We start from the raw sequence: 144,179 nt of genomic DNA, 5'->3' as shown, positions 1-144,179 counted from the left end.
GCAGTTCTTTTTGCTTCCAGAATACAGGGAGGACAAGACAAATGTCCCTGTCACCAGAAGACAGCAGATTAGCAAGCAATGTATTTTTCCGCATGATTGAGGACTCTCCAGAGCCTGTGGGGAGACCTGCCAGTGTTGATCTCCTCACTTTCATCAGAGACCCAGCGAACTCTACACAGATGAGCATGATCCTGCATGGTATTGTGATGCAGGTCGAACTTTCTAATCATCATCAGAATTTCCGGAAAAGATTGTAAACTTTCCGACAAGGGAAAGATCACGAAAGTGTTACCAGAGACTTCACTCTTGGTTATGCTGTCAAGGACAAGACATGTCTTCTAGAGTGAAACAGATAAGAAGCATTGACTGGGAGCTTGTTTATTTTGAACACGCACATTAAAGACTTACTGAATGTATTACCTTATTTGACATTTTTGTATACAGAAAAGAAAACTGTTTCCAGAGACAAGAGACAATCTATTATTCAGGCAAAGAAGGACAACCGTTCCAGTATCTGCAACCTACGAGAAGAGACATCAGAATCCAAAGATAACGACTTTACCTAGAATCTATTAAATAGTTAGTTTTATTTCCTTAGATGATCGAGATGGGCAACCAAAATAGTAATCTTGTCATCCCTCAGGAGGAGAGGCGCTCGTACTGTCCCGGAACTAAGTGTTGTAGGTTAATCTATAGATGAATCATGTACCTTTGCATTGTATTCATCATTGTTTTACTGTCACTGACGATTGGAACTGCATTTTTTATTGGTGCACAACGTTTTCTGATTCCGGTGCACCCACATAATGAGGCATGCATAAAACCCACGCAAGTGGCATTACAAGTGGCCTGGCTGTTGAGTTGACGTGCTGTCTTTTGCTACCTCTTCGCCTGCCTGCTGCCTTTCCTTGCCACGGGCACGCGACTGTGTCGAGTCACCAAGGAGAAGCAAAGCATCCCGCAACGTGAAGTGAGCTCGCGCTTTATGGACCCAATTAATTTAAAGCAGATTGTGCATGCGCTTCTGTGTATTAACGCAGTGCGTATGCGTATAATTAGGGTCTTTTGACTCATCACGGAAGTCTCCATCTTCTAACTTCCCTTATCTGTGCTCTATTCCTTTAGCCTGCGCTCACTCATGTTGATACCACGCCTTCCAGCCCTCCCACTGCCACGCCCCCAAAAGCAACTGGAACCAGGCTTCAAAACCACTAGGTACGCGCATTGCGTGCGCATCGCAAGTGGCATCACAAGTGGCCTGAAGGTTGGGCTGGTTGGGTGGTGGGTGAGTGGTATCCCTTTCCTTTGCAATACATTGAATTGTGTACTGGAATTGCTGTGCCTCCACCCTTATCACTTTTGCATAGTGGTAGGCCTTGCACTTTTGTATTATTCATACCGCAATAGCGTCAGGCCTACGTAGTGGTCGCCTGACAGACTTGTCCTGCACTAATATATTGAAGGTGGATGCTCTGATTTGCAGTGGTAACACTGCTATTTGTTTTCTGCGGAAGAACCTTTATATCCTGACTCAAGAAATGAAACATTGAATGAGAGCATGATTAAGGATTTAACACCAGTTAAATTTTCCCCTGCGCATGAGACTGCTGAGCAGCCGCCGGCCGCAGTGGATTCACTTAAAATGTGCCCGATTAGCATTCCCGAATGTATTGCTGCTGAAATCTCCCTAAATCTTGAAGCAATTGCAATCAATGAGGAAAGCACTATAGGCACCTTATACGACAATAAAGTGTCATCCTCTGTTGTGAACAACTCAATGAATACTTCCACCTCGGATTGTGACCCCGCCAATGACAATTCAGTAGGAGGGTCCACCGCTATTTATGAGTTAAATAAACTCATTTGGGCCTCTATTGACGTACTGATGCCTTTAATTGATAGGAAATTGTTGTTTAGGCATCCCGCCAGTCTCCTATCTCCTATGCTCTACCACTCAACTCCGCTGCCAGCTAAAGAGTTAGCTCATAGAGCTTGTCCCAAAGAACTCTCTAATCAGAAGGAAAGGACTCAGTCCAATATCACACCACAATGTGATTACCCCAAGACTAATGAGTTTATGAATAATAATAGCCATGGCAATCTCCATGTGAGGGAGGGTAACGATGTGCATTATACTATACTTATACTTATACTCCACCAACCAGCCCTTATTAATTTCCGGTCATTATTAGGATATTGGGCTTACTCGATAAAGGCCATGATTTTACGCACATGGAGCTGCGACAGATGAAGGTTGCCCCGAATTAAATGTTGCACAAACTGAATCGCCTTGAAGGATTTATTATGGCAACATATGCCAACCCTTCATCGAAATTTCTTTGATCCTTTAGTGCGTACTAGCCGTCCAAGGCTAATATCAGACCCGACTATGAAGACAAACAGATCCAGTGTTGCACTCCTAGCCCAAATGAGAACAATCAGGCAGTGAATGACGATAACATAGGCCCTTTGCCTGTTGCTCCCTCTATGATGCCTGTCACTGAGGCCAATGATATTGATCATATCAAACAGGACATTAGGGAGATTAAGTTAGCCTTAAATATAAGATCACGCTCTCTCTCGCCGGAACAAATACCAGCACCTCCGGATAGTCCATCGGTCCTGGTAAAAATCATTGAAGAGTACTCACCTGAAGAGGGTAATGAATTTGCAGTTAATGAAAAGTCGTTGTTTATTTCCAGGCGTCTAAAAAAAATACACTGAAAGCTCAAAAACGCACTGAAAAGTGCAGGAAGGAAAAACAGCTGTTAAGAAAAGACGGTATTAACATCATTGCAGTGGAGGTTGATGTTGAACAGGTAGTGAAGAAGGAGCCCCGTGTCCCCAAGATGACAACGCAATTGCTGTGCTCTGCTTCTGCATCCTTTATCACCCAAAATATTAATTTCAATTTTTTTATAGCAAAGCCTCTCACATTAGTTGACCCAATGATGAGCAGGTTTAGAATACTCACACTCCTTATTTGGAAAGGAATTGGAAATTACAGGGTAAGGATTCGCCATCTTGCACTCAGAATGGCTTATCGCCTTCTCTCACCCACGAAGCTCTGAAAACACAAAACATATTGGCAAACTATTTTCCTTCAACAGGTATGAAATCGACCCACAAACCAGAGAATAGGGCAGCTAACCCAGACCTTTCCAAGGGGAAATCGCCTTTCATTAATTCCTCAGGGACAATTTCTATAAGACAGTCCCGTCTTGGGGGTAAGTGCCGGTCCGTCATATGCTGAGGTGTGTAGAAATGTTGCTTGCGATTCTAAACTGCATCATCCTCTTACTAAGAACGACTATGTCATTATCAGTGTGCCAGGTAAACACAGAGGGCTTCCTCATTCTGAATCGATTGAGGCTCTAAAAATGACATAGAAAGCACTCATAGTGTCGCTACATAAAGGTGACCATGGGGATAGGATCCCTGATACATCAAACATAGTGATCCCAGGTGAAGGTTCAGGGTATAGTCCATCAGGCAGCACCCCCCTAGCTCCGAAGATCATTGGTAAAACACAGGGACCTTTACCAGACCCATTAACCTATACAAGTATGATTCAGATCTTGAACACAGCTGTAGAGAGTGGTTCTCTTTCTTCTCAACTATTAGCAAGGGAATTCAATTTGATGCAAAGTTTTCACCACATGCTCCTCCTGTCTGCTCACCAAAATTGACCCACTCCATTTTACCAACCAGCAATGAACATATTAGGTCCACTTTAGAGACACCTGTGGTAGGCAGTCCTAACCCTTTAGTTACGGCTCATCAGCCATCTCATTCTGAGCTGTCAACTAATGAAGGGGAAGCTACATCCCAGGAGTTTAACATTATCAGATTGGAAGGGAACCCGGATATATTAAGGGGTGAAAGGATCAATAGAACATTCTTTTTGGATATAATTGCACGAATACCCTCATTGCGCATCCTTACCACTGATGACTTTGATCGAATTGCTCTTGCACGTGAGAATAATTACAGAATGTTATCTTACATTTACAATCCGATTGTATTAAAATGTATCTGGAGTTTTAGATCTGATCTAAATGATATGGGATTCTGGTTACACACATTTAACTGTGAAGTCGATGCAGATGAGTTTCTGAAGAAGCCCGTCCCAAGGACTGTTGACTCTCCCCCCTCATAGAGCATTGGATGATACGACCATTGAGCAAAATTGTATATCTCAGCTTATAGCCATGACAGCAGGGAATCACAACTTGACATGGGTTGAGCCTTTAATGCGCTCAATCACTTCCTTCAAAAATGTAACAACTACGACTTAGCAGACAAAGAAAGTGGGCTTAGCTATAATTTCATGGAATTCATGTGGTCATCAGTTGCTCCATGGGTGGTTGGCCAACTTCCTTGATGAAGCTTATCCTGACATTATCCTTTTGCAGGAAACAATGAGTACGATCGATTTATCTCTAGAAGGTTATAATACTTTCTGTAGGCATGCAGTCAAGGGTATAGCAGGGCGCCCGATGGGAGGGCTTGCAATTGCGATCAGCAACAAGATCAAATGCAAATCGACTAATGTATATAGTTCATCTAATGTGTTAGCAATTGAAATTGTTACTTTTGAAAAAGATGAAGACCCTTTATTTATGTTATCTTTATAATGGAATCCCCTGAAAATAGTATTAGAGGATATGTTTGATGATCTGGACCAATGTTTTTAATGTACCCACAATTTGAGGCCCTCGTCCAAGATTATTATTGCTGGGGATTTCAATTCCTTGTGTCTAACGAGCAATGTGCAAAAGTATCATAAATGCAATGCAGGGAAGCAGGTAGCGCGCAGTCAGGGTGCCAAATGGGTTGCTTATTTTGACACTTGGGAGATATCATTTGTGAACAACCTTGTAGCGGGCCAGCAGCATACATGGAGCCGTGGATATGGCACCTCAATGAACGATTTCTTCGCTATCTCTAACACATTGCTTCATTTAGCTACGCCGGTGATGATCCATCCGATTACCACTGGTGACCATGCTCCAATACAGACTCATTTGCATGGTCCCATGATTGTTTTAACATTAATCACTTGCTTCCTTTAAATGAAATGTTGTTTGATTAGGTGGAATCCCGGTTTATGCAAGTTAATATCAGAAAAACAAAAAAAACGAATATGCCATTGCGTCACGGAATTGGGTTACCCAGGATTCGCCCTTTGTAAAAGAAACAATTATGGGTGAGATATTTGCTGTGGCCATTCATGCTATCCAGGAGTTTCTCCGCTTGTGAAATATGATCCTGAGATTCAGCTTTTAAAGCGTAAGAAAAACAAAGAACTGTGGATTATTAAAAAGCTAATTAAAAATCCTGTTCAGGTTAAGCTTCTAAAAAAACCGAACTCTGCTATTGTATAAAAACAAATTGAGATTCCTGCGTAATGTGAACCTAAATGATCTCAACTACAAGATTGTCCGCAAATTATGTAAGCATGATGCAAAATATAAATGGTCTATTATACGCAACACCACCCCCTCCAAATCTCCATATAATGAGAATATCATTCCCTCCCATATATGGGTTTCCTATCTATCTGAGACATTTTCGTGCCCCCTCGACTCAAATCCAACACACTCTTGTTGAGGCCTCTGGTGAAATGGGATGTTTTTAACTGAAACGAGGAAGACATCATTTGGGCAATTAGTAAATTAAGTCAGTCTAAGGCATTCCGCCGTGTGTGTACAAAGCCAAACCGGCCGTATCGGCAACCATACTCAAGATCAAGTTTGATGTAATTCTAAAAATTGCCAACGCACCGGAACAATGGGGAACCACCATAATTGTTAAAATTTATAAGAAAGGTAAAGCATTTCACTAATTGACACAAGCGCTAAAATATTTGCGAGTCTAATCCTACATGACTTAGCAAAGTTTACTGCATTTAATAACATCCTCTCTAAAGCTCAGATATGTTTTAAGAAAGAGATGGAGACCGCGTTGAATGCAACCCTGATCTGCCATATTATAGCCAATACGAAAAAGAAAGGAGTGTTTCCTGTTTATATTACAAGCATTGATCTGTCTTCCACTTTCGGTTCTGTGGTGAGGGATTTACTCTGGCATAAATTACTTGTATTGGGCATTCCTCCAGGAATTGTATTTTGGCTGATGAGGCTGCACTCTAATACTGCATGTATGGTTAAGCCATCTAGAGAAGGATCTATCACCGAAGCTATTAAAACCTTATAGGACTTAAGCAAGGTTGCAACCTCGTAGCGATTCTTATCAATCTCTATCTCTGTGATCTAGATCAGTTATGGAATGGGCTAGGGATGTACCCTGTTAGAATGGGTTCACTTAGACTTCATTGGCTAGCGTTCGCTGATGATTTGATCATAATGGATACCACTCCAGCAGGGCTTCAAGCTAAACTATATCTATTCGGAAAATATGCTTACAATCTGAAATGAATCCCTAATGTTAATAAAACAAGTATAGTGGTACTCCACGCTGGTATAAAACTAAAATCATTCAGATGGAACATTTGGGAACTCATAGTTCAGCAACAAACTGAGATTTGTTATTTAGGTTATCAACTAAGTTGCAATTCTTCCATTACTATTTGGAAAGAAAGACTCAATCAGAAAGCTCGCTCGCTAGGGAGTCAAATGAAATTAATCTTCGCAAAATATTGTAGATTCTTGTTTATTCCGCTACAAGACTTTGTAACAATGAAAGTACAAGCTGCACTTATCTACATTCTTGATATTTGTGTATTTGATTTAAGTTCCTATCTCGATTCCCTTCAAGGTCACCTTCTTAAAGGAGCCTTACATATGGAATTGTCAATCCCTAACTGTGTGATTAGGCATGAGCTAATTCTAATCTCATTATTTTGTAGAGTGTTATGGCGTTCATTGCCGAACTATGCAAAGTTTCTTAACCCTCCAAATAATTGTTTATATAATGGTTAACAACGCTTAATGGAAGAAAAAACTGTTTATTCTAGTAACAGGTTTAAAACCTGGATGCAGGAGGTCTTGAACAGGCTTGGTGTAACACATAATGATCTTTGTATCAGACCTGCCTTTGTTAAAAAGAAATTGTTTGAAGATGATTGGATCCGCACTTTGGATCAATTGAAACTCTACCCTTCTAATACTGAATATGCTAAATTCACATGGAAGCGATTGCCATGTTGTCATTATGTCTCCATATTTCCTTGTTTTTCGATGAGAGGGCTATTTATGCGTTTTAAGATAGACCAATTTAGAACTAAGGAGCAATGTTGCCACTGGGCGGACATGTCACTATATATGCAATATATGAATCGCATGAAACCTTGAAGCACTTGGTGCTTGATTGTCCGCACTTTAAAACACCTTGCACGCTCCTTTTAATGACGTTTGTAAATTCAGAATTTGATGATTCACTACACTTTTATGGGATAGACTCATGAATGGCGCACATTATCCATTAATTTTAGCATAAGGTCATTTTGTAAGGGTTATTGAAAAAGAACTTGCTCTTTTCGAAACCTTAGTTGAAATCAGTCAATAATGAAAATTCAAAAAGGAAAATTGTGTTTTATTCCTGTTTAAATAATACATTGTCTTAAAATGATGTTTTTTCTGTGATATTTTATGTTTGTAATGATGTATATATGTATTTTTTTAATCTTGATGTTAATTTGATATTTTATGCATGATTTGGACGTTGTCTTTTTGTAATTTTTTTTTTTTACCAAATACAACAATAACTATTTTCTTTTAAACCCACATAGGCACCCAGACCTTACATAGTCATTTTAATCCCTAGAAGGTCTGACAGAGGAATGAGTGAACTTGAGATGGATGTGATTAGCAATGACACACACACTTTTGATAACAAGCAAGTTGAAAAGCCGGAGACAGGGTCGGCAAAGCAAGCATGAGAAAAGGTTCATGAAAGACACACACACGCAAACGATACACCAGGTCTAGTATCAATAACTGCAGAACCACAGTCCAAAGAATGGGAGAAATTTGGACAACCTACGATGAGAAGCTCCACACCAAGAGATTTCAAAAGGCAAATGGAAAAATCTGAACTTTTAAAGAGACAAGAGGAGTTGGAGAATAAACAAACAGAGACAGCATTGGCAAGCATCCCCAATCCAGCAATGAAAGGGGCAAGTGCAAGTCCTACAGAACTGCCACATGCAGAGATGATAGCAGAATCAATATTGCCATTCATAGCCAGAGCCAGGAAAATACAAGAGGACAAGGAAATAATTACCAGACTTTCTCCTACTCAAATGGTAAAGATGAAAATGCCTGGACCATGGATGGAGATACCTTAGAATACTCCAGCGAGATGAAGCTATATGGATGCTATTAAGGATGTGATGATAGCAAACTACATGAAAACCTTGAGAATCAGGAGAAGCACACAAGAAGACAACAAAGAATTAAACTACTACCTGTACAGCACAGAAAACTTGGGAAATAACATATGGTACCAAAATATGAAAGAAGTTGGAAGAAGGACCTCAGAGGAAGAATGCTTTGTTTGTGCTCTCTTACCATACAGCATGGGGAAGTTGAAGATCTTCATAGCTGTGGAAATTGATGTCCAGACATCCCACTGTCTATCACACACAGCAATGTGCAAGACCAGAGGACAGTTCATGGGAAGTGATGCTTCACTGAAATGGGCAACTGAAGCAACTGGTCCAAACAAAGGCAATTATGCCCAGGACATAAAGACAAGAAACCATGGAAAAAAAGAACATTGTGATTAGATATGAGAAGCCTTGAGTTAAAGGAGCAGAGATCAAATGAGAGACAAACCAAAGACTGAATGTTCAAGGAAAATCTCCAGAAGAAGCTCAGAGCTGGAAGAACTGAGGCTAAATGCAAACCTGGGGAACAGTGCTTTTACCAGACGGATGGTAAAAAGGAGTAGTGATCTGCAGAGCACGGATGGTCATCGGTCGTTACCAGAATACCATTGACATAGTACAAAATGGATGCAAGCCATTATGGCCGAGACTTGGTAAACTATTGAGATGGGTCAAGGAAAGACGAGGACCTTTGCAGATAGTGCCATTAAGGAGTTCACAATTCTGCTTCAGGAATAATGGCACAAGGTAAATGGGAGAGAATCAGAACTGTGGACAAGTTTTGGTGCTCCAGAAATGATACATGGAACAACAGTAATCATGGATCATTTTTGGACATGTGGATCCAAAGAATACATCAGACTGCCGAGAAATTGGGGAGGTATATGCACATTGGTGAATGTCCATGTTCTAGCATTGGTGATTCCAAAAAGTGATCTGAATATTGACAGTTTCCCGAAAGCAGATGCTCACCTGAGGAAGAAGAGATCTGTGGAACCTATGAACCGAATGAAGAGAGAGAATTACCTTTCTGCCAAATCAGAAGAAGCTTTTCATGCGATTCCATATGAACACAGGCTGTTCAGCCTCACCTCATCAGTGTTCATGACAATTCTGATGCCAAAAGTTCAGGTTGGAGCAAATACTAAATGGATACAGATAACCAGATGGGAGTTACTGCAGACCATTAACACAACCATAAAAGGATTCAATGCAATCAAGGAAGAGTTAAGGGTGATTCGACCAAAGATTCTCCAGAAGAGATATGTCCTTGACATGATCACAGCTATGGATGGAGGTGTTTGTGAAAAAATTGGAGAATCATGTCGCACATTCATACCCTTGAACGATGATGAGAATGGAACTTTAACAGAAGCCATAGGCATGCTGACAAAACTACAGAAACAAATCATAGAGAAAGTTGACGAAGTTGATGACGGCAGTTGGTTCGGATCACTATTTTCATGGGTTCCACAATGGATGGCAGATGCATTGAAATTCCTAAGAGCCCTGCTAGTGATGATGTTGCTTGGATTCTGTGTTATCAAGATAATAATATCTCAGTGCCAGAAAAATGCAAAAAAGGCCATAGGGATGAAGATCATGACTGATGTCGAGTCAGGCTGGAAGCCGAAGGACCTGACTGATGAAGAAATAAGAGACTTTGTGAAAGCCAGCATTTATGCACCAGAAGGAACACAGTTTCGATATCCAAGGAAATATGGATATTATGAGGCAAGATGGATCTATTGTAGTCCAAGTGGACAATGTCAACTAATGACTTGGAAAAAAGATGAGGATGTAAGAACAGCAGAAAGCTTGAAGGGAGTAATAAAGATATGGGGCCTCATTCCGAGTGCGGCGGTAAGGGGTTAACGGCGCAGGTAAGGATGCCGGTGCTGTTAACCCCTTACCACTGCATTCCGAGGTCCTTTAGCGGGTAAAACCAGCCGCCCTTAGTGGGAGCCGCTAAAGAACCAGGGAGCGTTATTAACGGGTCCGTTATTAGCTCTCTTCCCATTCCTATTGAGCCCTATGGGACTTTTAGTGATGTTTACAGTAGCCATTTTGAAGCAAGGGCTTAGTTGCCCCACCTGACATTGTTTATCTAATTCCCTCTCCCTGTTACCATATACAGATATAGTGCCTATATTAAAGTTTCCTTCCTAGAACCAATCAAGTTGCATGCCATGTTTTGAGAGTTACATGTCAGTGGTGACGTGTTTGGTATAAATACTTTGTTTTTTCTGAAATTAATTGAAGTTGAAGCAAGAAGGAAGATCAAGCGATTGCTGACATTCGTGAACTCCCCGTTTTTTGTACTTGTCATTAAATGGACTCCCTTTGCCAAACTATTGAGTTGTCATTATTGATTTGGTGCAAGAATACGAATCTGCATCCCCATCCATCTCAAGGGTGCTGCTGCTCATCTTAAAGTGCTGTTTGGAAACCCCTAGTCCTATGGACCGGCTGGGGTCCATCGAGCACACAGTCATCTTCTTTGTCATAGTCCTCTCCTTCATCACATTCCTTGGTTACTCTTCTTCTCCCATGTCACATTGCTTGTAATTCATCTCCTTCTTCCCAGCCTGTCCCCTTTGTCACAGTACTTCTCCTCAATTACAGTTTCTGTTTATAGTCCTTATCTTTCATTGTAGTCCTTCTAGTTCTTGTGTTCCTAGCCCTTCATCAGTCCTCTTCTTTCATCCAGTTCCTATTCACCAAAGTCCTTCTACTTCCAAATTACAATTTCCATCACAGATCTTTGGCACAGAATTTCTTTTGTACCCTTAGTTCTCATTAACCATTGTGTGATTCTCATTCTTTCAGGTTTAGTAGTCAGGTTGCTGCCATGTTAATATGTTTAGTGAACAATAATTTTGGGTGTATTGTTCAAGCGATTACATGCAAATTCTTAGTGTCAGAAGTGAAGGTGCACGAATCTCATGTAATTGAAACAAATGTGCGTGAATCCAAGATTTGTTTGAGTTGTTGGTTCTTCTATACGTTGTGCATGACAATGATTTAGACAACAGGGGGCTCATTTTGTATGAGCCTGTAGTGTGAGAGCAGGCAGCAGTTACATTAACACTCCAAAGTAAACGGCTCCCCCTTCCAGATTTTCATCATTTTCATGGTGGAGTGCAAAAGGAGGCAGTTTACATTTGTTATGATTGTAATTTTCTGTTTGTGTCACTCATTTTTCTGTCATTTCCTTTTTTCATGTACTCTCTACAGGTGAAGTGGGGTTTAGCTGATTGATGCCCGGAACAAAGATGTTTGTTCTTCGATGACTGGGGAATGTAAATTAATTTTGTCTTGGATTGTTGCTTCATTTCAAGGGCTGAGATTGATTAAGTGTTTGCTCCTTTCTGCTTAGTTGATGCAAGATGTTCTCATGGTGGTGGGAGTGATGCTTTGTGCATTTGTCTGTATGTGGATGGTTGGATGAAGTTCAGTGTAGTGGTGCGTAGTTCGATTAGGGGTAGTGCAATTTGTTTACCCATTTCGGTTTTATAAGAAGGGTGGTGTGTGGCACCCTGACTGAAATGGAATGTGAAGTGTTGCACTTCTCTACCTCCTTTTACAAGATTGGCGAGTTGAACCCAGGCACAAACACAAGGAGGAAGAAGATTAGTACAGGAGCGGACAGGATCATCAACAACACAAAAAGAAAATTAAGTAAGCAGAGCTGTGAGGGGCGAATCAACAGGTCATGACGTTTTGTCAAACATAAAAGCAAAAAACTTCTAGCAAAGTAGTAGGTTTACATGCACATGTTAGGAAGCAACGGTTTTCCCAGAAAAATATGTATGTTGCTGCATTTTGTGCACACTCTAACTGTGTGTTGGTCCTGATCACACCGGCACACATAGATTGTGAGGCCGTTTTCATTGCTCTTAGATTATGTGAAATGATCTATGCAGATTGGATAAGCACGTTTATAACGTTATTTGGAGGACACAATTGTGAAAATGTTGAATTTAGAAGAATTGCTTTGGATTGGCCTTTTTCTAAGAAGTCAATTGGTCATATATAATTTATTTTTAAAAATATCTTGATTTTGATGCATCTTGGATATGTATTTGTTTTGGAACCATTGTATTTTAGTTTTTTGCTTCCCAATCTGCTGTTAAATATGAAATAAGTTAGCATGTGTCAACTTATCTTAACTTACAGTCTAGTTACATGATGCTGCCAGGAGAACAGAAATGTTGAATTTGTCTTGTTGCCTGTTGTTGTGTGCGTGTTGCAGGTGCAGTGGTATATAAACTGTTGTGCAGTGGTATCTATAGTGTTTTTCACTTTGAATGGTTGTGGTGCTGTGAGGATTAAGTGCAGTGTTGTGAGGATCGAGTGTGTGATGAGTGTTTCTCTGTGGTTTACATTCTGAATGGGATTTGCTGACGTGGGTGAAGAGTGGAGATGATTGCGCGGTTCGAGTCTCTGCGTGTGAGGGTGGAAGTTGGCAAATTACACACCCCTTCTTGTGTTGCTGCTCTTGGATATGGGTAGTGTATGGGAGCGAGGGGTCGTCAGGCCCCCTCACATCGTACGCTCCTCAGTACAAGGCTTGGACCACGTGCCTCTGGTAGTGGGATTGTCCCTTGCCCTTATGTGAAGTTAACCACGGTTGACTGCTACATCGATGAGACTACTGAGCAGGACACGGGGCATCCATCTTTTGTGTCCCCTTTCGACTCCATCTTGGTAAACAGGCCTCACTGCGATAGTATAGCAATGCTCAGCTCCCCTTTCCACCGCAGCAGCCAAGGACAGAGACACACACACAAGGCGCGCAGGCAGCTGGCTGGCCCCCACCCTTGCACTCCCCCTGCAAAGGAAAGCTCTGCGCTTCCATTCTCACGCTGAAGCTGGAGAAAACTGCAACAGTCAATATGCTACAGTTTTCTTCCTCTGAGATCACTGTTTGTCTGAGAACCGGCATGTGAACCAGGATGAGCTAAGCACTTTCTGCTCGATTCGTCCTCATAAACGTGCAAGCTACCCACCCCCATTAGAACAATTTATTGCCATCCTGACCCTGCACCCCCTGTAAGGTATTTCTTTCAAGTGCCAGACCCTCGCCTGTGCTGCGAAACCCACCCAACACACCCACTACTAACCTTAAGCATTTTTATTACTATATATGTTTTTACTTGTACTAATGGGTTTGAAACCTAGAAGAGATGCAAAACATAGCCTGATTCTTTTACATGCACAATAAAGGTCAAGGCCTTCAATTAAAGCCACGAATGACCCAATTGTACTGACAATGATCATTGTGTGTGACTTATGTAGAAATGTGACAAGTAGCATAAACTGTTTTAAATAATTTGTTATTTAGTATGTAACATATTAGCTTAGGTAGTGACCACAGTGACCGGACCCTGACCTGCATGGAGCACAAGATGTTTGACGTCCGTCAGCTACTCAGCCAACCAGGAGGAAGAGATGCTACCCACACCTACAGCACCACACCGTCTGGCCAATTGGGTCCATTTAGTATTTTTTGTTAGTTACTTTAACTAATATAAATGTTGGCACTGATGTAAATAGGGGAGAGTTTTTGGGTATTTCCTAGCTGGAGAAATAAACCATCCTTTGAACTCTTGCAGCCGAGTCTCAGTGCCTCTTTCCCCGACAAGGGGCTTTTGTCTGCTATTTTATTGTTCTCTCACACGTAGTAAGCCGGGGAAAGGCACCTACATTTTTGGTGACCACCGCGATGTGATTTAGAGAGGTGCCTTGAGGCCTGCGCCGCCCGGCAGCGAGATCCAGGGTGCCCCACAGCAGAACCATCGCCTCCGCGGTTGACCAGACTGTGCACACCAAGAAGAAAGGGTCAAGGGTTCCCGGTTGACGAATACCCGATCGAAAAAGCTGCTCGCCAAGGCAGGCCACGGCTTGGTTGGGGGACGGACCTGAGCGAGGTCCGGCCGTGAGCGGCGACACTCGGAGTACCTGACTGAACACGTGGAGTCCCGGTTGCAAAGATCCCAAAGGAAGGTAAGGGGAAATACGGGAAGAAGGGAACTAGCAACAAAGGGAAGGTAGCCAAGAATAGGGTCTGCGTGAGTGACGGTGAGGCTTTTCTGATCTATCCTTTATATGGCCATTAATTGTTGTGAGAAGTGAGAAGAAGAAGACAAGTGGTATCCTAGCCCGTAGGGGGTAGAAGGCGGCGCCGCATAGCATTTGTCCTGACCAGGTGCAAAATAGAGATAAAGAGAAAAATAGTAGGGGTCTCGTGTAGGCTCGCAATAGTTTTTAGAATATTCTTTTTCCGTGGAAGTAAGAAATCTTAAGACATAATAAAGGTGAAAGAGGTGGGGAGTGAATGCGAAATAGTAGGTATTATAGGGAAGAAGAGAAAACAGGGACAGTAACGGGAATAGGGAAAGAACAAACGCGCGCAGGCAGTGCATATGTATGTTGCATGATTATATGTTTGTTGGTCTGCTTTTATTTATATGTCTTGTTGAACACGCTAAAGTATTTTAATACAAGTAATTTGTGATTGATATAAGGTAAAGCAGAAGAAATAAACTGTGAGGGGTGATCAGGTAACACCTCTCAGAAGGCTAATGTGACATATGGTAATTGTGAGCATTGATAAAGAACGTATTATTTCCACATATTGTAACTGACATACCTATTTAGAGGTGGGAAAAGATTCAAAGGTACGAGAATACACAAAAAAGGAAAAGAAACATTGCCATGGGGGGGTAACACCACTGGCACATATTTGCCAGCACCTTCCACTTTATAGCGAAAGGATACAGAAGTATCACGATCAATGGATCACTGAGATAAAAGGAGACAGGGTTACACCAATTTGGCCAGAAGGAGGATCATTTGACAAAAGAGTGTTGGACCTAGTATCAACACATTTGCTAGCACGATACAAAGGGAAACAGTTACAGAACCGGAGAGAAGTGTTAGATTTATGGCGAATGTTTGAGGAAGCAGAAAAACCCTGAAGAAGTAGGCGGGACACCAAAAGGGGAATGCTCAACAACTACAACCGAAAACGAAGTAACAAAAATCTATCCCTTAATGACTAGGCCAGCGGTAGGGTTTAGTGAACCCCTGTAAATACCTCCCACCGCCACTGCCCAGAACGGGGCAACAGCCCACGAACCTCCACCATATGACAAAGGAGGCCTGTATGGCCCCACGAGTGCGCCTCCTGTGGATATAGCACGTTTAACAGGTGATTTGAACCGTCAGTTAGCACACGCGCAAATGGAAATAACACGGTTAAGAGCTCTATGCGACAAAGGGCAAATGCTGCCAGGGGGAGGGGAGGTGCCCCTGCTGTCACTGGCAGATCTCACACCTCCGATTGGGGCAGCAAGTAATGCAACCCCAGTAGCCTCAGTATCAGGGCAGTCTATAGTATCACAAGGGACGTCATCGCAGCAGAGGCAAGAACAAGAGTGGCAGTCAGGACAGTTCCTGTTCCAATTGAATAACAAGCCAGTGAGAATTATACGCCCAGATACACCTGATCGTCAACAAAGTGGAGTCCAGGGTGAAAGACAAGGAAGTGAACCCAAGGAAAACTGGGAGGATAATAACGAGCTAGAGTCAGAAATAGAAGAAATATGTGACGATTTAGATTAATACGAAGAGGCAGCTGCGCGGAGGGTTCCCCACTGCCAAACCGCTGTTACCCAGACACACTATCACCACCATTATGGCAAGGTAGATTAAGACAACGAACAGGGAGGATAGGAAACATATTGGTAAGTAAAACAAAAAAAGGGAAGACAAGCGGAACGGGAAAGAAACAAAAACTACAAATGCCACTGATACATAAAGGAGCAGGTAGGCCAAACTACATTCCGTGGGCCCAAATGGACAAAACCAACTTGTTAAAACTCCTCCCCCCGTTGACGGGAGGGGCAGGTAAGTGGATACATGTATTTGAGAAGAACACGGCAGGTGTGCCGTTAGCTATAGATGATGTAAAAAGTCTATTAGTTTCAGCAATCGGGGACCAAGCAGACACAATCTGGGAAAGGGCAGGGTTCCCGGGAGTAACGATGAGCTGTGACCGACACGATGGATCACCATTTAACAATGTTCGAGGACAAGTTTGGGATGCATTGCGGCATGCATTTCCAGACGTTCCAGATTTACATGCAGTGATGCAGTGTACGATGGAGGAAAACGAGGATCCTGCGCAATTTATTTTGCGAGTGCAAGATTTATGGAGAAGCGAAACTGGCACGGCATGGAATCAATCAACAGCTTTATTCTATTTTATCATTAAAAAGGGGTTGCCGAAAGAAGTGCAGAAGGCCTTGGACAAAATAGCTGGGATCGAAGCCAAAGGGTGGCCTGAAATTCAGAGCATAATTGTACACCACTGGAGGAGGATCAAAGAGAAGGAAAAGGAGGTCACGCAAAAGAGGCTGGCTGACGAAGCAAAATTGGTACAGACGAAATTAGTGAAGGTTGCCGCCATTACTGCCAGTGCAACAGCAGATAGAGGAAACGGAGGAGAGGAAAACGTGGGAGGAAGGCCCGTTGGGATAGCAGCGCAGTGGGTTGGAGAGGACCAAGGACAGTGGAACGGAGAGGAGCAACCATGCCAAGGATCGCAGTGGCAGAACAGGTCGGCCCAAGGAAGAGGTGGGTACCGCGGGCAAAGGGGAGGATACGGAGGAATGGGAAACAGAGGGTATGGTGGGCAAGGACCAAGGGGAGGACAACAGGGGTCGTGTTGGAATTGTGGAAGATGGGGACATTATTCACAAGATTGTAGAATGTGACCATCAGGGTATTTTCAACAGCAGCAACAACAGCCCGTGAACAATGAACAGGGGTGGGGCGGCCCACACCCAGGTAGCCCTTGTGGAGCTCCAATGGGGAGGAGGGGACAACAGGATCAATACTCCTATGACCCCTAAATGCAACAGAGACAGCAAGCCCTACAACAGCAGCAACAGCAAAAGCACCCACAACAGCAAAAAATGCACTACAGCCCATGGCGAGACAAAACCCAGTAGGGAACAAAAACAATAACCCTTTAGGAGCGGCCGCAAACGGTGCCCCTGCAGCATTCCGTGGCATGACGGTCGTGGTTGACAACGTTTTTTCAATGCCAGGTCAGCAAAGATACCAAGACTAGGACAGCCCACAGGGAGCCCTTGCGTGTCCAGTCCTATCCACCACACTGAGTGCAAATGAGGAACCACTAGTGACGGCAGAGATAGGAAACAAGCAGTTTATCTTTATGGTAGACTCTGGAGCAGAAAAATCATACCTCACAGAAGGGCGGTTTCAGCTTTCAGGAAGAAATTTGGAGACGCAGGGGTTCTCTGGGGCTATTTTAAAAGTTCCTTATACAAAAGATCTTGATGTAACAGTGGGGGGAAAAACAGTGCGTGCACCCTTATTGTATTACGAAGAGGCGCCAATCAATTTGATGGGACGAGACTTGCTCAGTAAGTTAAACATGACCATAGCCTTTACTGAAAGAGGAATAGTGTGTTCGACACCAGGGGTATGCCCCGTACGGGCACTCTTGCTAATAAGCACGATTACAAAGGAAGTTGCAGTAAGAGGGATTCCCATTGACATGGACATGTTAGTCTATGGAATACAGGTATAAGCCCGAGTAGTGCCTGAAATAACACAAAAAGAGTGGAGAATACCATCCGACTTCATATTCCGCCCAATCACACCAACAGATGTAGTGCCAGGCACAATTATGTCTATAGACATTGAGGCAGTTCAAGTTTCCAACAAACGCATTGTGGTCATAGGCCTGGACACGCAAGGACGCGAGTGGAGAAGTGTGCTATGTATGGAGCCAAACATAATGCTAAAAGATATAACTGATGAAGAATTGTTTACTGATTACGAAGGGGATGGAGAAATAATAATGGAAATAAGCATACCATGTGACATTACGATTCAATACAGAGAAATACACAACCCACTTATGGCTAACATAAAGGCCCCACTGACAATATTTGAAGAAGACATGGCCAGGGTAGCACCTGAAATTTGGACTACAGGACCACACGATGTAGGATTGTTGCACGAGGTAACTCCCATAAAAATAAAACTGAAACCAGGTGTCCATCCACCCAGAGTGAAACAATATCCAAAGAAGCAGAGGAAGGTATTAGAGAAACAGTGAATGCACTTCTAAGCCAAGGTATTTTAGTGCCATCAACTTCCCCATGCAACACAGCGATTTTTCCGATTAAGAAAGCAAAAGGAGGGGCGTGGAGAATGGTCCAGGACCTCCGCCCACTCAATGACATCATCCAAAAAGAGTTCCCTTTAGTGCCTAACCCGTCATCAATATTGTGTAGTATACCAAAAGAGGCAACTTGCTTCACTGTCATTGATCTGAAAAATGCCTTTTTCTCTGTGCCACTCGCACCAGAGTCGCAGTCCCTTACAGCTTTTACATTAGGAAACAACAGCTATGAACATTGCAGACTCCCACAGGGGTATTACGAGAGCCCAAGCATTTTTAACAGAGTACTACGAGAAGACATTGGCAACATAGATGTAGGGAGCACCATTATACAGTACGTAGACGATTTACTCGTCTGCAGCAAAACAGAAGAAGAGTGTAGAGAAGACTCGATAACACTGCTTAACGTATTGGCTGCCAAGGGATACAAGGTGGACAAAGGAAAGTTACAATACTGCCTTGCTGACGTTGTGTATCTTGGCCAGCAAATATCTAAAGATGGAAAAAGAATACTACCAGACAGAGCAGCAGCCATTCGACACATTATCATACCAAAAACAGTGAAGGACATGCAGAAATTTCTTGGCATATGTAACTATTGCCGAGCGTGGATCCTCGATTACGCAGCATACACACGGCCAATGTTACAAGCACTAAAAGAAGCACAAAAGAACAGAGCCCCAATAAAATGGACACAGGAGACAATTGCTCAATTCTCTCGATTAAAAGACCTTATTTCAGACGCCCCAGTCCTTGCAAATCCAGATTATGAAAGGGAATTTTTCCTGTTTTCACACAGCAATGGAACATTGATGACAGCAGTATTGACACAAAAGACATTGCTAGGCCACAAACCATTAGCGTACTACAGTGGAATATTAGACCCAGTAATGCAGGGACATTTGCGAACAGGCCCTCGCTGCAGCGGCCTTCGCCATTGAGAAAAGTGCCACGGTCGTAACGGGATGTTCAGTGACGCTATATGCGGAACACTCGTTATTTGCTATCTTGGAAAGATCAAAATCTACCCTCACAACACAGGGAGCCTCTGCTTATGAAATAATAATATCAAGTCCAAATGTACATGTGGTCAGATGCAAGAGAGTGAACCCAGCTACTTTCATTACAGAGCCATGCACAACTGAGGATTTACAGGAACACGATTGTAGCACATATGAGGGAGAGGGCGATGACATTCCCAAAGCAAGCGAAAACGCCCTTACAGAAGGAGAAATGTATTTCATAGACAGGTCAGCATCCATAAACTCAGAGACAGGAGAGAAACATGTGGGGATGGCGGTAGTACGCATGGAAGAAGACACATACGAAGTGATTGTTCAAAAACGCCTCCCCTCACACTACTCTGCACAAGCAGCCGAACTGACTGCGCTAATCAGCGCGTTACACACAGCCAAAGATTGTGCCGTGACCATATATTCAGATTCAGCTGATGTCACCACCACAGTTCACTCAGGGCTATCACGTTGGCGAAGGAGAGGGTTCAGAAGAGCACACGGGTCCCCTGTACAACATGCCACGTTGCTAAATGAACTAATAGAAGCTTTAGCAGAACCATAGGTAGTAGCGGTGGTTAAATGCCAAGCCCATACCCATAACACAGACGCCGTCTCATTGGGGAACGCGGCAGCCGACGCGGCAGCGAAGGAAGCCTTGTACTTCAATAAGACACCAACATCAGAGTACATTGTAAAAACAACCACAGCAGAACAACCAGCAGTTGCATACAATAACACGCCCATAGCACAATTGATAGAACTCCAGAGAAGGGCCCCACCAGAAGAGCAGGAGTTGTGGGGCAAACGAGGGTGTAAGCAATCAGCCACACAGATCTCATTTGGAGACAGGAAACGACAGGCAAGGTAGTGATGCCCGTAGAATTTTTAGAAGTAGCATTCCAACAACTACATTTCCCAGCTCACGTTGCAAAACAACACATTGCCTCAGATATTCAAGAGGATTGGTTTGTTCCTAATCTACACGAATACTTGTCTAAATTTGTGATTGAATGTACTACATGCCAAACTTACAATTCAGGAATGACATTGCGAACTCTGCGTGGCACTTTGCCACACCCTACAGGTCCATTTAGAGAACTACATATCGATTACGCCGATATGGGAGAAAGATGTAACGGAGCAAGATACTTGATTGTGGTGGTATGCCCTTTTTCACGGTGGGTGGAAGCGGGCCCCTGTCCCCATCCTGATGTAAAATGTGCTGCCAAGTTCCTTGTGCGAGAAGTATTCTCACGGTGGGGAATCTGTGACGTGATCCGTTCAGACAACGGCACGCACTTTGTGAATGACCTCTTCAAAGAAGTAACCTCCCTTCTGGGGGTGAAACACAAACTATGTTCGATTTATCATCCAATGGCCAATGGAGTTGTGGAGAGGATCAACGGGCTTCTCAAAAGCAATTTATCGAAATGATGCAGCATGTTGAAAAAGAATTGGGTATATTGTTTGCCCCTAGCACTGTTCCAACTCAGAAATCAACCATGCAAGGATCATCATTTAAGCCCGCACAAAATCGTGACGGGAAGGAGAATGCACACACCGCTCTCCCCTGTTAGAAGGGCGTCTGATGCGCACAGGGCTGCCACAGTGCTGGGAGAAGAGTTTAAGGAATACCTAACACAGCTAACGCGCGCGGTAGGCAGCATAGCAAAACAAATTGGGCCTCATTACGAGTCCGGCGTTAACCGAGGCGGTAAAACCACCTGGTTAACGCCGGACTCGTATTACCATTCCTCCTCCGTGATTCCCGGAATTACCGGGGCATTACAACCCCGGTTTTCCGGGAATCACGGAGGCGGAATGGTGTAAATCCCCATTCCCATTGAGTCCTATGGGACTCGATGGAAATGGGGATCATGGAAACACCGGCTGCCGGTGTTTCCTCGTCCGCCTGCATGCGGGAGGTGTTAAACCCGCCAGGTCAACATCACCTCCCGCCTGCAGGGGTCGGACTCAGGCGGTCCAGAAACAACGGTGGCGGCCGGTTTACCGCCACCGTTATTTCCGGACCGCCTGGGTGGTAATGAGGCCCATTGTTTCAACATTTACTGAAAATGTGGCAACAGACACCTCCATGCCGACAGCAGACAGCCCGGAAGGGCCTTTAATGACAGGGGAGCAAATTATTGTTAGAAATTTTGTAAGAAGGTGGAATTCACCAAGATTTCATGGTCCATACACGGTGGTGTACAGCACCCCAACTGCAGTTAAAGTTACAGGGTTAAAGTACTGGGTGCACCTCTCAGACGTGAGAAGGGCACACCGTGTTACTCCTCCCCAAAATGAAACCGACTGTGTGGATGCCATCACTGGCACAGGTTGACATGATGAAAATTGCAACTTAGACAGGGAAAGTATAGGGGAAAAGCAAAGATTTTACATATTCTGTCTCTCTCTCTCTCTCTTTCTTTTCTTCTCATATAAATCGTGTTGTTTTTTCTATTTCTTCCTCATTTATTCCATGATGAAATGAAAAGGAATTGTTAAATGCCTAACAGAGTAAAGAAATGAAAAAGAATGAACAATTGCAATTATGTTTCTTTTCAAGAATTTGTCTCGCCCACATAGGTTCAACATAAGCCAATGCGATGAAATGACTGAGCAAGCTGAAATGTTAGATAGAAATAGGGATGCCACTAGGGCCAGTAGATTAAATAATTTGGAATGTGTTATAAAATATGCTGCCATACTATTCGCAATAATGATGTTTTATCTTATTTGGTATAATGTTGTTTTATATGTGGCAAATGAAATGAACAAAGGGGGGGAGCGAAACTGACATGACAAAACCAGGGTCTAAACTAATATGGATTGAAGCAACGGCTATTTTGAAGGACACTTATAACATTGAATTGAATAGTAAAAATATAACGTTGCCCCTTGTACAATTGCACGTAAACAAAACTGCTATTCCATTGTTGAATAATACTGGAGCCAAGGAAATAGAGCCTTGATGGAATGTAAATGATGATTACTATTGGTTAACTAATTCCAGAAATACAAGTATGCGTACACACACTGCACCAGAAACCACTACTGAATACACACATGTCACCATGAACAATATAGATGAAGCATGGTCTAGAATATTCCCGCTGCAATATCTACGAGTTGGTACCCAATTAAAAAACAGAAGGAGGAGAAAAAGGGGGTGGGAAAAAACAGATACGATATTTATCATAACCTGGGGTTAGATGAAATAGAAGACCCCCGACACCCTGACCAATCAAACAAATGGTATTCAGATATGAGCACTGCAGCAAAGCAAGCAAGTAATGAAAGTTGTTACGTGTGCTCACGTATTCCTCACGCAACTGGAACCCCAAAAATGTTAATCCCACAGGAATTACCCTTGTCTGAGGCCCAATGTTTGATTCATCTGATGCTGTGTGGAATAAAAAAGACATTTAAAGCACACACAGTCACTATGGAAAAATTGGAAAATGAACAAACTTGCACCAGCAGACGACAAGGAGTAATCTGCCTCCAGGAGCCATTTTTCGTTATAAAAGGCACAAGATATGCAGATGACAAGTGGCATGATGAAACGATTGAATGCAAAGCTGAGGGGCTTCGAGGGCTGCCAGATGAAACATACGAATGGGCAAAAGAAATGTGCATCCCCATCTGGACACAGCATATCACCAAGCTGACATGGGTCACACCCCTGGAGAGACCCATAAAGATTCAAAAGGAAATACCGCACAAACTTTGCTTCCATGGAGAAGGGAAGGTGAACATGGGAACCGTGCGACAGTGCAATAAGACTTTAATAATGCCAGTCATGAAAAAAGGCACTGCTGCATTAATGGACATATACTGGATCTGTGGCAAACAAGCTTATCTGCATCTCCCAGCATCCTGGAGGGGCACTTGTGCCCTAGCCACACTTCACTCAGCACTAATGGTGATACCAGAGAGCCACGTCCAGTTTACAGCAAGGCCTTCGGCTGACACATCGACAGCAGGCCAATCGACTGACACATCGGCAGCAGGGCAATCGGCTAAACCATCGACAGCGCCCGATGAGACAATCACAGAGCCCCCAGCATACGAACTATTGTCAGAAGAAACTTTGAAAGCCAAGTTGTCACGCAGCAAAAGATCCAATTATATTTCGTCCAAATCGTCAGAACTCCTTGCTAAAATCCCACAACAGTATAAGCTTTTCTCATCTGCAGAAACATTCTTTGCATTGTTCCTAGCACCAGGCGTTCAAGCAAGGGCAAATGCGAAATGGCTGCAGATAACACGCTGGGAGCTCATCCAGCTGGCCAACGACACTGAAGAAGGATTCAACATCATAAAAATAGAGTTCTGTGCACTGCGCCTGATGACGATGCAAAACAGATATGTCTTAGATTTTATCACAGCGATGGACGGTGGTGTTTGCAAAAAAATTGGGGGGGCGTGTTGCACGTTCGTACCAACTTCCGATGCTGATAACGGGGCACTGTCACATGTGATAACAGCAGTGCATAATTTAGGAGAAAGAATGAGAGCAGAAGGTGGGGTAGACAACAACACGTGGTTCGACGATCTGTTTAGCTGGATACCATCATGGGTGAACATCGCAGCAAAGATACTCATTCCCATCATAGTCTTTCTTCTCCTAATATTCTGTGTGTGCCAACTGGGACTAAGATGCTGTGAAAATAATATGCCTAATTCAGCAATGATGATGGTAACCGTGGGCCGACAGACAACGGTGGCTACCATGATAGATGCCCAAGTACAAACCAGAGAATACACCACACCAAAATATAGGATGACTGCCATCTTTAGACAGTATGGGGACGTGGTCGATAATCTACATTACACTACCATTAGAGAACCAAAAAACTTGCTGTGGTATAACAAGGTATGGATAGATTTAGATGGGGATGGTGGGATATACTTAATGGTCACCCCAGAAGAATATGCAAGAAGAGGTAACAGCTTAAGAAGTGTGTGTAAAGCATGGATGCCAATAAAGGGTACACCTTCTTGGGATGAGGCTGTGGCTGAAGCTGAGCGCTACCGAAGGGAGAACGGAAAGAACGAGATAAAGTAGTTTGTTACTTTAGATGTAACGAAAGGGGGGAATGTATGGGAGCGAGGGGTCCTCAGGGCCCCTCGCATCGTACGCTCCTCAGTACAAGGCTTGGACCACGTGCCTCCGGTAGTGGGATTGCCCCTTGCCCTTATGTGCAGTTAACCACGGTTGATTGCTACATAGATGGGACTACTGAGCAGGACACGGGGCATCCATCTTTTGTGCCCCCTTTCGACTCCATTTTGGTAAACAGGCCTCACTGCGATAGTATAGCAATGCTCAGCTCCCCTATCCACCGCAGCAGCCAAGGACAGAGACACACACACAAGGCGCGCAGGCAGCTGGCTGGCCCCCACCCTTGCACTCCCCCTGCGAAGGAAAGCTCTGTGCTTCCATTCTCACGCTGGAGAAAGTTGCAACAATCAATATGCTACAGTTTTCTTCCTCTGAGATCACTGTTCGTCTGAGAACCGGCATGTGAACCAGGATGAGATAAGCACTTTCTGCTCGATTCGCCCTCATAAACGTGCAAGCCACCCACCCCCATTAGAACAATTTATTGCCATCCTGACCCTGCACCCCCTGTAAGGTATTTCTTTCAAGTGCCAGACCCTCGCCTGTGCTGCGAAACCCACCCAACACACCCACTACTAACCTTAAGCATTTTTATGACTATATATGTTTTTACTTGTACTAATGGGTTTGAAACCTAGAAGAGATGCGAAACATAGCCTGATTCTTTTACATGCACAATAAAGGTCAAGGCCTTCAATTAAAGCCACGAATGACCCATTGTACTGATAATGATCATTGTATGTGACTTATGTAGAAATGTGACCAGTAGCATAAAATGTTTTAAATAATTTGTTATTTAGTATGTAACATATTAGCTTAGGTAATGACCACAGTGACCGGACCCTGACCTGCATGGAGCACAAGATGTTTGACGTCCGTCAGCTACTCAGCCAACCAGGAGGAAGAGATGCTACTCATACCTACAGCACCACACCGTCTGGCCATTCGGGTCCATTTAGTATTTTTTGTTAGAGTTACTTTAACTAATATAAATGTTGGCACTGATGTAAATAGGGGAGAGTTTTTGGGTTATTTCCTAGCTGGAGAAATAAACCATCCTTTGAACTCTTGCAGCCGGGTCTCAGTGCCTCTTTCCCCGACAAGGGGCTTTTGTCTGCTATTTTATTTTTCACTCACACGTAGTAAGTCGGGGAAAGGCACCTACAGTAGCACAACACTCCATGTGTGTTAGTGTGTGGACGTTGGCGGTTTGGTTGGTCCGCCCAGGTGCTGCATCCACGAGAAGAGATAAATCCTGGTAGGGTGGTTGGGCAATCTGTGGTTCCCTTCCCTGTCATGTTTTCCCCAAGTTTCGGTGTGTAGTTGGTTTCCTGAGTGTTTCCCTTTCTGAATGGTTTGTGCCAAGGTGTGGCAGGCCCTGTAACTGTGGGTGGCAGTTCAGGATGGAAGGTGTTTGGCTGTGATGGAGCAAGGCTGTGATGTGACTGAGTGTTCTGGTCAAGGATTCACGCTGGTAGAATGTTGGTGAGTATTATGACTGCTAGCTCTGGAGAATGTTGGGTGAGTGTTGCATCTGAATGATCCACGTGTGTCAGTTGAGGGCCTGAGCTGGTGATGTGAGGATGGCCGGTGGGTGTGCTGCATGTCAATTTACCTGTAATATAGCTGAGATTAACGGGAACTATATAACCGGTAAATATGTACAATAAAGATACCTGGAACTACAGCAGAGGCTCCACAGCTGGTCGGTGTGTAACCATTGAACCTCTCTACCTCTTTCTACTACAGTTCCTCATGGATTTTGTTGTAGAGATGTTAAAAGCTTTGTAAATAAAAGCCAAGGCCTATGCTGGGAACTCACACATAGGTTGAAAGAACAAATAATTGAACCTAACAGTGACAATTGGAAGCATTGCAAGAAGTCATGTATGGCCCAATACCCTACAAAACTTCATCATACAGTTTTCCAGCTTAGTAGAAACACATTGCTCTGCCGCCAAGTCACAGAGATCGAGACATGAGACATAGGAGAGGAGTTTTCTCATATTTAAAGAGTTTATATTCCAATTGAATGAATGAGAATATTATTTTGGCAGTGTTTTATTTTAACATTGTCATTGTTATTAAGGAATTCTCTGTAGTTAGCCAACATGTGATTGAATAATTATTGATGCTAAGTAGTCTGTCTTTTATTTTTATGATTTAGTAAACCCACTTGAGACAAAGTAGTGTATTTTTATGTTCGCTGATATGGCATTCAAACCTCTGAAAACAGTCCCCAAAGCAGTTTTGGTTTGAGCATATTGTTATTCACCCTTGTTTCTATATCATATATGGATCACAAAGGAAAACTGAAAACGTTGTGACAGAAATGGCGAACAGTCAAAGCAGAGGAACAGAGAGACACATAAAGCACAAAGAGTGAGGGAGTGTACAGAACGACAGACGCACAGTGTGCACTAGATCCGAATATAATAAACACTGCCATACAGCTAGTTCTAGATATCTGTTTAGCTCATTAGTGGGTCCATGCAACGTGTGACACATTGAAGGAGTCCCAGCTGGTTTTATCAAACAGTGTTGTGCATGCTGGTACTTGGAGGCCATACATATAGCAGAACATTTGAAATTGCATCCGTCCTAACTCAATGATCCCATCTTAAATTCGTGTTGCATACCTTAAATAGGAACCTTGACCATTTCAGGACACTATTATCAGCCTCCCCCTCCCATTCTCTTGGCACACACACTGCATTTATTGCTCCTCTCCCAAAGGAGATAGGGTGAACCATTGTCGATCCCCAGAGGTGTCAAACACCTGGACTGTATAGCAACTAAGGAGCAACAAGGCTCCTGCTCAAACCCAAGGACTGACAGAAAGAAAACAGCTTCATATAAGTTATAGTAGTGGTGCAGAAGATTTTCAAGCATCTTCTCTAGACAAAGGGGAGAATAGGGAAAAGGGGGGAGAAACCAGGGCTCATTGTGCTTTGATGGGAGGCAATCATGAGCAGGGCTCATTTTGGTTGCATCGCTGAGGGGCCAGTTCCACAAGATGCATCTGATTCATTCAGCAAATACGATCAGCCCTTTAAAGCTAATATGCTGGTCCACTTTTCCATCAAAAGATGACTGCAGCAGGGGTGGACGGGATGGGAGAAGATAGTCCTCCCAAGATGCATGCCAATCAAGCAATTCTGGACCTGGTAGATGTGGTCCAGGTGGATTTGGTACATCCAACCGGTAGACACAGATGATAGACACAGCATCAATGGCAACAGAAGGCATGGCTCAGCTGGCTGCAGTGGATAGCTTATAGGACTTCACAAGTATATACACCTCTATTATCTCACAAGTCCAGGCGGGTACCAAATGCGTCGATCGCATCTGAGGAGGTGGTAACACCTTGCCCATGGATATGGTAGAGCTTGCTGGAATCCAAGAGTTCTTGTTGAAACTTGTGATTGTTCCAGGTCATGTTTTTCGGATAACATCAGTCTTTCTGGGCTATATAACAGAAACTGTTCACTGGAGCAGTGCACGTTCTGTGGTAGTGCAAATATGTATTGCCTTCACTTTTTTTTGTTGCTTTGTGCAATTTGTAGATTGCTGTTAAATTGCAGTGCACTAGTGCACAGATTCTGCAATACGACCCAAAGTGTTGATAATCATAATTGATTTACTGAGTACACTGGAGCTCTGTCTGGCTCTCAGGGCAAACATTATCAGTTCATAGGACTGCCATTTGTTTTAAAGAAGGCCTCCTAGCATATTCACCAAAGTCAGGGCCCCACTGGCCAGTCTACTACTTGCTGAGTGTGTTCTGGTGCCACTTTCTTGTACAACTGACTTATCCTTGTCCACCCGCCTGTCAGTCATTGTCTGAGACATAAAAAGTATATGTCTTGATAACGGATTCCACAGGACACATGAGCATGCAGTATTTTGACCAGCATCAAGAATATGGGCTATGAGAAAAATGATGTCTCCACTTCTGCACCTTTAGACTGAACCTCCTCAGAACTGGTTAAGAGTGCAGAGCCTCTGGTGGAGCACCTGTGTTATACTGGGCTGAGAAGCGGAAGAGGCTCAATATATTGGTACAAATACCAAGGGACCTCCATGAGAACCTCCAGTGGTGCCCTACGCTGCTACGCTTTGGGCAGGCAGTGCAGCTGGATTCCCCAGTACAGACAACCCTGAGAACTCTCTGATTGACCCCCACGTTGCTGTTTGTTGACCCTCCTTCATTCCTTCACGTTGGTCTCCACGATTTGCAGACCCTCTGGCACACATTGAGGGCTTGCATTGTTTCGGGCAAGTGTCTACCTACTACCATTCTTAGCAACCTTTTGCATGTGTACATAGCATGTGTGTACATAACAATGCTTGCACACTAACACAGAGATATACACATACAGACACACATGTGTCTACACACATGCACAGTGATACAAAGTTTTCACACTCAGATACATGCACACTTATGCAAACCCTTCAAGCACACACATATACAGCTATTAACATACAATTACAAACACAAATACACACAAACACACACACTCTCAAATACACACAAACATATATGGATACACCTGCTGCTAAGATATAAACACATCTTTTCTAACGCCAACACTCAAACCATACGCACAGATGGCAATGCATATACACACAAAACATATGCATAGAGATCAATATGAGTGCCCATGCAAATACAAGACCACACACACAAAGATACATGTACACACACATGTGAATAAATGTATACAGCATACAGCTATTATGAACATCTAGACAGGCAGGCTTCTACGAATTCTCAACAGCTCAGCCTGGGTGTAAGGGAGTAGGTGGCTCACACTCTGGCCACCAGCTCTTCTCAAGTACCCTACATGTTATATTCAGAGCAGAGAATCCCTTTATGAAGAGAGAACAAGTGTGCGCAGATTTACATAACTCCTGCATCTGAGGATAACTCCCCCGCAGTCCAATTACAGTAGTTTCAATATTTACCGAGAACCTCTAAGCCTGCAGAACAAATGCAGTTTAAAAGAGGGCACAGAGAGAAAGAGTATTAATGCACAGTAATATAACACACACTTAGCAGCAGAGACATAGTGACAGCCTGCTCGCTGTGAACCCTCTGAGTACAATCGGAAAGGCCTGCAAGAGGGCCTATTGACAGACACACACTTAGCAGCAGAGACACAATGACAGCCTTCTCACTGTGAACCCTCTGAGTACAATAGGAAATGCCTGGAAGAGGGCCTATTGACAGACACACATTTAGCCATAGAGACACACTGACAGCCTTCTCACTGTGAACCCTCTGAGTACAATAGGAAATGCCTGGAAGAGGGCCTATTGACAGACACACACTTAGCAGCAGAGACACAGTGACAGCCTTCTCACTGTGAACCCTCTGAGTACAATAGGAAAGGCCTGGAAGAGGGCCTATTGACAGACACACATTTAGCCATAGAGACACAGTGACAGCCTGCTCGCTGTGAACCCTCTGAGTACAATAGGAAATGCCTGGAAGAGGGCCTATTGACAGACACACATTTAACCATAGAGACACACTGACAGCCTTCTCACTGTGAACCCTCTGAGTACAATAGGAAATGCCTGGAAGAGGGCCTATTGACAGACACACACTTAGCAGCAGAGACACAGTGACAGCCTGCTCACTGTGAACCCTCTGAGTACAATAGGAAATGCCTGGAAGAGGGCCTATTGACAGACACACATTTAGCCATAGAGACACACTGACAGCCTTCTCACTGTGAACCCTCTGAGTACAATAGGAAAGGCCTCGAAGAGGGCCTATTGACAGACACACACTTAGCAGCAGAGACACAATGACAGCCTTCTCACTGTGAACCCTCTGAGTACAATAGGAAATGCCTGGAAGAGGGCCTATTGACAGACACACATTTAGCCATAGAGACACACTGACAGCCTTCTCACTGTGAACCCTCTGAGTACAATAGGAAATGCCTGGAAGAGGGCCTATTGACAGACACACACTTAGCAGCAGAGACACAGTGACAGCCTTCTCACTGTGAACCCTCTGAGTACAATAGGAAAGGCCTGGAAGAGGGCCTATTGACAGACACACATTTAGCCATAGAGACACAGTGACAGCCTGCTCGCTGTGAACCCTCTGAGTACAATAGGAAATGCCTGGAAGAGGGCCTATTGACAGACACACATTTAGCCATAGAGACACACTGACAGCCTTCTCACTGTGAACCCTCTGAGTACAATAGGAAAGGCCTGGAAGAGGGCCTATTGACAGACACACATTTAGCCATAGAGACACAGTGACAGCCTGCTCGCTGTGAACCCTCTGAGTACAATAGGAAATGCCTGGAAGAGGGCCTATTGACAGACACACATTTAACCATAGAGACACACTGACAGCCTTCTCACTGTGAACCCTCTGAGTACAATAGGAAATGCCTGGAAGAGGGCCTATTGACAGACACACACTTAGCAGCAGAGACACAGTGACAGCCTGCTCACTGTGAACCATCTGAGTACAATAGGAAATGCCTGGAAGAGGGCCTATTGACAGACACACATTTAGCCATAGAGACACACTGACAGCCTTCTCACTGTGAACCCTCTGAGTACAATAGGAAATGCCTGGAAGAGGGCCTATTGACAGACACACACTTAGCAGCAGAGACACAGTGACAGCCTGCTCACTGTGAACCCTCTGAGTACAATAGGAAATGCCTGGAAGAGGGCCTATTGACAGACACACATTTAGCCATAGAGACACACTGACAGCCTTCTCACTGTGAACCCTCTGAGTACAATAGGAAAGGCCTCGAAGAGGGCCTATTGACAGACACACACTTAGCAGCAGAGACACAATGACAGCCTTCTCACTGTGAACCCTCTGAGTACAATAGGAAATGCCTGGAAGAGGGCCTATTGACAGACACACATTTAGCCATAGAGACACACTGACAGCCTTCTCACTGTGAACCCTCTGAGTACAATAGGAAATGCCTGGAAGAGGGCCTATTGACAGACACACACTTAGCAGCAGAGACACAGTGACAGCCTTCTCACTGTGAACCCTCTGAGTACAATAGGAAAGGCCTGGAAGAGGGCCTATTGACAGACACACATTTAGCCATAGAGACACAGTGACAGCCTGCTCGCTGTGAACCCTCTGAGTACAATAGGAAATGCCTGGAAGAGGGCCTATTGACAGACACACATTTAGCCATAGAGACACACTGACAGCCTTCTCACTGTGAACCCTCTGAGTACAATAGGAAATGCCTGGAAGAGGGCCTATCGACAGACACACACTTAGCAGCAGAGACACAGTGACAGCCTGCTCACTGTGAACCCTCTGAGTACAATAGGAAATGCCTGGAAGAGGGCCTATTGACAGACACACATTTAGCCATAGAGACACACTGACAGCCTTCTCACTGTGAACCCTCTGAGTACAATAGGAAATGCCTGGAAGAGGGCCTATTGACAGACACACACTTAGCAGCAGAGACACAGTGACAGCCTGCTCACTGTGAACCCTCTGAGTACAATAGGAAATGCCTGGAAGAGGGCCGTAGAGACACACTGACAGCCTTCTCACTGTGAACCCTCTGAGTACAATAGGAAATGCCTGGAAGAGGGCCTATTGACAGACACACACTTAGCAGCAGAGACACAGTGACAGCCTGCTCACTGTGAACCCTCTGAGTACAATAGGAAATGCCTGGAAGAGGGCCTATTGACAGACACACATTTAGCCATAGAGACACACTGACAGCCTTCTCACTGTGAACCCTCTGAGTACAATAGGAAATGCCTGGAAGAGGGCCTATTGACAGACACACACTTAGCAGCAGAGACACAATGACAACCTGCTCGCTGTTCTTTGTCACATTTGACAAACCTTCTCCTGCATGTATCCAGTAATAGGGTCCCCACGTTCTTGTGCTAAAGCAGTGCTTTGCAAACGTTTTCTCATTGAGCCAGCCCTGAGAAAACATATTGTTTCCGGGCTTCCCCCAAGCTATACCTGCTTATATTTTCTATGGAATGCTTATATTTTCTTTAATAAACAGTCCTTGTAATCCCTTTTTGAAGAGCCACACCCCCCCCCACTACCTTCAGGCTCCCCGTAGGGGGGGCCAGCCGCACAGTTTGAACACCACTGTGCCTCCCTCCATAGGCACAACATTAACATTATCTTCCCTGCTGTTCCTTTGTAAATGGAGTACACGCTTCACAGGGGAACATTCATGCAAACTTAAGCATCGTGCTCTCCTGACCATCAGCTGCTTTACTCCCCACATGAAAGGCAGGAGAGCTTTAGAAACTCTCCAGATAAGACTCTCCTGCATGTATCCAGTAATAGGGTCGCCTAAAAATGGCAGTTTGTACAAAGAATCGTGGCACAAAAAGGCTGTGGTGTGACCCGCTGAAAGTGTTTGCATTATAGGGTCCAGGGTTTGCAGGGGTGTCCCTGTTCCCTTTGTGTGGTATAATGGGGTTGTGAGGGTCTCCCCCGCAATGCATTAGCCACACCACAGCTTTTTTGCCGTGATTTTTTTACATGGACCCCTCCTGCCTGTGTTGGAGCGGAGCATCATGGAAGGTGCTCTGTGCAATCAACATATTAACGCAGGATTAAAGCAAGCGCACAGGCGATCCCCAGGTTCTTGTGCTAAAGCAGTGCTTTGCAAAGGTTTTCACATTGAGCCTATATTGTTTCAGAGCTTCCCCCACGCTGTAAGTGTTTATATTTTCTATCAAATGCTTATATTTTCTTTAATAAACCAAACGACCTTGTAATCCCTTGTTTAAAGAGCCAAAACCACCACTACTTTCAGGCACCCCCTAGTGGGGGCTAGCCCCACATTTTGAACACCACTGTGCCTCCCGCCATAGGCACAACATTAACATTTTCTTCCCAACTGTTCCTTTGGAAATGGAGTACACGCTTCACAGGGGAACATTCATGCAGACCTGAAAGCATCGTGCTCTCCTGACCATCAGCTGCTTTACCCCCTACATGAAAGGCAGGAGAGCTTTAGAAACTCTCCTGATCTGAAGGACGCTAAGCAGACATGATTCATATCTATTTGCTGCCACGTTTGCCCACCTGCAGCAGCTGGGCATCCCCAGAGCACTTTGAAATGGGCTTCCAGAGTGCGAGTGCTGCACAACTTACTTGAATACAAAAGGACAATTGAAATAGTCCACAATATGCCCATCCCCCTGGATGAGCATGGGATGAACTCACACCGTCGCATTTTAATGATGCACTTCACGTTATTTATTGCTTTTGTGAAGAGCACCTCCTTTACAATGACTGCTTTACAGCACTAAGATGTGTGGGGAGATGCCAGCAGAGGAGAACATAGACAAAGTTGAAGTGTTCTTATTAAGTCAGTGTGAGAGGGGGCTAAAGGCTTGCTGTAAGAGACTTTCCCGGTACTTGCAAACGTCTGCTTGGAAGTTCAAAGGAAGAGAGTTCCGGAGGGAAGAGCCATGAGAATGGAATGTTCTTCCTCTAAAACTCTTGTATCTTCCTGTTTGAAAAGTCAACAGAGTTTGGGTCGCTTAAATTCAGCACCTGGGGAGCTAGTTGTTGTTATGACACCATTAACCTCCCATTTTGCTTCATTAACAATTTTATAAATCTAAGTGTACACCAATGTCCAAATTTCTCCATAGGCATAAACACAGAAACATGGTGTCTGGAGGTTTTGCCTCATTTGACTGCAGTCTAGTTGACCTTTGATGAGGTTCCCACATAAATATCTCAAAAGAAAGTATATGTAGCTTTGAATAAGTGCAATGCTCTGCATTTTAGGGTTCAGAATTCCTGACGGACTGTTCAGTATCGTCAAGTAATGGCACCCTGTATGTTCAGGGTCTGCAACATTTGGGTCGCCAGATGTTTTGGACCCCAAGTCCAATGATACCTCACCATTGACTATGCTGACTAGGGCTGATCGGACTTGTAATCAAAAACATTTGGAAATGACTAGCAACATTTAATCTTGATGACTAAATGGATGCATGTTTTGACAGGAAAAAATAATTCTTGTTGCGCTATCACATAAACATAGTGAGGTTAGCCCCCACCAAGGACCTTTCTGTGGAGAACCGAAGTAACCAATACATTACCCACTATTCGTGTTGTAGACAAAAACAAGCCACATTTATTTTCAGAGTTACTTTAGAGGTAATTCCAGAAACTACCTTGTTCCAAGTGAAGCAGGCTCCTAAACCTTCCTCCCAGATCACCCTCTGCCATTGTCAGGCATTACATTCTTGAACAAATGTCCTCGCTGTCTTATTACGGCCAGATGTCTTCATGACAATGCCAGGTGCAAGTGCTTCTGGATTAAAACCCGACTCTGGTAGTCTTTCCGATGAGTAACCATCTCTTCTCTCCCATATCCCCGATAGAGCATAGTCCAAGCCACTCTGCAGTTGTTGAGGGGTTCATCTATCCTCAAGGGCGAGAGATCTCAAAACACACACCCCTGCCTCTGTGGCTGGAGGGTAATACCCACAGCTGCTACCCGCGGCTTTATTCCCCTCTGCCAAGATTGCACAGTAGCTTCTCACTGTGTGACATAAGAAAGGAAACAAGATGTTTGTGATGACCTACACTTCTTAGTCTATGGTCTATCTCTAAGGTATCATTAACGCCCTGCCTCCTACAGCTGGTGTGGGAGGGTGGGTGGGTGAACTGTCCCTGAGACGAAAGCCAAACAAGGGAGACTTTCTTCATGGGGCAAGGACATAGGGCACATGGCTGGAAGCCAACTACCCAGATTGATGTGGGCATGACTCCTTGTACTCCACACTTCCTGCCTCCACTCCACGAGGAGAGTAAGTGGCTCATGGCCAGAGGGGTAGGCTGAATCTCTATAGGCTACTTTGGGGTGGAGACACTTTTCATGTATTAATCCGTGTGGTTTTAATTTCTGTTTCTATAATTGGTTTATCAATACAGTGTTTATGGCAGAGTGCATTTTTCTAAAATGGTCTGTAAATTTAAAATCAGTTTATTGTAGTCTTTATATATATTTGTATGACATATGTTGATACTGCTTAAGTCTTTTCTCATTTTCTAGATTCACATGGTAAACAACTAAGACTGATCTAAGAACAGTTGACGAGAGACAGCTGGGGATCTGTTTCAAGTGATGCCAGAGAGCACAGGCATTTCCTTGAAATTGGTGTGAAAAACACATTTCTTCAAATTGCCTTGCACTGCCATGTCCAGGGAGAGCAACCACGTGTCCCATGATGACCAAGTGAAGTATGTTTCCGCGTGTCTTGAAGTGTAGCCTCAGGAGCGTAGGAGACCCATAACATCTGGGGGTGACAGGGGACACCTTGGGGACTTTTTTGTTTTTGATGTACTTGTTGTGTTTTAGTCAAAGAACTCGACTTTTCACAAAATTAAAATAGCAGTACTTATTAAATTACATATATCATCACTGTATAAGAAAAAGAAAAGCAGTTCAGAGCATAACATCCTCCCAGCGATGGACCTTTAGAGAAATCTTTTATAATACTCTCACCTGCGCTTAAAGTGCAGATGCTTTATGGAGTTTCACCAGCCCTTCCTATCCCATGCCACTTGACCCCTCAATGATGGAACATGAGTGTGCCTCTTTACAGAGTGTATGGGCTGCAATATACCTCGGCACCAGGGTATTCACTGGATTTACATGGATAGTGGAACAAGTGCTGTTTTGAATCTCGAGGCTATGCTATATTTTTTTCTGGGTGATGGCTTATGGTGGCCTCTATTAAAACTTGTCTACAACTCATTATTAAGCTGGTGGTGGGTACCAAAAATGCAGTTGCATCCCTATTTTAAAACAAGTGTGGCAAAGCCAACCGTTTGGGCTTTAATGTAGGCATGGAAAAGGCCCTTGCCAAAAACCGCCATAGTGGTTTTAGGTACCCACAGATGGTAGCAGCTGCAAATTTGTGCACATTCCTGGACATTTAATGGCAGTGCCTGGCAAATGCCCAATACATATAGACAAACCAACACTTGCTATTGCTGTGTTTTAGCAGGACTTCAGTGAAGGAAATGCATAGTGCTAATAGAGTGATTGATTTTTGATTGATTGATTGTTTATTTGTATAGCGCCTATGCACAATGTGTTAGAAAGTGCTTCGAGGGGGGGCATGGGAGAAATACAGTTACATTCTTACAGGTCCTTCAAACAATTAGGAATGTGAAGAATAACTATCATAATCAGCCTGACGACATTTTAGATAGTGCAAGTGCAATGAACAATTAAGGAGAAAAGGAGTGGATGAAGGCATCCCTGGATAAGACATTTGTATTACACCAGTAGTATGTTTCCAGCTCCAATTAAGTTATTAACTACACAGGGCTTTGTAGGAAACATCCCTATGTCAGTGGCTTTATCTGAACCAGAACTGGCACTTTACATATCATTCTAGTGTTTTTTTAAAGGAATAGGTTATGGCGTAAAATGAGTGTTAGGCCCGCGTTGGATCCATCCACCGAAAACCCATGAAAGTTGCTAAAATAGCCCAAATAACAATATGCTGTGTCGCAAGGCAAGATGCCACACACCCTGGCACCAGCTCCCACTACAGAACAGGTCAGAGCTGAATATATACCTCATTTAATCTTAGTCCTGACATCAGACCTAGGCTGCAGGTAGGATTGAGTGAAAAGGTAGTTGATGCAAGAATATCCTGCTGTGACTGTCTCTTCCTGGAGAGGAACCAGGCATGAGCGCAGATGACACTGGGGAAGTGGGAGAGCGCCAAGCGAGGGGGGCCCCTCTGTGTATTATCAGGCCCAATCAATGCGCAGACAGATATGGTGGTGTGTATATATCTGCAATTATTTCAACAAACGACTTCTAATCATCCTTGTGCAGGCCTCATGAGCATGGATCAAGAGTTACAAGAAGACTCATTTGTGACTGCACCCTTTATCTGGCGAGGCACCATTCTTCCCTGTACAAATCTCCCCTGTGTACCATTCTGTACCATTCTCTACTCCACATTCTGGTCTGCTGTACACCCTTTTCTCCCAAGTCCCGTCCCTGCACCCCACACCAAGTCACTCCTCTGACACACTGCCCTCTGCACTTTCTCACTTGTCTGTACTTCTCTCTTATTGGCAAAACCCGAAGAACCTCCTATGCCATTTCTGCCCTACACCACTCTCGCTGTGTTCTGGAATTTCCTTCACCCCTCTCTCCCCTGCACACACTGGCCGCCCCGTGCTGCAAACCATCCCTAACTTTCATCTGCACTCCGTTCTTGTTCCCATTTCTCCCCTCCATTGCTCCTCTCTTTTTCTGTCCTCTGCACCCTTTCTACCCTTTTTCACTTTGCAGTCACAAACTCTACTGCACCCTAGTCCTTCGCTTCCCATTCCCCCACGGCCAGCACCCCACAATTCCCATCTACACTTACTCACCACTTTCTCCTCAGTCTTCAGTGCACCCTCGATATCAAGGGCTTACATTTCACAGGTTTTCTCTTGCATGCTTTGCATGACCAACCACTCCATATAGCTTCTCAGAATAAGCTGGAACAGGCATGCCAGATCCATGAGCTTAAAAGGGCCCATTGATACCTGCAAGCATTAACTCTTAGGAGCATGGATATTTGGAAGAGGGGACAGACACAGAAGTCAGTAAATCCACGTAATGTTGAGGCTCTACCCCCAAAATCTGATCACACTGTGAACAATCAAGTACGCTGACAGAAACAGCCAGGCTGAACAACACAGGGTGAAGCTTAGCCAAGACCTACAGAAGATTAGTGCTTGACTTCTTTTAAGAGATGTGCTGGATAGGCACCAACAAATGGTTTATTTTGGGCAGGGAAAGAGTTCAGGTCTGTGCTGGTAATAGCTTGCTTTATGGATAACACTTTGGTCATAGAGCTTCATGTTAGATGCTTTCAGCTTCTAGGAAATGTAATAACAGGTATTATTACCCTCATTTGGACAGCACTGAATTTATGAAAGGTTAAGTGGTCCTGCTGCTGGGTTTGAACTAGCGAAATGCAGGTAGCCCTCATGTCAGAGGCCAAGCTTTAGGTGTGGTACCATCCAAACTTCAAGCAGGTCGGAAGAGGTGGAGGGGTGTGCCTTAAGTGAGGCCTACTGATATTAGAGTATACATCAAGTGTTTTCCCTTGCCTACCTTAAACATTACTATGGAAAAGAGCACACATCCCACGCAGCAGCCCTTCTTGAGATTGGCTCATTCTCATTTTAATTAATATGGTTTCATGAGGATTTCGTATACAATGTCAGGCTGATATCTCAGGCAGTGTCTGCACTTTGCAAGCCAGGCCTAGGGTACAGGGACATCTGGGAGAAAATCCAGTCATCCTGCATCTGGGAGAGAAGGGGGGGGGCACTGACTTGACTGACTTACCTTACGGTAGCTGCTGCCTGCTCAGCCTGTTCTCACTCTGTCTCCCTCGATAACACACACGCTGTCACGAGCACAGAGTCACTGCAGCACCCATCACCGCCTGGCTTCTCCTTCATTCTGAACAACAAGGGCTGAGCCTGAGCAGCAGTGCACTGCCAGGCAGGGCACGTGCAGTTTGATTGTTCCCCGTCCTGGGCACGTTCATTATGCACAGGCGCAGGGCAGTAGCAGAAGTTGCAGACAGTCTACTGTAAGCTTATAAAAGTAAAAGTTGACTCTATGCTATTATATACCCTGCACTTAAAATTGTGGGGGGGGATTTGTCCCTCTCATCCCCCCGTGTCCTGCACCCATGTGCAGCCTTGGCTACAGCTTCCAGGCTTTACATCCAGCACCAGTCTGTCTTCGAAATGCAGTTATGTCATAAGCGCTCAGTGCATTTTCCTTTCTGGAGACAATTGAATCTCACATGAGCATCAAAAAATAGTAATGTAACCTTTTTAAAGATAGGCTATGTATAACGCATCTCTTTTTCACACAATATCATATGCATTTGAGACAACCACTGAATTGTGTAGTTTGGTAGTGGAATTATTACAAATGCTGTGTAAGTTTTTCATTTCACTCACCCAATATATATATAATCCTCTAAGGATATCTGAGCATGAACAGGCATCCCTACCCTGAGGGCCACTCCCAACAGTGCCATGTCGCGACGGTGCTGTTCGTGATGGCGTGCGTGCTCCGACCAGGAAGCATGCACGTCATCACGAATGTCACGCGTGAGCAACACGACACCAACCAGGACGGAGCCCATATGGTCGTGGGACCCCTCGTGGGACCCCTCGTCTGCAGGTAGTGGAGAGGCAGATGACGTGGCACTCCCCCCTACCTGCGGATAGGCCTGGGACAGGGCATCCCTGCTGGTGCATGGTGGTGCAGTCACAGGGTCAAGGACAGCAACATACACAGGCCCCTCCACGGTGACCTGTGCTGCCTCCTGACCTTGGCCCTGGACTGCACCACTTGCACCAGTGGTACTACCCCCATCAGGCACCATGTGCGGCTCAGTAGCGGGCTCCTCCTCCTCTGTGGAGACCACCAACCTGGATGTCTCCACACCGTCTTCCGCCATTGCAAGCCCCTGTGGGGGCTCACCCGGCCCTTCCGCTACAGCCGTAGTGGCAGACGCGGCACCAGGCCCCTCGCTCCGGGATCATGGCAATTCCTGGTAGGGTGGCTGGGCCTTGCGTCGCCGCCCGGTGGAGGCATCCCCGCCGCTTGGCTCCACAGCGCCGTCTCCGCCCCCTTCTTCACTTGACGCTGCGTAGAGGGAGACATAGAACACAAGCATCAGGGCACAGTACAATATCACCCTAGACAGGAAGCAATAACACATGAGTGGCTCTGTCAAATGTCACTTCCATCCTGTCCCTCCACAATACATGGGTGAATGCACGCAACACACATGCAGAAACAGGCACGGCGCCTGCAATCAACATCAGCATCCATGTACAAGGGCCTCTTTTAACCAAAATGTTGCCTTCAAACTCACATGCATCATGGCTCACACTGATCCCATGCACACACATCACCGGAGGGTCATGCATCATGGCTTGTACACCACAGACACAGTGGATAGACACGATGGATACAGCGGTGACCGCACTGCATGAGTGAATCTACACATCATCACAGACATGTGTCATGCATCCATGCCGTTTCAAAGTCACACACACACTTCTCAGACACACACATGTGCACCATCCATGTACATGAGAGCAGCACCCATCCCCCACACCCCCTCCTTGTCCAAGAACAGAGACTGGCATGCATTCATGTGTGCATTCCTCATACAGCTCCCCATGTTGCATTGGAACACATGACCATCCATGTGGTTCACACATTACTGGTCTCATATGCATGACCATGATGTCCCTGCACACACACATCCATACATGGCCTATGTCACACATACAGGCAAGTATCAGACTACCAGCACACTGCAACATGCCCTGTCTCACACAGCAATGCTTGGCCACTTACAGCTCAACACCAGACGGGCCTGCCTCTGAAGGATCTGGGCGTGGAGCGCTGGGCCTATGCGTTCCAGGACCCTCATCTGGATGTTGCTCATGCTGACCCGGCCCCCCTCTTCGAGGTGCCAGGCCTTGTAGAGGGTCCTGGACCTGAAGTCCTCCCAGCGCTTCTGGGCGTGCTTGGTGTCGCAGGTTGCCACCCCCTCCTCGTTGATGGCAACCACTGTGTCCTCCCAGATCCTCTCCCGTCCTTCCTTGTTGGCGCGTGATGTTCCGAAGAGGGCATCATAATGCCCCAGGACATGCTCCACCAGGACACCAACTTCCTTCTCACTGAAGCTGGTGGCCCTCTGCCTCTCTGGCTGGGGGTCACCCGTGGTCTCAGATGGTGTTTGCCCCGACATGGCGACCCCCGAGGCATGAGTGGGTGGGCAACTGGGTCCTGGGGCTGGGCTGTGGTGCAATGGTATCCCAGTCGGGAGTCTTCTGTTCCAGCAGGGCTGGACACAGCCACTGGACCCCTGCAGACGGCTGACGTGCAGGCACCAAATAGCAGGGCACATGGGCAGCAGGCAGGCAGCAGCAGATGGCTGGTGGGAGCCTGCTCGGGGCTCTTGGGGGCAGGAAAATGGCTTTTTGGGCAGGAGCGTTGTCTTCGGTGTGTTTTCGTGTTGCCAGCTTGATATGGAGTGATTTCGCATGTGAAAAAAGTGCACGTCAGAGTGAAATCCGAGGAAAGGCCCTTAGCGCGTAAGCACGTAAGTGACGTTACGCATGCGTCCGTTCCCCACGACACGGGTGCATTGTGATTCAGCACATGAGAAAACTGCACGTCACCCGTGCTATTGGAGGAAAGGGCCTTAGCGCATAAGCGCGTAAGTGACGTTGCACGTGTGGGCTGGCTTGAAAGATATGAGTATCACGCTATTTTCTTGAACGTGCTTTTTGTGGAGAGCAAGCGGGTGTTTCTTTTAGTTCTTGTCGGTTCACACGCAATTACTTCACAACGTTTTTAGTTCGTACTCCCTGTTTCCTCAGACTGGGTTCTTTTCTTCTTTTGGCGGGGGATTTGCCACGTTCTTTTTCAAGGCAGACGGTGAGTCGCGCACATATTTTCCAACTTGGTTGCCCCCATGTGTTGCGTACCCCAGGCTGCGTGTAACACGCGTACGCTCATTTTTGTGTTTCTGGGTGCCACAGCGTAGTGCGGGTTCATTTTTCCACTCAGGCTGATTCAGTAAGGGCCTGCTCACATTAAGTTTTGATTGTTGAACATGACTGTTGTGTTCTGTCATGTTGAAGTGACCAACCATTGATGTATCCACCTGCCTGCCATCAATGTATTATTGCACACTGGATGTGTTGCAGTGTGTGGCACATGCATATTTTGGCACACTATTTTGCATTTTTCTTCTCATCATGTCCATCTCACATGGATGGGTGACAGTACTCATTTACTGACATATGGCTGTACTTGCCAAATTTACCATGGCTATGCTACGTGCCATCTGTGTGCTGGCATGTGCCATGTATGTGGATTGACCATAAGCTATATAAGTGGGTACTCCCTAATTTTTTGTTATCGGGGGGGTCAAGTCTGATGGAAGGGAGAGTCTACAAAGAGAAAAAGTACATGACAGACTGACTACCCCTCTCTAATGGTCCTGTGAAAACACAGGTTTAGATACAGAGAGGCTGCTTACTTATTATGCAGAGTAAGCACCTTGTGGGAAAATAATTATTTCAACTCAGGCACGACCGGGCACCAGTGGAACACGTGGTGTGGTGGTGGGTGAAAACCCAATCCTCCTGCAGACCATACTGTCCAGGGGTGTCTCTGGGTGCACCTCCCCAGACCTCTACGATTCAGGTGCTGAATCGGATGATGAGACGTATGTGCTGTCGCAGGTGAGTGTTTCTGGCAGGGATGCTGTTCTGTCCAACCCACCTGCACCAGGGGTAGACCCCTCTATGGGGATGTCAGTGTTGTTAACTCCGCCTTTGGCGGTTACGGATGCAGGGTCACACTCCACAACATCTGATCCTGTTCCTGGGCCAGCAGATCAGAGGGAGAATGCAGTCCTGCAGCCTCAGGCAGTGCGAGCAGAGCAAGGTGCAGACCGCCTTGCTACAAACAGGTGTGGTGCCCGCCGACACGGTGGCCGTGTGCCACCAGGCAATACTGTATGGGAAAACTCCATGTACGGTATAGCAGTACAACAGGGAGCATTGGTTGAATGCAATGCTCAGGCAATGGAGAGGGTGGCCACTTCCATTCTCCCCCCTGAAAGGCAGATGGAGTTCCAACAGCAGGCAACAGAGTCCATTAGCCAATCACACAGGGAGGACATGTTGGCGTCCAACAGGGACCAACGGGCGGCACTGGAGACTCTTTGCGAAGCCATATCTGTAGAGTCCCAGGGCCACAGGGAAGCCCTGAGGTTAGAACTCCATTTCCTCAGGGAGAATCTGGTAGAACTTGAGGCTTCCCAAAATTTTAGGGCAGAAGAGCAGCTGGAGCAGCACACACGTTCGCTCTCAGCTGAGCTGCAGGCAACTCGTGAGGAGATCCGGGCATCACGTGAGGCCATGCGTGCAGAAATGCAGGCAACCCATGAGGTGCTGCATGGGGCTCTCCGTACTATCATCCTCCAGAACGAGACCTTCCACACCCGGATGCTTGCTGCCATGGAGGACCATATCAGGGTTTTGCGTGGGCTGCCTCTCATAGCACCGCCACCTCCTGATGTAGCAGCAGAGGGTGAAGAGAGCGACAGCAGTTCTCCCACATTGGCGTAGCCGTGCTGGCCATGAGCCCATGGAGGTATTTTTTATTTCGCAACATCCACGCAGGTGGGTGTTGGTGTGCACTCCCCTGTCCTCGAACCTCCTGGGTGCCCCCACCCCCTGGCCCACACATGGCCATTTTTGATTTTTTTTTTACAGTGTGTTGCCTTGTGTGGCTCCCGTGGGCATCCACTGTGTATTCCAGCTGGGCACATGCAGGCTTGTCCATTGTTTGGGTTAGATGCTTGGGTTCCTGACACACACACCTCTCCTGCCTCCCCTTTCCATGGGCTTGCAAAGGGTGTGACCAAGTGACAGTGACTTACACAGTGACATTGGGCTCCCATGAGCTGTGTGGGCAGTCTGTGGTCAAAACTGTGTGGACATCCCTAGTGGGGATTGTTGTTGTATTGAACACTGCATGGTGTATTGATATGTGCTTGTGCATCCATGTCTTCCTCCTTATTCACAGGTACCTTCTTCATGTCTTCACAAGGCTGTCTCCTTTGCAGATGCAGTTCATGTTGTATGCAGTACGCTGACACATTTGCCTGACAGCAACCCTCTGCAGTTGGAAGGGGTCGATGTGCTGGCTTATTCAGGTTGTAAGACTTACACTATTTTGATTTTGTACTGTCATATTTTGTCCCTGTTTCATCCTGTGTTGCTGTATTGTGTCGCTGGTAAGTATTTGTTCATGTGTGCTGTTTGTTATTGATTAATGGGAGCATATTGTCTGTGGCCTGTTTCCATTTGGGACAGTGCACTTTGTGACACTTGTGTCATGTGTTGTGCATTCATTTGTTTGGTTTCACATTGCATGACATGCCATGGTGTGTTGGGTAGCTGAGATGGGGAGGGGTTGGGTGACATGGCACTATTTTCATGTTGTATTTTGCAAGGGGGTAGTCATTCATGTAGCATAAATGTGTGCCTTTTTGTGACACAACATTGGTTGTCTTTCAGTAGGTAGGGATGCACACAATGTAACACTTCCAGGTCACCAATCTCAGGCTGGTATGGTTGTGACAGTTGACTGTCCCTTATGTCATCATCATTGATTGACAGCTGGTATGTGCCAGGGCTGTGTGCACTCCACAGGGGTGTGATTTTAGGTGAAGTAATTAGCCGCTAGCTGCGTACGGGCTGCCTCACAACGTGCCCTTTCCCCTCCCATGCGCAGCGGCCATGCATATGAATGGGGATGTTGGGGCACCACCATGTCCACCCGCAGGCCCCGGTGTGTTGCAACGTTGTGCAGGACACATGCTGCCACTATGATCCTGCACACTACTGGGGGCGCGTATAGCAGCTGCCCACCAGAGCGGTCAAGGGAGCGAAAGCCTGACTTGAGCACTCCGAATGTGCGCCCCGGGTTGCAATATGGGCTGTGTTGTATCTTACCTCGGGTGGTGTGGTGGGGTTCCGAATTGGCGTCATCATGTGGGTGCTCAGAGGGTAGGCACTGTCCCCTGGGGAGGTGATGATGGGTATCATTAGTGGGGTTGTGACATTACTCAGTATCTGACATGCATGCATGTATGTGCAGAGGCATTTATACTCACCAAGCAGCCATGTATCGCCATGCCGCCCAGCTTCTAGGTCCCGGTTTAGGGGTGACATTCTGAAAATGAAACTGTTATGGGTGGACCCTGGATAGTTGGCATATACTGAGGTGATGATTCCCTTGGCATCACATTCTACCTGCACGTTGATGGAATGCCAGTGCTTGCGGTTTCTATAGATGTGCTCAGTTGCCCTGGGAGGACGTAGAGCCACATGGGTGCAATCAATGGCACCTAGCACTTTGGGGAAGTGTGCCACCCCGTAAAAGTCCTGGACGGCAGCCTGCCTTTCTGCAGGTGTTCTAGGCATGTATATGTGCCTGCGGACTGAAGAGCGTGCAGTCATGATGGCCAAAACCTGGTGTAGGCAGCGTGACTGCATGGCCTGTGACACCCCCCCACTATGGCACTTGTCCACTGAAATGAGCCAGTGGCCAAGAAGTCCAATACATTGAGCACCTTTTCCAAGGGGCTCAGTGCTTGGGAGCACAGGGTGGGTGATGTGAGGTCATCCTCCCACTCACTCACCAGGTCGAGTATTATGTGTGGTGGGAACCTGTACCTGGCCTGGCTATCCTCCTACTCCTGTGGTGTTCCACGACCACTGCTGCGAGGAATGGTATATTCATCGTAGCGTCTGAGCTTGTTTGTTGTTTGCGTGCACTTTTATGCTGCGCGCGGCCACATACGCCTGCTTCCTGCTGGCGTACGTGTTTCCGGATTAGCGCAACCTTTTTGGCGCACGCGCTTCCCCTGTTCGATTCCATGAATATGTGTTGTAGGCGTGTGTGTGGGCGTTCCGTGCATTTGCCTCCTGTACTTCCCCCGTAATGCCCACATTTTCACGTGTTGTTCCCCATTCCACGTGTTACGCCCCGTGTTACGCCTACTTTTGTTGTGTGTGCCGTGCTATGTGCGCTTTCGCTGTGCACGTAGCGCATGCCGTTTGATGACGTGCGCGCCTGTGTGCGCCACGCAGGATTTTAGCACACATCCCAGGATTTACACACGCACGGACTTCCATGAATCGATGTGCGCGGCTTACGCACGCTTGCACTGCGATTTACGCGCTGGCACTGCGATTTGCACGCTTTCGCACACTTGCGCGGCGCACAATAATTCCATGAATCGGCCTGTCGATGTCAATGACGTGGAAGAGGATAACAGTCACATGAGCTGGTGCATAATGATGTCAGACAAAGAAAGGGGGGCAAATGAGAGGGCACAGAGAGAATGCGCATGCAGGTTTTCAACAGAATCGAGCATTAAAAAAGGGGTATAATGGTCCGATATAGAGGTCCCAAAAGAGAAGACACCAATACGGACACCATATACTAAGCAACCACCGGCATGATCAAGTAGTACAGGGGAAATATCCCCACCATATGTAAGCAGGTTAATACCGATACGAGGAAGGAAACAAATGGGGGAGGCTAGCTCTGCTTCGAAGACAAGGAGCATAGGTAAATATGATTTTGATTGGGCTTTGGCAATTCCCACTATTGGAGAAAGGGGGAGGATGACCACAATATATACCATGGCCGCAGATGGATTAGGATAATTTAAGGTGTAAATTACTGAGTTTAACTTCCGGTGCTGGAAAATGGTTTTATGAATTAGAGAGGATGACATCAGGAATAACGTTAGCTATAGTTAACGATAAAGGGCTGCTATCTGCTGTTCTAGAAGAGAGAGATAACGACATTTGGAAGCAAGCAGGATATGCAGGTTTGACTACATCGAACACGACACATGATAGTGCGCTATTTAAAAATTGTAGAGCAGATGTATGGTGAGCGGTCAGAGTGCAATATCCCGATATATCAGACATGGGTGCGATTATGACTAGGAAAATGGGAGAGGATGAAGATCCTATTGTTTGTATTCAAGATATAGAAGATAGAATGAGGCAGGAGACTTCTGAACCATGGAATAAAATGGTAGCATTATTTTACCACATTTTATGTCAGGGGCTGCCCAAACCAGTGCAGCAGCAATTGAAAAAACAGGTGGGAATGGAAGGAAAGCCATGGCCAGAGACACAATTGACAATCGTGCATCGCTGACAATTATTGCAGGAGAAAAATAAGAAGAAAGCTGAGAACAGAAATCAGGAGGAAGCAAAGTTAGTTCAGAAGAAGTTGTCTAAAGTAACCATAGAGAGATCGGTATTGAGAAGTAATGGGGTGACACAGGAGACACAGCAAGGGCAGCCGAATAATAGATCAGCGTGGGTATAATTTTTGGCCTAGAGGAAGAGGGAATGGGCCTAGAGGAGGAGGATGAGGTGGATTTAAAAACTTTCAAGGGAGAGGAGGATTTAATAGTGGACAGCCACAACAATGTTGGAATTGTGGGAGGATGGAACATATAGCTAGGACATGCAGATTCAGAGGAGGCATGCAACAGAATTGGCAAGCTACAATAGGGCGGATGGGTTATGCTCAACAATATAATGCAGAACCACAGGAATATTATGCCCAAGATCACTTGTATGCTCAGACATATGTGCTGCAACCCCAACAAATACAGCAAGCACTGCTGCAAGTGCATTCACCACAAGGGCATCCACAGCAGGCACCCATGCAACCACAACAAGCACAACCGCAGAAAGCACAGACACAGCAGGCCATGGTACCATAATGGAGCATCCTCTCAGGAACACAACTAAGGCACCTGCACCCAAAATGGGGAGTGTGACTGTGATAGGAGGAAATCCTTTCATAGGTACCAGGATGAATTTATACCCACAATAGGACAGTCCACAGAGTGACTTGATGTGTTCAGTACTATCATTGACACCAGATCCCCAAGAGCAACCAAGGGTCAAGCTGACGACAGGAGGCAAGAAATTTATATTTCTAGTAGACAGTGGAGCCACTCGTTCCTGTGTCCGCGGAGGAAAATACCCAATGTCTGTTAATGCCATGAATGCTGAAATGTTTTCTGGGTCGACAAATTTAGTTCCTTTTACAGATGAATTACCAATTTCTATCGGAGAATATGACATGTCAATGCCAATATTATATTCTAGGCAGACGCCAGTCAACAAATTGGGATGTGACTTAATGAGGAATCTTAACATGACAATATATTTTACTGATGACGGAATAGTGTGATGACGGAATAGTGTTCTCTACTTCAGGCATCCACTATATAAATGTGGGAGTGTTTATATTATCTTTTACAGGCCAGAAGCCATTACAAGGAAAACTTTTAGATCCGGAAGTATTTTTATATGGAGAAACCATTTTATTATCCTGGTTACCAAGGTTGGAAGATAAAATATTGAGAATTCATGAAGCATTTTTGTGCACACCACAAACCCCCATGGTCGATGAGGAAGGGAAGGTTGTTCCCTTAGAACTAGAAGAAGGAGTGTTCAGAGAAGAAAGGGTGATGATGCATGGAACAGATGAGGAGGAAAGGGGATGGAAGACAGTGATAGCCCTCAGTGAAGTATATAGGTTGACAGATTTGACAAAGAACTGTTTAGAGATGACTATTCTGAAGATGAACTAGTGTTTTTATAAGTATCACTTATTGGATTGAGGAGTGGAAAATATAGAGATACCTCAGAGAATAGCATTAGTAAACAGAAAGCCTCAATATTTTCAGGAAGACTTTGAGAAAGTACCAGAGGTTTTATGGACTAAGAGCCCATATGATGTGGGGCTATTAAAAGGGATATATGCAGTTAACATTAAATTAAAACCAGGAGCTCTTTTATCATGAGAAAAGCAGTACCCCCATGTCCAAAGAGCCAGATGAAGGGATATATATATATATATATGTATATATATATATGACCATCTCTGCATTAATGAAGCACGGCATATTAGTGCCATTAGTCTCATCATGTAACAAGGCTGTGTACCATGTCAAAGAATCAAAGGGGGTGTTGTGAAGATTTATTCAGGGCCCCCTAAACAATATAGTCAAAATCAGAGTTTACTTTGGTCCCGAACCCTGCAATGATATTATGCAATATCCCCATCCATGGCCAAGTATTTTACAGTTGTCGATTTGAAAAATAATTTTTTCTCGAAACCCCTTCATGAAGACTCACAAGGCTTGACATCATGTACCCTACATGTTATATTCAGAGCAGAGAATCCCTTTATGAAGAGAGAACAAGTGTGCGCAGATTTACATAACTCCTGCATCTGAGGATAACTCCCCCGCAGTCCAATTACAGTAGTTTCAATATTTACCGAGAACCTCTAAGCCTGCAGAACAAATGCAGTTTAAAAGAGGGCACAGAGAGAAAGAGTATTAATGCACAGTAATATAACACACACTTAGCAGCAGAGACATAGTGACAGCCTGCTCACTGTGAACCCTCTGAGTACAATAGGAAAGGCCTGGAAGAGGGCCTATTGACAGACACACATTTAGCCGTAGAGACACAATGACAGCCTTCTCACTGTGAACCCTCTGAGTACAATAGGAAATGCCTGGAAGAGGGCCTATTGACAGACACACACTTAGCAGCAGAGACACAGTGACAGCCTGCTCACTGTGAACCCTCTGAGTACAATAGGAAAGGCCTGGAAGAGGGCCGTAGAGACACACTGACAGCCTTCTCACTGTGAACCCTCTGAGTACAATAGGAAATGCCTGGAAGAGGGCCTATTGACAGACACACACTTAGCAGCAGAGACACAGTGACAGCCTGCTCACTGTGAACCCTCTGAGTACAATAGGAAAGGCCTGGAAGAGGGCCTATTGACAGACACACATTTAGCCATAGAGACACACTGACAGCCTTCTCACTGTGAACCCTCTGAGTACAATAGGAAATGCCTGGAAGAGGGCCTATTGACAGACACACACTTAGCAGCAGAGACACAATGACAACCTGCTCGCTGTTCTTTGTCACATTTGACAAACCTTCTCCTGCATGTATCCAGTAATAGGGTCCCCACGTTCTTGTGCTAAAGCAGTGCTTTGCAAACGTTTTCTCATTGAGCCAGCCTGAGAAAACATATTGTTTCCGGGCTTCCCCCAAGCTATAACTGCTTATATTTTCTATTGAATGCTTATATTTTCTTTAATAAACAGTCCTTGTAATCCCTTTTTGAAGAGCCACACCCCCCCCACTACCTTCAGGCTCCCCGTAGGGGGGGCCAGCCGCACAGTTTGAACACCACTGTGCCTCCCTCCATAGGCACAACATTAACATTCTCTTCCCTGCTGTTCCTTTGTAAATGGAGTACACGCTTCACAGGGGAACATTCATGCAAACTTAAGCATCGTGCTCTCCTGACCATCAGCTGCTTTACTTCCCACATGAAAGGCAGGAGAGCTTTAAAAACTCTCCAGATAAGACTCTCCTGCATGTATCCAGTAATAGGGTCGCCTAAAAATGGCAGTTTGTACAAAGAATCGTGGCACAAAAAGGCTGTGGTGTGACCCGCTGAAAGTGTTTGCATTATAGGGTCCAGGGTTTGCGGGGGTGTCCCTGTTCCCTTTGTGTGGTATAATGGGGTTGTGAGGGTCTCCCCCGCAATGCATTAGCCACACCACAGCTTTTTTGCCGTGATTTTTTTACATGGACCCCTCCTGCCTGTGTTGGAGCGGAGCATCATGGAAGGTGCTCTGTGCAATCAACATATTAACGCAGGATTAAAGCAAGCGCACAGGCGCTCCCCAGGTTCTTGTGCTAAAGCAGTGCTTTGCAAAGGTTTTCACATTGAGCCTATATTGTTTCAGAGCTTCCCCCACGCTGTAAGTGTTTATATTTTCTATCAAATGCTTATATTTTCTTTAATAAACCAAACGACCTTGTAATCCCTTGTTTAAAGAGCCAAAACCACCACTACTTTCAGGCACCCCCTAGTGGGGGCTAGCCCCACATTTTGAACACCACTGTGCCTCCCGCCATAGGCACAACATTAACATTTTCTTCCCAACTGTTCCTTTGGAAATGGAGTACACGCTTCACAGGGGAACATTCATGCAGACCTGAAAGCATCGTGCTCTCCTGACCATCAGCTGCTTTACCCCCTACATGAAAGGCAGGAGAGCTTTAGAAACTCTCCTGATCTGAAGGACGCTAAGCAGACATGATTCATATCTATTTGCTGCCACGTTTGCCCACCTGCAGCAGCTGGGCATCCCCAGAGCACTTTGAAATGGGCTTCCAGAGTGCGAGTGCTGCACAACTTACTTGAATACAAAAGGACAATTGAAATAGTCCACAATATGCCCATCCCCCTCGATGAGCATGGGATGAACTCACACCGTCGCGTTTTAATGATGCACTTCACGTTATTTATTGCTTTTGTGAAGAGCATCTCCTTTACAATGACTGCTTTACAGCAGTAAGATGTGTGGGGAGATGCCAGCAGAGGAGAAAATAGACAAAGTTGAAGTGTTCTTATTAAGTCAGTGTGAGAGGGGGCTAAAGGCTTGCTGTAAGAGACTTTCCCGGTACTTGCAAACGTCTGCTTGGAAGTTCAAAGGAAGAGAGTTCCGGAGGGAAGAGCCATGAGAATGGAATGTTCTTCCTCTAAAACTCTTGTATCTTCCTGTTTGAAAAGTCAACAGAGTTTGGGTCGCTTAAATTCAGCACCTGGTGGGCTAGTTGTTGTTATGACACCATTAACCTCCCATTTTGCTTCATTAACAATTTTATAAATCTAAGTGTACACCAATCTCCAAATTTCTCCATTGGCATAAACACAGAAACATGGTGTCTGGAGGTTTTGCCTCATTTGACTGCAGTCTAGTTGACCTTTGATGAGGTTCCCACATATAAATATCTCAAAAGAAAGTATATGTAGCTTTGAATAAGTGCAATGCTCTGCATTTTAGGGTACAGAATTCCTGACGGACTGTTCAGTATCGTCAAGTAATGCCACCCTGTATGTTCAGGGTCTGCAACCTTTGGGTCGCCAGATATTTTGGACCCCAATTCCAATGATACCTCACCATTGACTATGCTGACTAGGGCTGATCGGAGTTGTAATCGAAAACATCTGGAAATGACTAGCAACATTTCATTTTGATGACTAAATGGATGCATGTTTTGACAGGAAAAAATAATTCTTGTTGCGTTATCACATAAACATAGTGAGGTTAGCCCCCACCAAGGACCTTTCTGTGGAGAACCGAAGTAACCAATACATTACCCACTTTTCGTGTTGTAGACAAAAACAAGCCACATTTATTTTCAGAGTTACTTTAGAGGTAATCCCAGAAGTTACCTGGTTCCAGTGAAGCAGGCTCCTAAACCTTCCTCCCTCTGCCATTGTCAGGCATTACATTCTTGAACAAATGTCCTCGCTGTCTTATTACGGCCAGATGTCTTCATGACAATGCCAGGTGCATGTGCTTCTGGATTAAAACCCGTTAGTCTTTTCGATGAGTAACCATCTCTTCTCTCCCATACCCCCGATAAAGCATAGTCCAAGCCACTCTGCAGTTGTTGAGGGGTTCATCTATCCTCAAGGGTGAGAGATCTCAACACACACACCCCTGCCTCTGTGGCTGGAGGGTAATACCCACAGCTGCTACCCGCGGCTTTATTCTCCTCTGCCAAGATTGCACAGTAGCTTCTCACTGTGTGACATAAGAAAGGAAACAAGATGTTTGTAATGACCTACACTTCTTAGTCTATGGTCTATCTCTAAGGTATCATTAACTCCCTGCCTCCTACAGCTGGTGTGGGAGGGTGGGTGGGTGAACTGACCCTGAGACGAAAGCCAAACAAGGGAGACTTTCTTCATGGGGCAAGGCCATAGGGCACATGGCTGGAAGCCAACTACCCAGATTAATGTGGGCATGACTCCTTGTACTCCACACTTCCTGCCTCCACTCCACGAGGAGAGTAAGTGGCTCATGGCCAGAGGGGCAGCTCAATGTGTAGGCTGAATCTCTGTAGGCTACTTTGGGGTGGAGGCACTTTTCATGTATTAATCCGTTTGGTTTTAATTTCTGTTTCTATAATTGGTTTATCAATACAGTGTTTATGGCAGAGTGCATTTTTCTAAAATGGTCTGTAAATTTAAAATCAGCTTATTGTAGTCTTTATATATATTTGTGTGACATATGTTGATACTGCTTAAGTCTTTTCTCATTTTCTAGATTCACATGGTAAACAACTAAGACTGATCTAAGAACAGTTGACGAGAGACAGCTGGGGATCTGTTTCAAGTGATGCCAGAGAGCACAGGCATTTCCTTGAAATTGGTGTGAAAAACACATTTCTTCAAATTGCCTTGCACTGCCATGTCCAGGGAGAGCAACCACGTGTCCCATGATGACCAAGTGAAGTATGTTTCCGCGTGTCTTGAAGTGTAGCCTCAGGAGCGTAGGAGACCCATAACATCTGGGGGTGACAGGGGACACCTTGGGGACTTTTTTGTTTTTGATGTACTTGTTGTGTTTTAGTCAAAGAACTCGACTTTTCACAAAATTAAAATAGCAGTACTTATTAAATTACATATATCATCACTGTATAAGAAAAAGAAAAGCAGTTCAGAGCATAACATCCTCCCAGCGATGGACCTTTAGAGAAATCTTTTATAATACTCTCACCTGCGCTTAAAGTGCAGATGCTTTATGGAGTTTCACCAGCCCTTCCTATCCCATGCCACTTGACCCCTCAATGATGGAACATGAGTGTGCCTCTTTACAGAGTGTATGGGCTGCAATCATACCTCGGCACCAGGGTATTCACTGGATTTACATGGATAGTGGAACAAGTGCTGTTTTGAATCTCGAGGCTATGCTATATTTTTTTCTGGGTGATGGCTTATGGTGGCCTCTATTAAAACTTGTCTACAACTCATTATTAAGCTGGTGGTGGGTACCAAAAATGCAGTTGCATCCCTATTTTAAAACAAGTGTGGAAAAGCCAACCGTTTGGGCTTTAATGTAGGCATGGAAAAGGCCCTTGCCAAAAACCGCCATAGTGGTTTTAGGTACCCACTGATGGTAGCAGCTGCAAAATGGTGCAAATTCCTGGACATTTAATGGCAGTGCCTGGCAAATGCCCAATACATATAGACAAACCAACACTTGCTATTGCTGTGTTTTAGCAGGACTTCAGTGAAGTAAATGCATAGTGCTAATAGAGTGATTGATTTTTGATTGATTGATTGTTTATTTGTATAGCGCCTATGCACAATGTGTTACAAAGTGCTTCGAGGGGGGCGTGGGAGAAATACAGTTACATTCTTACAGGTCCTTGAAACAATTAGGAATGTGAAGAATAACTATCATAATCAGCCTGACGACATTTTAGATAGTGCAAGTGCAATGAACAATTAAGGAGAAAAGGAGTGGATGAAGGCATCCCTGGATAAGACATTTGTATTACACCAGTAGTATGTTTCCAGCTCCAATTAAGTTATTAACTACACAGGGGCTCTGTAGTAAACATCCCTATGTCAGTGGCTTTATCTGAACCAGAACTGGCACTTTACAAATCATTCTAGTGTTTTTTTAAAGGAATAGGTTATGGCGTAAAATGAGTGTGAGGCCCGCGTGGCATCCATCCACCGAAAACCCATGAAAGTTGCTAAAATAGCCCAAATAACAATATGCTGTGTCGCAAGGCAAGATGCCATGCACCCTGGCACCAGCTCCCACTACAGAACAGGTCAGAGGTGAATATATACCTCATTTAATCTTAGTCCTGACATCAGACCTAGGCTGCAGGTAGGATTGAGTGAAAAGGTAGTTGGTGCAAGAATATCCTGCTGTGACTGTCTCTTCCTGGAGAGGAACCAGACAGGAGCGCAGATGACACTGGGGAAGTGGGAGAGCGCCAAGCGAGGGGGGCCCCTTTATGTATTATCAGGCCCAATCAATGCGCAGACAGATATGGTGTAGTGTATATATCTGCAATTATTTCAACAAACGACTTCTAATCATCCAAGAAGACTCATTCGTGACTGCACCCTTTATCTGGCGAGGCACCATTCTTCCTTGTACAAATCTCCCCTGTGTACCATTCTGTACCATTCTCTACTCCACATTCTCGTTTGCTGTACACCCTTTTCTCCCAAGTCCCGTCCCTTCACCCCACACCAAGTCACTCCTCTAACACACTGCCCTCTGCACTTTCTCACTTGTCTGTACTTCTCTCTCATTGGCAAAACCCGAAGCACACCTATGCCATTTCTGCCCTACACCACTCTTGCTGTGTTCTGGAATTTCCTGCACCCCTCTCTCCCCTGCACACACTGGCCGCCCCGTGCTGCAAACCATCCCTATTTTTCATCTGCACTCTGTTCTTGTTCCCATCTCTCCCCTCCCGTGCTCCTCTATTTTTCTGTCCTCTGGACCCTTTCTACCCTTTTTCACTTTGCAGTCACAAACTCTACTGCACCCTAGTCCTTCGCTTCCCATTCCCCCATGGCCAGCACCCCACAATTCCCATCTACACTTACTCACCACTTTCTCCTCAGTCTTCACTGCACCCTCGATATCCTGGCTTACATTTCACAGGTTTTCTCTTGCATGCTTTGCATGACCAACCCCTCCATATAGCTTCTCAGAATAAGCTGGAACAGGCATGCCAGATCCATGAGCTTAAAAGGGCCCATTGATACCTGCAAGCATTAACTCTTAAAAAATAGTTAGGAGCATGGATATTGGAAGGGGGGGACAGACACAGAAGTCACGAAATCCACGTAATGTTAAGGCTCTACCCCCAAAATCTGATCACACTGCGGCCACTCAAGTACGCTGACAGAAACAGCCAGGCTGAATAACACAGGGTGAAGCTTAGCCAAGACCTACCGAAAATTAGTGCTTGACTTCTTTTAACCTCTTAAGTGCCATTGAGGTTCCCCCCCAGTGCCAATGGTTTTTTTTTTAAATCGCGGTATTCACCGCCCAAACCCGCCAGCATTTCCCCCCTCATTAACCCCTTAAGTGCCACCGACGAGCCGGCTCGTCGGTGGCAACCTGGACCGGTTTTTACCGACAAGCCGGCTCGTCGCTGGCATTTAAAGGGTTAAGACATGTGCAGGATAGGTACCAACAAATGGTTTATTTTGGGCAGGGAAAGAGTTCAGGTCTGTGCTGGTAATAGTTTGCTTTATGGAATATAATAACACTTTGGTCATAGTGCTTCATGTTAGATGCTTTCAGCTTCTAGGAAATGTAATAACAGGTATTATTACCCTCATTTGGACAGCACTGAATTTATGAAAGGTTAAGTGGTCCTGCTGCTGGGTTTGAACTAGCGAAATGCAGGTAGCCCTCATGTCAGAGGCCAAGCTTTAGGTGTGGTACCATCCAAACTTCAAGCAGGTCGGAAGAGGTGGAGGGGTGTGCCTTAAGTGAGGCCTACTGATATTAGAGTATACATCAAGTGTTGTCCCTTGCCTACCTTAGACATTACTATGGAAAAGAGCACACATCCCACGCAGCTGCCCTTCTTGAGATTGGCTCATTCTCATTTTACTTAATATGGTTTCATGCAGATTTCGTATACAATGTCATGCTGATATCTCAGGCAGTGTCTGCACTTTGCAAGCCAGGCCTAGGGTACAGGGACATCTTGGAGAAAATCCAGTCTTCGCCAGATTGTGTGATCCTTGGCGAATCGTGTGACACCCCCACTGTGCATTATTTTCTATATATGTTTAATTGGGATCACCTAGAAGTGACTTAGTTGGCAGTGTACACTATAACGAAATGCCTCAATCGTGAACGTTCTAACAGAGATCCTTTTTTGCTCCATGTATGCTAAGCATGTTGAGTGAGTGTGAAGAAGGACAAGTGTCACAGCAATAGATGTCACCTCAGCTGGGAGACCGGATCTCATTTTAGGAAGCAGTTATAGATACATAGAATTTGAAATGTTTTTTTGCAGAGAAACGTATCAGGTGCAGTCAGTGTGATCCAACTCTAAGGAAATAAACTAGAAACAATCTCAAAGTAACCTGACGGTTTAGAGGCACTAGTATAGTGTAAGCAGCAAAAATAATCATCACACCCTTCTTAAAAAAGGCAATACATAATATATTAAACTGTGTTGCTGCATTTGTATAGAAACTGCATGCACATGTCAATATATACCGGCTCCTATTGTGCACCCTTGATCCTCTGCTGTATAGGTGAATGGCCTCCGTATTTCTTTGTGCGGCCTTGCAAGCCCGTGTTGGCCAATGCTTGGAGCTTAAATGTGAGCCCTGACTGCCCATCAGTAAGGAAGGAACAAAGAGCTGTTACGAATCTGTGATGTTTCTCCTTGGCAGGGGCTGGGGTACACTTTCATGAATTGAAAACCACGAGGGCGGCACCTGCAGGGACTCAGGTTTTTCAATTCATGAAAGTATGCCACTGCCAACATCAGATATACAGTTTCTAAACATGCGCAGCATGTTGCAAACTGATCAGGGAATCCTGGTCTCGTAACGTTTCATTGAAACATTAAGAGACCAGGATTCCTGATCAGTTTTGCAATGCTCTGCGTGTGTTTAGAAACTATATATGACATTGGCACAGTGCACATTCCCTCCAATAAATCCTCCCCATGCCACCCTGCACCTGGGAGAGAAGGGGGGGGGCACTGACTTGACTGACTTACCTTACGGTAGGTGCTGCCTGCTCAGCCTGTTCTCACTCTGTCTCCCTCGATAACATACACGCTGTCACAAGCACAGAGTCACTGCAGCACGCATCACTGCCTGGCTTCTCTTTCGTTCTGAACAACAAGGGCTGAGCCTGAGCAGCAGTGCACTGCCAGGCCGGGCACGTGCAGTTTGTTTGTTCCCCGTCCTGGGCACGTTGATTATGCGCAGGCGCAGGGCAGTAGCAGAAGTTGCAGACAGTCTACTGTAAACTTATAAAAGTAAAAGTAGACTCTGTGCTATTATATCCCCCGCACTTAAAATTGTGGGGGGGATTTGTCCCCCTCATCCCCCCGTGTCCTACGCCCATGTGCAGCCTTGGCTACAGCTTCCAGGCTTTACATCCAGCACCAGTCTGTCTTCGAAACGCAGTTATGTCATAAGCGCTCATTGCATTTTTCTTTCTGGAGACAATTGAATCTCACATGAGCATCAAAAAATAGTAATGTAACCTTTTTAAAGACAGGCTATGTATAACGCATCTCTTTTTCACACAATATCAGATGCATATGAGACAACCATTGAATTGTGTAGTTTGGTAGTGGAATTATTACAAATGCCATGTAAGTTTTTCATTTCACTCACCCAATAAATATATATAATCCTCTATGGATATCTGAGCGTGAACAGGCATCCCTACCCTGAGGGCCCCTCCCAACAGTGCCACCTTGCGATGCTGCTGTTTGTGATGGCGTGCGTGCTCCGACCAGGAAGCACGCACGTCATCACGAAAGTCACGCGTGCGCAACACGACACCAACCAGGACGGAGCTCATATGGTCGTGGGACCCCTCGTCTGCAGGTAGTGGAGAGGCAGATGACGTGGCACTGCCCCCTACCTGCGGACGGGCCTTAGACAGGGCATCCCTGCTGGTGCATGGTGGTGCTGTCACAGGGTCAAGGACAGCGACATGCACAGGCCCCTCCACGGTGACCTGTGCTGCCTCCTGACCTTGGCCCTGGACTGCACCACTTGCACCAGTGGTACTACCCCCACCAGGCCCCATGTGCGGCTCAGTAGCGGGCTCCTCCTCCTCTGTGGAGACCACCAACCTGGATGTCTCCACACCGTCTTCCGCTATTGCAAGCCCCTGTGGGGGCTCACCCGGCCCTTCCGCTACAGCCGTAGTGGCAGACGCGGCACCAGGCCCCTCGCTCCTGGATGATGGCAATTCCTGGGAGGGTGGCTGGGCCTTGCGTCGCCGCCCGGTGGAGGCATCCCCGCCGCTTGTCTCTACAGCGCCGTCTCCGCCCCCTTCTTCACTTGACGCTGCATAGAGGGAGACATAGAACACAAGCATCAGGGCACAGTACAATATCACCCTAGACAGGAAGCAATAACACATGAGTGGCTCTGTCAAATGTCACTTCCATCCTGTCCCTCCGCAATACATGGGTGAATGCACGCAACACACATGCAGAAACAGGCACAGCGCCTGCAATCAACATCAGCATCCATGTACAAGGGCCTCTTTTAACCAAAATGTTGCCTTCAAACTCACATGCATCATGGCTCACACTGATCCCATGCACACACATCACCGGAGAGTTATGCATCGTGGCTTGTACACCACAGACACAGTGGACAGACACGGTGGATACAATGGTGACCGCAATGCATGAGTGAATCTACACATCATCACGGACATGTGTCATGCATCCATGCCGTTTCAAAGTCACACACACACTTCTCAGACACACACACATGTGCACCATACATGTACATGAGAGCAGCACCCATCCCTCACCCCCCCTCCTTGTTCAAGAACAGAGACTGGCATGCATTCATGTGTGCATTCCGCATACAGCTCCCCATGTTGCATTGGAACACATGCACCATCTATGTGGTTCACACATTACTGGTCTCACATGCATAACCATGATGTCCCTGCACACACACATCCATACATGGCCTATGTCACACATACAGGCAAGTATCAGACTACCAGCACACTGCAACATGCCCTGTCTCACACAGCAATGCTTCGCCACTTACCGCTCAACACCAGACGGGTCTGCCTCCGAAGGATCTGGGCGTGGAGCGCTGGGCCTATGCGTTCCAGGACCCTCTGGATGTTGCTCATGCTGACCCGGCCCCCCTCTTCGAGGCGCCGGGCCTTGTAGGGGGTCCTGGACCTGAAGTCCTCCCAGCACTTCCGGAAGTGCTTGATGTCGTGGGTTGCCACCCCCTCCACGTTGATGGCAACCACTGCGTCCTCCCATATCCTCTCCCGTCCTTCCTTGTTGGCATGTGATGTTCCGAAGAGGGCATCATAATGCCCCAGGACATGCTCCACCAGGACACCAACTTCTCACTGAAGCTGGTGGCCCTCTGCCTCTCTGGCTGGGGGTCGCCAGTTGTCTCAGATGGTGTTTGCCCCGACATGGTGACCCCCGAGGCAGGAGTGGGTGGGCAACTGGGTCCTGGGGCTGGGCTGTGGTGCGATGGTATCCCAGTCGGGAGTCTTCTGTTCCAGCAGGGGTGGACACAGCCACTGTACCCCTGCAGATGGCTGACGTACAGGCACAAATAGCAGGGCACATGGCAGCAGGCAGTCAGCAGCAGATGGCTGGTGGGAGCGTGCTCGGGGCTCTTGGGGCAGGAAAATGGCCTTTTGGGCAAGAGCGTGGTCTACGGTGTGTTTTCGTGTTGCCAGCTTGATACGGAGTGATTTCGCACGTGAAAAAAGTGCACGTCAGAGTGAAATCAGAGGAAAGGCCCTTAGCGCATAAGCGCGTAAGTGACGTTACGCACGCGGGCGTTCCCCACGACACGGGTGCATTGTGATTCAGCACGTGAGAAAACTGCACGTCACCCGTGCTATTGGAGGAAAGGTCCTTAGCGCGTAAGTGCATAAGTAACATTGCACGTGTGGGCTGGCTTAAAAGATACGAGTATCACGCTATTTTCTTGAACGTGCTTTTTGTGGAGAGCAAGCGGGTGTTTCTTTTACTTCTTGTCGGTTCACACGCGATTACTTCACAATGTTTCCAGTTCGTACTCCCTGTTTCCTCAGACTGGGTTCTTTTCTTCTTTTGGCGGGGGTGTTGCCACGTTCTTTTTCAAGGCAGACGGTGAGTCGCGCACATATTTTCCAACTGTGGTTGGCCCCATGTGTTGCGTACCCCAGGCTGCTTGTAACACACGTACGCTTATTTTTGTGTTTCTGGGTGCCACAGCGTAGTGTGGGTTCATTTTTCCACTCATTCTGATTCAGTAAGGGCCTGCTCACATTAAGTTTTGGTCCGTGTTTGATTGTTGAACATGACTGTTGTGTTCTGTCATGTTGAAGTGACCAACCATTGATGTATCCATCCGCCTGCCATCAATGTATTATTGCACACTGGATGTGTTGCAGTGTGTGGCACATGCATATTTTGGCACACTATTTTGCATTTTTCTTCCCATCATGTCCATCTCACATGGATGGGTGACAGTACTCATTCACTGACATATGGCTGTACTTGTCAAATTTACCATGGCTATGCTATGTGCCATCTGTGTGCTGGCATGTGCCATGTATGTGGATTGACCATAAGCTATATAAGTGGGTACTCCCTAATTTTTTGTTATCGGGGGGTCAAATCTGATGGAAGGGAGAGTCTACAAAGAGAAAAAGTACATGACAGACTGACTACCCCTCTCTAATGGTCCTGTGAAGACACAGGTTTAGATACAGAGAGACTGCTTACTTATTATGCAGACTAAGCACCTTGTGGGAAAATAATTATTTCAACTCAGGCACCAGTGGAGGACGTGGTGTGGTGGTGGGTGAAACCCCAATCTTCCTGCAGACCATGCTGTCCAGGGGTGTCTCTGGGTGCACCTCCCCAGACCTCTATGATTCAGGTGCTGAATCGGATGATGAGACTTATGTGCTGTCGAAGGTGAGTGTTTCTGGCAGGGATGCTATTCTGTCCAACCCACCTGCACCAGGGGTAGACCCCTCTATGGGGATGTCGGTGTTGGTAACTCCGCCTTTGGCGGTTACGGATGCAGGGTCACACTCCACAACATCTGATCCTGTTCCTGGGCCAGCAGATCAGAGGGGGAATGCAGTCCTGCAGCCTCAGGCGGTGCCAGCAAAGCAAGGTGCAGATCGCCTTGCTACAAACAGGTGTGGTGCCCGCCGACACGGTGGCCGTTTGCCACCAGGCAATACTGTATGGGAAAACTCCATGTACGGTATAGCAGCACAATAGGGAGCATCGGTTGAAATGATGGCTCAGGCAATGGAGAGGGTGGCCACTTCCATTCTCCCCCCTGAAAGTCATATGGAGCTCCAACAGCAGGCAACAGAGTCCATTTGCCAATCACACAGGGAGGACATGTTGGCGTCCAACAGGGACCAACGGGCGGCACTGGAGACTCTTTGCAAAGCTATATCTGTAGAGTCCCAGGGCCACAGGGAAGCCCTGAGGTTAGAACTCCATTTCCTCAGAGAGTATCTGGTAGAACTTGAGGCTTCCCGAAATTTTAGGGCAGAACAGCAGCTGGAGCAGCTCACAAGTTCGCTCTCAGTTGAGCTGCAGGCAACTCGTGAGGAGATCCGGGCATCACATGAGGCCATGCGTGCAGAAACGCAGGCAAAACATGAGGTGCTGCATGGGGCTCTCCGTACTATCATCCTCCAGAACGAGGCCTTCCACACCTGCATGCTTGCTGCCATGGAGGACCATACCAGGACTTTGCGTGGGCTGCCTCCCATAGCACCGCCACCTCCTGATGTAGCAGCAGAGGGTTAAGAGAGCGACAGCAGTTCTCCCACATTGGCGTAGCCGTGCAGACCATGAGCCCATGGAGGTTTTTTTTTTGTTGCAACATCCACGCAGGTGGGTGTTGGTGTGCACCCCCCTGTCTTCGAACCTCCTGGGTGCCCCCCCCCGGTCCACACATGGCCATTTGGCCATTTTTGATTTTTTTTACAGTGTGTTTCCTTGTGTGGCTCCCGTGGGCATCCACTGTGTATTCCAGCTGGGCACATGCAGGCTTGTCCATTGTTTGGGTTAGATGCCTGGGTTCCTGACACACACACACCCCTCCTGCCTCCCCTTTCCATGGCCTTGCAAAGGGTGTGACCAAGTGACAGTAACTTACACAGTGACATTGGGCTCCCATGAGCTGTGTGGGCAGTCTGTGGTCAAAACTGTGTGGACATCCCTAGTGGGGATTGTTGTTGTATTGAACACTGCATGGTGTATTGATATGTGCTTGTGCATCCATGTCTTCCTCCTTATTCACAGGTACCTTCTTCATGTCTTCACAAGGCCGTCTCCTTTGCAGATGCAGTTCATGTTGTATGCAGTACGCTGACACATTTGCCTGACAGCAACCCTCTGCAGTTGGAAGGGGTCGATGTGCTGGCTTATTCAGGTTGTAAGACTTGCACTACTTTGATTTTGTACTGTGGTTATTTTGTCCCTGTTTCATCCTGTGTTACTGTATTGTGTCACTGGTAAGTATTTGTTCATGTGGGCTGTTTGTTATTGATTACTGGGAGCATATTGCCTGTGGCCTGTTTCCATTTGGGACAGTGCACTTTGTGACCCTTGTGTCATGTGTTGTGCATTAATTTGTTTGGTTTCACATTGCATGACATGCCATGGTGTGTTGGGTAGCTGAGATGGGGAGGGGTTGGGTGACATGGCACTATTTTCATGTTGTATTTTGCAAGGGGGTAGTCATTCATGTAGCATAAATGTGTGCCTTTTTGTGACACAGCATTGGTTGTCTTTCAGTAGGTAGGGATGCACACAATGTAACACTTCCAGGTGACCAATCCCAGGCTGGTATGGTTGTGACAGTTGACTGTCCCTTATGTCATCATCATTGATTGACATCAATGATGTCCCATGGAGTTCCAGGGCTGTGTGCACTCCACAGGGGTGTGATTTTAGGTGAAGTAATTAGCCACCAGCTGCGTACGGGCTGCCTCACAACGTGCCATTTCCCCTCCCATGCGCAGCGGCCGTGCATGTGGTTGGGGACGTGGGGGCACCACCATGTCCACCCGCAGGCCCCGGTGTGTTGCAACGTTGTGCAGGACACATGCTGCCACTATGATCCTGCACACTACTGGGGGCGTGTATAGTAGCTGCCCACCAGAGCGGTCAAGGGAGCGAAAGCCTGATTTAAGCACTCCGAATGTGCGCTCCACTATTCCCCGGGTTGCAATATGGGCTGTGTTGTATCTTACCTCGGGTGGTGTGGTGGGTTCCGAATTGGCGTCATCATGTGGGTGCTCAGAGGGTAGGCACTGTCCCCTGGGGAGGTGATGATGGGTATCATTAGTGGGGTTGTGGCATTACTCAGTATCTGACATGCATGCATACATGTGCAGAGGCATTTATACTGACCAAGCAGCCATGTATCGCCATGCCGCCCAGGTCCCGGTTTAGGGGTGACATTCTGAAAATGAAACTGTTATGGGTGGACCCTGGATAGTTGGCATATACTGAGGCGATGATTCCCTTGGCATCACATACTACCTGCACGTTGATGCAATGCCAGTGCTTGCAGTTTCTATAGATGTGCTCAGTTGCCCTGGGAGGACGTAGAGCCACATGGGTGCAATCAATGGCACCTAGCACTTTGGGGAAGTGTGCCACCCTGTAAAAGTCTTGGACGGCAGCCTGCCTTTCTGCAGGTGTTCTGGGCATGTATATGTGCCTGCGGACTGAAGAGCGTGCAGTCATGATGGCCAACACCTGGTGTAGGCAGCGTGACTTTGTGGCCTGTGACACCCCCACCCCACTATGGCACTTGTCCATTGAAATGAAGCAGTGGCCAAGAAGTACAATACATTGAGCACCTTTTCCAAGGGGCTCAGTGCTTGGGAGCACAGGGTGGGTGATGTGAGGTCATCCTCCCACTCACTCACCAGGTCGAGTATTATGTGTGGTGGGAACCTGTACCGGGCATGGCTATCCTCCTACTCCTGTGGTGTCCCACGACCACTGCTGCGAGGAACAGTATATTCATCGTAGCATCTGAGCTTGTTTGTTGTTTGTGCGCACTTTTATGCTGCGTGGGGTCACATACGCCTGCTTCCTGCTGGCGTACGTGTTTCCGGATTAGCGCGACCTTTTTGGCGCACGCGTTGCCCCTGTTCGATTCCATGAATACGTGTTGTAGGCGTGTGTGTGGGCGTTCCGTGCATTTGCCTCCTGTACTTCCCCCGTAACGCCCACATTTTAATGCATTGTTCCCCATTCCGCGTGTTACACCCCGTGTTCTGCCTACTTTTGTTGTGTGCGCCACGCTATGTGCGCTTTCGCTGTGCACGTAGCACACACCGTTTGATGACGTGCACGCCCGTGTGCGCCACGCAGGATTTTAGCGCACATCCCAGGATTTACACACGCACGGACTTCAATGAATCGATGTGCCCGGCTTACGCACGCTTGCGCTGCGATTTTCGCGCTGGCACTGCGATTCGCACGATTTCGCACACTTGCGCGACGCACAATAATTCCATGAATCGGCCTGTCGATGTCAATGACGTGGAAGAGGATAACAGTCACATGAGCTGGTGCATAATGATGTCAGACAAAGAAAGGGAGGCGAATGAGAGGGCACAGAGAGAGTGCGCATGCAGGTTTTCAACAGAATCGAGCATAAAAAAGGGTTATAATGGTCCGATATAGAGGTCCCAAAAGAGAGGACACCAATACCGACACCATATAGTAAGCAACCACCGGCATGATCAAGTAGTACAGGGGAAATATCCCCACCATATGTAAGCAGGTTAATACCGATACGAGGAAGGAAACAAATGGGGGAGGCTAGCTCTGTTTCGAAGACAAGGAGCATAGGTAAATATGATGTTGATTGGGCTTTGGCAATTCCCACCATTGGAGAAAGGGGGAGGATGAACACAATATATACCATGGCCGCAGATGTATTAGGATAATTTAAGGATGCAAATTACTGAGTTTAACCTCCGGTGCTGGAAAATGGATTCATGAATTAGAGAGGATGACATCAGGAATAACGTTAGCTATAGTTAATGATAAAGGGCTGCTATCTGCTGTTCTAGAAGAGAGAGCTGACGACATTTGGAAGCAAGCAGCATATGCAGGTTTGACTACATGGAACACGACACATGATAGTGCGCTATTTAAAAATTGTAGAGCAGATGTATGGTGAGCGGTCAGAGAGCAATATCCCGATACATCAGACATGGGTGCGATTATGACTAGGAAAATGGGAGAGGATGAAGATCCTATTGTTTGTATTCAAGATATAGAAGACAGAATGAGGCAGGAGACTTGTGAACCATGGGATAAAATGGTAGCATTATTTTACCACATTTTATGTCAGGGGCTGCCCAAGCCAGTGCAGCGGCAATTGAAAAAACAGGTGGGAATGGATGCAAAGCCTTGGCCAGAGACACAATTGACAATCGTGCATCGCTGACAATTATTGCAGGAGAAAAATAAGAAGAAAGCTGAGAACAGAAATCAGGAGGAAGCAAAGTTAGTTCAGAAGAAGTTGTCTAAAATAACCATAGAGAGATCGGTATTGAGAAGTAATGGGGTGACACAGGAGACACAGCAAAGGCAGTTGAATAATGCAGGATATTCCGCAGATCAGCGTGGGTATAATTATTGGCCTAGAGGAAGAGGGAATGGGCCTAGAGTAGAAGGATGAGGTGGATTTAAAAACTTTCAAGGGAGAGGAGGATTTAATAGTGGACAGCCACAACAATGTTGGAATTGTGGGAGGATGGGACATATAGCTAGGACATGCAGATTCAGAGGAGGCATGCAACAGAATTGGCAAGCTACAATAGGGGGGATGGGTTATGCTCAACAATATAATGCAGAACCACAGGAATATTATGCCCCAGATCACTTGTATGCTCAGACATATGTGCTGCAACCCCAACAAATACAGCAAGCACTGCTGCAAGTGCATTCACCGCAAGGGCATCCACAGCAGGCACCCATGCAACCACAACAAGCACAACCGCAGAAAGCACAGACACAGCAGGCCATGGTATCATAATGGAGCATCATCTCAGGAACACAACTAAGGCACCTGCACCCAAAATGGGGATTCTGTGACTGTGATAGGAGGAAATCCTTTCATAGGTACCAGGAAGAATTTATACCCACAATAGGACAGTCCACAGAGTGACTTGATGTGTTCAGTACTATCATTGAGACCAGATCCCCAAGAGCAACCAAGGGTCAAGCTGACGACAGGAGGCAAGACATTTTTATTTCTAGTAGACAGTGGAGCCACTCGTTCCTGTGTCAGCGCAGGAAAATACCCAATGGCTGTTAATGCCATGAATGCTCAAATGTTTTCTGGGTCGACAAATTTAGTTCCTTTTACAGATGAATTACCAATTTCTATCGGAGAATATGACATGTCAATGCCAATATTATATTCTAGGCAGACGCCAGTCAACAAATTGGGATGTGACTTAATGAGGAATCTTAACATGACAATATATTTTACTGATGAAGGAATAGTGTTCTCTACTTCAGACATCCACTATATAAATGTCGGAGTGTTTATATTATCTTTTACAGGCCCGAAGCCATTACAAGGAAAACCTTTAGATCCTGAAGTATTTTTATATGGAGAAACCATTTTATTATCCTGGTTACCAAGGTTGGAAGATAAAATATTGAGAATTCATGAAGCATTTTTGTGCACACCACAAACCCCCATGGTCGATGAGGAAGGGCAGATTGTTCTAGAACTAGAAGCAGGAGTGTTCAGAGAAGAATGGGTGATGATGCATGGAACAGATGAGGAGGGAAGGGGATGGAGGACAGTGATAGCCCTCAGTGAAGTATATAGGTTGACAGATTTGACAAAGAACTGTTTAGAGATGACTATTCTGAAGATGAACTGGTGTTTTTATAAGTATCACTTATTGGATTGAGGTGGAAAATATAGAGATACCTCAGAGAATTGCATTAGTAAACAGAAAGCCTCAATATTTTCAGGAAGACTTTGAGAAAGTGCCAGAGGTTTTATGGACTAAGAGCCCATATGATGTGGGGCTTTTAAAAGGTATATATGCAGTTAAAATTAAATTAAAACCAGGAGCTCTTTTATCATGAGAAAAGCAGTACCCCATGTCCAAAGAGCCAGATGAAGGGATATATATATATATATATGACCATCTCTGCATTAATGAAGCACGGCATATTAGTACCATCAGTCTTATCATGTAACAAGGCTGTGTACCATGTCAAAGAATCAAAGGGGGTGTTGTGTAGATTTATCCGGGGCCCCCTAAACAATATAGTCAAAATCAGAGTTTACTTTGGTCCCGAACCCTGCAATGACATTATGCAATATCCCCATCCATGGCCAAGTATTTTACAGTTGTCGATTTGAAAAACATTTTTTTCTCGAATCCCCTTCATGAAGACTCACAAGGCTTGGCATCATTTTTGTATAGAAATACATGCCTGAAACATACTAGATACTGTGAGCCCCCTTAGATCTTTAACATAGTCCTCAAGATGTACTTGGGTAACATTCAACCCCAAAGTGCAATAATCCAGTATGTAGATGACATTTTGGTGTTTAGTGAGACAGAGGAAAGGTGCAGAGAAGACTCAGTAAAACTCAAGACCATACTCTCAGAGAAAGGATACAAGGTAGACAAGGAGAAACTACAATATTGTCAGGAAGAAGTCTTATACATTGGGCAGCTGATCTCTCATGAGTGGAGAAAAGTGACACTTGAAAGAGCAGAAGCGATCATGAAAACTGTAGCACCAAAAACAGTGAGGGAAATGCAGCAGTTTCTAGGCTTATGCAACTATTGCAGTTACTGAGTTTTGAATTACAGTACATATATTCTGCCACTTTATAAAAGGGCTTAAAGAAGCACAAGTAGACAAGAACACAATAGCATGGACAGATGAGATGACTGAAGGGTTTGATGAATTAAAAATAGCAATCAATACAACCCTTGTGTTTGGAATCCCAGATTACAATGAACAGTTGTATTTGTTCTCCCATTCAAATGGAGAAGTCAGGGCAGCAGTTCGTACACAGAAGACAACATTAGGGCATGGGCATAAACCAATGGCATATTACAGTGGGATTCTAGAACCAATAATGCAGGGACACTATGCCTGTGAGCAATCTTTAGCTGCTGCTGCTGCATTTGCAAGTGAAAAAGCTTCAAGTATAAGGAGGGGGTGTTCATTGATGTTGTTTCTAGTGCATTAATTACTTGCAATTTTAGAGAAGCCCAAAAGTACATTGACCTTACAAAGAACATCGGGTTACAAGGTGATTCTTTCCAACCCTGTGATAAAATTATTAGATGTAAGACAGTGAATCCAGCCAAGTTTATAGCAGACCCAGTAGGAGAGGATGATTACTTACATGATTGAACAACTTATGTAGAGAATTACAATGAAATCCCCCAAGTTAGGTGAGGAGTTGTTTTTATTCATGGTTCTTAGAAAACTGACCAGACGACTGTGGAAAGGCATTCGGGATCAGCGGTACTGAAACTGAATAGAGAAGGTGAAGTTGAGGTTGTAACAAACATGAGGTTGACTTTGAGGTATTCAGCACAGGCTGCAGAATTAGTGGTGCTCATTGAAGTGCTGCAAAGCTTTAAGGATGAGGAAGTGACATACTCTGACTCCGCCTATGTGACGTCAACTGTGCCTGCAAGCCTGGCACATTGGAACAGGAGGGGCTTCCTCTGAGCAGATGGCACTCCAGTGCACCATGTGGCCCTATTGGATAGAGTTATTGAAGCATTGAGTCAGCCATTATCCCTAGCAGTGATAAAATGCTCAGCACATTCTAAACAAGCAGATTTAATTTCCCACGGAAATGAAGCGCAGACATAGAGGCCAAAAAAGCAGCCTATTATCCATTCACATGTAGTTTAGTAAAATAAGATGTTAAACAAATGGCAGGACGATGCATGTTGTTAAAGGAGGGCTTTAACATGCTGTCTATTGTTAAGTTAATTGAAATACAAGGTCAAGCTCCACAAGAAGAACAGGATTAAGAAGGACGTTAGGATGTTCGTTATCGCTCACTGAGGCAATTTGGAGGCAGGGTAGCAGTGGAAAGCCAATTATGCCTCTAGCATTATTGAGTGTAGCGCTGGAGCAGCTTCACTACCCAGCACACATGACTCGAGAGAGTCTAGATGCAACATTTGCAGAAGAATGGTTCTCACCCAATCTCCTGGAACATGTGGCACATTTAATTGAAAATTGCATAGTGTGTCAGAAATGTACTGCACGGCACACTTTGTGAATAGTGAGAGCAGTCATCTGTAGACTCGAGGACCATACCAGCATCTGCATATAGATTACATACATGTGTTACAGATATGTAATGGCTACAGATAAATGTTGGTTGTAGTATGTCCTTTTTCTAGATGAATCAAGGCAGGCCCACGCACACACCCTGATGACTTGTGTACTGTCAAGTTCTTGGTACACATGGTGTTCCCCAGGTGTGGAGTGTGTGAAGTCTTGCACTCTGACAATGGATTGCATTTTGTAAATGAATTCCTTGAACTGATCACTCTTCTATTAGGCATAAAACACATTTTCATATGCTTATCATCCACACACCAATGGTATCTGTGAGCGACTATACAGACTTCTTACAGTGAGAATAGCCAAAATTAAGATCACTCTAAAGAAGGGGTGGATGCATTGCCTGACAATTGCATTGTATGCCCTGAGAAACCAGCCTGGTTCAGAATACCATTGGACTCCTCATGCAGTGGTGACTGGACTTTGTATGAGAACCCCATTGACTCCTCCAACTAGGGTAAGAACTGATGCCAACAGTGTAGCGTGGGCATTAGGTCACGAGAGGCATGATTATTGTACAACAATGATTGCACGTGTTTCTTTTATGTCTCAACAGATCAAAAACAGAAGGTTGGGGTCAAAAAGAACCAATTAAGACAATCAATCTCATGAAAAATAAGATCTTCTAAAACCTCCAAAACTGTATCCAGGAGACCAGGTGCTAGTGCAAAAAAATTCATACACACCTGGAGCACACCCTGTTTTGAGGGTCCACATGAGGTTTAGGAAGCTAGCCCCACCGCAGTAAAATTGAATGGTGAAGAGCATGGCTGTATCTGCACGACGTCAAACCGTACAAAGGTGAAATATCGGCCCCTCCCGAAGACATCCCAAGAGAAGCAAGAGAAGTAGTTCTGCGTGTGTTGATCCATCCAAACAAAATAAAAGAAGTATTTCCGCGCATGCAGACCCAGCAAGTTGATAGGAACGAGAACAAGGAGAATGAAGTGCATATAAGCACAATAGATTAGGATTTAACGTCTTTTCAAATCAATTGAAGATTGTTGGTTTTCACATTTCACAAGGAGAAAATAGACTTGCAGTGACTTTGGAACACTCCTTTTGGTTTCAAGGGACAATGTGAGAAGAGTCCGGACTTTGAAGAAGAAGAAAGAGTGTTGGCCATCATTTTTTATACCTATAATCACACTGCTTTACACATTCTTATCTGTTCTTTTTTCCTACATACTGCAGACTTACCAGCCTTAATACAAAGAACAATATGTCTCACCTTCTTGGAAGAACCTAAAAACAACTGTATTGTCTGGAGAGTGATAAATGCAGTTATACTGCAGTTTCTGATATAGAATTGATTAAAAAGGATTAATTAAATGTACATATTAAAGTGAACAAAAAATGGAGAGAGTTCAACATTTTAGAGTTTCATTGCCAACTAGAAAGTCAATAGGTTTTCATGGAATAATGATGATGATTTCAATTGTTCTTATGATTTGCATGGTCTCCTTATTATTATGGCAAAATGTAGTACTGATACAGAAGATATTAATAGAACATCCATAATTGTCCCTACTAGATGCACATACAGCTTATGTTACAAAATAACTAGGAGTTTATTTTGATTTAAAAGAGATATTGAGGGAGATCAGGAAGATATACATACATATCTTGATAATTTGGTTCCTTTAAAAAGTGATCTATGGTACCAGCACATGAAAGAGGTGGGAGAGAGAATGTCATATGAAAGCTGCTATGTCTAATACTTAATACTGTATGCTATGAACACAGCCAGGACATTTATTGCAAAAGAAATACCTGAACAAAATGCAAGATGTCTGAGTCATTTAGCAGAATGTACAACAAGATGAGAATTTGAAGGAAAATGGACAAGATGGAGGCCAAGAAATACAGTCCCATATGGAGATAAATACATAACAACGCAGAAAATGGAAAAGGACCCATGCTGGAAGAATAGGATGCTCCTGTATTCTCTTAGTGGTATGACTAGAAACCAAATAAGGATTGTTGAACAAAAGAGACTAGGAAGTGCAGATATATGGGAAACACCAGGATTGACAGGATGCTCAGAAAGACCTCAGCTATTAGTATATGGATGAGTATCAACCAGCACAGGATGGGAAGATGTAATGCTGGCCTGTAGCGCACACTTATTGATGACAGGACCCGTACCGATAGTACACGTGGTAAATGATGAATGTCTAAAATCATGGGCCAAGTATGCAAAACTACTGACGTGTGTCAAGAATGAAGCGGGACCTGTGTCCATATTACCAATGGACATTGTGCTTCAGAAATACAGGATCGATAAAAAGTGGGAGAAAACAAGAAATGCAAACAGATAATCGAGGTCGCAAGAAAGAGTGAAGGAACTGCTGTGCCGCCTAAAAATTGGGGAGGAATATGCCCAATCGTGGTCATATATGTTCCAGCATTAGTGATTCCCCGAAGTGACCTCCATATTGATGAACTTCCAAAAATGGATGCACACCTAAGGAAGACGAGATTGCTTAACCTCTATCGCAAGAAGAGAGAGAATTATTTTTCAGCAAAATCAGAATATGCATACTATGACATTCCAGATGAACATAAATTGTTTAGCAAAGCAGCAGTGATATTTACATTTAGATTCCTACCAGTACTCCAGGTGGCAGCGCATGGCAAGTGGTTGAAATGACTAGATGGGAGCTGATGCAAATGATAAACACGACAATAAAATGATTTAATACAATTCAAGAAGAAATGAGGATGATCAGGCTAATGACCCTCCAGAACAGATATGCTCTGGACATGATTACAGCAATAGAAGGAGGTGTGTGCGCCAAGATAGGGACATCTTGCTGTACATTTTATACCATCCCATGATGGAACCCTGAAAGAAGCAACAGTCCTGTTGCATGCAAAGATGGTGGAGGAAGTAGACAGAATTGAAGATGACAGTTGGTTTACATCTCTGTTTTCATGGATTCTAACCTGGCTAGCAACTGCTTATAAAATGCTTAGAGCAATACTAGTGTTCGTGTTGCTGGAATTCTGTCTCATAAGGATCATCATGGGACAGTGCAAGAAGACAGCCAAGAAAGCTATTGGGATGAAGATAATGATTGACATTGATGCTGGGACGGTTGAGCAAATGCAAAATGAAGCCAGTAGCCATGAGAATATAAAGAAAAGTACTCTTGGACCTCAAGGAACCAAGTTCCATTATCCTAAGGATCGGAAAATACATGTAGGACAATGGATATTCTGTTCACCATCCAGAGAGTGCTGTCGAATGACCTGCAGTGAGGATGAACACATAAAGAATGCAGGGCACCTTAGGGGGGTGACAAAGATTTGGATCCCAAGAAAGAAGCAGGATGAAGACACGATGCTGATAATTGATGAATAGGAGATAATGATCATGGAAGAAGAGAATTTGGTTGACAATTCACCAGAGGAGGTATTGTCGGGGAGAAAGTAGACACCATCCTGCCAGTCCCCCCTCGTCAGCGTCATATTGGAATAGTCAGAGAGAAGCTAAAGATGGGACCCCTGCATTATTACTATACTGCATAGAATGTATGAGAGACATTATGCACTCAGACAGCCATCCAGAATGTACCCTCGCACTGAAAGTGTGGTAGGATATCGTATGGAAGGAAATTACATGGAAGGTTGTCGCCTGCCAAGATGTCAGACTATATCAATGAATATCGTGGATGGACGTTAAAGTGAAATCCGACAAAGACAAAGTGATGTCATAATGAAGCTATATGAACCTATGCTGAAACAATAATTTTTGTTATTGTACGTGAAACAATACGATTTGTTTCACGTACGTACTGCTAAGGATCCGAAAGTCCAAGGTTGGGATAGTATGCCAACCAATCAGTGGGTTGAGGGACAACCTAACACACAATGTTGAAAGTGCCAATCCCCTGATGTTTTGTCCACTATAAACAGTACTGTATGCATTCGGAGGTAGTTCAAGGTGTGCCCTACAGACAAGGGGTAGCCAATGAAGCACTACCACTTAAATGCTCTATAAGTAGATATGTTCCTTTCACCAATCCCTACCCTTCATAGGTTTTGTATTTTACTGCATAGAATGACATCATAGATGATGCATATTGAGGTATAAGACCTCCATGTAATCAAACTTTCTCGTGAGTGTACATGCTTCAGTCTGACGTTTGTCAGGTCTCCCTGCTTTATTACACTTAAAATAAAGTAGTACTTTACCATATTCCTTTAGTCTGTCCGGTTATTGGGTTTGTGATCATTATCCATCTTGCACAAAAGACACTTCCAGGTGCTGCAGCACACGTGATATTGTGTTGAGGTGGCACAGTGTGAAAGTAAGAGCTATACAACTATCAAAGTGCATAGGCCTAGAACAGTGTTGAGGCTGCAGGATGTGTGCTGGTGAGAGTGGTTCACACATAGAAGATGTCTACAGTTGGACTCTAAGTCAAGGGTGAACTAGGACTGGAGGCTGTGGTATCATTGCTCCATTAGTTGAATGTGATGTCACACGGTGGTGGCATTGTGGCCAGAAGAAGGCAGCATTTGGAGACACTGATGATAATGCAAAGAGTTTTGTTATGTTGACATGAGTGCTCAGTGGAGTTACTGAGTGCTCAGTGGAGTTAGTGAGTGCTCAGTGGAGCTAGTGCAGCTGATGTTAGGTGTTGAAAGAGTATGTAGAATCCAACCTTGTTAGAGTTGTGTGCCCGCTCTGTTATTTTTTTCAATATGTTTTGAGTTTTCATAGGCAGCAATGTAGGGATAGTGTGCAGTGGGAGTTTAGTTGGAATGTGTCATGTTGAGATATAAGAATGAATCAAGATTGGTGGGTTAGAAATTGTGAATCCTGTAGGTGCCTCAGTGATCCCCACAGGCTTGCCTTAAAGGACCACCTTTCCTCTTCCTGGTTTCATGCCGTCTTTCATATGTCATATTAACTCTACAATTCGTCCATTGGGAAAGGACTTGGCATTTGTGAAGGGGATCATGGACATGTTGACGGTGCTATGTCTTAGTCAGCAGCAGAGTGTACATGCCTCGAGAAACTAAGCAATATATCAAAAAGCTGACAGGCGCAGTATGCTAATGAGAGCCTGAGAGTTTGTAAAGTGTTCCGAGACACGGAGAATGCTGATTAAGCTGTGATTTAGATTAACAGCAGAGCACAGGTAAATGACAAGTTGAAATATTGTCTGTATTTGACAGAATAACATGGAGGGATAGTGATTAAGATGGGTAAAAACCATCCCTCCATTTGTATTTCCTCCTCAACTTGATGACTTTGGAAAACCACATGGGGGAAATATCGTCGGAAATTAAATGAGAAATAAGTAGGAAACAAGGAGGTCATTATACTTGCAAGAAATACCCGTTGTATGGGAACACGGACTGAAGGACAATGTTAACTGCTCTGTACATTTGTGGGTTCTAAGAATTGATATAGAGAACTATGTATATTGCTATTTGTGGAATATGCCGTTTCAGAAAACACAGCGCCACCTAGTAGCCATCATAGTTTCAATTGTAAAACTTGGGGTTTCACCCTAAGTGACCCAGGGTAACCCAGACGTGGACCATTTGATCAGTTTTTTATTCTCATACGAGCATGTATACTCAGTGTTTCTATGTTATGCACCTCAATCTACAGCCTACTTCTTCAAACTGAAATTAATTTTCTTTCCTAATCAACAACTTCCAGCAATTCTTGCCACGTCTTCTTTGGCTATGCAGCAGTACCAGTCTATTTTAAAAATGTACAGTAAGATACAAAAAAGAACTTCCCAAAGCCCCATTAACAGCAAAATATCAAACAAAACCCTCAGAAAACAATGAGAAACAACTTACAAATGCACACAATGTTCTGCCACAAATAACCATAGCTTAACGTGGACTGTTGCTTGACTACTCTCTTTAAAACACACAAGTAAACCACAAAAACTCTGCTTTAAGTTATAACCTTTACTAACTCAAAAACATAAACGTACTTAATATATCTTATAAAAACCACAGTTCAGATAAAGCATTGAATATATAAAAATGTACTATCACTCACCTTCTTGTATTACAAAGAATGCATAGATCTTCACAACAGCCACAAACTCTGCATCTGCACAGTGTGGGCTCTGCAATCAGAATGTTAAAAGTCTACAAAATGGCAGCTATCACACTTTTCAAAAATCAATAGCACAACAGAACAGTAGAAAACAAACTACTAAAATGGGCAACACATTTTCACAGCAACCTATCACAATCAAGTACTCAATTCCAACAGTAACTCCAACCAATTGCAAACACCAAAACATACACAACATGTATGCACCACTGCTACTATTCGTAAAAATTCAAACTAAGAATCCTTTTCCTAGAAACTGAGAAGGAGAATAGATAACATGGATGGTTATAAAACCGTGTGGCTGATTGAAGGTAGTTGTTTTTTTTTTTTTTTTTGGTTAGTAATTTTGTGAGAAACTAACTGTTAACATGGACCTGGGTTTGACAGATCTTAGAATTACATTTTTTGTATTGCGAGGAATGTGGTGGTCCCAGGGTTTTCCTAAATTGTTCAGTCTGAAAAGTACAGGGCAGCCAGATGTCATACTGATTCATTGTGGAGCCAATGCTTTGGGTAATGTACAAGCTATGTCCCTTGCTTTAACGATGAAACAGGACTTGCAAAAACAAATGGAACTTTTTCCTCAGACCATCTTTATCTTTTCCAAACTCTCTGAGAGGCAAAAATGGAAGTGGACCACCAGATTTAATTATAAAATTATAAAATCACAGAGAAATGTTAATAAAGTGTTTTCAGCCTTCATCAGAGACCAAAAGCAATTATGGATATCAAACAACAACATACAGTTCTACATGTCTAATTTGTATAGTCGTGACAGAGTACACCTAACTGATGAAGGAAATGCAGTGTTCCTTGATAGCATCAAAGCAGTACTCAAAATGTGCTAAATTACTACACTCAGTATACCCCAAAGCAGTTATTTCAAGGACTACCTATAATATACATTTGCAGCCATATAACATATAAAAGCTTTTTTTTTAAATAATGTTTTCATAGCAATGCTTCCCCTGGCTATAAACAAGCCCATATAGCCACGGGTAAGCGTACATTTGTTTTAATACACTCAAAAATACATATTGTAAATCTTTCAAAGTTTAAATGACACAAGGGTAGAGGTGATGACATGGAATCAGAAAGACATGTAACATTGTGTGCTGTTACATCCATAAAATAATATGATGCCTGCAAGGACATTTGTGTACTAATAAAAATGGCAACAAGAAGGCATTCATACCCACTAAAATGCACAATGTCCCATTTGCTTGTTAAGTAGCCGCGGGTTTGAAAGCCTGCTTGTAGCGCGGCTACACATACATTTTTTACAAACTCAAAAAAAAATATGACCAAGGTTTCAAAGTTCAGATGACACAAGGGTTCACTTGATGGCATGGAATCAGAAGGGCATGTAAAATTGTGTGCTGTAACATCCATGAAATAATGATTACTGCACAGAAATGTTTTTTCTTCTCTTTCTTTACTTCTCAATTCTCAGCCATAATATCTTCTTTTGGTCTCTCCCATCACTTATATGCTGATGATAAACAACTTTTTCTATTCTTCTCGTCCTTCACTCCTGAAATCCACCATACTCTTACAGCCTGTTTTTCTGCTATCAAATCTTGGATGACCTCCCACTTCCTCACTCTAAATGCAGGGAAGACTGAGGTGTTATTTTTGATTGCTAACACTCTTTTCTCTCACCCACCACCTACTTTCATATTGTTCCCTCCTGCTAGTCTTACTATTTCTCCCCCAGCTCGTAAGCTTGGCCTCTACTTTGATTCTAATCTTTCTTTTGCTCACCATGTCTCTCTTACCTCTCGTTCCTGTCATTTCCTTCTTTATAATATCCGTGAAGTGTGTCCTTTGCTCACTTTTCAAGCTACCAATCTTCTTATTTCTTCCTTAATCTTTTCACGACTCTCCTACTGCTCCAACACCCTTTTTGGTGTCCAGTATTCTCATCTTGCTCCCTTGAAATCAATCTATAATTCCTCTGTTCGTCTACTCTGTCTTCTCTCTCATCAAGATTCAATCTCTTCCTCACTTGCCTCACTGGGCTGGTTACCTTTTCACTCTCATCTCAAATTTCACTGTCTTTGCTTAGTGTTCAAATCCTTCTACCAGCTTGCACCTGACTATCTTGCTTCACTTTTATCTCTGTCTCGCTCTATCCATTCTTCCTGTCTCTTTAGATTGAATGTTCCCCGTCCTGCATGTACTGCTAAATGATCTGTCCTTTGGGAAGATACCCACTCAAGAGTCTGCAGCCACACTTTGGCTCACTGTACCTTTCATGGAAGGGAAATAGTCATTTGCATATCAGTCTTTGTTCCGCCCACATGGGCAAGTCAGCACTGAAATGCTATGGCAAATCACTTCTGAACAAGAGTACCAACAGCAAACCCAGAAACGTTTTTCAGCCTTGTTGGGCCTCATCAGTTAGGTGGAGTCGTGCCTCTCTGAGCACCGTGAGCAAGGGGTCCACGTCTGGATGATGTGCCTCTGTGTGCCTCACCGATATGTATATTTCCCTTCTGTGAAAGGTACGGTGAGCTAAGGTGTGGCTGCGGACTCTCGAGTGGGTACCTTCCCAAATAATAAGTCATTTGGCCATGTTCGTTCTCGCAGAGGGGAGCCTATGGCTATTTTTTAACTCCACATAATGTATTCACACAACCTCCATTTCTGAAATATCCAGAAAAAACAGTATTTATACCCTCTTTAACTCCACAATCTCCCAAATCACACCGCTCTCTCATGAAATATCACGTTAATATATAGAAAAAACAATGAAGGTTATGAGGTAATGGAACCTCCAGTTTAATTGCTAGATATAAATATCAATCTAAAAGTGACATTGTCCTATAGGTTGAACAGCTGGACAGCAGCTGAAGTACTTGATGTCCTATTGGCAGCTGCCCAACATAGAAACAATAAAGACCCAATTAGAAAATAAATGCAGATATCTCACCTTCTTTCATCAGGTAATGTTCTTCTATTGTTCAATCTAACAAGTGAGGTGAAAGTGTCTTTTTTTTAATCTCACCCCATAATTGACAACTGCATAGACTAGCTAGAAGAACATTATAAAACATAGGAGTAAACCGTGAAGGAAGATGCTGAAGAGAAGCAGCTACAAGAAAGTACAGAACAGTCTGGATTTTGTGAATTTATTCTTTATGTATATGTAAAATGTGACTAAGAAAAATATTTGTAAGTAACACATATCAAACAGCATATAGGTATATCTAAGCTTACTGTTTTTAAATGTCTGTGCTAACAGCAAAAGTCATTTAAAGTCAATTATGTCTTCAATTGCTTAAACATATTTTAAATATGTTCAAACAGATGAAGAAGTGATTCAAGTATATAGGCGGATTAAGCAACAGCCACCTCAGTAATTCCCAACAAATACAATAATGGAAACTATAAAATAAACTAAAAAAATGTTAGTGACTCTTCTAAATTATATGGAATCAGTGAAAAGGAAATAAAATGCCTGAAACGAAAAATAGATAGTAAAAATGAAAACAATTGGGCTGATGAAGATCTGTCATGTGTAAATACAAATGGGGTAATTCATGGAATAAATGTGCGCCGAAATTTGTGGCGCAAGCTGGCTTAAGCGTGAAAAAGCCAGCGCACGCGTGTGAATCGCACGCGTGCGATTCATGGAAGGCCCTGCGCGTGTTATCCCTGGAATGTGCGCCAAATCTACGTGTGGCGCACACGTCACTGCAACATCACAAACGCTGTGCGCGACAAGCACAGCGAAAGCGCACAATGTTAGTGCACACACCAAAAAGGGGGCGGAACACATGGCGGAACACGCGGAATGGAGAACAACGTGTGAAAATAAGGGCGTAACTGGGGAAGTACTGCTGTGAAATACACAGAATGCACACACGCACGCAAACTACACATATTCATGGAATCGAATAGGGGAAACCCGCACACGGCTAAAGACACGCACAGGCCTAAACACATCCGCCACCCAAAGGCAGGCGGAAGCGTCCCCGCGCAGTATAAAAGGGCGCACAAACAACAAAGCATGCATATACAGCTATGATGAATGTCCCATTCTGTGGCCCCTTAGGTCAAATGACGTACCACGCAAGGCTCAGGCATCCCAAAAAAGCAAGAAAAAGAGATACGCGACCCGTGTAGCCCACGTGCGTATAATAAAACACACGCAGTAAGGTGTGGCATCCAGGAACACAAAAAATGTGTATGTGATCAACACGCAGGCTAGTATACCCAAAAAATAGGGATATGCGACTTAAAAGGACCCCCCAGTATGAAAAATAGCATGTGCGACTCACCGTCTGCCTTGCGTGTAGAAGAAGAAGCGTAGCCAACACCCACACCAAAAGAAGAATGTAACTGTAGCTGCTGTGAAGTAATTGCGTGTGAACCCCAACGTCTGGAAAACACATGCACCACTTTCCACGAAAAGCACGTACAGAGCGATGGAAACCCACATGGGACCTTCAACCCATGCTGAGGGAAAAGCCTGTGCGCACGTTACGTCACCTACGTGCTTACGCGCTAAGGGCCTTTTCCTCAGAATTCATGCAAACGTGCTGTTTTTCACGTGCCAAATCACTCCGTATCAAGCTGGACACGCGACAACACACGGAAGACCACGCTCCTGCCCAGAAGGCTGAATTACTGCCCCTCAGAGCCACCAAACAGCCTCCCATGAGCCATCTGCTGCTGCCTGCCTGTCTGCTGCCACCGTGCCCTGCCTTTTGGTGCCTGCACATCTGCCATCTGCAGGGGTCCAGTTGCTGCAACCACCCTTTCTGGAACAGAAGACTCCCAACTGGTGTTCCATCACTCCACAGCCCAGCCCCAGGACCCTGTTGCCCACCCACACCTGCCTTGGGGGTTTGCCATGTCCGACACAACACCTTCCGGCACCAGTGGCAACCCCCCAGCAGAGAGGCAGAGGGCTACCAGCTTCAGTGAAAAGGAAGTTGGTATCCTGGTGGAGCAAGTTCTGGGGCATTATGATGCCCTCTTCACACCATCCCACGCCGACATGGTTGGTGCCATCAATGCGGAGGGGGTGGCACCCCGCGACATCAAACACATCCAGAAGCACTGGGAGGAATACAAGTCAAGGACCCTCAAGAAGGCCCGGCGCCTCTTGGAAGCAGCATATTCAGTGGGGCGCCAGGTCCAGCTTACCACCCAGCAGATGAGGCTCCTGGAGCGCATACACCCAGTGCTTCACCACCAGATCCTCAGGATGCAGGCCCATCTGGAGTCGAGCGGTAAGTGGCCATGCATTCACGTTTAAAAAAGGGCATGTTGCAGTGTGCTGCTAGTTAGCTACTTGGCTGCATGTGTGACATGGGTCATGTTTGGATGTGTGTTTGCAGGGACATGATGGTGCTGCATGTGAGTCCAGTAAGGCATGACTCACATGGATGGTGTATGTGTTAAAATGCATCATGCGGAGCAGCATGCAGAACGCATACATGTATGCATGCTTGTGTCTGTACTTTGACATGTTTGGGGTGTGAGAGATGTCTGTGTGTCTGAGTAGTGTGTGTGCCATGGATGCATGACACATGTCCGTGACGATGTGTTGATACACTGATACAGCCTAGTCATCCTTGTATCCACTGTGTCTGGGGGTATATCGGGCCAGATGCATGACCCTCCGGTGATGTGTGTGCATGTGACCAGCATGTCCCATGGTGCATGTGAGTATCAGCCCACCAATGGATGAATCTACAGTGCCTTGGACATGGATGCCAATGTATGTTGCATGTGCCATGCCTGTTCCTACATGTGTGTTGCCTGCACTGACCCATGTGTTGTAGAGGGACATGATGGAAGTGACGTTTGACAGTGCCACTCATGTGCTATTGCTTTGTGCCTAGGGGACTATAGTTCAGTACCCTGATTCTTGTGTTCAATGTCTCCCTTTACACAACGGCGAGTGAAGAAGAGGTTGGAGATGGCGCTGTGGAGGAAAGTGGCAGGGATGCCTCCACTGGCCGGCGATCCAAAGCCCAGTCACCCTCCCAGAAAATTCCATCATCAGGGAGCGAGTAGACTGGTACCGCATCTGCCACTATGGCTGCAGCGGAAGGGGCAGATGCCATCCAGGTTGCTGGTGTGTGTAGAGGAGGAGGAGGCCGCTACAGAGCCGGACATGGAGCCTGGTGGGGGTGGTACCACTGGTGCAAGGGCAGGAGGCAGCACAGGTCACCGCAGAGGTGCCTGTGCATGTCTCTGTCCCTGACACTGTGGGCCTCATCACGACCTCAGCGGTAACGCCAGCGGTATTAGCGTGGGGGCTATTAGCGCGACCGCCATAGCCCCCGGCGCTAATAGCGCAGGATCACGAGTTGGGTGGACTTGGAAGTCCCCATTCCCCATTGAGCCCATTCGGGAATGCCCCATTCCCCATTGGGCTCAATGGGGAAATTTCGCGCTCATACCGCTGGCCGATTACCCGCCGGCTGTATGAAAGCAAATTCTCAGCGGATTTCACACCAGCTCAGAGCTGGGTTGAACTCCGCCAAGGTTCTGATTCGGCGGACCATTAAATCCGGCAGTAATAGCGCTACCGCCGGATTTAAGGGTTACCGCCGAGGTCATGATGAGACCCTGTGACTGAATCACCATGCACCAACAAGGATGCCCCGTCCCAGGCTTGTCCGCAGGTAGGGGGGAGGTCCACGTCATCTGGCACTCCTCTATCTGCAGATGAGGGGACCGTGATCGGATTGAGTCCTTCCTGATTGGTGTCACGTTGCGCACACGTGACATTTGTGATGACGTCCGTGCTTCCTGGGGGGGACCACGCACGTCATCATGAAGAGCTGTGTGCCAACGTGGCCCAGTAGGGAGGGACCATGGTCGGGGGTTTCCTCCATGTGTCGGTCAGTCTTGCGGCCCTCTCGTCCTCTGTGCACACTAAACACCAGTTTTTCTCTGTTCCGTCTTCAGGACCATGCCACCAGAACCCCCAGTGGATCTACCCCAACCAACGCAGCCAGCCTGGTGGAGATCCCATCCCTGCCACATTCGGGAGTCGGAGGTCCAGCAGGGGGAGCTACCCCACCAACTGGACCCCAGCAGATGGAGGATGTGCCAGCATCATCGGGCAGGGCACATGCACGACGGCACCGGTCGATTCCATCAGCCCAGAGGCCGTAGTGGTGGCAGAGGCATTTCCGTCAGAGGCACCAGCAGGCTCAGTGTGGGAGGCATCATGGCTCGGGGCCATCAACACCCCGGGGGAAGCCATCGGCCGAGGGGCAGGAGGACCCCGGACTGGGAGTGTCTTCCGTGTGGCAGCGGTTGGGCCGGCAAATAGATGCAGAGAGGCGGCGGGCGGAGAGTGCACAGCTCACTATGGTCAAGGCGGAGAACTCCATGCGCAGGGCATTGAGGCAGGCTGAGTGCCTCAAGGCAACTTGCAGGGAGTTGGAGGAGGCCATGGAGGCATCCCTGCGAGATGTCAAGGCCAGGGAAGAGGCCTGCCTCCGGAACAACGACGAGGAGTTCGATGATGCCCTGGCCCGGAACATCAACAAGTGAGCCGTTGGACTTGCCCACCGCTTTGTACATAGTTCTTTAGGGTTAGGTTTCCTTTGTTTTTTCTTATTATTTGGAGTTAATGGACTTTGCTCCACCTTATGTATATAGTTTTTCATTCATAGGACTTTTTATGTAGGTTTCCTTTTGTTTTGGGATCATGGACCCTTTGGACTTGGATTGTATATAGTTGAAGACTTGTACATACTTTCTTTTTTAACATTTCCCATGGATTAATGGTTTTCTTTTTTTTTGGTCATTCAAATCATATTGACATTGGCGATGGACCACTTTTCTGTTTTCATGCCAGGGATTTTTGTTCATTATTGGAGTCTCTATTTTTACTTTTACACGCATTTTCGCAAGCGCGAGCAGGTTACTTGTGTTCCGGCGGTGCGTGTGGACTTTTACCTGCATTTTTGCTAGCGCGAGCGGGGTACGCGTATTCTGAGGGGTGCGTGTGGACTTTTACATACGTTTTCACTAGCGCGAGCAGGGTACGCATATTCCGAGGGGTGCATGTGGACTCTTACATACGTTTTCGCTAGCGCAAGCCGTGTACGAATATTTCGAGGGGTGCGCGTGGTCTTTAACAAGGTTTTTTTGCCAGCGCGAGCAGTGTACGTGTGTTTCGGGCTTGCACATGGACTTTTACACACGTTTTCACTAGCGTGAGGATGGTACGTGTATTCCGGGGGTGCGCGTGGACTTTTACACTCTGTTTCGCTAGCGTGAGTAGGGTACACGTATTCTTAGGGGTGCACGGGGAGTTTTCCTCATGTTTTCATGGTTGGGGGGCTATATGCTGGTCCACTGGCCTTTGTGCCATGTAGGGGAGTGGTGCAATGGTTTTGGCGCATGGGGCTGGGTTGGGGGTGTAACTGGTACTGCTGCAGGGTCGCTGCGCCACTCTGCACCACGGCTGTTTATGGATGTTAGTATGCTTGAATTTGCTGTGCGCTAAAATGGGTTTTGGCGCAAGCGGCTGGTACAGACTGTCGCACACGCAGTCTGTGCGCCAGCTGCGTGCGCCCCTTGTGCGCTAAATTCTATGAATTACCCCCAAAAATAGAAAGAAATCTCACAACCCCTTCCCCCAAATAAACATTTGTACAAAAAACATTTTTTGCATACTTATTTAACTTTTAAAAATGTTTACAGTTATATTTATGGCTGATGAAGAGAAAGAAATTAAAGTGTTAAAGTAACTTTGCACAAAGACTACCCTCAATATATCTCAAAATAGAACCTTTTAGCACTACCTACCACACATATGCATACTTGTGTAACTTCTTTAAAAGAAAATATTTTTCATAACCGTGGGTACGAAAGGCTCTACGGAATAGGCTCCCAGGGCCCATAGACATTAATTGTAGCTACGGCTACTGTCATTACTGTCATTGTAGCGAGGCTACCATTAAGGATGTGATTTGCAGCAATGACTGGAGGTTGTATCCATGACTATGAAACGCCAATCACTGCGCGGCACATCTAGTTGCAGCTATATCCCACTGGCATTGCTGTCATGGTACCCACGGCTACCATGAAGGATAGCTGCTGCCATAATAATAACCTTGACAAATGTACTTTTTAACACCCTTGCAAAGGTAGGCTTTGTACTTGGCCTTGACAGGTGCCTTGGTTCTGAGAATTTGTGAGGAGTCTAAGCAGGTGCCTGTCTTGCTTGGAGCTAATGAATAGACAGTGTCATCCAACTATAGGTCACATGTGAGAAGACCATGTTCTGAATTACCTTGCTTTTACTGTGATTTTAGCTAATTTAAGCGTGAGTGTTATTATGTCCTCAACCACTGGCAACTTACTTGATCTGTTGCTTATACAGTTTTGAGATTATAATTAATTGGCACTTGGTATGCAAAGGTTGTTTGTTCCTTACTTAATTGTGGAGAAATATGCCTTACACCTTGGCAATTATTATCTTGCGTGCCTTCCTTAACCATCCATGTACACCCTAACGTCTTTGTAACCTTGGAAAGGGGCCGTGCAGCTACTGTCTGCCCTCTGTGGATCTGTATTTCAGTGAATTAAGCTAGTTGATCTTCCCTTCAGTCTCTGATCCTTCCATTCATTTTGATGCGGGCTACGCCATCCATTTCATAAAAGATGGACGCTCCTTACTATTCCATTTCTATGTTAGCAAGCTTTATTATAAGTATATTGTTTGTGTTCTACTTCAGCATATACATTGCTTATCTTATGTTCTTTATGTCTGTACGGTACAAGCATTATTCTACGTGTCTAAATGCATAATTGACCTAGTGTCTGCGTTTCTTCATGGTGAGTTTATATTTGCTTCTTGTCTATTGCATGTGTCTGTGTCAGTTTACAGTGAGTTTGCTTACTCTCGCCACCTTTAGTTACATCAGGTTCATTTCTTCTTGTATTTGTCTGGGATAAGGCTGATACGGTTTCCTTAATACATAAAAAAATGTCATATGTATGATATGGGGGATGGGGGAGGGGCAGTTGTCATGAATGTCGTATTCATCTGTCTCTCTTGATTCTTTCCCTCCTCCACATAGGGTACTATGGGCATTTCATATTTTAGTCACCTTCCTCAGGTTGCCTGCACGTCTTCAGTGTTCATCCACATTCCACGGCATATAGCGGCACTCCCCGTCTAGTTTTCAAAATACCCAACATCCAATATAATTGCGTGGTTCTGGGGGATAAAAGAATTTTGACCATGGATGTGTAATAGGTCTTCCCTTCCCCTGGGCATGAAGCAGGTTTTCTGTTTGGGTTTGCTCATTGGCGGAAGTACTGAAGTCTATCACTATTTCCATTCCTACTTCTCCATTGGCAACCTTTTACACCCATTTATTGCTATTCTTAAAACACAGAAAGCCAGCAGTTTGAATACTACTAAAGTAATTAATATCTTAAATGTATTAGCCAGCAAGGAGGGTATCCGGGTGTAGAGGTGGAGCCAAGTACCTCCACCTCAACCACGTCACCCATATTGCCTACATGTTGTCAGCCAAAGTATGAGATACGTGCAGTACCAGTAAGAATACTGATACCAAAGAGAATCCTGAAGCAAAGTTCCCATTTAGACAAAAATACCTGCGTATGAGAAAATATGATGGCCATTTGAATGAAATCCCGAAGAAGCAGAGCAAATGAATGACCAAGATGAATGGTGACATAATATAGAGTCGCACTGATGTACATAGAAGAGATGCAGAGACAAGAGAATGCAGATCCTTTATAAGGCATCAAGAAAGTATCAAGGATAAGTGACATATTGGGACCAAGGTGAAGAAGCTTATGCCACAGAAATGATGAAGATATCAAGCTGTTTTACACGTGTACAGATGCAGAGAAACACAAGCAGACAAAGTATTCTTAAGGATAGCTTTATAGTAGATAGATTGTGGCATGCATCAATATATGCATATATGCATAAAGAGTAAAGGATGGATGGTTCCACTACGTGTTATAGCAGAGCTGGGCTAAAAAAGGAAGGCCTCATTTTCAGTGTGTCGCGGTAGGAAAATAAATTAATTAAAATTGAATATTAGAAAGGCGAGGTTGGATGAGCCATAAAGCCGAGCCAAGAAGTCAAGGGGCCTCATTACAAGTCAGCCGGTCCGGAAAGAACGGTGGTGGTAAATCGCCACCACCGTTCAGTCCGGACCAGCTGATTTAGAGTCCCGCAGGTGGAAGGTGTCACTCCCGCCAGGTCTGACCTGGCAGGTTTAATACCACCTGCCTGCAGGCGGACATGGAAACACCAGCTCTGTCATAGACTGAACCAGTGTTTCCATTGTCCCCATCCCCATGGAGTCCTATGCGACTCCATGGGAATGGGGACTTACACAATTCTGCCTCTGGAATTCCTGGGTCACCAGGGTCGTAATGCCCCGGTAATTCCTGGAATCACGGAGGCGGAATGGTAATACGAGTCCGGTGGTAACCTGCTGGTTTTTTCCAGCTCGGTTACCACCGGACTCATAATGAGGCCCAAGGTCTTATCAGGCTGGGGTGAGCTGACATTGGATACAAAATTGTGTGAAAGAACAAGCTCCTGTTCAGAAGGCATGAACAAAACATGGAAGAAGTCAGAGGTCTATTAGAATATAGTATTTTAATACACTAAAGGCTTGAAATCATGGTCTACAGTCAGGTGGACAGATGAAGTTGGACAAACGGGACTATCACACCTACGCATGAGGGCAGAGCGTGTCTTCACTCCCCTGAATAATCCAGAGCTAAGAACACTCCCAAGGACAAGTTCAAAGTCTTAATTGCCAGCAGACCACTGAGGTGATGACAGATGGATATGCTAATTAGTGGGAAGCTCTGTTTTAGCCGAGCTCACCAGCACCTGGAGGTCCAATCTGTGTGCTGTTAGATGTAGGTGGAAAAGTATGCAGGTTAGAGTGCCAACCAATTGTAGGGGACCACGTAATTAAGGGTCCTATAGTTTGTGTAGCCAATGGGACATTGTGTATTTAGTGATGTTCATAGTGGCCATTTTGAAGGGAGGGCTTAGTTGCCCCACCTGATGTTAAGAAACCATTACATTCACTCACTGTCCCATACTAATATAGAATGTATACTTAGATAGTCTTCTAGACCCAATCACTTTCTTTAATAGATTTTTTTAGTTCGCTGTTTAGGATGACATTAGTAATACATAGGTTAATGTCATCAATGACGATTCTATGCTATATAAGATTGCTTTTTTTTGTAATGCATTGAGATAATTTGCACTGAGACATTGATGTCCTTTGTACTCCCTGTTTTAGATAATTGGTATTAAAACAATTATCCTTTTTGCCAACTACCTGAGTTGTTTTGATTATTGATGTATGAGTAAGGTCTGCATCCCCATCCATCTCCAGTGTATTGCTTCTCCTCTTAAAGGGCTGGAGACCACCCAGTTCACGTGTTAGCAGAGGATGGTTTAAAAAAATCCATCGAGATAAGTAAGCTTTGGGGTCCTGGCAATATCGCACAACCTCTGCCATTCGACTGTAAGGACGTGAAGCTCCCTGTAGATAGCAGTGTTAGTTAAAAATGTTATGCTTTCAAGCTAGAGTATGACGTGTCCCCCGGTTTCCACGGAATCCCCTCCCAGCATCTACAGGAAGCTTAACGAATGAAAAGTTGAAGAGGCGATAATGAGGCAGGAGATCCAGAGAGTCGGAAGTCAAACATACGAATGGAGAGTAGAAATGAGTGAGGTGGCAAAATTGTGTGTGGGCAGTGAATGGAGAAAGTAATAAGGGGAAAACTAGTAACGGAGGGAGGCTGGGGTAAAGCAATTTGAGAATAAAGAGTGTTAAATATTGAGGAAATTGACTTGAGGAGAGGTCAAGCAATTAAGAAGTATTGTGAGGAGAGTCCATGATAAAGAGTATTACTAGATACCTGCAATTTAAAGAACGTAACAGAAGGAACAGCACCTAAAGTCCCGTAGTGGATGACGTAGGAGATGAACCCAGTTAAAGACGGGTTTAAGGAGGTCTGTTCAAACCCAGTATGAGTATTTATAGAGGCAGGAGAAGTCATGAGGAAAAAGGCTAAGATCTATGTGGCTGGCCATGTATGTTTGTCCGTCTGTTTTGATGTATGTGATTGTGATGATAAAATAATAGATGAGATTGATAAACATAAAGAGAAGAAATACAAGAGTTAAAGAATTAAGCGTGTATTTTAATGAACTTGAATTGATGACATTTTTAGCAGATTAAAGTAAAGAACGTGATATAAAGGGTTTGGAGCCTGCGTGCACGCTCATATTGTTTTGTGTTTTTTGAAAAGTATTATTAAAATTTGCAAAGAGTAAGACTGTGAGTATTGGCGGTCAAAGATTAACGTGTCAGAATGGAGGATATTACGCCACTTATACACCTTTGCAAACAGCTGCCGAAAACACGCACGTAAGCTTAGACAGTACAGTGCAGAATGGGATAAAGGAACCGCAGACAAAATGTTCATGCCATTGCCACAAGGGGGATCGCCATCGAAGGTAGATCTGCAGCATATGACAACATATTTGCATGCTGCACATATGGGGAAAAGCTAGACAAGCAACTAGTGAGCTTAGAGCTCTGGAAGATGTACCAGGAGTAGAGAGAAACCCGCCTCATGTAGATTGGAAACTTAATGTTTGCAAAAAGGGGGGTGAGGAGCAGATGGTGACAGGAAAAAAGATGCTGGGCTGTACCCATTGAGGGAGCTTAAGCAGTGACATGGTATAGTAACCCGGTATATGAGTCGCCTGCGCAAAGCAGTGATGAGGACCCAGAGAAAAATGCTGAGAGAGATGTAATCTCTAAGGTCCCAAGGGACAAGGAGAGACATGATAAAGAGAGAAGTGATCAACCAAATACATCTTTAGATATAGGACAAGAAACAAAGAGATGGAAAGGAGAAAAAGATAAGGCTGATGAGTTAGCGCTTATACAGAACCAATGAATGGGCGGTCAGATGGTGCTCAAACTCGATGGAAAAGGCATTGAGGACGTAAGGCAAAGGGAAAATCAAGACAAACAGGATAAGAAAGACAAAGAAAGGGAAGAAAGATTGAAAGATGAGGGGTCAAAGAGAAAGGATAGACAGAGACAGGAACAGTTGTATCAAGAAGAGCAATTGAAGAAACAGGAAAGAGCAAAGGAGCAAAGAAAATATGACAATAGAATGAGAGCAATTGAAGAACGGGAAATACTAGAAAGGAAAAGAATGGAAGGAAAGGAACAGAAATAAAGGGATAAAAGAATGCAAAGACGTAGAGATGAAGACATTCGAAGGGAAAATGAGAGAAGAGAAATGAAAAGGAAAGAGGAAGATAGGGTACGAGAGGAAGCAAGAAAGTGAAGAGAGTTTGATGATGAATTAGGACCAAAGAGAAGGTAGAGAACAAACGATCTTAATCGCATAGAAAAGGAGGTAATGGTTCCTAATCCAGTAGTATCATGGGAAGATTTAGAGGAGTTCTCCTCAGAACATGAGCCAATAGCAGGTCCATCAAGAGCAAATCTAGAGGATGAGTTCAACTTTAGAAGCGTTGGGGATGCTATCGATAAAGTCTATCATGATATGAAAATTAAGAAAGCATTGCAGGGGAAGGGTAAAAATTATCGACTTGAGAGAACACAGTTGTATGACAAACAGGGAGCCTCATGTAGTTTTGATCACAAAGAGCTATCTCTAGACTGACACTGGATAGAGACGAAGAGGAGAGAGGCCACACGTGTTGGGCACAGGAGATGTTAGACGAGACGAAGACAGAGAAGCCATCCGTGGGGAGGAGGGAGGTAACGCATATGGATATGGGGGATGTTTTACAATGAATAAGGAAGTCTGATGGTCGGATTTAGGTATCAGCTACGATGGAACAAGGCATCCTAGTGACGTCAGAGTCATCGTGTAATACTGCAATCTATCCGATCAAAGAAGGGAAAGGGGGATTGTGGCGTTCAATTTAAGATTTACGCCCGATTAACCAGATTGTAGAGGCAGAGTTCCTTCTAGTTCCTAATCCTGCAACAATCCTATGTAATATACCTGTTGAGGCACAATATTTCACTGTGATTGACTTTTGAAAACAGTAAAGCCATAGACAATAAAACACATACAGAGATGTTTGGGGTTATGTAACTATGTAACAGCATGGGCCTTTGATTATAACTCATACATAAGGCCCTTATTGCAAGCTCTAAAGAAAGCACAGGCAACTCAAGAGAAAATTGTTTGAACTGAGGAAATGGCAGAAGGTTTTGATGAATTGAAAAAGGCAATTTGCACAGCTCCAGTTTTAGGGATTCCCAATTATGCTGAGGAATTAGTTTTGTTTTCACACACCAATGGCACTGTTGTGACAGCAGTCCTCTTGCAGAGAACCACATTTGCGTACAAGCCCCTTGCATATTACAGTGGGATTCTAGACCCAGTAATGAGGGGTCACTTTCCTTGAAAACATTTTTTGGCAGCCGCTGCGTTCACCATTGAGAAGGTCTGCCCGTATAGTAATGGCATGACCATAATGTTATTTGTTGAACATGCATTTTTTCCCATTTTGAAGAAACTTAAAGGCACATTGACATTTCAAACGGCTTCTGCCTATGAAGTAGTCATATCAAATCCAGTGATTAAAATAGTCTGATGCAGAACTGTGAATCCTGGCATGTTTGTAGCTGAACCACTGGCAGAGGACGAACATGCACATGATTGCTTGAACTAAGAAGAATTCTATGATGGAATCCCGATTGTAAAAGAGAATGCATTGGCAGCTGGGGAGATTATTTTTATTGATGGTTCTTTGAAAATCAATCAAATGATGGACAATGATATACGGGTGCTGCTGTGGTAAATCACACGGCTAATGGGGAGTTTCAGGTATTGATCAGTGCAGGACTACCATCTCATTTTTCGGCACATGCTGCAGAATTAGTGCCACTGATTGTCATGCTCGAGAATCACGGAGACCAGGAAGTAACAGTATACAGTGACTCTGCCTATGTGATGTTGACGGTGCATGCAGGGCTAGCATGTTAGAAAAGGACGGTTACCTCCGAGTAGGCGGTACTCCCGTGCAACATGCAGACCTATTGGACATGCTTATTAAAGCACTACATCTCCCAGTAGCCATCACAGTCGTTAAATGAACAGCTCACACTAAAAGGGCAGATTTTATTTCACATGGAAATCAAAAAGCAGATGAGGAAGCCAAACATGTTGAATGCTCGAATAAAATTATGTCATTTGACACACTGAAAGTAAATGAAAGCATGGTGGTAATGATGAGTGTGTCTGATTGCTATAACAACCTTTCTAGAACTCAATTGATAGAGATCCAGGGGGAAGCACCGCAAGATAAGAAGGACTTGTGGACGCAGAGAGGGTGTTCTTTAAAACCCTCTGAAGCAATGTGGCGACAAGACAGTACTACTAAACCAGTGATGTCTGTAGCCTTATTAAGGGCGGCATTGAACCAGTGACACTACCCTGTGCATACAACTAGAGAGAACGTTGCTGCAACAATTGCCGAGGATTGGTTCGTTTCAAATTTGGTAGAACATGTTGCATTTTATGTAGTAAATTGTATCACCTTGTGGCCCCTTTCAGCATTTGCATATCGACTATGTCGACATGCTGCAAGTATGTAATGGAAATAGATATATGATTGTAGTGATATGTCCTTTCTCAATGTGGATTGAGGCTGGACCATGTACACACCCAGACTCGACCTGTGCAGCAAAATGTCTAGTATGAGAAGTGTTTCCCAGATGGGGAATAGGTGAAATATTGAGATCAGGTAATGGCCCTCATTTTGTTAACACAGTCTTTGAGAAAATAAGCTTGTTGCTTGGCATAAAGCGCAAGTTTTCATCGGCTTATCACCCACAAGCGAACGGTGTCTGTGAGGGACCCAATGGCTTGCTTAAGGAAATTATAGCCAAATTGGAGCTTACTTTGAGAATAGGATGGTGGCATTGTATGCATTGGGAAATCAACCAGGGTGAGACCACCATCTTACCCCGGCAAATGAGGACAACTCTCAGCTCAAGTGAAAAGGGTGTGGGGCAGCGCAGAACATAGAAGGGGATGCTTCAACAAGTGGAAGAGTTATGTCTTCCCAAACTTTCCATGGAGTTGCAGTCCTAATCCGCAATTTCACTAGAAAGTGACACAAACTTCTCTTCAACAGCCCTTTCAATGTGGAAGACGTCATGCCGTCTGCAGTCAAAGTGCAAGGCAGACGCGCTTGACTTTCCTTGGTGATGTAAAGGTCTATGCTGGAGAACCTCCTTCACACCCACACCCATCCTAAGCAAGCATCAGGGAACAACCACAGCATGTGAAGACTAGATCTATGGTGAGGAAGAAGGATGCAGAAGCTGCTGAATAAAGATAAAGAGTTCATAGGACCCATCCTAAGCAAGCATCAGGGAACAACCACAGCATGTGAAGACTAGATCTATGGTGAGGAAGAAGGATGCAGAAGCTGCTGAATAAAGATAAAGAGTTCATAGGACTGTGGCTTATTTTGGTACACTCTTTTCAGTCATTTAAAAAGGAGTTAATGAAAGTTATTGTATTCTTGAGCCACAGGAATTTGTTGACATTGGACTGAGACATGCTTAAGCTTTGATTGAAAAGAAAAAGACATGCCAAATCTGGAGTTCCTTTTTGACAACTGGAAGAGGGAGCAGTACCCAGATTTGTTTCTCACTGAGTTCCTGTTCAGAGGCACGTATTGTGGTGCCCAATGACAACGTTTCACGGGTCATTCTTACAGTTTTCGTGTTCATATTGCATGCATACCCTGCGGATGTGGGGAGAACTACTAATGTTCATGTTTTCTTGTAAGATCCTAAGAATGGTCTAATTGTGAGGAGATTGCTTATTGCAATTGTTGAGCAGATTCTCCAGCTTCCTGAATTAAGTGGGGAGAACGCAAATGCCCCTGTCACCGGATAATGCACACAGACTGGTACGCCTAGTATTCTACTAGATGATTGAAGAGTGCCTGCATCTTGTTGGAAGGCAAACCGACGTCCGAGCAGTCCTGAGAGACCTGAGAGACAATGCAGTGCTTAATGAAATTCTGAGAGATATTATCAGACAAGTGAACGGGTACTCTGCAAGAACATTAAGAACTGAATGAGACTTTCTTCTGAGGGACAGATTCGAGTTCTACTGATTAAAGAACTTTTGTATCATGCTGAAAGAAAATCATCATGTCATCTGGTGAAAGGCCAATTCGTGGCAATCATTGGGAATTTGTGTTCATTATTCAGTGAGCAGTCTGATGATCGAGGAGATTTACAGAGCCGATTCAGCAGCTTCCAGAAGTAGTGCATAATGTTGCCCCATTAAAAAGTGTTTTTTCTTCCTTAAAAAAGAGAAATGGGCAGCATTAGTAGCAATCTCATCATGCCAGATCCTGAGAGACATTCACGATGTATAAATGGTTATTGCTGTAATTTGACCTACCTTTGTATGATTTATGTTTGCATTTTGTTCATAGTGATATTGCTTTCACTTACAGTGTACATGTTCTATTACATAGATGGAAATGGAGCAAGGACTCCTACAAATCTTCCTGAATAGAAGAAGGGTATAGATGCAGCAACTACTAGACAATCTAGGCCCTATGTAATCTTCCCGGTCCCAGTGGATGATGAGAAATGACCTGAGTCTGTGACAAATGTCACTAGTCATCGGTCTTTGAGAAAAAGTGCTGTGGAGATTGTTCTTGATCACCAGTAACAAGCTCGAAAGGAGAGATAGAGGAAGAGATTATCTAGAAGTGAACCTGCACAGGTAGTAATTTAATCACACCCATCCACTGGCGAATGTTCCTATGATTGGTCCAGTAAGAAGGAGTTATGCTGACATGTTGTATGAGATGATCATAGCAGATCATAAGAGAAGAACAAGATCCAAGAGAAATGCTAGGGAGGATGATCATGAGCTAAATGATTACCTGGACAGTACAGCACTTCTGGGAAATAACATATGGTATCAGCATATGAAAGAAGTGGGAAGGAGTCATCTAAGGAGGAATGCTTTGTATGCGCACTAGTGTAGTCAAAATGGACAGTGCATGCTCATGACATGGAACAAGGATGAGCATGTGAAATCAGCAGGATGACTGAAGGGAGTCATAAAGATATGGATCCCTAAGAAACATTTCTTCAAACAAGGATGTCTGAATGAGAAGGACGATGGGAGAGTGGTCAATGAATTGCCCAGAGGGGGGAGTGCAGAGAATGAGCCAAGTACCCCCACCTCAACCACTTCACCCATATTGCCTATATGTTGGGAGCCAGAGTGTGAGACATGTGTGGTACCAGTAAGAATAACGATACCAAAGAGAATCCTGGAAGCAAGGTTCCCATAGAGAAAACCATACCTGCAAATTAGAAAATATGATGGTCATTTGAATGAAATACCCGAAGAAGCAGAGCAAATGAATGACCAAGATGAATGGTGACGTCATATAGAGTCGAGCTGATGTACATAGAAGAGATGCAGAGACAAGAGAATGCAGATATTCTAAAAGGCATCAAGAAAGTATCAAGGATAAGTGACATCTTGGGACCAAGGTGAAGAAGCCTATGCCACAGAAATGATGAACATATGAAGCTGTTTTACACGTGTACAGATGCAGAGAAACACAAGCAGACAAAGTAATCTTGAGGCTATCTTTATATTGAATAGATTGCAGCATGTGCCAATATATACACATATGCGTAAAGAGTAAAGGATGGATGTTTCCACTACGTGTTATAGCAGAGCTGAACTAAAAAAGGAAGACCTCATTTTCAGTGTGTCACAATAAGAAAACAAATGAATTTAAAGTGAATTTTAGAATGGCGAGGTTGGATGAGCCATAAAGCTAAGCCAAGAAGTCAAGGTCTTATCAGGCTGGGGTGAGCTGACATGGGATACAAAATTGTGTGAAAGAACTAGCTCCTGTTCAGAAGGCATACACAAAACAAGGAAGACATCAGAGGTCTACTAGAAAATAGTATTTTAATACACTAAAGGCTTGAAATCATGGTCTACAGTCACGTGGACAGATGAAGTTGGACGAACAGGACTATCACACCTATACATGAGGGCAGAGTGTGCCTTCACTCCCCTGAATTCTCCAGAGCTAAGAACACTTCCAAGGACAAGTTCAAAGTCTTAATTGCCAGCAGACCACAGAGGTGATGATAGATGCATATGTTCATTGGTGGGAAGCTCTGTTTTAGCTGAGCTCACCAGCACCTGGAGGTCCAATCTGCATGCCGCTAGACGTAGGTGGAAAATTACTGACGGAGGTTAGAGTGCCAACCAATTGTAGGGGACCACATAGTTAGGGGTCCTATAGTTTGTGTAGCCAATGGGACGCTGTGTATGTAGTGACGTTCATAGAGGCCATTTTGAAAGGAGGGCTTAGTTGCCCCACCTGATGTTAAGAAACCAATTACTTTCACTCACTGTCCCATGCTAGTATAGAACGTATACTTAGATATCCTTTTAGACACAATCACTTTCTTCAATAGGTTTTTGTATTTTGCCACGTAGAATGACGTTAGTAATACGTAGGTTAACGTCATCAATGACCATTTTTTGCTATTTAAGTTTGCTTTTGTTTGTAATGCATTGACAGAATTTGCACTGAGACATCTGGTGCTGTCCTTTGTACTCCCTGTTTTAGATAATGATATTAAAACAGTTATCCTTTTTGCCAAATACCTGAATTGTTTTGATTATTGATGTATGAGTATGGTCTGCATCCCCATCCATCTCCAGGGTATTGCCACTAATCTTAAAGGGCTGGAGATCACCCAATTCACGGGAAAACAGATAACTGAACCAATCATAAAGTGGCTATGGCCTCTGTGAATTTCCCATTTTCTCCTTCGTAGGCAGGTGGGTTGATACAGCAGGATAGCCCTATTTTGCACACATGCTGCCCTCCATGGCTGTGAACAAATCAAGGACATATCTGTTCTAGAGGGTCACAAGCCTGATGGCCTTTAACTCCCCCATGGCATTGAAGCCTGTCACAGTTGCATTAATTGTTTGCAGCAACTCCCACCTTGTAAACGGTAGCCATTTTGCTTTTACTCTGCCTGTACTCCAGGTAGAAAAATGGCAGAACAAATCATTGATGCTCTACTGAACAATCACATTCATAAGTTAATTCGGCAAGGGCATCTCTTGATTTTGGGGAGAAATCATTTTCCCTTTTACTGTGCATAAGTGGGGGATCTCCTTTTCCTTAAATGGGCATACATTCTGGGAAAGTTGTCAGCGTGTATGTCTCTCTGGGGTACTACCAGAGTGGGTATGTTCAATAGTACTATGGAGCATATTCCTCGCCAATTCTGGGGCAACTTCATGCATGATCCCTGTGTGACCCCTGACACTTGTACGCTCTATGCCTGTGATCAGTCAATATAATAATAGTTCTATTCCTTGTTGTTTTTAACTAGATGTGCCTAAATTAGGTGAATAACTATGTGAAGGTTACATCATTTATTTTGGGTGCATTCATGCGCAGTCTTATTCAGCCATTGCATACAGATGCAGTGATCAACAGCCAACAATTACCTTCTTGATGCATGTGTATCTTGTTTTGCCTAATTATGGCTTCCTCTAGGTTACTTACACAAAATATTTGGCTATATACCAAGATAATTCATAGCTTTTGGTTGTGATATCCTATGTTTGGTTACAGTTTAGTTATAACATACAGTAATTCATTCCATTTAATACTTAGAAATGTAGGTTACAGTACAATACATAAGCCTTACTCTGTAAGGATGAGAGAGGGAAAGTAAATGGTCCAGCATGAGACAAAAGCATGGTTTCATTAGCAGGTGTAGTTTGGATTGAGTAATTCTTATAACACACTACCATTTTGTTGTTTCAAGGTGTAGTGGGCTGCCTTGTGCTTCACATGCATGGTTACCCCCATGGATAGTGAGCAAGGGAGGGGAATACCAGCTGCTGGCACGTGTATCAGCATTTTGCGGGGGCTACCAGATTGCCAGTGTGCTTGGTGATGTTGTTATTCAAGGTGATGGTTATCACTAGATGCCTATGGGTGGTGGTTGTGAAGGGGTGGTGAAGGGGTGGTTTAATGGTCAGACCAACTGTAATTGTTGTGATTGCTGAGAGTGCTGGATCTGATGACTATTGAACAGGTGTGGAGTGAGGGTAGATAAGGTTCAGTATTTACCTTGATGCGACATGGTTCATCATGTAAATGAACATTCAAGGACTATAGTTTTGCGTTGTGCCGCTCGAACTCCGTGCTGGATAGAAAGGAGAATAATTCCTGTGAGAAATATGAGAGGCCAGTATAATTGATCATATTAGCGCCATGTAGGTTGGTGTGTGGATTAGTGCCCAAGGGTGTCCATAATTATCTATGTATTCTTGCAAGCAAAATTCATAGTTGTGCTTGGTGAGTCCTCTGAGTGGCTATTAGTAATGTCCACCTATTCTCTTCAGCAAATGGGTATTTGTATGCCCCATGGAGTTAGGTAGGTCTTTTTTTCATATGATCTAGTGCCAGGGGTCAGAATCACCACATTAGAGCATGTGTTTCACTAACCAATGACTGGTCAATGGACTTGGATTGGAATTATCGAGCAAGCATTCAGTGATAAGTAGAAGGGTCTGCCGCCTCCATCTTGGAAAAGTCTATTTATACTTGCTGGGTGTCATCCGTGAGTCCATTGTGGCATTAGGACCTGGATGTAGGCTTCTGATGTGAATGCCTAATTTGTATTTAAAAAAGAAAAAAAAGAAAAAGGGGTTGGGGTTGAGGAGGGGTGGTGTGGTTTGTAAGGCTTGGTTGGTTGGCTAATTGGATGCCTGTAGTCAATTGTCGTGATCAGTGAACCATCACAGGTCAGCCTTCTGACTGATGCGTGGTGGTCCAAACATTATTTTTTTACTATGTGATCAGACCACCCTGGTGTTTGTATGTTGGTGAAATATTATACATATCATATCGGCAACACTGCAGTAGATGAGTGTTCTATATTTAAATCAGATTAAGTTTGTTTTAAAGAACAACATGCATGTCATTTAGACCGGTAATGGTGTTTTGCAATTTACAATTTATTTCAGCTTCTTCTTGTCTTAAAATGAGTTCACCATTACATAGTCTGACATCCTGTCTGATGTGTTTAAGCCCCACAAACCTTATCCCTTCCTTGTTGTCCATTTGGTGCTTATATGCCCAATGTTCTTGGAATGGTTGTCTTCTCTCACTTGTGTTGGTTAAGTTCATGTTGAGATTTTCTCGGATTCTAAATCGCTTTTCTCTAATTGTGGATTTGACATACAATTTGCCACACACGCACATTATGATATATCACACATTTTGATTTACAATTGATTAGATCTTTTATGATCAATTTCTGTTTATCTTTAGTCTCAAAAGTTTCCACATTATTTAATGCATATTTGCATAATGCACAGGACATACATTTGTAGAATCCTCTTAGCCTTAGTTCTGTCCTCACATTCATTTAGACTTGTGGGTTGGGTTCTTTCGTGAAGCTTGGGCTGAGCCTAGTTTTGAGTGTAGGTTGTTGGGTAAATACAAAGTCAGATGGCTTTGATACGTAGTTGGTCAAATCGTCATTTAAATGCAACATACGCCAATGGTTTAAAAAAACGTTGTATCACTTTGTTGTTTCTCCCAAACCTGGTGATCATTCTTGTTTTATTGTCTGTTTCCATCTTATTTACTTTATGTGTCAATGAGACCTGTTTATTCTGTCCACATTTGTTCAGCCATCTTTAATGCATTGTGTAGAATAGCCCCTCTCTGTGAATCTTTCCTCTACCATAAGAGGTAGTCTGTATCTGTGCTACAATTTCTCCTGGGTCTTATTAGTTCACACTTTGGTATGTTTGTAAGAACTGCATTTTTGTTACAGCTTGTCGAGTGTAACACTGTGTGCACCTCAGTCGGTTTCCTGAACGTACATGTGACCATCCTGTCCTCTTGAAATTCAATGTGTAGGTCAAGGAAGGTAATGTGATGGTTGCTTTTCTCTGGTGATAATTCAATGTCATACGTGTTCTGGTTCGGGTAGTGATAGAATTCTACTATTTCATTGTCTGAACCTTTCCAAATCAAAAAAGTCATCTATGTGCCTGACCCATGTGTGGATCTTGTCCATGTAGTCTGGACGGATGTATATGTGTTCTGCCTCAAAACAACCCATAAAGATGCTGGCCGGGGAGGCTTAGTAGCTCGCTCCCATGGCTACTCCCTTTGTCGGTTTATACAGGGTGCCATTGAATAGAACATAATGTTATTAGGTAGGGTGAAGGCAAGGAAGTCTTTCAGCATGTCCATTTGTAAGGCGAACAAAGCTGATTTGTAATGTAGTAGTCAATTGTACTGAGCACTAGCCTATGTTATATAGAAGTACAGAGCGCTTTCACGTCCATGGTACATAATAGGAATTCTGTGTTCCGAATCATTTTGCTGATTATGTCTAGGACATGCATAGTGTCCCTTATGTAGGATGCTAATTAGGTACACTTCAGGTCTCAATATTGGGATCTATGACTATAGACATATTCTCTGTAAGCCAGCCTTTCCACAGACTATAGGGCAGACTTCTGCTAAGTCATCAAACCGTTTATGTACTTTAGGTAAAAAGTATATGGTAGGAAACTTGGGGTGGTCAGTGCTAAGAAATCCCCTTTCCACATCTGTTAGTAGTGTTGTTCCATTCCATTTGGCAATTATGTCTCTCATGGCCTTACCGATGTTGTGGATACGGGTACATTTTGTCATAGCATTCTGGTGTTGTCAGTTGTTTGTCTGCCATAGTGATATAGTCAGTTTTGTTTAAGATCACTATATTGCCACCCTGCTCTGTCTATTTTATTATGATGTCATCATATTTCTCTATTGTGTGTAAGGCATTTCATTCACGGTGATTGAGGTTGTGTCTGGTATATCTTTTATTGCTAGGGTTACATTTTCCCAGAACCAGCACTCAAAGCAATCACAAAAATTACAGTTAGTATGACCATTATACCAGCCCTCCACAACCACCGCCCATAGACATCTAATGATAACCATCCCCTTGAATCACACCATCAACCAGCACACTGGCACGTTGGTGGACCCAGCAAAATGCTGACACACAAGACAGCAGCTGGCATACCCTTCCCTTACTCACTACCCATATTCCACTTCTTTCGCTTGGTTCTACACTCACTGTGTTCCGCAACTTTTGATAAGCTAGGTCTGTCTTTCTCCCCTCGCAGGACTCTCAAACCCTTGTCCGCTTGCCCTCATCTGTCCTCCCCCCCTCTCCCTCCTTATCCCATGGTGCTCTCTATCTCACCTATCTTCTCTAACTGCTTCTCCATTGACTATCCTGCTCTCCTCACTAGATCTGGTAAGAAAAAGCTTAAACAGGACATCCTGGTCTCCAACCCAGGCCTCCCTATCGCTGAGACCTAAACTAATGCCTCATCCAAGGAAACTCTTACTGACATCCTCTTTTTCGTGCCTTCCCCTGACCTGTGGACCCTTCATATGGTCTCTGTGCTCTATCCCTTCTCCTCTTCTCCCATTAATGGTGGAACCCGTTGGGATGTCCTTTTGGCCCCCTTCCGCTCCTCTAAAGGCCATCATTAATGTCTGCACTAATGGGGCCGTCTTGGTCCAAGGCCCTCAGGCCAACCTCCAACTCTTTGATAGGCGCTTCCCGCGCCTCATCAACTTCCTTTCCTCTCCTGCTGTCCCCTCTTCTCTGTCCTTGGCTACCTTGCCTCCACCCTCTCATCCCGCCCTCTCTCGGATGCCTTCTTCACCTCCACAGGACGTACCTCTGATCTGTACCCCTCCCCGGAAGTCCTTCAAGGATGGCAACCTTCTCCACATTGCCACACTCAACTCTCGCTCTGCCGTCAAACATTCCTCTGATATCTGTCGCCTTCTTGAGGAACTGGACCTTGACATCCTCGGTCTCACTGAGACATGGTTCACGGCCAGCTCTGTCACCAGCTTTGACACACTCCTACCTGATGGTTACAAGATCCTTTCCGTGCCCAGGCCCAACCGTGCTGGGGGGGCGTGGCCCTTATCTTCCCTGAGTGGATTCCTGCCACTCTCACTCCTACGCAGACCTACTCCTCCTTTGAATGCCTTGTCTGCCGACTCTCTCTCTCTCCCAGCCACTCCCTTACCGTGGCTACTATCTATCGGCCACCTGGTCAAATTTCCTCCTTTCTCTCTGAGTGGGCGGACCTCTCCTCCTCACTCCTGTCCTCTACCTCTCAACTACTCTTGCTTGGAGACTTCAACATCCACCTTGATACCTCCTGTCCTCCCTCTGTACTCTTTCGTGACCTCTGCGACTCTCTCTCACTCTCTATTCTCCCGTCTGGGCCAACTCATTCCGCAGGGCACACTCTTGATGCTATGATCTCTTTTGACCTTCCCCTCTCTGTCCCTCTCTTCACTCCTCTCTCCTGGAGTGATCACTTTCTAATATCCTCCCACCTCACCTTCCCTACCCCTCAGACAAAGCCACCCTCATCACTGCCACCCACCTTCGTGATCATCCGACCCATGAAGCGCATGTCAGTTGAGGCTTTCGCTACCACCTTCTCACCCCCCTTCCCCTTCGGCTGACTCCCACCCAGACACAGCCCTCTCCACTCTTCACTCTGCTATTTCTGATACTCTTGATATCCTTGCCCCTGTCATGAGAATCCACCTTAAGCCCAAGGCCAAATGTAACTCCTGGTATGACTTGGATCTCGTGACCCTTCAATGCAAGTGCAGGGTGGCAGAGAGGAAATGGCGTGCTTCATGTTCATCCTCTGACAAACTGGCCTGCCGCCTGCTCCAAAGGCAATACCGTCCCTCCGTTCTCACCAAGAAGAAAGCCCTTATCCAAGCCCGCATCTCTGCGGCATCTAACAATTCGGCCAAACTCTTTAAAATCTGCAAGGAGCTGGCCAACCCTGCTGCAGTCTCTACCTCTCCTGTCCCCTCCCAGGCCCTCTGTACGGCATTGGCCTCTCACTTCATTTCAAAAACCCAGGACATCCTGTCCTCACTCTCCTCTTATCGCCTCCCTTCCCCTTTTTTCTGCTGATGAGGTTTCGAGACAAGTCCAATCTATTAAATTCTCCTCAAAACAGGTCCACCCCTGTTCCTCCAAAACTATCAAGGACCACATAGGCTCCTTGGCTCCTGCCCTGACTGACCTCTGCAATCACTCCTTCACCTCTGGAGTCTTCCCACCCCCCTCAAGCACTCCCTTGTGCACCCCCTTCTTAAGAAACCCTCTTCCGACCCCTCCTGCCCAGCTAACTATTGCCCAATCTCTATCACTCCCTTCCTGGGCAAGCTCCTTGAGAAACTGGCCATCTCCCAGCTTAATCTCCATGCTGAATCTGTTGGTAGTCTTCATGACCATCAGTCTGGCTTCAGAGCTGCCAGAAGCACGGAAACTGCTCTCCTGAACATCCGTGAGGACCTGCTCTGAAACCTTGACTGTAACACCCCTTGTGTTCTCATTTTGCTCAATCTCTCTTCTGCCTTTGACACTGTCAACCACACCATCCTGCTCAACTGTCTCCGTGATAACCTGGGTATCACTGGTCAGGCTCTGGCGTGGCTGACCTCCTTCCTCTCCAATCGACCCTCCCAGATCCAACTGGGTTCTTTCATCTCTGACATCTTTTTCTCTACCTGTGCTGTCCCCCAGGGATCTAACCTCTCCCCCTGGCTTTTCAACCAGTATCTGGCACTTCTTGCCCACCGCATCTCCGCTCTCTGTCCCAACTTTCAGTGCTACGCGGATGATACCCAGCTCATTTTCAGGCTACCCTCTGCCTCCTCTTCCCCTTCCCTCATCTCTGACTGTCTTTCTGCTATCCATGAATGGTGTGCTGCCAACGACCTCTGCCTTAATGCCAGTAAGACTGAGATTCTACTCATCGGTAGACCCACTCCCTCCTTCCCTGCAGCTCTCCGGACAGCCTCCCTTGGGCCTCCTTCTGCTCCTACCTGCAAGGCAAAAAACCTCGGGGTCATCTTCGACTCCACACTCTCTTTTCTCCTCACATATCTGACGTCTCTAAGAAGTCACACTGCCAGCTACACCTCCTCAGAGGTATACTGCCTTTCCTCTCCTTCCCCCAGAAGCTCACTGTCTCTAGAGCCCTGGTTCTCTCGAAGCTGGACTACTGTAACAGCCTCTATCTAAATCTGCCTGCCTCTACTCTCCTTCCTTTGCAACTCATCCAGAACAGGACTGCGAGACTTGTCCTTGGCCTCAAGCCCATGGACTGTATCTCTCCAGGACTGAAATCACTACACTGGCTCCCAGTGGCTGTGAGGATTAAGTTCAAAACCCTCTGCATTGTCCACAGGGCCTTCTGGGGCCTTGGGCCAAAATACCTTCAACTCTCTCTGCTTAAATATCTTCCTTCTCAAGCTCTTTGCTAATCCACATCCAACTCTCTCAGGGTCAGCCGCTTCTCCAAGCAACCAGCTGAGGGTAGATCTCTCTCCGCAGCAGGGGCCTCCCTCTGGAACAGCCTTCCTGCATCCCTGAAACTTGAGGAGAACCATCTCCGGTTCCGGAAGTACCTCAAAACCTTCCTCTTTGCCTCCGCTTTCTCTCCCTCACTCACCTGCTAATATCACTGAACCTGCACTAAATCTGCTACTGGGCCTCTCACCGATCTCGGTCCCTGTCCCAGCCACTCTTCCCTGCACTGCCTCCCTGCACCACGGGACTGTCTCTGTATCCTACAGCCCCTCCTCCCGGCACTTACCTTGCACTTGCCACCAGCCGGCCCTGTTATTTATTGTGTATTCTACTAACCCTGTACTGCACTTTCCCCTCTCCCTTTCCCCTTGCACTTTTCCTCTTCCCCTCTACCCTTGCACTTGCGCGATCTGAATGACACCTGGCCTAGTAGGATCGCTGTCTGTCTCCCCTTGCCCCCCCCGCCTCGTCGCACCTTGAAACACTTGTGTATAGGCGTGTTACAAATGCCATATCATATCATCATATCATATCATATCATATCATGTGAAGCACAAGGCAGCCCACTTCAAAGTGAAACAACTAATGCAACCAGGCATAGTGGTGTGTTATAGGAATTACTCAATTCCAAACCACACCTGTTAATGAAACCATGCTTTTGTCTAATGCTTAACCATTTGTCTCACCCACTAGTCCCAGGGATCTGTCATCCAGATGGACAGGAAAAGGCCATCACTTTTGGATTCAGTTCCTGGGGGTGGAAAAATGCGGGAGGATCACCTGGTTGAGGGATCTTTGGGGAGAGGGAGTGAGACACTGGATGGTGAGATGCAGTATCCACTTCCCTGTAACACGTTTACCTCATCCTACCAGGTAGGATATTTAGGAACTCAACCACCACCCCCTTTTACAACACAAATACTTTCTTACGGACAGCCTGCTATGAGAGAAAACAGACTAACACTTGAGCGATATACATGATGTGTCCCAATACGATGGTCAGGCAAGGTATGGCAATTACTGACCATCACACACACCTGACTTCCATTACGATTTCCCACGCGGATAAAAGGCAAAGCACAAGAGCATATTTTGAGCAAAGCAAAGTACACGACAAAACAGCAGTTCCACGATGGCAGTTTAATGACAGAGGAAAGACGGCAAGACAGAAGGTGGTCGCAAGGAGAAAAGTTCCCTTGAACTTTTCAATAAGGAACGGGCCTTTTTGTGTAACCTTGAGAATAGAAAGTGTAAGACCCGGAAAGAAGGCGAAGAATCCTGCATTGTGTGTAGGAGGTACCTGGGGCATTCCTGTGTCGATAATCAAGACAGAGAGAAGTGCTAGCTGCTTTTGTACTTTCCTAGGCTCCAATGAACAAAGCAACACCACAGCGAAATCCCCTGTTTACTCGATCCCGCGTCCCAGATGAAGTCCCTGGTGTCCGATGGTTGCAGGAGCACCTCACCCACCCTCCAGCCATTCCGACTTACTGAGGTAAACTACGAGCCTTCACCTGCAAGAAGCATCCCCAGCATGAAGCAACGCCTTTACCCCTTCAATATTTGTTAAATATTGCCTTGGCTACATACAATTCTCCCATGCCCTCAACGTTGCATGGACCAGCTGATGATCCCCGCATAATAACGCCGACCACCATAAATTATCATTGATGTCCTCCAACTCGAAATGCCTTCAAAAATGGCCGCCATATTTTGGCCAACAAGTCTGCCTCCCCCGGAGACCAGCACCAACGCCTGATTGGCCAGTGGATCCCCTTAGCCTATCAGGAGGCACCGGCAGACGTGAGCCGGCCTCCAAGGAAGGCAAACAAGTAAGGCTCCTGACCTGAGCCTGACCAGTGGCTGCCAGCGCCCAGGGCCAGAAACGCTGCCCAACCTGCTACCCATTACGATACACGCCCGGGACACCTGTATTTTCGTTGCGGCGTACGTGTGAATCTGCCAAGTATAACTGTCCCGAGCGTGACAGTGTCACTACCTATCACTATTTGATATTAGCTGTGCCCTACAAGCCGTTAGCCCATGCGCTACCGTTACCTCCCGTGACTTTGACTGTACCCAAAGTAAATATTCCATCTCCGAAAACAAATCCTCAATTTAATCGAGGCGCGACTACCGCCCTACCGCCCTATACATGCCAAGTGAACTCTTACCTGTCTCCGAGTAACTCTCCGACCATAGTCCTACTACGCTTGTCAATGTGCAAATACTCTGATGTTTTATATTGCCTGATGTTTTATATTGCCTTGCCCCCCCTTTATTGTGTCACATTGACCGCTGATCCCTCAGGTCTACATATTGTGTCTTTAGTCCCCTAGTATTACTTGCATTTGACCACTGTGCTTTGCTTACTATGCATACTATGTTAGGCCCAATTAGCATAATCTGAATCTGCCCATGGTGATTTGCGGTGTATTAGTGCACCTTGGTAACTTTGCAAACTGTGTTCTTAGGCCCATTTAACAAAATTCGAATCTGCCCATTGGTAAATTGCTGTGCATTAACGCACCTGGTTACTCTGCAAACTGTGTTCTTAGGCCCATTTAACAAAATTCGAATCTGCCCATTGGTAAATAGCTGTGCATTAACGCACCTGGTTACTCTGCAAACTGTGTTCTTAGGCCCATTTAACAAAATTCGAATCTGCCCATTGGTAAATTGCTGTGCATTAACGCACCTGGTTACTCTGCAAACTGTGTTCTTGGGCCCATTTAATAAAATTTGATTCTGCCCATTGGTAAATTGCTATGCATTAACACACCTGGTTACTCTGCAAACTGTGTTCTTAGGCCCATTTAAAAAAATTTTGAATCTGCCCATTGGTAAACTGCTGTGTATTAACGTACCTTGGTTACTCTGCAAATTGTGTTTTTAGGCCCATTTAGCAAAATTCGAATCTGCCCATTGGTAAACTGCTGTGTATTAACGTGCTAAACTTGAACCTGCCTATGGTGAACTGCTATGTTTTAGGGCACTGTGCCTACGCTGCTACCTGTGTTACTAGGCCCTCTCTAGCAAATCTGCACCTGCCTTTTCCGATTTATTGCACTTTTAGGACATCTGGATTACTCTGCATACTATGTTTTAGGCCCACTTAGCATAATTCAAATTTGCCCTGCCACTGCGAATACCTACACTGCACATAATGTTGCCAGGTGTACCTAGCCAAATTAATATGCCTCTCGCAACTTACTGAATCCTTGATACCCATTCGCTTAGCATGTTGTGTTTTAGCCTGCTAAACAAACTACTTCACTTCCTGACTTACTGCTAAATATGTTAGGCCAAAGTATCTCCCACCCTACCTTGATACTGGTGGCCTTGCAGCTCCTGGCCTTCAACATTGCAGACTATCCCGATGAAACCACACGAGAAGAGATTAGATCACCCCCCCCCCTCAACCCATTAATCATGGTTCCTAACTTGAGTAGCCTTCCCCCTTACAAACACCACCCTGGCAAGTTTACTGGGGACATTACCATGATCCCATGTACCACAACTAACAGAAATCTTAAACTGCGCGCCAGGCTTCCTAAATTATATGAGCCTCTGACCAAATCCCTACCTCCTACCAACAAGAAAACTAACTGCCACCGTACCATGACCTCCAATACGGCTAAAGGGCTTACTATCCCATCTGCTCCATGTGCCATTACCATGCAGACTATGACACCCCTCTCCAAGACTTCGGCTCATACCAGCCTCACTCTGCTCTCAACTGCAACCAAAATCGACAATCAGCCCTTCAAAGGAGCTCTCCTTAATACAAGGTCCCTAGTGGTGCATGCTATTGACATAGTCGATTTAATCACCTAGATTTCCTAGCCATAACGGAATCTTGGCTACATGATGCTGCAGGACCCGCACTCATGTAAGCCATCCCGGAAGGATACACTATCTCCAGAGAAGACAGAGATGGATCCCGAGGCAGCGGAATAGCTATCATCTCCAGAATTAGCTTACCTATGAGAATAGTTTCTCTCCAAACCATGCAATCATGCAAATCCCTCTCTATCAAACTCCCGCTAAACAACGCCCAATCACTCGCCATGCATGTAATATACAGACCTCCTGGGCCCATTGGAACATTTGAAGAGGACCTGCATAATATACTTGCTAGTAATCTCAAACCTACCTCCCAAGTATTGCTCCTTGGCGACTTCAATTTTGGCTTTAATGATCCCTTGGACAAGCCAGCCCTACAAATTACCAACTCCCTGAACGCACTAGGAATAATACAAAAAGTAAACACACCCACCCATATTAAGGGAAGAACATTGGACTGGGTAGCTGAATACAACTGTACAGCTACTATCACCGCTGTTTCCCCCCTTTCATGGACTGACCACTCCGTCGTGTCCGTGACGCTATCCGCCACCAGACCCATAACCAGAGCCCCTCAAGTAGTGCTACCGTGCCTAACCAGAATGAAAAAGACCATCACAGTGGACACTGTGATCCCTCACATTCTACCTACCCTAAACTCTCTGCCGGATAATCTAGACCCAAGTTCTCTGGTGCAGGAATATAATAAAATTATGCTCTCTGCATTGGACAAAGTTGCCCCTCTCAAACTGAGACCAAGCAAAGCCAAAGCTCACCTCAACAAATGGTTCACTCCACAACTAAAGGACTTGCGACTACTAAAAAGAAAATGTGAAACTGCCTGGCGGCTTTGCTCTTCTAGTGAGAACAAAAAGAAGCTAACCTCCACGGCACTACATTACAAACAGGAAATCTGCTCAGCAAAACGTAACACATACAACGAACGCATCGCAAACTCTAATTCCAGTATGAAAGAACTATTCACAATACTAAGAGAATTAGAGTCCCCTTTTTCCATACCCGATATTTGTACCAAAAACAAAACCTGGTGCTCAGAAATCCAACTAGCCCTAACTAACAAAATAAACACCCTACAAATCAAAATAAAAAATAAAAAGGACGCTTTGAACCCACCACAGCCATCTAATTCTCCCCCACTGAGCAAAAAAACCATTGATCAAAATAACAGATTCCGATTCACCAAAACATCCATTCTAGAAGTTGAAAAAAACATCCTATCTCTAAAACCTTCTAATTGTAAAGGAGATGTCTGCCCTGCACATATCATAAAAGATGCCCCGAGAGACTTATCTCCATTTATTTCCAAGCTAATCAATGCCGCATTTGCCTCTGTTACCGTCCCAGTCAACCTTAAACAATCCTGGGTGCTCCCACTTCTGAAGAAGCAAACCCTTGACCCACTCATCGCCATAAACTACCGCCCCATCACGACAGTACCTTTTGTACTTAAGATCCTGGACAAAGTTGCGTATTTGCAGATCCAAAAAAACCTTGAGTTACACGAACTCCTAGGGGCCAGACAATCAGGCTTCACGTCCACTACATGGGACGGAAACTGCCTTAATAGATCTGAAAACACAAATAGATGAGTCGAGAGACAAAGGGAAGACTGCATTATTAATGTTACTCGATTTCTCAGCTACTTTTGATTTGGTGGATCACAAGTTCCTCTGCAGGCATCTTGACTCAGCAGCCCACTTCTCCACAGATGCTGTTAAATGGATAGAATCTTTCCTTAGCGATAGAACTAACAGAGTATTCTCCCCTTCAGCAGCTGCCAATCCCACCCCTATCGTGTGTGGGGTCCCCCAGGGCTCCTGCATGTCCTCAACTTTGTACAACATATTCACCAAACCACTGTTCGATGATCTGGACCTTCTGGGTATCACTTACACTAACTATGCAGATGATACACAGATTCTCCTCCCACTTTCCGGGGATAATAGCAGGGACCTGGCTCTGGTGAATAGGATCTACCTCATCATTCAGGCATGGATGGCCACACATGGCCTATGCCTGAATGATGACAAGACAGAGCTGATAATTTTGGGCATCCCTTCCAACGTCTCCAAACTAGGTCATGAATATGCCTCTTTCATCATTGATGGCAACAATATCATAGTCTCAAAAGAGGTAAAAACCCTAGACTTTTACTTGGACGCCATGATGTCTTTTAATAAACAACTGAAATCCCTGGCTTCTACTACTGCCTACACGTGCAAGCTTATCAAAGCTGGCAAGCCATTCCTATCTAATGACAGCTGCATCATATTGGCCAGAGCACTAATTCTCTCCAGATAAGGCTACTGTAATTGTTGTATTGTGCCTGTCTCTGGTGATGTAGCTGGTGATGTCGTGTGGAATGTTTGCGTGTGGATGATAGAATCTTCTTAGGGAGTGTTCCATTCAGTGACAGTTACAGCTGGCTGGCCCTGGGTGATGGGAGCCGGTGTCTGTCCACTATCTATGTCCTTAATGTCTTCATGTGGAACTGTAACTGTTAAGCTGGAATAAACTTACATGAAGTAAACATAAAGAGCATGGAACCTGCTTTTTAACAATGGCGACGAGGCGGTCTTTGGTAACACGCGTAACACAATCTGAAGCACTGAGGACCCTGCTGCGGGGGGTGCAGGAAGGACAAGCTGATGGAGAAGGACAACAACGCCCCCAGAAACCGTAAGTCCCATCACCCAGGGGCCCAAGGGGTCGTCAGGAAGAAGTCCTGACATGATCCCCAGAGTACAAGGGGAGCCGGAGGGAAAAAGCTCCATTGTTGTTTGGGGCCAGCGCTCATGGTGAGCTTGTGGAGTGTGGGGAAGCTGGGGCCCAGGAGGTAGTCAAGAAAAAGCCCAGACATGCTCCCCCAGGGCGCATGGAGGCAGAAAGCCCCATTGTTGGTGGGACCAGCGCCCATAAGGTACTGTGAAATGAGTACAGAAATAAGTCTCCTTCAAGGTACTGCACAGTGAAAGGGGAAGTGCGGTGGACACATTCTGTTATTTCTGGAATTCCTGTTAAAAGGGAGCCGGGGGCGCCCGTGACCGGTGTTGAAGAGGCGCATGCCAGTGTTTATTACCTTGTAAGACTTATGGGTATAGATTATGCGCGCTGTCAGTAGCAAGCAGCTGTCACTGTGCTGAGTAGATGGATGGCCGTTAAAAGCAGGAGCTTCGTTTCGCTCCTATTCAGAATGTGTGACTGATGACGTCACATTGGAGCACCAGGGGATGGCGAAGGTCAGAACGCCACTGTTGGCAGATCGAATTCTGAGCTGTGTGTGACAGTGTAAGCAGCTTCGTAATGCGATGATGAAAGTACCTACATGGACGTAGAAAACGTGATGACAGAGAGAACGTATTTCCATATCGAGGTGTGGAATGCCGAAGATCAGAGTCTTCCGAGCATGATGATGGTTGTCGGGTTTATTGCTCAATCCATCGGCAGGCTTCAAGAAAAATAATATGAAATGGCAGCGCAGCGATGTTACAGAGAAAGGCAGCATGAAGAACTTATAAGTGTGTGAAAAAGATATTTTTCGTGCGATGTGTAACGGCTGCAGAAATGTGTTGAAATGACAGTTGCTACTGTAAGGAGAGAAGCTGACTGGAAATGCGGGACCATAGTAAAGGAGCTTGTCAAGTGAAAAAAAAAAAAAAGTGAAAAGCTGGAAGAAAAGATGCAGGCAGCATCTGTGGAAACGTTTTCACAGATGCAGGCGGCATCTGTGGAAACGTTTTCCTATTATTTGTGCAGCACCTGCAACAATAAGTAATGAATCTTTGGATAAGCAATGTTGAGCGCAGCATTGGACAGATCTACTGATACGCTGTCTTCTTTGAAGTTGGCCTAATGATGTCAAAAGTTTATGTCTGCACAGCATTTGAGCACTTATGTACTGATAAGAAGGGTAATGGTCAGCCAGGAATGGTTTCACTCAATGCTCTGTGCCTGTCATTAGTAAAGGTGCTTTACAGTAAATGTGGTGGTTAGGTATGTCAAAATAAAATGTTGGCATTTAACTTGTTTTAGTTGCAGATGGACTCTATTGAAATGCTATGGAAAGTATATGATATATGCGAGTGAAATGCCACTGACATTTTTTTGAAGTTAATGCAGTGTTTATTTGCAGATGGACTTTATCTAAACAATAGGGAAAGTGCATGTGTGCATGTGTTGTTTGTCAGTTTCAGTGAGTGGGCTAGACTTAATAAGTTTTGGAGGATTTTCAGGTTTATGGTGCATTGCTCATGGCACATGGACTTCCGCAAACTTTACTATGTTTTTGCAAAACATGCACATATGTATGTGTTTGTATGTGATGGCTCAAACTAACGTTTTCTTTTAGGATTTGCAGCATTTATAGTTGCAATAAGCAACATGGACTGGTAGGGATTTCATTAGAGCCCAAATGGCTATGGACATTTAGGTTGTGATGGTACCTAGTATTGGCTATGGACCTTTAAGTCCATTATAGTGTGGATTTGGTGTTTTGCTTCATTTATAGCGAAATATGGTTGTGGCATTTCAATAGTTTTTATTAATGCATGTTATCAATCTGACTCGTGAAATATTGTATATAAAATGCAATTTCTGTATGTGGATGGGGAGAGAGTCAGGGAGAGCTGGGTAACGGATTCAACTCACAGCATGGGTTATGCGTGATGTTCTGTTTTTAGACATGTTGTTAATCCATGGGTAATGTGTGCTTGGTATGGTTTGGACAATGTTGGGTTGTGCCATGATGCGGTGTACTCATGTTAGGTTATTGGTAAAAGTTGAACTGCTAGGATGTAGTTCTAGAGCGAGGTAGCGCCCATGCTTTTGCAGTACAGGAGAATGCTGGTCTTTTAATTTTGTAGTTGGGTTTGGTTGATGAGTCCATCTCATCTGCTAAGTAAAGTTTGAACAACTATGTTGGTTGTTTTAAGGGGAGGTAGCGCCTTCTCTAAAGGTTTCCTAACCTTCTCATCATATTGGACTGTTGGTAGCTGACGTTGAAGGGGTAGCTGGGGACGCCTAGTAATGACCTGGGGACAGTGAGAGTGGTATGTCCATAGCTGGTGAGTAAATGATTTTCTATGTTACTTGTGATTTGTATTGTGGATTTTGTCTTGCCTTTTGGTTCCAATAGTTTGACTTGGGTGAGGATGTCATTCTGGCTAAATATACTGTTTCAGTTTTTACCAGTTTCTGATGTTCGCTTTGGGAGTATGTGGCCACTGCTCTCAATGCGTTGGAGGGATTGTACATCTTGGTATGGTGCGGTGTGTATGGTGTTGAGTCCATGGGTGTTTCTGTTGGGTTGAGTGATGTTCAGTGTTTCCATTCAGTACTCCCTGTTGGTGTGAGGTTGTGGTTGATGTTTTGGAGACTTTGAGGTCTTAGTTCTCTAGAGTGGCAGTCTAGAGGCCTGCTGGCGATTCCAGGGTGGCAGCCTGGACACCCGCATTGTTGTAGGCGGGGGCAGATGGTAGGAGGCGAAGCAGTTGTATGGTGGTCAAGAATGTAGGTGATGTAGCCCAGTTCAGGGTCGGTCAATACTGGGGTGAGAGCCCAGTGGTTTGTTTGTGGCAGGAACAGGCAGATGGATGATGGTACTTTTGCGAGGGTATTTGGTTTGTGGTTTGTCAGGGTGTGATGATTCTGTTGGTTGGGTTTGGCTGTGGAAGTGTCTGTTTTCAGTTGAGTGTAATGTGTGTCGGTCCTTGGAAGGTGGTAGTTTTGTTGTGGTGTGTGACTTGTTTTGAGCAGGTTAGGTTTGTAAAGGAGGGAGGTGTGTTGTATTGTGCCTGTCTCTGGTGATGTAGCTGGTGATGTCGTGTGGAATGTTTGCGTATGGATGATAGAATCTTCTTAGGGAGTGTTCCATTCAGTGACAGTTACAGCTGGCTGGCCCTGGGTGATGGGAGCCGGTGTCTGTCCACTATCTATGTCCTTAATGTCTTCATGTGGAACTGTAACTGTTAAGCTGGAATAAACTTACATGAAGTAAACATAAAGAGCATGGAACCTGCTTTTTAACAGTAATGCTCTCTACAGTGGCGCTAACAAAGCTAGTATCCACAAACTACAAATACTACAAAATAATGCTCTGAGAGCCGCTCTAGGTATCAACAAAAGAATGCACATGACCGAAATCAGACGCCAATATAAATGGATTTCTACCCAAACAAAATAAAATTGAAAATCGCCTCCTTGACACATAAAGCATTACACAATTCTGCCCCCAGCTACCTCATTAAAAAACTGTCTAGAAGAACCTCCAGTGGGTCTACCAGAGCCGCTAACACAAACTGTCTGCTGCTACCAAGATTCAAAATCTCCAAAATTGGAGGCAACAGTTTCCTGTGAAGGCTGCTAAACTTTGGAACTCACTACCACAGGAGCTGAGAGCTGACCAATCTTACCCACTATTCAGAAAGAACCTCATCACCTACCTTAACCTGGCCGAAGCCTAGTCACCATTCTCTCTATCCACTGTACTCTAGCCACTGTAGTACATCCTACCCCCCAGACTGTAAACTACTGCTTACACACTGCATATTTTGATGTAAACAACTTGTCTTTAGAATCTACCAACGGCATATTCCGAGCCCTACCTCCCAATATTGCAAATTCTGTAACCACTGTACACCATGATGTAAATAACTTCTCTGTGTAATCTATTGTGTAATCTATGTAAATAACTTTTTTGTGTAATCTATTTCTCATACTTGATGAGCCTTTATCTACTTGTATTGTACATATCAATTTATATTGTTTGCCATTATGTAACCTTGTAAGTCTTGCATAACATTTGTGGTGCCCTGCTGCCTCCGGGCCTGAAGCGCTTTATAAATTCAATAAACAAACAAACAAACAAACAAACAAACAAACACAGCCGGTGAGTTGGGGAGACTGATACAAGACTGGTCTGTGTTGAAGCCAAGGTTGCAAGTGGCAACATTGTATGGTGAATGCTGGAACGAACATTGTTTGAAGCGCGTGTGATAACCAACGCAAGTAATGTTGAGCTGCAGATGAGTGATTGAACTTTGAAACAAGGTACAATACCTTTGACAGAGTGGTCCGGCACCATGTGTGTCCTCATTCGGAGGTCTCTGTAAGGTATCTAGCTGAAAGGTGACAAAAGTGATGAGAGACAATGAATTGTGAATCGAAGTGGTCCTGCAATGGGTCAAGCAAAATCCTGTGCACAATTAAAAGTATTCGATGTTGACACAATAAAGAAAGTTGATGGCAAAGTAAATTAAGTTTGTCTGAGCCTGGCAGAAGGAGATCAATTGGAAATCTTTGTGTTAAACCAAGTTTGTGTTAAAGTACATAAATTGGTCCGAGCCCAGCAGAGGGAGACTGATTGAATATTTTGTGTCAAAGTGGATATGAACCAGGCGGAAGTGGATCCGGGGTGAACAGTGAAACATCCAAAAAACTGGATTTGTTAAAATCCTGAGATTATTGTGTTAAAGTGGATCTGAGCACAGCAGGGGGGATCCGGGGTGAATAGTGAAAATCCTAAGAAACTTCTGTACATGCGATGTTGATGTTTTGAACTGCACCCTCATGCTAGAGAAGCCAGAGACTGTGCTTAGCTCAAGTGTGCCACCATGTCCAGTGCAGAAATTGTGGGAAAGGAAAGCCTATGGCTTGAATATCCTGACATATCATTTCTTGAACACTTTTTTTCTTTTGCATACATGTGTTTCCCACACTATTTGTATTTAGAGGTAAGGATTGGCAATAGGTTTATTAGTATAGGCCGTTATATTTTGACAAGACACCACTAGGACTGTGTTATTATTATTTGATGGCCTTAGCGTGCTCCCATCTTTAGATTTAAAATTAGATAGGCATTTTTTAAACCCAATTGAACTTCAATAAACACCCTTTAACTGTGGTCCCTTGTGTCTGTCTTACTGTTGATACCATGACCTCCTTACATATATCATGACCAAATGTTATGAATTATCTTGCTAAATAGCCAGATATTGTGTAACTAGCCTAGAGGACACCATAGTTTGGCGAAACAAGAGGCACGTCCACCAAGAGGTCATTTTTGGCTGTAGCTCTGTATGCAATGGCTGAATAATGTTGCACATCAATCCACCCAAAATAAATGATGTAACCTTCACATAGTTATTCACCTAATTAAAGCAGCTCAAGTTAAAACCATCAAGGAATAGAATTATTATTTGAATGACTGATCACAGTCATTGAGCGCACAAGTGTGAGAGGTCACCCAGTTAATCCATGTACATTATTTCACATAGGTAGGTGTTACAGTCTTCCCCCCACTAGATGCTGACAATGTCGAATTCTTCTGAAAGAAAATATCATTAACATAGGAAAATAGGGCCTTATTATGGGTTTGGCGGTAGTCATGCCACTATTGGCGGCATGGCTGCCACCAAAACCTGGTCCGGGTTCCCTGAATGGGGAATTACCGGGCCATTCCGAGTTCAGAGGGCCCGGTAATTCCTCCCTCTGGGAACACGGACCCGGACCTTCCCCATTCCCATTTGAGCCCCCATAGGGCTCAATGGGAGAGGGAGCTAACAACGGTTTTACCAGGCGTGCTTACCGGGTACCGCAAGGGGACCTCGTAATCAGGCGGAATGGTGTTAACGGGTCCACAACCATTAGCAGAACCCGTTAACCTATCTGCCTGACTTGTAATGAGGCCCATAGATTGGTGCAGTACCACTTGACAACAAACATCATCCCTTTATTTGTATTTGGCCCCGTTCCCAACATCCGGTCATCTCCTTCCCTATATGGTCATTCATTGGAACATTTATTTTCTTCTAGTCTAATCCCTGCACCGTTTGTCTCCGATGATGTATATGTTATCACCTTGTGTCGTGTCTCAGACTTTATCATCGTCTTCATCTCTTGTATGTAATTATCTTCCTGTGTGGATTTTTCTTTATTCACCCACACTAGTGAAGCAGTTTAGCCATGGTATTGCCCTCTAGTTAGACAAAGTGCAAGGTGCATCAGGAACATTGCCATCTTTGCGGGCACCTCTGTTGCTATGTCTCTCTCCCTACTTGGCGCACGTGCTGGTATCACACATTGTTAGTCATTTGGGTGGAAATTAGTCATATATGAATTCAAATGCTGAAAGCCATGCATCACATTTCTTGTTAGTCTTCTTCTCTGTGTGGTAGCTACAAAAAAGTACTGGGGTGTTACTTCATCTGCCATAGTAATAGATGTTAAATTGCTGTACACTGGTTTGGATACATTATAGAGAACCAATTCTCATAGTCCCATGAGGATAATAAAATAGAGACTGCAAAATGTGAAAAATGTAGCTACAAGCATTAGTGCCAATGTACCCACCTTTTGCAAATAACAACATGTGCTTTGTTGTCTGCTAGCCAAAAGCGAGTATCTAACAAAATTATAAGTCACATTTTGTTCTGTTTGCAAAGTATCTTTACATTTTTCCGAAATGTTAATGTTCGCAAGAAGAACTCTTTAAAAAATAAAACATGTTTAGGGATTCATTAGAATAGCAGCGAGAGTTATATTTCTTGTTCTTAAAGAAGGATACGTATCTAATATATAAGAAAAATTCACAAACAGTAGTGTCTGAAGAGGAAGCATTTAGTTTCTGTATTTCTTTACTTGTAAACATGTTTTTCTTTATTTCATGTAGGTAATATTGTTAAGAAAGTGTTCACTAAAATCTTTCCACTTGCTGGTTATGAACAGTAAACTATTATCTGTCTCATTCCTCTGGTTGTTGCTTGTTTCTGGTAGCCAACCTCATTTGAACTTGTGTTGTTTCTTCTTCACCTTCAGATTCATGGAGTTGAGGCACAGGGGTCTATCCTTTATAGGGTTTGATGTCACCAAAGGTCAGTCAGGCTCATCTTCCTTATACCCCCACAACCTTTGGTAACACTTCCTCCACAATATATGGGCCCTCAAAGCACGGCTTGTACCAGTGCTGAACAAAGTTCTTGATGAGCTCACAAACCCTCTGGATATACCGATAGGGGCTTCAACAATGCCACAAGATCAATTTGTTTGTTGTCTTCATCAATCTTCTTTGGCCTCCCCTGCCAGGCGCAAAGCTCTTAAGACATAAAAGCAACACTGGCAGTCATAAAATAGCAGCCAAATAATCATGCATTTCATTTCCAGGTACACTCGACATATTATGGGAATCAGTTTGTGCTTGAGTGGGAGGACCAAAAGGTGCAAACATGGGGCGTCCCGTCACATGCTCGTGAGGAGTCAGGTGATAAGTCTGAGCCGGGTTGATTACATAATGCTAATAGGACTAGAGGTAGGCAATGGAGCCATCCTTTTTTCAGAGTTACTTTTAGTTTGGCAAGGCATTCTTTGAGAATGCTATTGGGGCACTCATAAATCTTATTTACTTGCAGATGGTAAGCAGATGAAAATGTGTGCTTAATGCCCAACAGAATGGTGATGTGCTCAAATACTTGGTTTACAAAATGTGGTCAATTGTCAGACTGGAGCACTTCGCACCCTCCCGACCTTGGGAAGACTTCACGTATGAAGGACTGTGCAGCACATGTGGCATCATGATCTGTGCATGGACTGGCCTCTATCCATCAAGAGAAAGCGGAATGTATGTATGTGTGTATATTTGTCCGGCTATAAAAATCCACACTGTTGAACCCACGTCTACCACATTGTGCATGGATTCCTATTTTGTCTGGGGCAAGATCGTACTCTATGTTTGGATGCAAAAATCGTGCATACACATTTGTTTTCGGATCTGTGTCTGTATGTTAGTCCGGGTATAGAAATCCACACTGTTGAACCCACTGCTACTAAACTTTTCAGGGATTCCTCATTTGTCTTCGGCAAGTTTGTAGTTTATATTTGGATGCAAACAATTCACTCCGTAGACACCCTCATTTACCGATGCTCACCCTCATTAACTACAGTAGGTACTACAAAGAGGAAACATTTTGAAAAGTGTCTGAAGCAAAATGTTCAATGTGTTGGTTATTCCTTTGAAATGTATTACTACTATATACAGTTTGAAAGTGTTTATTAAAGCAATATTAATGGGAATTAAAAAAATATATATTTTTATCACTCTACTCCAAATATGCGAAATTGCAAGTTTACAGTTTACTTAGGTTTATTCACGAGAAGAGAGCGCAATCAATCAATCTTTCGTGGACATTGTCTCAAAAGTGCTGAAGTCATTGAGTGACTGAAACATGCCGCACAAAAAACGAAAATCACTTGGAAAAGCTCTATCTGATTCAAAGCGAAAATCAATATCAAGAGCTTTTGAAACACAACAAAAAACAGCAGCACGACTTGCCGACCAGTGGACAAGAGCAACTTTCTCCAGGGCAAATGTAATGCTAGAGCAAACTGAACTAAGACTTGCTGACATGAGGAAAAGAGCAACATCCTCCAGGGCACATGAGACACCAGAGCAAACTGAAGCAAGTCTTACCGACAAGAGGACAAGAGCAACTTCCTCCCTGGCACATGAGACACCACTCAATCAGAAAATAGGCAACGCCGGGTACCCCACCTAGTTTACAATAAAAGCAGCAACATCCTGCACCAGATTGGGTATGAACCCTTATTCCGAGAATAAAGTTGCAAGACTCTGTCATGTAGTATGTGCTTGGTAATGCAGTTGATCTAATTCGACATTATGTAATCCGAGGGGCATAACTGGTTTTACTGTGCTGTCCTGCCACAGAATACACTGTTTCTGGCTCATTCTCTTGCTTTTTATGTGCCAAAATGAGCGCTACCAATTCTGCTACTTGTGTGCAGAAATGCACAGGCAATCTCGCACTTGTCACTGTCTCAAAGTTGCCATTCTGTTTTACTTTTACCACTCCAGTGCCCGTGCACCTTTCACCTGTGCTCTGATCAATCATTGATGACCCATCAATGATGAAGATCTCCCCCCCCTTCTATGGCGTTTTCTTTAACCTGTGGTATCTCATCATGATATTCGGTATACTTAGTGCAAACATCCATGCAATCTCCGTCTTCTACTGGCTCAGCTATGAATGTTGCTGGGTTAACTACTCTACACCTAAAAATCCCGTTTGCTGGGTTTGATATAATCATCTCACACCCAAATGCTCTGTGTGGTGAATGTGCTTTTAGGCTTTTCAAGAACGGCAAATAGTAATGTACTACATAGAGTGTCAATGTGCAGTCATTGTAATACTGGCAGATTTTTCAATAGCAGAGACTGCTGCCGACAATGATTGTTCGTATGGATAATGACCACTCATTACTGAATCTAGAACCTCGCTGTAAAATGCTAGTGGTTTTTGTCCTGGGATAGTATTTTGTGGGAGAACTGCTGTCATTACAACTCCATTTGAATGGGAAAATAGAATGAATGTTGCACTGTAATCAGGGATTCCTAACACGGGTGCGAAGGATATTGCTGTTTTTAACTCATCAAAGACTTCATTCATTTCACCTGTCCAGGCTATGTCACTGTTGTCCTTCTGGGCTTTCTTGAATACTTTTAAGAAGGGTCTGACAAATGTACTGTAGTCAAAGTGGGTATTTTAATGGTCGTTTCTGCTCCCACAGGGGTCCCTTTTCATACTTCTTGGTATATCAACTGACCTATACCCAGGACTTCTTCCTTGCAGTATTGTAATTTCTCCTTGATTACCCCTTCTCTGCCAAGACTGTCATCAATTGTATTGAGTCTTTCCTATACTGTCCCTCTGTTTCGCTGCACACCAATCTGTCATCTACATATTGTATCACTATACTATAAAGTTGCACGTTCCGTAGTTCCATCTGGAGCACTTGGTTTAAAACTGAGGTGGACTTACAGTACCCCTGAGGTAACCTTGTATGTTTACACTTACTGCTGTAATCGGAGAATGAAGTCAAGTCTTGTGATTCCTTGTGAAGGGGGATTGAAAAGAAGGCTGTCTTTAAATCAATCAATATGAAACATTGAGCTTTGGATGAAATATTGAGTAATATTACGGCTGGGTTCAGAACCAATTGGAACTCTGCTTCAACAATATTGTTTAGGGGCTTAAGTCCTGAATACATCTCCATACCCCTAACCATTGATCTTTTCACTGTATACAATGAAGTGTTACATGGAGATTCTTATGGCACTAGTATCCCTTGATGCACTTAAGCAGAAATTTTATATGAACCTGCTACTCTTGACATTGGGCACTCTCTCACCCACTGTAAAATAGCTCCTGTTTTCAATTTAAGTTTGACTGCACCTACTCCTTTCAATAGACCCACATCATATAGACTGCTGGTCCACAATATGCTCAGAGCCTGTGCCAAATCTTCCTGCAGAAAAGACAGTGGGCCTTATTATGACCATGTCGGTCCAGAAACAAGGGTTCCGGTAAGCTTGTTGTTTCCGGACCAGCATATTACAGGCCTCCTGCCAGAGTCGCCATGCCCGATATGTCTAACCATGCCGGGCACAGTGGCCATGGTAGGAAGACCGGTCACAGAAGCACAGGCACAGTTAGTAATGGTGCTGGTGTTTAAGTGTCCCCACTCCCATAGAGTCCTTTGAGACTCTGTGGGAATGGGGACATAAATTTGAACGGCACCTGAATTTCCAGGCTGCCAGGGTTGTAATCTCCGGGTGGCAGTGCGAAGTCAGGCACCAGTACATGTTTACAGGTCTGGCAGCAACCCATAATGAGGCCCAGTATCTTTTTTACCAATTACATTCTTTGCAGAACTTCTCAGATCTCAATTTTTAGCTGAGAAGTAAGACACCACCCCATCATCTGAATCGTCATCAGTAAACAGGTCTTCTGTCAACTCAGTCAACCTATGCCCCTTGTCGAGTGCTATCATTGTTCTCTGATGTATTCCCTCGTCATCCACCCCATGTGGAATCATGCTGTCTTCTCACACTATTGCAGCTTCTAACTCCATTGTAATCACATGTCCTTTTTCCTCATCCATAGTTACTTCTGGCATAAACAAGAAATCTGTGGGTAATCGCAACACTCTGGGCCTCATTAAGAGGTATGCAGGTAAGGCAAAAACGATGCTGGTGTGGTAATACCAGCATTGTTTACCGTCCCGTTGCATTCCGACCTGCAAACCCAGTATTAGCGGCACACTAAACAACGGTGCCGCAAATAGCGGCATAGGCGCGTACACGTGCACCTTTAGGGAGAAAATACTGGCATGCCGGTAATAGGGGGTAATTCCAACCCACACATACATGCAAATACCGGCATCGCAAAGCCGGTAATCGCGGCCTGCCCGATGCCGGCCATACAGGCATCTCAGACCACCCGCAAACAGCAAGCAGGATACAAGGCAGCTGCCACAGGTACACACAATCCCCACAGGTGGAGTCAATGGAGGCTGTGCCAGTATAAACTGAGCACGCCCACACACCACAACCCCCCCCCCACAGGTGTAGGCAATGTAGTGTGGCCCAGTACAAAAGGAGCACACCTACACACCACACCCCTTCCTACACCAAAATGCTAACAATAGCAGTTGCAATCATGGCACTGGAGGACATGCCTATACTGCTACAACTACAGCAACAACAGCAACAACAACTACAGCAGCAACAACAACAACTACAAAAACAACAACAGGCAGCACAGAGGAGATGAAGGAGGAGAAGGAGGGTGAGACAGGGCCAGCAATTAACACCAGCACAGCCACCAGTGCCTCGTAGGCAGCCACCAATCCCTCGCACCAGACCCAGCCCATTCAACCTAACCCCTGAGCAGATCCACACCCTGTACCGGTTGGACCGTGACACCATCACCACCATAGTGGACATGATACAGAACAACATTGTCAGCCACATAGGAATGCGCACTGCCATCCCCCCACTACTAAAGGTGGTGTCTGTGCTACACTTCCTGGCCACAGGCACCTACCAACACACAGTGGGCCAGCTGCATGGCATTTCACACCCACTATTTTCACGCATGCTGAACCAAGTGCTGGATGCCCTCCTGAAGCACGCAAGCACCCACATATCCCTACCACGGACTGCCCAGGAGATAGCCGAAACCAAAGTAGGCTTCCATGCACTGGCAGGCATGCCCAATTGTGTCGGTGCCACCGACTGCACCCATGTGGAATTGGTAGTCCCCCATGCCATAGAGGCGGTGTACCGCAATCACAAGCAATACCACTCCATCAATGTGCAAATGGTATGTGACTCCAGGAAGATCATCACCCATTGCTGCACCCGATTTCCTGGATCAACACATGATGCCATGTTACTGGGTAATTCCACGCTACCCCATCACATGGAGTGACATGCCGGACCACGTGCCTGGCTGCTTGGTGAGTTGAACAACCATCCCATGGCAGTGCTTTGGGGTACTGATGTGTGGGGATGCATAAGGGGGGGGGAATACTGCACCTGGGTGGGAATAGCCAGTGATTGGAGAATGCATGCAGAGCCAAAGACTCCTGACCTGAACCAGTCAAACGGTACATGACACTTCACTGGGCCACATATCACAAATAATGCATATCGATGAGAACAAGTAAGAGGCACCACCAGGCCACCATGGTGATGGCAAGCAATGCATGAAAGAACAGGATGGCAAGTGTGGCAATGTGGGCAGTGTGACCATGCATAGTAAATAATGAACAGCATGAATTGGAGTCAAAACATTGTTACACTACCACAGCATATCTGCCTCAGCATGCATGATTACACCCTGCATCATCTATTGAACGCCATCCAGACTACCACACCTCATGACAGTATAGATTGCACCTAGATAACATTTTTTCATGCTTACAGGGACATGTGCATGGCCACACCAAATAGCTGCCGCCATGACTGTGCTCCCTGAATGTGGCAGTTCAGAGTGACACACACTTATTTCAATCTGCTTGCAGTTGATGGAGGATATCCCTTCAGGCCGTGCGTAACCCGCAGAACAGCCATGAGGAGGAGTACAATAGTGTGCACACCCGTACCCGTGTTGGGATTGAGCAGACCTTGAGCAGTTCCGCTGCCTCAGCAGGTCTGGTGGGGCACTCCTATATAGGCCTGAGAAGGTGGCAAAGATCACCATGGCTTGTGTCATGATGCACAACATGTGCGTCCGGAGAAATGTACCACTGCCACCTGACATTGACATGCATGGGCCGGGTGAGGATGATGAGGATGGAGACAGAGGTGAAGTAGCCCCCCTGCCAGTACGTGATGCACAGGATGGCCATGCTGTACGCCAAGCACTAATTCACAAATACTTCTGAAACACAGGGACTATGAAAGACTTGTGTCAGTCAGACACTGGGCCAATGTGGACATGCACACAGGGAATGTTGGGAGTTGGGCACTGAAAACCGTACCACATTAAATGGATGCACACAAAAATAACAATGTCCAGCCATGGATTTTTCTTATCACAACGTGTGTATTATTTACAACAGCAAAAATGTGCCCACTCCCCCCTCCCTAACTCCCCCAACAAACTCCCTGACCCCCTCCAACAAACTCCCTGATCCCCCCAACAAACACCAACACCCCCAATATACTCCACAAGATGCAGCCCTTCACCCCTAACCTTGTGCCCCACTACCATTGTCCCCCCAGACTACTGTGGCATTTCAGGGTGCCTTGCACTCCTAAGTGTGTGGCGCACTGGGCTGGTGGGGACAGATGAAGCTGGTGTGGAGGTAGTAGGTGATTCGCTGGCAGGTTCCACACCTCCTGCAAGCCGTGGCCGCTGCATATGAAGCAGCATTGAGGTCAGCACCTGTGTCACCGCCCCCAGGCAGTCCCTCATTAGCCAAGCCGATGCATTGACAGCGGCTGTGTTTGCTTCGATGGCCGCTGTGGTCCCTGCAATTGCTGTGGCAATACCCCGCCTGGTTTCCTCCCTGTCAGCTATGTACTGGCGGAGTAGGTCTAACATGGCCTCCTGTTGGGCCTCCACCATCGACAATCGTGTCTCCAGGGTTCTGGAGGGGGCTGGAGTGGTGGGTTGTGCAGTCACGTGGATGGCATTTTCGGGACTTGACTCCTCAGAGGTGGGTAGGTCACAGTCACAGAGGCATGGATCAACTTCACTGCAGGTGGGTGACTGCAGGTTTTGGGGCGAGGGGGTGGGCACGGGGCTCGGGGTGGCCGGGCATGTCACCTCAGTGTCTCCCTCAGGCTCCAGACTGGCATCAAGTTCTTCCCCAGTGGAGGCGGGTGCTTCCAGGGACTCCCCTTGGACTGGTGTGGGTGTCGCCTGCTTGTCTCCAGCGGAGGTGGTGGTGGTGGTTGCCCTCTTCTTACAGTGTGAGGTGGATGCCCTTGCAGTTGTCTCCTGGGTTGCTTCTTCCTCATCAGTGCCTGGGGGGGTAGAAGAGATGCAGGGCATCAGTGATGGTGTGACATGGCAGTGGCGGTGCTGTTCATTATTCATTTGATCATGCTTTCATGTCTTACAGGTGTGTCACGCAGGGTATTCAGAGAGGGAATGTAAGCATTCACTGCATGGCAGGTGGCATGCCATTGATTTTGGGTTTGTGTGAAGTATCACATGGGCAAGCTCCAGGTGTGTTGGCTGTGTGTTGGTTAAGGGATGGGCACTCAGCATGCATTTCAGTGTGGCAGCGTTTGGCCCGCCATCTGTATTTGGGTATGGTCATGTGGGTGTTGGGACATGCATTGCCTTGCCTAGACTCTCTACCACTTCACTTGTGCTACTTCATGGTCTCCCCTACAGGGTTCTGCAGGGTCACTCACCTCCTTCCGCGGTTGATGCCGCACCCGTATCCATCTCACATAATCCCTCGATGGACTCAGGACTGATGAATCTGCTGGCCGTCTCCTCCCAGGGCATCAATTTGGCAGGGGGGTGGGCATCCCCGCCTGTGGCCATGGCCTCCCTCCGATTGGTGGCCATGATATTGCGTACCCTCAACCAGAGGTCATCCCACCACTTCCTGCATTCCCTCACACTGCGCGGGATGGGACCTACGGCTGATACCCTGCAGGCTACCTCCTGCCAGATTTGCCTCTTTTGTTGCTGCACCTCCCGCTTCTTGTCGTGGGATTGTATTGTGTCTGCATGTGCAGCTAGAGTGTCCGCTAATATGGTGAGCTCTGCGTCTGAGTAACGCTGTTTACGTAGCCGGGGGGTGGTCTTCCTGGTAGCCTTTAACATCCTCTATGGATTTCCACTGTGCTCTCCGAGTATCGGCTGGTGGTTATGGAGGATGGAAATGGATTGTGTTTTTAAAGATGGCCGCTGGCCCATTTCCTGTTCCTGCGCGATGACGTAATTTCCGGGTCCATTTTTTTATGAACACGGTATTACCATGCCGGTATTACCATGCCGGTATTTAGGGGTTGGTATGAGGCCGTACCGCTATGGGCGGGTCCCGCCATGCTGGTATAGGGGAGTTGGAGGCCCTTTAGCAGCATGGCGGTATTGCCACTACCGGCATGGGGGGACACGCGTGCTCGCGCACTCGTAATCACCCGCTATTAGCGGGTTCATACGAGCACCGACCCGCTCATTCCGGCATGCCGGTAATGAACCCGGTTTTACCAGGCAACTCGTAATGAGGCCCTCTGTCCCTTATTCTTGCAAGCCATCCCAAGAATATGTGTACCCCATAAAAGAACACTTCAGCGTCCACTCAATTTGCACATCAAGCCCCTTCCCAATATGCTTACTGGTATCTTGCAGGAATATAGTAATAGCATAGAAAAGTTGTGTTTTCTTATAGTAATAGGTAAGTCATCAGTAAAAGCAACCGTTGTCACCCCAGAAAAAGATTGTGTGTTCATGGCAATGCCTGACATTGCAAATTTCCCTTCTCTAACACAGGACCTAGTCACCCCTGTATCTACAAAGAAAGAACATGTTTTTGTCACCTATGGTCCTCCTGTGGATCTGGTCTAATAGATAGGATGGAAGACTTCAAGTCTCTCTGTAGGCTGTCCTATTGTGGATATGGGTTCATTCCTGTGCTGGTGAAAGGATTCCCTCCCACCACTGTCGCACCTTCTCTTCTTTGTATAGGTGTCTGTGATGTACATTTCTATTCCATGTTGTCACCGTCTTTTGTTGCACGTGTGCTTGCGGTTTCACTGGTATCTGTTGTGTTTGCATGGGAGCTTGCTCTGGTTGTATTGGTGCCATTGGTTTGTTTTCGCTGGATAGCTCAGGGGCAACATGCTCTCCTTGGAAGCACGACGACTTGGAGCAACACAGGTTCAATCCCCGGGTCCGCGATTAGAAATCTCTGGGTTATAAATAACCTAACATGTCATATCATGTGTGACTCATGTGTCTGATATTGCATGTGATCCTGGGCATAATACTCTGGTGGTTCTGCTCTATACAGTCAGGGATATACTGTCCCTACTCTTGGATCTTACCAATTCTGCTGCATCCCTCCCCTGCTTCAACATGCTCAGCAAATGTGTCCCATTTTTCCACTTGTCCAACACTGTTGAGGCTGTCATCCAAACCTGGATTGTCCCCCATTAAATCCTCCTCACTGTGGAGCCTAAAATCCAAATCCTCTACCCCTGGGTACACATCATGGCCACTAATTATATTCTTTTCTTCCTGCAAAGTTCCCACTTCCCATTGGTAGTGCCTGCTGTGCATCTGAAGCATTTACATCCTCTCCACTAGTCAATACTGCTCCTATGTTGAAAACTTGATAGTTTTTTCTAAACTATCTTTGCTTCCTCCAGCTTTCTTTCCTCAAGTTCCTTCCTGGGTTTTTCTTGCCTAGCTGGCAATGATGAACTATAGTCAACTGAGTTTCTGGACATGGTTTTGCCCCCATTTCCACTATCTTTTTTAACTGGCTTTGGCAATCCCTGACACACTATGATATAAAATGTATATAGTTTTATCCGACAGCTCTGTCATTTCGAACTGTCATTTTTCTTCAATCTCCTGAATATTGGCAACCAGATCTTCATCATCACGCATTTTGCACATCATAATTGCGCTCTTGTCTGACAAGTGGGATTTTGCAGAAAGCAAAAAAAGTGGGCACCACTGTGAGATGTTCACGTTTCTCAAATATTTGTTTCTGTGAAAAAGTTCATTTCCTTGAAAATTCCTTGTCAACAAATTATAAAAATGAGCTGGCTGTGACGAATAAGGAGACACCTAATGCAAAATACACAAGAAGCCAAAGACCAAGTGGGATGCAAGGTCACACAGCTGCTCTCTTTGAAGACCCAATCTGGGTATATAAGTAGTGTAAACTCTCCAAAGCTTGATGAATTCCAAAGTAAAATGTTTACATATTCAAAGATGATGATAATCATAGAAGTTCAGTGATTTTTCAAAAAGCCTTTTATCAACAAATGATTTTGTGAAAAAATAATGTGTCTCTTGATATGAGACGTCACTAATATCTTCTTAGTGAGGAAGAAAAAAGCCACTAGCATTTTACATCAGACTAAAACATTTTTTGCCAATGCATTTCAATTTACAAATCCTTCGTCAGGGCAAGTCTGTAATTAACATGTACATTTCATAACATCCAAAAGACAGTGTATCACAATGCACATTCGCATAAAAAATGTAAATAACATACCAATCATTGTAGTGGTAGAAGAAGTTGAGATTGATTGATACATGGAAAATAAAACAGAAAGAGAAAGAGCAATGAGAGGTCTGTTTATAATGAGGTTGACGGTGACAAGAGATGCAGCAAGCATTTACCTGAGGAAATGGTAGAATGCTTGCATGGAAAGTGGCTTGGTGGATGGGAACCATGAGGTAGGCAGAAAACTGCCCGGAGAAAATCAGCGCCGAGGCGCAGCCTTCAGTAAATAGGCTGAAATGTAAGAAAGGCATTGTGAGAAACACGGGTGGAATCCGTGTAAAAAAGCGTGTCATAGCATCAAGGGGGCTTACCATAAAACCAGCGAGGAGTAGGACTGATCCTCTCGCTTGCTGGCGTGTAATTGCGTTGAACGCATCGGAGCGTTGCCGAGACAACGCTCCTTTAATACACCACGTGACCGCGACCTGGAGTAGCACGCGGTCTGGGATAAAAGACTGCATATGGGTCTCTACGCAACATTTCAGAGATAAAAACTAATTATCAGCCTTGATGGGAATATGTCAAGAATTGTGGTGATAAAATGATGTAAAAAACAAGGAATGTGAAAAACATACAAATAAAAGAAATACTCCAATGTGAACCCTGATGCAAAAATCAGGGGAAAAAATTCTATGGAAAATCACAGGTGGGCAAATATAACAGGAGTGAAAAAAGTAAGAAATAACCGGGGAAATAACAGGTAAAAGAGATGAGGAGAGAGTCATGAAAAAGAAGTAGCGAATACAACACATGGTAATAAAATCTACATCAACATTAATATGTATTTGCCCCAACTGGACCGTGCCGTCATAGAATTTTTTTCCCTGATTTTTGCATCAGGGTTCGCATTGGAGTATTTCTTTTATTTGTATGTTTTTCACATTCCTTGTTTTTTACATCATTTTATCACCACAATTCTTGACATATTCCCATCAAGGCTGATAATTAGTTTTTATCTTTGAAATGTTGCTCAGAGACCCGTATGCAGTCTTTTATCCCAGACCGCGTGCCCCTCCAGGTCACGGTCCCGTGGTGTATTAAAGGAGCGTTGTCTCGGCAACGCTCCGATGCGTACAACGCAGTTACACGCCAGCAAGCGAGAGGATCAGTCCGACTCCTCGATGGTTTTATGGTAAGCCCCCTTGATGCTATGACACGCTTTTTTTACACGGACTCCACCCGTGTTTCTCACATTTCTTACATTTCTTACATTTCAGCCTATTTACTGAAGGCTGCACCTCGGCACTGATTTTCTCCGGGCAGTTTTCTGCCTACCTCATGGTTCCCATCCAGCAAGCCATTTTCCATGCAAGCATTCTACCATTTTCTCAGGTAAATGCTTGATGCATCTCTTGTCACCGTCAACCTCATTATAAACAGACCTCTCATTTCTCTTTCTCTTTCTGTTTTATTTTCCATGTAGCAATCAATCTCGACTTCTTCTACCACTACAAAGATTGGTATGTTATTAACATTTTTTATGCGAATGTGCATTGTGATACACTGTCTTTTGGATGTTATGAAATCGTTCGTGTTAATTACAGACTTGCCCTGACGAAGGATTTGTAAATCCGAAATGCATTGGCAAAAAATGTTTTGGTCTGATGTAAAATGCTAGTGGCTTTTTTCTTCCTCACTAAGAAGATATTACTGACGTCTCATATCAAGAGACACATTATTTTTTCACAAAATCATTTGTTGATAAAAGGCTTTTTGAAAAATCACTGAACTTCTATGATTATCATCATTTTTGAATATGTAAACATTTTACCTTGGAATTCATCAAGCTTTGGAGAGTTTACACTACTTATATACCCAGATTGGGTCTTCAAAGAGAGCGGCTGTGTGACCTTGCATCCCACTTAGTCTTTGGCTTCAAGTGGGATATTGCACCCTGAGTGCTCTGCATACATCTGTCCTACAATTGTTAATAGTACTCCTTCATGAGTGGTGTTCTGGGATGTTACTTTGGGATACCCCACCCATTTCCAAATGTCATCAGCCTCCTCCCCTATGATGGCAGCAATCGAGCTCTTTATGTCATCCACCACTAGTGTCATTCCTGCTGTCATTCTTTCTAATTCATAAATCCACTTGCCCGCTCTCGATGTCAAAGTTGGCAATTTACAGACTATATTTTTCTTGTCCATTTGTGGCCACATTATATACTGTGGCTGTCCTTCCCCCTTTTCTAACAATGGGAATTGCACGAATTCCATTTTCTGCTTAATCGCAGTCAGTCCCTGTGTCTTGGGTGTGATGTCCATTAAATTAATTTTCTTCCAGCCTGGTAGATTTTTCTACTTATTCACATAAGGTGTCCTTTCTTCTAGAATTTTCAATCGCATTTTTGGACTCCTCGAGATTTTTACAGGCTGCAGCTTTTTCTCTGATTCCCGCAAGCCTTGCCATGTTCTTCCGCCCCTTTTTCCTGAAGTTGTGGAGGGGGTTTAGGCAGCCTCTTACTCCCCTCTGTTATTTCTTCTTACCTTTCTTCATCCATAAACATTGTTTCACAACTTTCATCACTTCCTTCATCTTCTCCGTCCTCAATATGTAGTCTCTTCAGGGGAACTGTCATATACAATCCACTCATTATATCCTCGATACACTCTCTTTCCCTCCCTCTGGAGACTCAACTACACTTTTTTTTAAAAGTTAGGCACCACTGTCTCTCCTGCATCTGTACAAATCACCAACCTTCCTTTGCATGGTTTCTCCCATATCTTGATCTGGAAGGGTGCAGTTTTTAAGTAACTCCTCCACTTCCTTATTACGTCTTTCTAAACTGCTCTCTCTTTCTCTCTGCCCCATTCTTAGTTTTTCTCTTTATCTTGGAACATTAGCCCTTGAACTATCGCATCAGTTTGTTTTTGTTGCTTTTCTCTGATTATTTCTATCCCTCAATCAATCTCTCTGTCTCTTTCTTCCTCTACTTCCTTCTCTCTCTCGTTCTGCATCCTTTTGCAATTCTTCTTCTCGCCTCTTCTCCTTTTCCCTTTTCTCTCTTTGTTTTATCTCACTTTTCTTCTTTCTCACTCTATTTCCTTTTCATTTTGTTCCCTTCTCTTCATTTCCTCTCTTTCTGTCTTATATTTCTTTTTCTCTTTCTTCTCTTCCTCATGTATACTTTCCATTCTCTTTCTCTCTTTTGCTGCCCAGTTCATTCTTGTTCCTTTTGCTCCTTTGCTCCTTTCTCTTCCTCTTCTTTCCCTGGTCTTCCTTTAACTTCCCTTTCCCTTTCTTTATCCATCCATGTTTCTTCCATCTAATTTAAACAATATTTGTCCTCCTACCCACTCATTCAGGGCATTTACCATCTCTTCCCTATTGCCCTGCCTGCCTCTATTTCTCTGGAGATCTTCCTCAGCCTCTGTCAATGTTGCCTGCAGCTCTCAGTGTTCATTATACTCATTGTGTGTGGATTCTGTTTACTTATTGTAGCCCGGTTTATAGCATCTTCACTACTGTAGGCAGGGGATGCAAATGTGGGGTAAGTGTATCCTGCCGGCTGCTTTTCATTCTTTGAATGTATACAATCCTTGCACTTTGGTAGATTGATCAATGCTCAGAGGGGAAGGATGAGGAGGACGCGAGGGCGCTAGGCCCTCCCCTTCATGCTGATTAAGCATTTATTCTCTCATGGATGGCTCTTCCTTCTCATCCCCATGCATCTTACACAATTCTAGAATGGCTGATAATTTCTCCAACTTTTTTCCTTTGCATGCAGCATGCAAATATTTTGTCATGTGTTGCAGCCTTGATCTCGAAACAGAGTCAAGGAAACACATATTACCCGCTGTACCTTTCACTCACTGTGCGTGGTATTTCCCAATGTTTTCTTTATACCTGGACAATGCCTTACATAAATGCACAAGTGGAGTGTCTCCCAAGATGGCACGATCTTGACTGCTGATACCTACCAAAGCTCGGTGTAACTTCAACCTTGCTCACTTAATCACCCCTCTTTCACACTCTTCTCCCAACTATGTTTTCCCTCTACCTTTTCCCCCAATGCCACACCTTCTTCGTCAAAACCAACTACTCAGCAAGCACCACAAACGCCACCGGACCACACCCTCTGGTCCAAACCAGAGCTTCTTGTCCTACAAAGTATACACCGATATATGCTAAATTCACTTTGCCTGCAGCTAAACCACCTTATACCCTACGGCTGGCACCAACAATCACTACACATATAGGGGCATCCCAAATATAATAATACAACACAGCCATCTTCTCTAGTGAGGTATCCTTTATCTTTCCATCATACACTGGAAGGGGGTTTGTAAGGCACTCTTGCTGGATCTTGTCTTGGGCGATCTCTTTATCAGTAATACCTCGTCATGTGGTTTAGTGCATCACCTTCAGCAACCTTGTTACAGGTATTCCAATACATTTACTCCTTTATCATTTCACAATTCCCCAATATACAAATACCATGAAGTACTCTAAGTACTGTTTACTGGCGTGGCGGGATTGTCTTCACTGCGCTGATCACTGGACTTTGACTTTTACACTGCTGCCTTGCCGAGCCCCTCTTGCGTGTGTGTATGCAAGCGTCCGCCTGGAGGACATCTTTAACAGCAACACCACTTTGGCTGGCCCAGCAACATAGAAGAAAGGTTCTGCCTCCTGTGTGAACTTGCCTTCCAACTATCCACGCCCCTTCCTGTCCAGCTATAAATCCCAGAAGACAGCGCACCCGTGCGCGTACATGAAGTACACTTAAGTACTGTTTACTGGCGTGGCGGTATTGTCTTCACTGTGCTGATTACTGGACTTTGACTTTTGCACTCCTGCCTTGCCGAGCCCCTCTCGCTTGTGTGTATGCAAGCGTCCGCCTGGAGGACGTCCTTAACAACAACACCACTTTGCCTGGCCCAGCAACATAGAAGAAAGGTGACTTTTGTGAGCATGTTGTGCTCATTGTCCATGTTGTGCTCACAGTGCTCGTTCTACTCCTCCTCTCAGTGATTTAGAGTGTTACATTTGAACGGTCACTGCCCACTAAAACAATTCTTTTTCGTTTGGCTTACTTTTAAGGTTCTGCCTCCTGTGTGAACTTGCCTTCCAACTATCCACACCCCTTCCTGTCCAGCTATAAATCTCAGAAGACAGCGCACCTGCGCGCGCACCGTGAACTACTCTAAGTACTGTTTACTGTTCATGGTGCGCGACGCGGGTCGCTGGTATTGAAGTATAAAACTCTCTTTATTTATACAGACGTTAATTGTGTGGACTCTTCTGTACACATATGTATTTGGATCAAGGGTGTACTCTGTTTTCGCATTTTAGGTAAGGCTGAACTACCTAGTTACTGTGGGATATTTCTTGTGGTGTTATTGTTTTATTTTACCTATCACCAGTAGCATGTTCCGCGAACTTACTCTGGCTTGATATAAGTTTAAATTTGTTATATTAAGACAAGTCTTCTACAATCCTTCTTGATTTGTTCGCACACAGTCCTTTCCATGGAGTCTATACTCCGGAATGGTAAAAAGCGGAAAGAGTGCTCATCTAAGCACCAACCAGCTATGGAATCCCCAAAAAATGCTAACAAAAAAAAAATAGGTAATCTCTATACCTAAATGGTAAACATTCTTTTCTATCTATGTCTTCTCATTTAGACGAAATCTTACCTATCATTGAAAAAAGTACTATTCCAGAAATCAGGATTCCATTCCTTCTTCAAAGGAAATATGCTCTTTAAAAAAAGCAAATGATGACATTACTAGAGACCCATTTTCGCCAGATGTCAATGTAAACAAGGATCAAAACATGGCAGTGGCAGAGATACAGGAAAACAAAATGTTCTCCTGGGGCAGACATTTCTATGCTTGCCCCTGTTATCATCGCTGATCTCGATAATAGAGTGTGACTATCACTGGGTCCTTCAACTCCTGTAGCTACCAGTGGGATCTACCGCAAACACGTACATTTTCATAAGTCTCATGCAAGGGAGCCTCTTAGACCTCTATTTGGTCAGGACCAAAAAGAGTACCTATTTGTGCAAAAACTGCAATTTCCCTCTACCAGCTCACCAACCTCAAAGTATTCAATAGAAACAAAGCCTAAGGAGTCGATTCCAACACAAAGTAATGTGAAGGCTTCTATGCCAAGATTTAACTTCTCAAACCTCCCTGAAGTGCCGTTGTCCCAGGAAGAGCATGAAGAAGAAATCATTGATAAGCACTTCAATAATCTTCCTGTGTTTACAAGAATACTAAACCTATTAGATCGAGGGCATGCATTCTCTCACTTGCTATTGCACGAAATAAAAAAAGGACTTGATCGCGAATACAGCACAAAAAGCGAAAATAGAAAGTTACCTCATAGCTCAAGAATCTTGTCACAAATACCATCGTGATTGTCATGAAAGAACTGCATCATTGGTAAAAAAAGATCTCCTAATGAGCACTCCATATGTAGAAAAAAAACATGTGGGTCCACAAACAACAGCGGACCCCCTTCTTCTAAAAGGTGTGCCAGTGACATTTGCGCAAATAATTCAACATAAGGACGATACATCAACTGACAACAGGCACATCCCAGTGATGGAGACAATTGATTATTTAGTGGTTGCTAAATTGCAACATGAAAGACTTCTACAGGTCGAACAAGTTCTTGTTCAAATTAATTCTAAAGAAAAAATTCTTGAGATGCTTGCGACGTTAGAAGCAGTTGATGCCATCGCGACTACAAAGGTCGAGACCCCGGATAGTCCATCGGATTTAATTAATTTAATTGAAAAAGATAGTCTTTGTGAAAAGCAAGAAGAAGAACCAATCCCAAAAGAGAACTTCTACTTTACTTCTAGAAGGGCGAAGAAGAACCATCTCAAAGCCATTAAAAGAAGGCATAAAAACAAAACCGTCTTTGCTAATCTCGAGAAAACAACAAAAGAGATATCTTCTTCCAAAACAACTAACAATAGAATGCCTCAAGCAAGTTCAGGGGAAAACGCTCAAAATGCCACACCCCTTTACCAAAATTTAAATTTGAGCGAGCTGAACGAAGAAAGTAAAAGAGCTCTACAAATAAGCTCATTAACCACTCAGGAAACAATTACCAAGCAACAGGCAAACTTAAAAACTGACTCTATATTGACAGCACAGGAGTCCGGCTTGGATGAAAAAGATGCAAATCTTTCAACAAAAGCAGATAAATTTGATAGCACTCTTCTGCTAATACAACCAAATCTAACCTCATCTTTACCAACATAACAATGAAAAAATCTGATGGCTTTGTGAGAAATGGAAAAAATAAAGTAAAAGAGGGAAGTGTGGAAAAAAAATCGTCTCCCTAAGTGTCTGAGCAGACCCTCTAATACGAAGACAGCGGTTGTACCTGATAAAAAAAAGTGTTCCACTTCCTGAAGCTTGTTCCAAACACACCTGCAGTGGGATTGAAAATCACAAATATAAACAGGCACCAGAACATGATGATAAACATATTGTCCCTTTCCAACAATCGACGTTGCTTCCTACAACATTCCACAGGGAGTTCACAGAGCTATAATCGATCCCACAGCCTACAGAAATGGCTGACGAAGTGAGTGACACAGGAAAACTTACACATACTACACCGGAGAGACTGGGGGCACAGAGGAATGAAGATGTTAAAGTCGATAGGGAGCCGGAGTCGCACTCTGTGGATTCCAATCAGCTACCTTCTCACAACTTTCATTCAATTCCGAATGAGATGAAGAACATCATAGGATGGAAGAGTGATGTAAACATCAACAGAGCTGTTTGGATTAATCGATCTTTCCTAATGAATGCTCTATTTAAGATTCCCACGCTCCAAAGTCTAGTGACAAATGATATTGAGTGGATTCGGCTTCCAAACGAGAACAACAACTGTATTCAGTCTAAGATGTTTTCACCAATAATTGCAAAGTTGATATGGGAACATCAAAGCGATCTTGAGATACTTGGTCTTAATATGCTAGTCTTTGTGAATATCAAAGATGCAATGGACTTCTTAGAATTTCAACCTCCTCCTGTCACAACGGTGGTGCCTAATGGCCAAAATTCAACTGGCCACAATGGCACCTCAAAAAATATGATGGAACATATAGCCCTTAATGGGCTAAAATGGCTTGAAGCTTTAATTAAAACAGCAGCTAACACATTCACTCCCCTTGCTCCATCATAACATCATGACCTCAAGTTGCTTCATGGAATGGCTGTGGCTTCTCGAATCTATTGAAATGGTGGATACAGTCAAACAAAGAGCTTCTCCTCCATATTTTGTTGGTTCAGGAAACCATGGGCTTAAATAATATTGAATTAGATGTTTTTTTACTTGTGTACAACCTGCCACTAGAGGCACAGAGGGCAGACCTGCAGGTGGGTTAGCCATTCTGATTAACACCAAATTGAATTTAATAATTAACCATGTCTATGCCTCGGATCTGTTCCTATTGGTGGATATAAAAATGAATTCCTTATATAGGTGAAATCTATTAATAATTTCTCTATACTGGAATCCTAGCAGATATCACATAGAAACAGCGTGTGAAAATCTAAATGATGCCCTTATTAATGCTTACGACAACTCTCCTTGTGCTGAAATATTAATTGGAGGAGATTCTAACTCAACATTTTCTTTAATGAGGAGTTTACCGAACTCCAGCTCAGCATACTCCCAGACTGCAGCACAAAAAGGAAATGTCTGGAGTAAATGTCTAAAATGGTGGGATATTTATTTGATCAAACCTGACAGCAATCACTTGAGGTTTACTTGGAAACGTGGCAGTCATCAATCGTGGATTGATCATATGTTTGCATCCAAGTCCATTTCAGGCTTACTTTCTAATGTATGCACCACTGAAACTCACTTGGGTGACCACCTTATGATTTCCACATCCATTGTTGATTATGTGAAACCTCGACACACAGTGTCTCTCTTGGCCGTCATTCAGATTGAGAGACCCAGAGTGTCGATTAATTGGTCCCCTTCTAATTGTAGAAAAATCACTGCTCTGGTAAATCGAGATCTATGGAAGAGCAAAGGGAAAAATTGTTTTGAAAATGAAGTCACCCTAAAGTGGAATTCTCAGATGATTGCCTCACATTTATCAAAAATGGCCCTAATATGTAACGCTTACAACTCGACTAAAAATGACAACACAGATTGTTCTTGGGAAGTGGCTTCACTCAAAAAGAAAAAAAAATGCTGATCTCAGAGCCGCGAAGAAGTCTAGGTTGAGCGATCCCAATTCTGGGTATATAAAGAGGAAAAAACAAATTATATTCAAATATAAATGTTCTTTAAAGCAATATCATGTCCTCAAGAAGCTACAGCTAAACCAAAAAATAGTCAATGTTCTATACAATCGTAAGACTAAAAACATTTGGAAAATAATTAGATCTATAGATAAGGAACAACCTCTTGAATTTGACGCGGGAGTTGCTAGCTCAACCTGAACTACATTTTTCCTTGCTAAGTATGCGCTTCCAGAGATATTCAGATCGTTTGAACATCCGCCTGATTGCCACCTAATTCCAAATATTTGTCCATGGGGACCTGCGGATATACTGATTGCAATCCACAAGCTAAAGGGATCCAAATGCCCAGGTCCAGATGGATTACCCCCGTGTTTGATCAAAGATGATCCGCCATTTTGGTCATCGATTTTTAACATCACGTTCCAAGATATTTTCTGTTCCAAAAAGATTCCTAACTCCTGACTTACATCAATTATTATTCCACTACATAAAAAGGGGTCTATATCAGACCCTAATAATTATAGGCCTGTGGCAATAATTAATGTAGCTGTGAAAATGTTCACATCTTTAATCTTGCAGGAGTTGGAATCATTCACTTGTAACAACGCTTGTCTTAGTACTGCTCAAGTTGGGTTTAGAAACGGTATGGGAACTCCTCTTAATGCCTGTCTTTTTGCCCATATTGTCGCTTATTCCACTGCTCTGACAAAAGTCCAATTTTTGTTGCCTCTTTGGACCTAAAAGCAGCCTTTGACGGTGTCATAAGAGGCAAATTATGGCAAATAATGTGCGAAATTAAATGCCCTCAGTACCTGATTACTCTAGTAGAAATGCTTCATCATAACACAAATTTTAAAATACGAACCAACAAAGTAGGTTTACTTACTGAGGCTATACCAAGCTGGACTGGCGTCAAACAAGGCTGCAACTTTGCAGCCATTCTTTTCAACCTTTACTTGGCAGACATTGACGAGATATGAAACTATGATAAATCTTTTGCCGCTCGGATAGGGTCCCTCACATTATCTTGGTTAGCTTATGCAGACGATATCCTGTTGTTAGATCGAACACAGGCAGGGCTCCAAATGAAACTGGAAAGTTTTTTACATTATTGCAATATCGACAACTTAACAGTAAATCCACAGAAATTAAACATAATCGTATTCTGTAACAAAAAAAAATGAGCCATTTTTCATGGACAATTTATTTTTTACCAATAGTGGTCTCCATAATTCTTCCATATCCTGGGCTAATTTTAATGAATAACATGTCTTACAAAAGAATGAAAAAACTTCTCATGGTAACATTGCTGCCTCTGAAGGGCCAAATGAAAATCTTGCTATATAAGATCTGCAAGTTCTCGTTAATTCCATTACTTGAATTTTATGAAAGAAAAGTTGAGGCAACCATGCTTTATGGAGTTGAATTGTTTCTATATGATCTTGGTCCCCTATTAGATCATATCCAAGGTTCCATTTGAAAGTATACATTGGGACTACCTGCGTCAATGCCAAATGCAATTCTTAGGCATGAATTGGGTCTCAATTCACTTTCGGTCAAATAAAACTGGCGTCTACTTTCCAACTTTTCAAAAATTATATTTCCTTCCAAAAATTCTCTTTACATAGATCTACATCACATGCTTGTCAATAATAACCTCCCCTCGTTGATACAGTAAAAAGCTTGCATGCTATTACTGTTGGAAAAAATAAATATGTCTGTTGAAGACTTAGAAATGTTTCAAGCAAAGATTAAGAAAAAAATGTTTGAATACGATTGGGCGGATTGCTGCATGTGTCACGGATTTCCCCCTTTCTCACCTGAGATCGATCCTTGCAGGATTTCTTGGGAGGAGTCTTCTTGCGCACGGATCGGGTTATGTACAAGCCCGCGCGAGCCTCTTCTGGCTCCAGCGTGCGTTCAGTGTTCCGGGATACTCGGATGCTCTGGGAAGTCCAGGAAACGAGGAAGGTGTACACGAAGACAGCACACGAAATCCGGGAAGCAAGGTATAGAGAAGAGGGAGGAAGGGAGATGGGATTTAGAGGATCCGGGAACCAGGAACAGGAGAATAGTTCCGCAAACTACAGAGCACACGTCTAGCCACTACCAGCGATAGCATTGAGACGTGCTGGGCCACAGGGCGTGGTCTATTTGTAGAATACGCTACATCCGACGTGGAGGCTGGTGGAAGGCGTACCACATTAGACGGCCATGTTGGGAGTACCAAGGAGTGCAAGCCCCGTTGTGATAGGGACCAGGAAGTCCAAAAGGGGCGTGTTCTGTGGATCATGACAGCATGCAGTTACAAAAATATCCTTCATTTGCAGAATACTCCCAATTCTGCCATAAACAAACCCTGTGGTTGACATATATAACATTATGTCTGTGTTCACAAGTTCGTAGAACATACATGCTGTTTAGATTTGACTTTCTGCATACCAGGGTGAGAATGAAACATTGGGACAAAAACAATTTAGATAGGAGTGATGAGAGATGCCGCTTTTGTCAACTATCTCAAGAATCGCTTAAACATCTTTTTCTTTATTGTACATATTTTGAAAACGACCGACGTAGGATAATGAACTCATTTTGTCAGGCGAATTCCATTTTAGCTAGAAATTGGATTTGGCTAAAATGCATGTAGGGAACTACTAACGCTTCATTACTTAATACTGTAAGGTTGGTAAACGTGATCTCAAACAAACTTGATAGAGTGAACCAACATTCATAAATATGTTTTTCATGTTATTTTGAATTGTTTTCAGTTTATTTTGATAATGCTGTTATCCTGTTGAACATCGACTACTAGAATTTGGCTTAATGTTAGATGTTTCTCTTCTCTTTCATGGTTACTTATATTTACGTACATGTATTTTGTATGTGGATTTTAATTTAAATTATTTGTAAAGGTCTTGTACTGAAAACAAATAAAGAAATTCTAAATGAAAAAAATAAAAATACTTCCACTTTCCACTTTCGTTATGCCACATTGACGCTATACTTACATCCGTGAATCAATCGATTTTCCCATAATCAGCCAGTCTCCTTCGATCCTGCTGAGAGCGCCGCGGGATTGGGCAGGATTTTCTCCAAAAGGGGCCGCTATCGGCCTTCTCAGTTCACACATGATTCACAAGTCTCCACAGGTCAATTCGCAGTCTTCAGGCTGTGGCAGAGAATTTCAACAATCAGAGTGCACTAGCCAACCATCCGAACCGCTACGATATGTAAAGGTAGGCTGGAAATCCCCAGCCAAGCACAACAGATAGGCTGGGAAATCCTGCACCCAATAACATAAATAGTCTAAGTAAATGGCAAAGCCCACTTTAAAATAATCCATATAAAGCAGGGACAGCAGATAAGCGCATACGTCTCAAAAAGCTCTCACTGGGTCTAATCCAGTACAACACATTATAAATGTATAACACTTAATTACTGACACCACAATACTATCTTGGCTACAAAAACCTAAGGGGTTGAGGGATTGGTTAGGGGAAATGTGCACATATATAATATATAAGGGTTACTCTAAAATATAAAATATAAGGCTTACTCTAGCTGGTCTAGTGGCACAGCGAGTTGAGTGCTCGCTTTGACATCCTGCAGAGACTGCTAACGCAGGTTTGAATCCTGGTGGGGCCAAACTCAGCCTTTCATCCTTCCGAGGTCGATAAATGAGCACTACACACCGTGGCTAATAATAAGCAGCGCTCAGATACCTGAGGGTTTGTAGCGCTATATAAATTCCAAATTATTATTATTATTATTATTAGTCCTCTCATGGGGTACAACTATCTGATGGCTCCACCTGAGACCATCCCTAAATCGATAAAGGTAAAAAGCCATAATCTCTGCAGTAGTTAATTGGCAAATGCAAAATGTACAGGGCAGTATAACTTTTAGAGTTTTGATCTGTTGGCATCTATCTTAACAACCTTGAGCACTTGTCAGGTCATCAACACATGATCCAAAATGGGAGTAGGGGAGAGAAACCCAAGAACTGCTTTCTTCCAATTAAAAAAATACCTTCCCTTATTCTTAAGCCATGAGCCAGACTTTTAGCTTTGTACTTGGCAATGCTGGGCACCTCTGTTCCGAGTCTAGGCAGGTGCCTATCTGTGTCTAGAGCTAATGAATAGATTCCAATTATAGGTCACATGTGAGAAGAACTTGGGCCTCATTAGGAGTCTGGCAGTAACCCTGCCATTACTTCTGGTGGGTTGCTGCCGGACTCGTAACATTTTAACGGCACCCGACTTCATGGTGCCACCGGGACATTACAAGTCCGGGCATCCCAGAAAATCAGGCGCAGGAAATGTTGTTCCCCATTCCTGTGGAGTCCCATAGGAAATGGATGCAGAGAAGCACCGGCACCATTGTTAGCCATGCCGATGCTTCCATGGCAACCTTGCCTACCGGGGCCAATGCACTTGGCAGGCACATCGGCCCCGGCAGGCAGATTTGTAGTCTGCCAATCCGGAAAGGGTGGCAGTTAGTTGCTGCCGGCACCCTTATTTCCATACTGGCAGACTCAGAATGAGGACCCATGTTCTGAATTATTTTACCTTGCTTTTACTGTGATTTTAGCTAATTTGAGTGCAAGTGTTATTACGTCTTCGACCATGGGGACTTAGTCGATCCGTTCCTTATAATGCTTTGAGCTCATAATTAATTGACACCTGGTATTCAAAGGCTGTTTGCGCCTTACTTAATCGAGGAGAAATATATCTTACGCCATGGGAATTATTTTTTATCTTGTGTTCCTTCCTGAACCATCCATGTAAAGTCTTCATAACCTTGGAAAGGGGCTAAAAAAACTACTGTCTGCCCTGCACGGGTGTGTATTTCAGTGAATTCAGATTTCCTGCAGTCTCAGAGCCTTCCTTTCAGTTTAATGTGGGTTAAAACGTCCATTTTATAATACATGGTCACTCATGGTCACTACATATACCATATGTGTTGTACTTCCGCATATACATTGCTCATCTTATGTTCTTCATGTCTATATGGTGCAAGCAATATTATTCATGTCTGAAAAATGCATAGTTGACCTAGTGTCTGCGTTTCTAGTGAGCGCATATTTGCTTCTTGTCTATTGCATGGGCACGTGTCAGTTAACAGTAACCGTTTCCATGAATGATGTATTCATCTTTCTCTCGACACAATGTATTAAAAGGACCAATTAAGGATTATTGATCCATTTATACAATCTGTGTTTTCTAATATGTACTTTTATAACTGAAAAGTTGTCCCTGAAAAGGGCCATTTTGGGGGAGAGGGAATAAGAAGGCTGGAACTGGCAAGGGTAAAAAACATGAGGATTCACACATGTAACAAAGGGTAAAAAATATATTTTTCTCTGCATTTTTTTTGTGATTTTTTTTCTATTTTCTTTTTCTTTTAAAA

This window comes from Ambystoma mexicanum, chromosome 10 (genome assembly GCF_040938575.1).
Source record: "Ambystoma mexicanum isolate Mex_15411 chromosome 10, UKY_AmexF1_1, whole genome shotgun sequence".
Classification (NCBI taxonomy): Eukaryota; Metazoa; Chordata; class Amphibia; order Caudata; family Ambystomatidae; genus Ambystoma; species Ambystoma mexicanum.
The sequence above is the reverse complement of the archived record's forward strand: the minus strand, read 5'-3'. Positions refer to the sequence as shown.